General features: G+C 39.1%; 1 protein-coding gene across 6 annotated transcripts; it reads left to right on the top strand.

The window, feature by feature from the left end:
- Positions 1 to 7498: 7498 nt before the first annotated feature.
- LOC149317548 (E3 ubiquitin-protein ligase UBR5) lies at positions 7499 to 96952 on the top strand. 6 transcript variants are annotated; one of them, XM_089517746.1, is made up of 59 exons: positions 7499 to 7837; positions 21003 to 21047; positions 21972 to 22053; positions 22212 to 22288; positions 23059 to 23178; positions 24095 to 24284; positions 28187 to 28346; positions 33326 to 33475; positions 35914 to 36107; positions 37977 to 38093; positions 38608 to 38718; positions 40189 to 40343; positions 42395 to 42512; positions 43751 to 43935; positions 44633 to 44742; positions 46042 to 46154; positions 47654 to 47797; positions 48367 to 48478; positions 48664 to 48818; positions 49336 to 49533; positions 50652 to 50862; positions 52807 to 52933; positions 53962 to 54113; positions 54504 to 54599; positions 54998 to 55121; positions 56240 to 56337; positions 56889 to 57037; positions 60078 to 60169; positions 60706 to 60852; positions 60939 to 61057; positions 61154 to 61280; positions 61394 to 61523; positions 61727 to 61887; positions 63230 to 63469; positions 65934 to 66057; positions 67321 to 67432; positions 68168 to 68299; positions 68749 to 69006; positions 69269 to 69537; positions 70854 to 71065; positions 71287 to 71517; positions 75800 to 75873; positions 77122 to 77294; positions 78882 to 78995; positions 79669 to 79886; positions 81142 to 81262; positions 81343 to 81441; positions 82616 to 82859; positions 84076 to 84190; positions 84522 to 84666; positions 85287 to 85417; positions 85846 to 85906; positions 87224 to 87399; positions 89387 to 89471; positions 90829 to 90984; positions 91178 to 91291; positions 92821 to 92965; positions 93589 to 93674; positions 95792 to 96952. In XM_089517746.1, exons 1-59 carry the CDS (start codon positions 7776 to 7778, stop codon positions 96002 to 96004), a joined length of 8379 nt encoding a protein of 2792 aa, XP_089373872.1. In that variant the 5' UTR covers positions 7499 to 7775; the 3' UTR covers positions 96005 to 96952. The 6 variants fall into 6 exon arrangements, with proteins under 6 accessions (XP_089373872.1, XP_089373870.1, XP_089373871.1 ...); XM_089517744.1 differs by having other exon boundaries at positions 35896 to 36107; positions 61400 to 61523; XM_089517745.1 differs by having other exon boundaries at positions 35896 to 36107; positions 84531 to 84666.
- The last annotated feature ends 5442 nt before the right edge of the window (positions 96953 to 102394 follow it).

Below are 102394 nucleotides of genomic sequence, written 5' to 3'. Positions count from 1 at the left end.
AAAGCAACTAGGCAACTACAACCCTCCAGATATTTTATGGTTGCAGCTCCCATAATCTTTCACCCTTAGCTCACTGGACTGAAGTTATAGGCCGCAAGCACTTGGTGGGCTACAAGTCTGCAGCAGCAGCTGCTGTAACCTGGGCGGGGTATAGACCACCAGAAAGAAATGGCCGATGGCCTCCTCTCTTCTCTGCGTAACCACGCCGCCACAGCATCCAAATTGTGTGGTGTGGCTACGCAGAAGCAAAAGGACCGCTAAAAAGCGGCTCCTTTTTGCACCGCCGCAAACTGCCTGCGGCGGCATGAGGACATCGCTGCCGCGCATGCCCATCTGGAAGGCACGCGGCAGTGACGTCACAGCTGTGCACGCTGTGTATACGGCGTCGCACAGCTGTGATGTCTTGGTGATGTCCTAGAGTTGTGGGGCGTTTAGAAACGGCGCCCCGAGGCAACCCTAGCACGTCGCCAGGACGTGCTACAGGGCCCGTTTGTCCAGGGCCTTAGTTACACTTAACTTTATAGGACATTATTGAGATAGATGGGATATCATGTAAAATATTGACAAATGGATTCAGGTCCTGTGAAGGTACACTAGGCCAGCTGAAAAGGCCAGAGTTGAGTAGCACTGTTTGAGACAGCACCAGGTTCTTTGAAGTATCAATTGAAAGACTAACGGGCTGGTATCTGGATTCAGATATCCAGCAGTGCAGGGACATTGGAGACCAGGGTTTGATTCCAGCTTGGCCATGAAGATTACCTTGCGGGGATATAAGATTGCACGCTCTGACCCCTTCCCTGACTAAGGTCCAAGCCACACTGCCGAAATAATTCAGTTTGAGACTGGCACTGTGATAGGGAATTCGGGAATTATAGTTTATTGTGGTACTAGAGCTCTCTGACAAAGAAGGCTAAATGTCACCAAAAAAAAATTCCCAAAAAAAGAACCCCCCAAATTCTCTAGGACTGAGCCAGGGCAGTTAAAGTGGTCTCAAACTGGATTATTTCTGCAGTGCGTTTTGGACCTTAGATGTAATTACCCTTGCATATATAAAAGTGGTGTCAGAAATGCTATATAAAAGTATTTATTTGAATCTCAGTATTTGCATGTTGCAAAGATTGCAGTCATATGAAAACTTAGGTCTAAAACACACAGCAGAAATAATCCAGTTTGACACTGCTTTAACTGCCCTGACTCAATGCCAGGGAATTCTGGAACTAGTTTTGTGAGATATTTAGCCTTCTCTGTCAGAGAGCTCTGGTGCCACAATAAACAATTCCCAGGATTCCCTAGCACAGAGCCAGGGCAGTTAAAGTGGTTTTGAAGTGGATTATTTCTACAGTGTGTTTTGGACCTCAGTGTGTGGTATCAGTGTATTCTCTGTCAGTGTATGGAACAAGGCACTTGTGCATGTGTATATGTGCCTTCAACTTCACCTGTTGACCTATGGCCTGTCATCTTATGAATTTCTTAGGGTTTTCTTAGGCAAGGAACACGCAGAGGTGGTTTGCCAGTTCCTTCCTCTGCTTACAGCTTACAACTCCTAGTATCAAAATGTTAACCAGGGCTGACCTTGCTTAGCTTCCAAGATCAGTTGGGATCTTGTGCCTTTAGGGTATTTAGGCCCTGGCAATGCCTATATTGCAAAAGTGGAGAGAAACAACTTGGGCAATAATAGCAAAATTGCAGAAAATAATACTATGAAATTCTTCATAGCCCAGGAGCAATGAAGAATTCAGGTGAATCAGATGCTATTCTTCCTTGAAATTATGATGAGGCTGTCACAAAATACCATCTATGTTTTGGGAATCTTAATAGCAACAAATTTTTGATATGAAGATGCAGCAAGATTAGAACACATTCCAACTAGGGCCCGGGACAGATCGCCCCAAAAGGGTGGGCTGGCGACGGCCTGTTTCCAGCCAAACTACCCGGCGTCCCTCCACCCCAAAAAGAACCCAGAAAAAATGGGTTCTTTTTGGGTCACTGGGCATACCTCATGAGTGCGCCAATGCCAAGTGTTAACTAATGACATAAGCGATGTGCAGCAATGTCTATATGCTGTGTGTCGCTTATGTCAAGATGGCGGTGCCCGTGTGGACGGGACACCACATTAGGCCGGCGCCGTGCTAAGGTTAGGGACTGTGAGGTTGGTGCAGGTCCCTAACCCTAGTATCAGTGGCAGCACGGCACATCAGGACCATTCGGTTAAGGACCAGATCAGGGTAAGTGGGCGGGGGGGGGGAGTTGCCTTGATCTATAAAAACACCTTCTCCTTGACCAGGAACCATGTTCGACAGACTAATTACATTGAGTGTATTTACCTGACCCTGAAGGCTAGGGACAGTTTAGGGATTCTGTTAGTCTACAGGCCACCCCGTTGCGCTAACAGACTCCCTGGCCGAGCTGACACAGCTGGTCTTGGAGCTGGTGCTGGAGTCCCCTAGGCTTCTTGTCCTGGGGGACCTCAACATCCCCTTCGAGGCTAGTCATGCTCTAACTGGTGCGGCTCGGGAGTTCATGACTACCATGACTGCCATGGGCCTGTCCCAACTGGTCTCAGGGCCCACGCATTCTGCTGGTAATACACTAGATATTGTTTTCTGTACGGACATGGAGTCTCCGTGGGCAGAGGTAACGAATATCTCTGCCCTGTCATGGACGGATCATTTCCTGGTTGAGGCTAGTATCAAGGTGACAACCCAGATCCCCCCCGGGGGTGGCGGACCTATTAGAATGGTCCACCCTCGAAGGCTGATGGAACCCAAAAGGTTCCAGGAAGCCCTAGAGGGCTACCTGGTTGGAACTGACGGCGATTCTGTTGATGCCCTGACCAACACCTGGGATATTGATCTCTCCAGGGCTATATACAGTATCGCTCCCAAGTGTCCTTTCCGGCCCGCTTCCAATAAAAAGCCCTGGTATACGGAAGATCTCAGGGCAAGGATGCGGACTGCGCAACGACTAGAGCGTAAATGGCGGAAACACCAGCACTTATCCGACAAGACACTCCTAGAGTCTCTTTTGAAGGCCTACAGAGTGGCAATTGGTGCAGCTAAGAATTCGTTCTATGCTGCACGAATTGCGTCCGCGGAGTCGCGTCCAGCAGAGCTGTTCAGGGTGGTGAGAGAGCTTACCCAACTGGCTCCCCCCCTGAACCCACTATTGGAGCCATCTAAAGCCTGCTGCGACGAGTTTAACAACTTCTTCGCGGATAAAATCTCTCGGCTAAGGGCTGATCTTGACGCTGTTATTGGTTCAGAATCGAGAGTAGAGGCATCCAGAGCTTCCGTGGACTCAGTTATACTGGATCAGTTTGAGTCTGTTAGTACCGAGGATGTGGACAGGATCCTCGGCAGCGTTAGGAAGACGACCTGCTCTCTCGATCCCTGTCCTTCATGGCTGGCAGTCCAAGGGGGAACGGCGTCAACAGAAATGTTGCGTCGTATTGTCAATTCATCATTCAGGGAGGGCCGTTTTCCATCTAATTTAAAGACAGCCATTGTAAAACCTTTATTAAAGAAGCCCTCCCTTGACCCCCTAATTCGAAATAATTATCGGCCTGTGTCACTGCTGCCATTCTTAGGGAAGGTGATCGAGAGGGCGGTTGCCTCCCAGCTGCAGAGGGTCTTGGAGGATACGGATTATCTGGACCCATTTCAAACTGGCTTCCGGGCGGGCTATGGGGTTGAGACTGCCGTGGTCGCCTTAGTCGATGATCTCCGTCTGGGCATGGACAGGGGTAGCATGTCCCTGTTAGTGCTCTTGGACATCTCTGCGGCCTTCGATACCATCGACCATGGTATCCTTCTGGAGCGCCTGGGGGAGTTGGGTATCGGGGGCACTGCTCTGCAGTGGTTCCGTTCCTACCTCTCGGGTAGATTCCAGATGGTGGAGCTGGGGGACTGTTGCTCCAATAAGAGGGCCCTCACATCTGGGGTCCCTCAGGGAGCGATTCTGTCCCCTATGCTATTTAACATTTACATGAAGCTGCTGGGAGAGATCATCCGGAGACACGGGGCGCGGTGTTATCAGTACGCTGATGACACCCAAATAGTCTTCTCTGTGTCTCCGACTGATGCAGTGACTAGGGATGGCATCTCTCCGCTCAACGCCTGCTTGGAGTTGGTAATGGGCTGGATGAGGGAAAACAGACTCAGCCTGAATCCAGAGAAAACGGAAGTACTGGTGATAGGCTCCCCTGGTCCAGGGATGGAAATTTTTCCACCCGTCCTGAACGGGGTCATGCTCCCTGTAAAGGACACTGTTCGTAGTCTGGGGGTGCTTCTGGACTCGTCGCTCCACCTAACTTCTCAGGTGGATGCGACAGTCAGAGGCGCCTGTTATCAGCTTCGGTTGATACGCCAGCTGCGACCCTACCTGGGCCGGGGGGACCTTGAAACAGTGGTACATGCACTGGTAACCTCTCGACTCGATTTCTGTAATGCGCTCTACATGGGGCAACCCTTGTACCAAACTCGGAAGCTTCAATTGGTTCAGAACATGGCGGCTAGACTGGTTACAGGTACCTCCAGAGCCAGTCATATAACACCGGTACTGGAGGACCTACACTGGCTGCCAATTGGCTTCCGGGCGCAATACAAGGTGTTGGTTATAACCTATAAAGCCCTAAATGGCTTGGGCCCAGGGTACTTGGAGGACCGCCTCTCCCCATACAATCCGCCCCGCACTCTCCGGTCGGGTGGGAAACAGCTTTTGAGAGTTCCTGACACGAGATATGTGATGTCTGCACATAGGGCTTTTTCTGCTTCGGCCCCGCAGGCTTGGAACTCTCTCCCTGTTGAGCTCCGCTCAGCCCCCTCCCTAGAGTCTTTTAGAAAAAACCTAAAGACTCATTTTTTCCGCCTTGCTTTCCCCCATGTCCCTTAATTCCACTCTTCTCCTTTATGCTGTTGTAATTGTAATGTAATGGATGTCTTTGGGGTTATTGCTGTTATTAGTTTTAATGGTTTTAAAAGGTGATTGAATGATGGATATTTTTATTGTTGTATTTTATTGCTTAATGTGGCGGGATTTCTTTTATTGGATTTGTTGTATCATATTTTAACTGATTGTAAACCGCTGTGATCATTGTAATAGCGGTATACAAATAAAGATTCATTCATTCATTCATTCATTCATTCATGTGTCCTGGGCTTAGGAAAGGCCAAAAAAGGCTCATGATGGAGCTTTTGTGATCTTCTCTGGCACTGCCATTTCCTTTGCACCATGTGCCATGCTTCAGGATCCAGTATTTAGCATGGTACAGTAGTATGAGTGCTGCACAAAACAAGGTTCAAATACCAACTGGGCCATGGAAGCCTACCAGGTCACCCTGGCCAAGGCACACTCCCTCAGCCTCAAAAGAGGGCAATGACAAACCCCTTCTGAATAAATCTTGTCTTAAAAACCATGAACCCATTAGGATTGTCATAAGTAAAAAAATAACTTGAATGCACACAATAACAACAACAACACAGTACAAAGGCATCCCTAGGATTAATCCCTGCCTATATGCACTGAAGTGGGGGAAATGGAAGAAGTATGCATAAACATATACACACACCCCTTGGATTTAGCAGGAAGGCAGTCAACTTGTATACTAATAGTCTTTTCAGAAAAATTATGGATTCATACTTAAAAATCTTTATTTTATTCTGTTTTGCAACAGAACCACATTTTTAAATGTGGCCACAGAGCTTCCAGTGTTTGCATTCCAAGATGTATGAATGACAGAGAAAATAATCTCCCTTGACACAGATGAAATCAGAAATATATTTCTAATGTAGATTAAGATACACACACTCGCTCTCCTCCTCATTCCAGCATGAGATTTAATCCTACATAGAGGTTGAGCTAGCAAAGCTAGTTCTAAATAAAGATCAGAAAAACAAGCTTTGGGAATGAAGAGAATTAGACTGAAGTAGCAAAGACTGATATATGGAGAACCAGTGTGGTGTAGTGGTTTGAGAGGTGAACTACAACTCTGGAGACCAGGGTTTGATTTCCACTCAGCCATGGAAATCCACAGGGTGACCTTGCACAAGGCACATGCTCTCAGCCTCAGGGGGAGGCAAAGGCAAATCTCCTCTGAAGAAATTTTGCCAAGAAAACTCCATGATGGGCTCACCTTAAGACTGACTGGGTGACTTTGGGCAAGTCACACTCTCTCAGCCTCAGGTAAGGCAATGGCAAAACCCCACACAATAAACCTCCTTTAGGTTGCATAAGTTGGAAACTTGGAAAGGCACTTTGAAGGCATACAATACACAGATCTCCATAAGCAGGAAATGACTTGAAGGTACACAATAAATAATTTGTATGTGAAGTTGAAGGCTTTCACAGCCGGCATCCATAGTTTTTTGTGGGGATTTCGGACCATGTGGCTGTGTTCTGGAAGAGTTTATTCCAGACATTTTGCCAGCATCTGTGGCTGGCATCTTCACAGAAGTAATTGGTGCAAGAATAGATTACCTTGGAATTCCAAAATGTCCTCCATTTTGAGCAGATTAAGAAGCATGAATTTATATTTGTATTTGTGTTTTTGACTTTTTCTTTGCTCATGTCCTCCATTTTCTCTCTCCAAGGTCCTTCATTTCGAGTTGCCTTGCCCTCATCTGCTGTTGTGACACTCTGCAAAAAGAGAGAAAAAGTAAGAACCCAATATTCAGAAGAAGAAAAAATAGTGTATCAAAGAAAGATTGTGCTGAACCTTGGAAAAATCAAGCTTGCCCCACATAAGGTCCTTTTATTTATTTTATTTTTAAAAAAATACTTTATTAAACAAAATTAGTACCAACAATTTTACAATTCATAAATTTAACAATTAAACCAACATATTTTCTAACATTATTTTGTTATGTATTGTTCCTTCTTCTCTCTTATACCTCCAGATTCCACTTAAGACCCTTTTAAAGAGATCTTGTAGCACCTTGGAGGCTAAATGAAAGAAAGAAATTGGCAGCATGAGCATCTGAGGAAGTAGGTTTCAGTCGACAAAATGCTCATGCTGCCAACTCCTTTCTTTTAGTCAGTCTCTAAGGTGCAACAAGACCTGTAAATCCTGATTCTACAAACTAACACGTCTCTCTCCCTCTCTCTCTCTATATATATATAGTAAAAAGGCTGCTATATGGCGCCCTCTTCTTCTGCATTCTGAAAAATGGTACAGTCCAAAGAAAGGGGGGGAGTGAGTGAGTATAGCCGTCCCACTCAGTTTTGAGGAACGTCCTTCCGGTAGGAACCAATGTGCCAGAGTCACACGTCACGCCGGAGCGCAAAACGGGAGGAACCACCCCTCCCTGCAGCCTCAACGGGCCTCCTCCTCCCCCACAAGAAGAGGCTGCGCGCGCACCTCCCGGCCCTTAATTAAAGAAAGAGGGGGAAGAAAAAAAAAGAAATGACGTTTGACGTAATCACGTCGAGCCTCGCCTCGCTGTCCAATCCCTGCACGTTTCACATCGCCGCGGGCGGCTTTCCTAATGAGAAACGGGTTGCCATTGGCTGCCGTCGCCCACCTTTTCTCTTTCCCAGGGCGGAGAGAGCGAGGGAGCAAGGAGAGGGGCCGCTGGAACTTAAGATGGCGGCGCTTGTGAGAGTCGGGTGCTGAGCGACTCCCTTTTTGGCTGCTAGCGCTCCGCCGCGTCGGATATTACTGTCCTTTTGGCCCTTTCTGGAGGAGGAGCGGAGGCTCCCGAGTGTGAAGGCGTCCCCCTCCGCCGCCCGTTTCCTCCTCCTTCTCTTTGGGGAGGAGGGGGAGAGACCCAGAGACAGACATGACCTCCATCCACTTCGTGGTGCATCCGCTCCCGGGCACCGAGGACCAGCTCAATGACCGGTGAGGCCCCGGAGGGGAAGAAGGGGGAAGGCAAGGGAGCCCCCTTCAGCTGCAGGAGCAGCTTTGCCCCCCACAGCAGCCCCCCTGGGAGGAGGAGGAGGAGGAGGCGGAGGCGGAGGCGGAGGCGGGGGCGGGGAGGAGCCCTCCATGCCTGGGAGAAGGAGGAGGAGGAGGAGGAACAGCCGGTGGTGTCACTTGGAGGGAGCGGGGGAAGGCCCCAGGGCCCCCTCCCCAAACATCCACCTTTGGGCAGAAACAGGCCTTGGTTCATTTCTAAGTGTCACTATAGGGCACCTTTCTCCCCCGAAGAGACCAGAGTCTGCTCACAGATTCTTTTAGAGAAGAACACCTTACAATAAAATGTGTCCTTTGAAAATGTTGGAGAGAAGGTCTGAGCGGGAGGAGAGAGGAGAGGCCCCAGGGATTGTGGATTATTAGCATTTCACATTTCCAAATATTTAATTTTGATTAAAAATACATTAATTTTTAAAAAATCTTTAAAAGCATCACAGTTGACCGAATTTTCACTTTGAGCCCATGAAACGATGCACATGTAAATACGCATAGGCTGCGTGTATGATACTGTAATTTAAAGGTACAATTTTAATTGTGCAAGTTGTTTATGTCACAACTATTAGTGTGACCTTCAGTGATATATGGCAGTGCTACCATTGATGAGTAACATCAGTGGTGTCACTTGAGGGGTGTGTGCAGGGGATGCGGCCCTCGCCAGGCGATCCCACTGCCCCCCAAACATTTACCTTTGGGAAGAAACAGGCTGTGGCATTGGCCCGTGTCTCTTGGAAACATTGAAGAGGTGGTCTGAGTGGGGTGAGGCTCAGTGGAAGGAGACTGCAAGGAACCCATCAAAATGCTGGGGTTGGGGTAGTGTAGCCCAGTTTTGTGCCCTCTGCTCCTGGGGTGACCGGATGTCCTCACTGCAAAGGGACAACCAGGCACCTCAAATGTAGGTTGTTCAAGAACTATGGAGGACCCGACCAAAGAAAAGCTGAAAACACATCTTAGCAAAGTTTCACTTCAAGCGCATGCAACTATGTACAGAGGGGCCTTGGTATCCATTTGGGTTTGGGGTGAGGCTCATGTGGGAGGAGAAAGGAGAGGCCCCAGGGGTTGCTGTTGTTTTTAAATCAAAGTTTCAAATTAAAAAAATTAAAATAACTTAAAAAAATTTCCTTTGCAAACATCACAGTGCAAGACCCCCCCCCCCAAACCCCTTCCTCCCTATAAGATCGGTGGAATGTAATCCAGTTTTGTGACCTCCGCCCCCAAGGTGACCGGATGTCCTCACCGCAAAGGGAGGACCAGGCACCTCAAAATGTAAGATGTTTGAGGGAAAATGGAGGACATGATCAATAAAGAAAAGCTTTAAAAAAACACTCATATAAAAAGCAGGGCATTCACAGAACAATTGAGGGCATGATCAAAGAAAAGCTAAAAACATCACATCTTGTCGATTTTTCATTTCAAGCGCATGACGTTTGATGTGTTAATGTTTAGGTCATACGTATGATATTGTATTTTTAAAGTAATTTTGTGTTCATTGTTTATGTCAAACTGTGTTACCATTACGTTCAGTGATGTATGGGAATTACGATTTATGAGTAACATTAGTACTAAAGGTATGACTAAAGATTCTGTATGGTGTAAGATGGGAGGAGGTCAGTCGGAGGGTGACATTGGGCAGTAGGGAGGAAGAAGGTTGGAGGCGGAGCCTTGGAAGGACCCCCTTTCCCCTATAAAATTGGTGGGCTTGGGATAATGTACACTGGTTTTGTGTCCTCCACCCCCAGAATGACCAGATGTCCTCAGTGTAGGGAAGGACCATGCACCTCAAAATGTAGGATGTTCAAGGAAAAATGGAGGAGCCCTGGTGGCGCAGTGGTTAAATGCCTGTACTGCAGCCATTCACTCAAAACCACAAGGTTGCGAGTTCAAGACCAGCAAAAGGGCCCAAGCTCGACTCAGGCTTGCATCCTTCCGAGGGCGCTAAAATGAGTACCCAGACTGTTGGGGGCAAATTAGGTTACTTGCTGTTCACCGCTATGATCTTTGGAATAGCGGTATATAAATAAAACAAATTATTATTATTTTTAAATAAAAGCTAAATAAACCCAACTCATACCAATTTATGCTTCATAGCCATGCTCAAAATGGAGGACATTTTGGAATTACTCCTGTACAGAAAGTTGAAATGTAGGGCATATCCTGGAAAAGGAGGACATCTGGTCACCCTGTCTATTCCCCCCCCCCCGCTAGGAACCTAACGTGGGATTGTTGAGCACATGTGTGTGTGTATAAGATGCTGGTGCATGAATGGGTGCATGTACTTTTCTTGTTATATATGGCACACAGGTGACCACCTGTCCTCATCACAAAGGAGGACCAGGCACCATAGAACGGAGACGTTCAAGAAAAAAGTGGCGTACATGACAAAATAAAAAGCTAAAAACACTCATATAAGTATAAAATCCTGTGTCTTAGTCATGCTCAAAATGGAGGGCAATTTTGGAATTCTTCGTGGGCAGAAGGTGGAACTGTAAGACATTTCCTAGAAAAATGAGGATGTCTGGTCACCCAGGTGGCATATTGAGGAGTGCAATGTTGTTGTTGCTGCTGCTGCTGCTGTTGTATGCCAACAGGTTGTTTCTGACATGGCTACCCTATCATGAGGGTTCTTGGCAAGGGTAGTTTAGAGGAGGTTTGCCATTGCTTTCCCTTGAGGACGAGAGAGTGTGACTTGCCCAAGGTCACCCCCAGTGAGTTTCCATGGACTATCTGGGAAGCAAACCCTGGTCTCCAGAGTTGTAGTTGAACACTCAACCACTATCCCACTCTAGCTCTCCACGTGTTTGTGTATCTCAGATAGTCTTGATTCTTTGGTGTACTGAAGTTTCTGTTCTGTATTTAGAACTGGCTTTGTTAGCTCTACCTCTGTGTAGGATTAAATCTCATGGTGCTGTTTTGTATCAGGGACACCATTTTACTGCACCATTGTATTTAATGGGATTTGATTATCCACCAACGTTGCTATCCACAGCAGGTCCAGGAACCAAACCCCAGCAGATAACAAGGGGTGGTTGTTGTGTGTCATCAAGTTCTTTCCGACTTATAGTGAACCTAAGACGAGCCTATCATGGTTTTTCCTTGGCAAGATTTGTTCATAGGAGTTTGCTATGGCCATCTTCTGAGGCTGAGAGAGTGTGTCTTGCCCAAGGTCATCCAGTGGGTTTCATGGCCAAGCTGGGAATTGAACCCTGGTCTCCGGAGTTGTAGTCCAACAATCAAACCACTACACTGGTCCTCACAGGCATGACTATTTTGCAACCAGGACTAGTGTGGTGTAGTGGTTTGAATGGTGGCCTAGGAGTTTGAGAGACCAGGGACTGAATCCCTGCTCGGCCATAGACTCCCACTGTGTGGCCTTGTGCAAGTCTCTCAGCCTCAGAGGAAGGCAGTGGCAACCCCCTCGCCCTCTGAACAAATCTTATCCACAAAAACCTGTGATAGGGTTTCCATAAGTGGGAAATGACTTGAAGGCACACAACATCAGTATTTCAGGGCACAATTCACTCAGTTCACCAGAGTTTATCATGAAGGTAACTTTTTTCTGGACACATATTAATTGGTTTCTGAATGTGCAGAGTGTGGAGGTGAACCTTGACCCTTTAGCTCCTTTTCAAATAAAACCTCTGCTTGATGGAGGGCTTGGGGGGATTCTGTGCCTTGTTGGAATGTGTTGATATGGCTCTCTCCCATGAAACACCCTATTTCTTGTTTCTGTATATGTATTGAGAACTGCTGGGATTTTTGAACAATAATTGACAGTTCACTTTTGGGAATGTTACAAGGGCCTATCCAAATTTGCACAGCTGATTTCCAGATCATACCTGAAAGAAATTGCTAATCATAACTAGAGATGGGAGAAAAAGAAACAGGAGTTGGAATTCACATAACATTAAGATGGGTAGTGCAAATACAAACTCATAAGTAAATGTATTTTGGTGTTTTATCTGATGTTTATTGGGTTTCCTGGGGAGCAACGTAGAGCAGAAATAGTTCTAATTATATTGGGATTGGTGGCCTTGGAATAGCTGACTGGAAGTATAATGGAAACATAATTGAAAGCTTAAATTGCTGGGTATTCAAAGTTCATTTTAATATTCAGGTTCCTGCCTCCCCAGCCCCTAAAGGGTTTTCTTACAGATAACCTGCAGATGCAGCTTCTCCTTCATTTACTAAATATCTGAAGAGATAGACAATTTATTAGATTAATTTGTGTCTCCCTGAACATTGTCCATTGTGTTGGAATTGTACAGTGCAATGGTGTGTATTCAGAAGTAAGGCCCTGCTGTGTTAAGTGGGCCTTTTTTCCAAATCAGTTAGCATAGGGTTGCAGCCTCAATTGTGTGTTTTTAAAATATTACTGAAAGAGAGCATGTAAAGCTAAATGGTGGGTGGAATGGAATACGGTACATGAGTATACCTCCTCTAAACCTTTACTTGCCTAGATCTAGATTAGAAAGGAGAAATTTCTTGATGGGTGTGTTTTCTTTCTCTTGAATGACCTGGTGACACATTTTACACTGCAGAAAGTGCCATGTGCTGAGAATAGGGATAGCTCTGAGACTGACAGCAGATTCAGTACAACCTGTGAATGTGGCATATTGTTGCTGAAATACTGTGGCATAGTGGTGGCAATAAGACATTAAGGGTGAGATGAATGCATACACATTTTGATTTAATTCTATTACAACTATAGATTAAAATAATATTCAGAAATAAGTCCCTCTGGTTACTGGTCTTCCTATTAAAAATGATTATGTTTCAGCTGCAGTATTTCTTATTCTCTGTAGAGGGGGGTGTTTATTACTTTTTTTGAGATTTAAAAATTTACAAATGTACAGTTTTTCACTTTTCATATATATTTGAAACACTTTTTTTTTACTGTTCCAGTTTTGTAAACAATATTCTAGCTGTTTTCTTTCAGATTAAGGCAGACGGTGCATATAAGTGTAGTGTTTATGAAGTTGCAATGCTAAAAAGAAAAGGTTTTCATCTAGCACTAGGCTCTTCTATGATGCTGTTTAAGATGTCATCACTGATTGAGTTCTGAATGTTTAAAACATTTTACAAAATGGTCCTTAGCAGCTAATAACTTCTTAGCCAAAATTTATGATTTCAAAAATTTATTAAGTTTAGACATACACATTTTTTCCAAATTGTAAGTTGTAAAAATATTTATTTGATTTAGTTATGCTAACCATTCATCAAGACAATTTTCTTATGTCAGTGAATCATTATTATAAATGTTTGCAAAGATGAAGCATATTTTTGTGTTTCATAGGGTCTTTGTTCATTGTTCATAGTTGTAAACAAACTGAGGACAACATGGTTGATTCTCCCTATGCTTTATTATCTTCACAACATCCCTGAGAGGTATGTTTAGGCTGAGAAGGAATGACTGACCTAGGGTCACACAGGCAGTTTCATGAATGTTTAGGGTTTGCACTAGGAGCTTACAGTTCAACAGCTGTGCTTTTGATAACTTGTATTTATAAAATGGTCCAAATTAATTGATGATTAAAATCTCACTGTTGCAAAACCAGATTATTTTTCAGTATTTATTGCAGACCTATCCTTAAAAATCAGGGACAGATGAGTAATGTTAATTTTACTCTGAATCATAAAGATGTTTAATTTCGCATACATTTTTGAGTCAGACACTTGAGATCTTGATTACTTAACAGAAATATATCTTAACTGTAGTGAAAAGACGATGAAGATTGTCTCTATTCATGAGCTATTGTGCTGCTCTGAATACGTTCAGTGACTGCCTTCCCCAGTGCTTCAACAGGATTTTATTTCTGTTTTACAGCAGAGAAAGCAGATAGTAGAATGAAAAGAACTGGAGGTTCATAGCTTAGTGCATAACATTTTGAATAAACTAAACTGGTGCTTCATTCTGAAGGCAAGCCTGCCATCTCTACTAGATTTTAGATAATTCTGCTCTAATATGTTTTGTGTCACTGTCTGGTGCAGCAGTTATTTGCTGACTTGCTTGATCAGCAAGTGTTAGGTTGGCTGTTAAATTGGGTTATTCTACAGAATATGAAGATGCACACACCTTCAGTGTGAGAACAGTGAAATTAGAATTTAAATGTGCGTTATCAAACAAGACTGGTATATAGCTACTTTTTCACTTTGTGTAATTCTGTTCCCATGGAAAAAATGAAGTATTACTGTCAAAAACTGCATTTTTAATTGGAACAATTCTTTTGTTCCTGAAATATATGCTATCCTATGTCTGTCATTGTACAGCCATAACATTGTGGGTCCTCCTGGTCCTATTTGTTGTAGCCAACAATAATGTGTGGTGGGGGCAGGGAAATGCAGAGTGTCTTGGTGTCGTAATGTGGGATAAGTGATACTGCACATCATGTGGGAATGATGTGTAACCTGATAAAGGAATCCAGCTTCATAACATTCCAGATTTTCCCCTGCTGCAGGGCTGGGTGAAGTGCATCCAATGTGCCACAGATGGCCTTCCTCCCCCCCTTTTTGGCAGTGTCCAGTGCTTCCCCCATTAAAAAAAAGTTTGACAGCACACTACAAAACCCATTATATTTTATGGGGAAAGGAACTAAATGCACGATGTCAGAGGTTCATTCCTTTTTGTTCAGTATCAGTGATCAGTATAGTCATTGTCAAGTTAATTAAAGTCATTGAATATATACATTTAAGCTTTATTTTTGCACGAACATAAAATGAACAGTACTGAAGTATAATTCAAAGACATAGCTTTGTTAGTCTCGATTGGTATGCAAAAGGATATTGTAGCACCTTTGAGACTGAGAGAAAGAAGTTGGTAGCTTAAGCTTTCTTAGACTGAGTCTACTTCATCAGATGCAGGGCATGGACAGACATTTATACCCATGAATGGTGGAGGAAGTTCTTGGAATATTATGTTGCTGGCTGGGAACCAGAAAGGAGATGTGGTATACTAGGCAAGACAGACCTCATGAGGCTGATGTATTAACTAATGTTCTAATAATGTGTAGCATACCAGGAAACCTTGGCCTCTATTCTGCTCACTCTTGATTGGCTGCTGTTTGTGGATATAGCCCATTTCTGCTGGTTATTCCCTTGAAGTTTTTTTTGTTCAGTGAGTTCTGTTTTGAGCTGGAAGTTGGAATGCCCAGGAAGATTGAAGTGTTCTGCAACTGGTTTTTGTGTATGCCCATTCCTAATGTCTGATTTATGTCCATTTATCCTCTGACCCAGACTGGTCTGTTTGCTCAGTGTAGTGTTATGAAGGGCACTGTTGATAGAGGAAAGCATATATCATGTTAGAGGATGTACAAGTGAAAATACTTTTAATATTGTTGGTGATTAGGTCCTGTGATGATATTGAGTAGATGTGTGGGCAGAGTTGTAGCAAGGTATGTACCCATGCTGTGTATCCTCCTGTAGGTAAACAGCTGAGCTTTGGAGTCTGTCTGTAGCAAATAAAGACGAGCCCTTGAGAGGGTAACATTATTGTAGTTCATTAATGATATGTCTGAGTGTTTGTAGTTCATTAATGATATATGTGCATGATTGCAGAGATTGCAGTTGACAGCTGTACGTGACCACTAGTGGGGTCCTGCTATTTCTTTTCATTGATCCATTTTTAATAGATTAGACCTGGTACAAGTCTTGCCTTGTTGATTTATTTGTTTGTTTTTTAACTTCATATGGTGGATACTGTAGCTTGAGGTATTTTTGTTGTAATTCTATGAGTTTAGCAACCTTGTCTTGTGGATTTGAACAAATGCAATATAAACTATGGCTATAAACTATGGATTTGGTAGTGTGCTCAGGATGGAAACTGGAGGCATGCAAGTATGTGTGGTGGTCAGTGGGTTTATGATATATTTATGGTTAGCTCCCATACAGAGCAGTATATTAGGATCTAATCCAAAGTTGTGTATGAGAACTGATCCCAAGATCCTATGACCTCCCTCCGCCAAAAGCTTCACACCCAACTTCTTCATGGTATTTTGCTGTCCAGGGGTGAGCAGCTGCCAGGGTGGGGTAAGGGCCATTCTGCCGGCTGCATCTCTGCATCCCAGGAGCACTGGAAGTGATGCAAATGTTTTGGCTACCAGTTTTGTTCTTCCTGCATAGAGATGAAGCTTGGTGGAAATTGTGAAACTGCTGCATTTACAATGTAGTTTTAGGTTGTTCCAGGCCAATTTGGGGTGGGAAATCATCTCCAAATTTGTTCCTTCTGGAGGACCTGGAGAATCAGAAACCATATGCTATTTGTGTTCTGTGCTTTCCTACTGTAGACTTTGAATTAGGTCAAGAGTAAAGGTGGGATGGAAATTTAGTTGAGTTCCTGTTGAAATAAATGAGCAGAGTGCCATTGTGTTATTCTGCTGATGGAAGCTAGGGAATAGTGGGGTGGTAATTCATTCTGTTCTTGCACACTTAAAATCTGTTCTGCCAGGCTTGGAAATTCTCCAGACCAGTTTTTGAAGCACTGCGTGTGAGGAGGTTGGAGAGGAGGGGAAATTTTTATTGAATATGGAAAACTTTTTGCTCCGCATCAGTGCATTGCATCTCAAGCTATATGATAGGTGATGTGGGCAGATTTTTTCCCCAGTGTGTAAGAGACTCATACTGTACTGTATTTATATTAATTGACTGCAATTGTTTCTTTCTTTCTGGAAACTTGCCAACAGAGTGAAGCTGGTCCTTGGGTCACCATTTTGTGTAGACTGCTTTAACAGGCATTCATGAGCATGAAATAATGTTTCAAGAAGAGCAATAATAAGAATGCCTAATAATAATGTATAAATAATGTGTCTATGCACACATGACAAAGTGGATGAGTAAGGGGCTCTACAGACGGGCGGCATGTAGCCACCCCTTTTAGCCCCAGATTGTTGTTGCAGCAACCACATGCCGTGGCAGTGATCCGCACCCTGCAGGGAGCAAAGAAGAAGCCACAAAAAGCAGCTTCTTCTTGTTCCCTGGAAGGGGTGTCATAGGCGCGCCGGTGCACCATGATGATGCTCTTTCTGTGCAACGCCATCTGGACGCTGCACCAAGGTATGTCATCATGGTGCATGCCATGTGGACAGGTGCGCATCAAGATGGTGCCTGGGCGGTGTGGTGAGGGCTTCAAGCGTGCGGTCTGTACTGCCCCTTACTGGGTCTAGAGTTTATGCAGGCTTGTGCACATTACATGAATAAGTTTCATTCATTATGGTTTTCTATACTACTCTGGTTTGGAATTTTCCTATTTCCCAGCTTTATTATATGATAAATCTTCACCCTTACTATTTGTGTAGATCTTATCTAATCTATTTCTAGTTTACCAAATTTTTTCTTAAGTTATGATGTCCCAAATTGAAGACAATATGTTAAAGGGAAGTCCTAAAGTATTCTGTAGTTTTAGTGTTTTCATGTATTTGAGTATGATTAGGTTCTACAAATTTTACTGGCTTTGGTGGCAACTGAACATTTATTATTGCTAGAACCCTACCTTAACCCATATGTCTGGATTTTATCCCTAACTTTGCAGTGCATTACACTTTTTAGAAGTGTGCTGCTCAGATGTAAAGAACAAAAATAAGCCCTGGTCCTCCTCCAGTGGAATGTAGAGATGATGTTGGAAGCACCTTGCAAGCAAGCACAGTTAGAAAACAAACCTCAAACATCACTCCAATAATACAATAATAATAAAACAATCTACACTAGGAATGCAGAAGGGGTGGAGTCAGGATTGTACCATTAGTCTACCATCAGTAATATTGCCTACTCTATTCTCTGCATTTGATAGGTGCCTGGGGTTTGTCATACTTGTCAGAGAGCATAGGGACATCTGTTGTGTGCATAATTGTGGATATACCATATATACTCGTCTATAAATCAGGAAATTTATGCCAAAAAATTGACCCCAAAATCCCAGGTTGACTTATTTATGGGTCAGTATGGTAATGTGACAGCAGCTCTTTCAGATTTCCCATGCAGTCAGCAGAGCAGTTTATTTCTTTCTTGCGCCAAGCAGAAAGAGTCCTGGGTGACTGACTGATTTTAAAGAATCCCTCTCCCACCCGCTGTCTGAGGAGTGAAGGATGAAAGGAAAGCTGAAACAATGAAGCAAAAAGCATCCATTAGAGTCTCTCTTACTATACGCACACATACACACACTGAAGAAGCCTCCACGTTTTACTCCTGACTTATCCATGTGTTATAAATGTAACATTCATGTTTTATAAATGTAACAAATTGTTACACAAGTTAGGAGCGTGGCTGCACCAGTGTTCCCATTGCTTGATGTGGTCAATGGTATGCTAAGCTTCAACCCAATATGATTCCAGCAGGGTAGAAACACTCCACAGTTAAGGCTGGATTTAATCATTGCACATAGCACATGGGAAATTATACACACATGGTTTGCAATGAGGAACTGGTTGGTTCAGTGGAAATGGTGTTGGATCCCTGCCTTTCTTTAGTTTTAGAAATTCATTTTTGCCAGGCTCTACAGGAATCAGGCTCCAATATCTGTACAGCTTAAACGTGTGTAAGAATATAGTCTTCACATGAGCGGTTGCACACATGAAAGAACACTCCTAATAGATATTCAAACTGTGCAGGGAGACATTAGTGACAGGACTGCATGGCATGTTTTACATTGAGGAAGCGGGACTACTTACCAGATTGTAATTCACATATTTTGCTATATTTGTAACATATTAGGCTAGAGGTGCTATTCAAAGTAGCAGTCTGTGGACCAGTGCCACTCTGCAAACCATTGTCTTCTGGTCCACTGTGTGTTTCCAAGATACAGTGAAATACTTGTAGGCGCTGGGCACAAATATTGTTCCAGTAGATGGTAACTGGGAAGAAAATGCCTGGTCCACCTCATCTGATAGTTCAAAAAGGACACATCACTAGGCTAAAGGATTTAGTTCAGGGTTGCATTAGAAGGTATTTCTCATGTTGGAGTTTCTAACCAAGTTTCTCTGGACTCAACCATGGCATAATAATCCCCCTTCCCAAGTAGTTTTACCTCACAGGCTAAATTACCAAGAATATTTCTCTTTGTTTCAGGAGTCTGTGTATCATCAGGTAGCATATTCGGGCTGTTACTGCTGATTCTTGAGACTAGTGCTTGAAAAACAGTGCTGTTGACGTAGAGTTCCCTAAGGCACATTTCTTAGTGGGAGGATATCTGCTGCTTCACAAACAGTAGCTTTCACTGCTACTTTGACAGAATTAGATATAGAACAGGTCTGATACAATCGTGATGAGGAGTGGTTGGATATAGGCCTCAGGCTGGTGGGTCAGCCTTGTTCTAACACAGGACCTGAGGGGTTCATGTGTGTTCTAACATAGGATCAAATGAAAGTAAAGTGAGTATGTGTACTGCAGAGACAGAGAACATGCCCCTCCATCTGATGTTTCATTGCACATCTGAACATCACCATCACTGACTTTGCCAGGTATGTCTGGCATTTGAAGGATCATAAGTTGCACACCCAATTTATTGATTCTACCTCCTTGCTGAAAGTGTAGTTCTTAGTTTTTGGTCGGTTTTTTGGGCTATGTGCCATGTTCTGGAAGAGTTTATTCCTGATATTTTGCCGGCATCTGCAGTTGGCATCTTCAGAGAATGCTGGCATGGAAGTGAGTGCAGTATATATACTGTGTGAGCCTTGGTTGAGAGGAAGTGGTTTACATGTTAATCTGTGTGTTGGTCTGCTGTTGAATGGCAAGGCCTCAGAGTGTCCATTTAATTAGTGATCCATTGTCTGCTGGGAAATCCCCCTGACCCTGGGTGGTTTTCATTTGCACTTGTTGGGTCTTGATTTTGGTGTTTTTCAAGACTGGTAGCCAGACTTTGTTTACTTTAATGGCTTCTTCTTTCCTGTTGAAGTTGTCTAGGTGTTTCTGGATTTCAGTGGCTTCCCTGTGCATTCTGTCCTGATAGTTGTTGACATGGTCCAGAATTTCAGTGTTTTCAAATAGCATTTTATGCCCAGGATGGTTTATAATGTGTTCTGCTACTGCTGATTTTTCTGTCTGACCCAGTCTGCAGTGTGTCTTGTGTTCCTTGATTCATGTTTGATCACTACGTTTGGTGGTCCCTATGTAGACTTGCCCACAATAAACAAACTGTTCTAGAACATAGCCACATAGCCTGAAAGACCCACAAAAAATTATGTATGCCAGTCGTGAAAGCCTTCGATTTCACAATGTAGTTCTTCTCACCAATAATGGAGTTTATGAATGTGTTTAGAGTTGCTCAAGCAAAAGAATAAGTGCTTACTAATAAAAGCAGGGGATTTCCATGAGTCAGTCCTTTCATTTATTACTTTTATATTGCCATTAATATATTGGGTGCTTTATGAAATGAAGTAGAACAGATCTCTTCCTCAAGAAGCATTTAATCCACAATTTAACGTAGAGAAGAAAATAGGAAGGGAAGGTGAGCTAAATAGATTTTTATTGAGATTATGGATTTTCCACCTTTTGTTGTGGATTTTTAAAAACTAAGAATTACAGAAAAAGATGAGATTTGAAGAGAAAGTTGAAGGAAGTAACATTGGCATCTCATAGTTGTTTTGTGGGGTAGTTTCATCTATAATACTCAGGTGGAGTGGGACCAGGAGAACTTTACATCAGCAAAGGTACTGGAGCTGGAATAGGACAGGATTTTTTTTTCTTTGAAAATTAAGATGCATTTATGTTACATCTAGGAGTGGTCGTTACAAAGGAAAGTAATCTTTTAAGTGTTTCAATATGAATTCCAGAATGTAGTTTTTATGTCTCTTAAAATAAATGGGAAATAACTGTTCATTTTTTACCTCGGTCTGCATGAAGCTGTTTACTTAAGTAATTTTCTTCTGAGCAATCTATTTTTAAAGGTGTTAATTTTTTTTAACCAAACAGTACTCAGTATTTATATCCTATAGTGTCTTCTGGACATTTCAGTCCCGTTCAACCACTGCCCTGGGTTCTGAGTTTTTGCTAGCTCAGAAATTGGTTACATCTTTATAAACTAATCTGTGGACTGTATGATAAATTCTGACAAGAAATGTGTTATTTGGTATATGCTTATAGATACTAATTGATACTTTGTCTTTTTCAGGTTAAGAGAAGTTTCAGAGAAGCTCAACAAATACAATTTAAATAGGTGAGATGGAATTAGTGGGTGTTACACCAAGGGGGAAAAATAACCTGACGTCAAGGGAAAATAATGTGAGGAACTCCAACATTGCTACATCATTGTAACTGACGAAGTGGATTTGACTCTATGAAGGCTCATTCTAAAATAAATCTGTTGGTTTTAAAGGTGCTGCTAGATTCCCTCTTCTCCCCCCTCCCTTTTTAGGAAAAACCTTTACTGTTCACATTTGAATCACTTGGGTAGGCAGATGAGGGAAGGAGGACCCAGGAGCACATGTACTTCTCACTGTACAATATGGATGTGGTTTTATGTTTGACATTCCATTGGTGTCCAAATTAAATACAATTGGAACTACTAGCTTAAAGAGGGGACAGCTCGTAGGTAGCCTTTTTTGTTCTGTGTGGAAAACAATAACAACACTTAAAATCTATGATACTTTGATTTCCACCTGAGAGGGTAAGGTCAGGATATCTTGAAAGAGTACTTCTTCCTTGGAAGTCTTTAAGCAGATGCTGAATGGCCATCTGTCAGAGATGCTTTGATTGTGAGTTCCTGCATGACGGGGTTGGGCTGAATGGCTGTTGTGGTCTCTTCCAACTCTGTGCTTCTAAATAAATAATGGAGAAATGATTATAGATAAGTTGCCAGAAAAACAGTAGCTGGAAAGCACATTTTTAAAACTAACTGTCTAATTATAAAGACATTTTGAGAATACGTAGTTTAAATGCAATACTGTATAACGTTCTCTGTTTTTTCTCTAGTTTTGCTCATTTTCCAAATTTAATGACTAGAAATAAGTTATTTTAACTAATACACATAAGTCTTTTTGAGGTGTTATATTTATATTTGATTTACATTCCATATGCCACTTTTATTTCTCAGAGTACGAAGTGTTTAGAAATATTACACATGCTCACTTTGTGTTTTCAGCCATCCTCCTTTGAATGTATTGGAACAGGCTACTATTAAACAGTGTGTGGTGGGACCAAATCATGCTGCATTTCTTCTTGAGGTAAATTACTCAATCTATTTTCAGAAACAATATTATGGTCATATAATTAAGCTTAATTTACCAAATTAAATAAATTTAATTAACTGCTGAAAATGTTATTTTTGAGTAAGTTAAGTATAATATTGTTTAAATAAAGTTGCTCTTCTTTTTGCATCTAGGATGGTAGAGTCTGCAGAATTGGCTTTTTAGTTCAGCCAGACAGACTGGAATTGGGTAAACCTGATAATAATGATGGGTAAGAGCCACTTTTGTTCTGTATTACAAAATGTATCTAATCTCTTAAGACAGTTTTTATGGAAATAATTGTTGCTTTTGAACTGTTAATTGAATTGAAAATAAGCTTGGTTGATGCAACCATTTTTAAAATATGTGTCTCAGAATGGTGAGCTGGTGAGGCTTTAGTAAGCTTAGCTAAAAATTAAGACCAAACTACTCGTCTATTTTATATTAAATAATTAGAACTGGACCTTAAAATACTTAAAATGGTTAAACCATTTTAAATGACAACAGCAACAAAATCTCAAATATCCCGAATGATCAAATTTGAGATTATATTTCCCTTTATAATATTTTTTGTATCCATGTTTTTATTTGGCTGAACATTTTTTTCTTCAAAGGCTGGTATCAGTTTAGTTCTTATAGGGGTTTAAGCTAAGTATCATTTTACAGTGTCTCACAATTATATTAATTTATATTCTAATCCATATTCATTCATTTAGACATACACTTCCCAGTTTCTCCATGACTGTTGCTACAAGGGTTATTTTTTAACAAAATAAAAATCATTTTGTCATGAATCAAATGTTCTAGGCATGCTTTGCATGCTTTTTCTTTTTTCATGTTAGATCATATTCCGCAGCTAAGTTCTGAAGATTCCCCAAGGGTGTTGCTTAAGCTGGTGTGTTACCAGAATAAGTCCCTGAGAATTTAAACCTGGGATTCCAGGCTTTGTTCTTAACCCATTTGGGATTGTATTGTGACTGATCTACCATTTTTTGCTTTCAGTTCAAAGTTGAGCAGTGGCTCAGGGGCAGGAAGGACATCCAGGCCAGGCAGGACTAGTGATTCCCCATGGTTTCTGTCTGGTTCTGAAACTCTGGGCAGACTGGCAGGCAACACCCTTGGGTAAGTTTTGATAGGGTTGAGGCTGCAACCTGTTTGTATCATACCTGGTTATGTGTGAATACACATAACATTGTCTCCAGTATGTATGAAAACCACTCAAATGCAGCAGTGGCTTAGCTTAGTTTTGGGCAAAAATAATATTAATCTTGTATTGGTCAATGAAACCTAGAATTTGAAACAATCAGCATTTGCTTTAGTTATTATACAGGACATGCTGCTTTTATGTAGTCTAGACTTTTCCCCACTGATTGTTTTAGGGAAACACAGCTGAGATAAAATGTCACATGTGTACATTTTTTCCACAATGGTGCACTAATATTAAAAATACACATGAAAAGATTTATAGGAAGAAAGTTATGCAGGCATGGCATGGCAAGTGTTTTTTAAAAAATGTTACCTGTCCTTATGGAATAAGCCAGGGAACTGTAATAGTTAAAACTGCCTCACATTTGTAATAGCTGTATACTATTTTCTTTTGTGGTGATCTAAAATGTTCATCTACTTTAATTTCAAGTTCATTAGCTAAAATATCTGAACAGCCTGTTTGGGCTTTATTAACCGTAATTAAAATATATTTAAAAACAGGTTATTGCTCCATTCAGATGGAAAAATACAAAATACCTTGCACTTCTATTAATCCAAGTATTTTAAGAAAAAATAGATTTTCACTAATTTTACAGGAAGGATGAATATTTCAGAGACAAGTCATAATTTCTGCCAGTATGTTTTCCTTTTGATAAAATTATTTTTTTCTAAACTGCTGTACAAAAAAGATGCAGTTGTATCAAACATACTAATTTCAATTGAACAAATAGTTTCCTATGATTAGAATGTGGTGAACAATAATTGCATTTAAAGAAAATCTTGTATGGTAGTTTACATGCATTGACCTGTTGCCTTTTTAAAAATTCTTCAGAAGTCGATGGAGCTCAGGTGTTGGAGGAAGTGGTGGTGGATCCTCGGGTAGATCATCAGCTGGTGCTAGAGATTCTCGGAGGCAAACAAGAGTTATTAGAACAGGGCGTGATAGAGGATCTGGACTCTTGGGTAGTCAGCCTCAGCCAGTGATTCCAGCATCAGTTATTCCAGAAGAATTAATTTCACAGGTATGAGCCTCTCCTATGAGTATTTCAGAGATAATGTGGTTGCCTCTTGCATACCTTTACTGCTGCAAAAAGTATTCACCATCTGTCGCTCATTCAGTGAGCAGGAGATCTCACTGCTTTAGCTGCTCATGAATGTGTATTTTAAAACTTATCTACAAGAAAATATGGTTTTCGAAATATAGCCAGTTTATACTATATATATGCATAGCCCACATTTGTACCCTATGTACTGCCCCCATTCTCCTTTCCCCCCTCCTTTTTTTGTCTTCCCTTCTCTTTAAAAAATCTAATAACAAATTTTAAAAAATGAACATTCATTTTGGAACATCCAGAGTTTCTCTGGAAAACAAGTTGTTTGGATGCGTTTTAATATTTTTCAACAATTAATTTCTTATGTCCATGTATAATAGAGAAACAATATGATGGTTCTGTGCCCCTGTAATAAGCGGAGGTGTTTCTAACAGTAGAAACATGCAAAAACCAGAATATGTCTGCATTAGAATAAAGTCAAGCTGGCATTCACTGAGGCCTTGGCCTTGGACTGAAATATTTGGACATGCTTTGAAAAATACCTGGACAAATTTTTAGTGAACAAATAAAATTCAGCCTTGCCAGTTATGCTTTCTTCAGCCATTTTTTCATGTTAAAACAGTTTATCAAGGATCTGTAGGTAGAATATGGAATTTTGAGGGGAAACAAATCAGTGGCAGAAGGGTTGGAAAAGAGTTAGCATTTCTACATTCATTTTCTGACAATAACAAAACTCCTCATTCTTTCCTTGGACATTTTTCTTACTGATCCGGCATTTCCACAGATCATTGGTAATTGTTCTGAGATTACATGCGGCTTCCAGTAACGCCTGTAGATAAATGTGTTTAGACCCTGCTAACTAGCATATTTGTTTCATTTTTACTGTTACCCTCTTCAAGGCTACTATAAGTTGAGAAATTTATGCCTGAAAATTGCCCCAAAAATCTTGGGTAGACTTATAGAAGGGTCAATGCAGCAATAGTGATTAGAAAGGTCCTAGAGCAAGCAAGCCTGACACCCCAATCTCCACTGAATTCCTCCCCTTCCAGTCCATTTGCAAGTTTCCCCATCCTATCGGAAAAAAATCCCCTTCGAGAAGCACTTGCCTGGTCCGTTTGCAAGGCTTCCCTTCCCTGGTCCCCTTTGCAAGGCTTTGCTTCCCTGTCCGTTTGCAAGGCTTTCCTTCCCTGGTCCCCTTTGCAAGGCTTCCCTTCTCTGGTCCCCTTTGCAAGACTTTCGTTCCCTGGTCCCCTTTGCAAGTCTTCCCTTCCCTAGTCCCCTTTGCAAAGCTTTCCTTCCCTGGTCCCTTTGCATCCTATGGGGAAAACTCCCCATTGAAAAGCACTTGCCTGGTCCCTTTGCAAGCCTTTGCATCCTATGGGAAAACTCCCCATTGAAAAGCACTTGCCTGGTCCCTTTGCAAGCCTTTGCATCCTATGGGGAAAACTCCCCATTGAAAAGCACTTGCCTGGTCTGTTTGCAAGCCTTGGCTTCCTATGGAGAAAACTCTGCATTGAAAAGCAATTGCCTGATCTGTTTTGCAAGCCTTTGCTTCCTGTGGAAACAAATCTCCATTTAAATCCACTTGCTTCCTAGAGGTCCAGAGAAGGAGACAGAGGGACGGAAGTGGTATTTCCCCCTTTCCATTCTTATGGCCCCTAGGTTTTACCCTCGACTTATCCACGGGTCATATCAAAATCCAGGATTTTGACCCTGAAACCTTCTCTTGACTTATACATGAGGTCGACTTATACACGTGTATATACAGTATATGTTTTTCCTGTTTTTTTCCTCTTTCCCCTCCCACTTCTGTTGCAGTACTAAATATGGTTTGTGCCTCTTCTTGCTAACTGATGTCTTTTATTGATAAACAGAATATTCATTCTGTTATGTATCTTTCTTCTAAATTGATAGCAAGTTTATTCCTCAACTTTATTTCTGCCAGGAAGTATTTATGCCATATATTGAATGGTGATATAGCCAATATTGCTAGGTAACTCTGGAGAACAATAATAACTGGAAGTGATTTTAGTGTATTAAGGTATATTTACCCTGCTTTATCTAAGATGTACTACAGGTAGTATGAATTATTATTGCAACTACATTACTACTATTTAAATTACGGAAAATTGCTGAAATATATAAAACAAGTTTCAAAATGCTAACGTTCACAGATATAAAAACATATTAGGAGACTGATAATAACAGAATTCTCTCTGTCTCTCTGTTGCTGAATGCCATAGCTCTAAGACCATGAAATCTAGATATATGAAATTTGGCATGTATTATGTGTGGACCATACAGCTGTGTACCTATGGAGATATTTGTGGTTTAATGTGTACTGATTTTAATTAATTTAAATGTGCCTGTGTGTCTGAAGATTGCAGTACTACCTTCAGTCACTAGGTGACAGATGTCTCTAACCAGTACATAACTTTGCAGTCAGTGCTGTTTAACATTAATGGGACAATAATCTATGTGTTGGAGTTACCTTTCCTTTGTACTGTGGGACAGCTCCCAATTATGAAGTGAGCAGATGCCTTCTTTATGGTGCTATAGAGATGCAGTGGTGGGGGAATGCCAATGGTCATCATTTCACTCAGATGAGGGCTTGAGGGCATTGATGTATCATACTAAATTAAATTTTGTTGATTTAGCAGTGGGAAGTTTTGGTTGGCCTGGGGCCAAATTTTTCCTTTCAGTCCTGCCAGGCACTGTATGCCCTGGCATATAAAATTTGTCCCTGGAAAACTGCACTTCCTCTTACACACAAGGTAAATGCTGAGCATGACCTTCTTTTACTAGCACAGTTGTTCTTGTAGGAGGCTGAGGGCTTTTTTGCTGATGCCACTGCAACACCAAATTTTGGTGCCAATTTCAGGACAGGTTGGGGGGTGCAAAATTGGGATGGGTGGAGTGGCCCGTAGGCTGCATTTGCCCAATGATAAACCAAGAGCCAGTCATTCTTACTTGTGTGAAACTGGCTATTTTAGGTAGTTTTGAATAAAGGTAGGATGATGTGAAAGAGAAGAAACTTGCTGAAGGTTTGGCATGCCCAAGCTCCAGGCAATTGGCTTGGAGATGGCAAAATTAGTGGGGTTGCCTTTGGTGTGGAAATAATGTCACTTTTGGCCTTTCTTCAGAGAGAAGATCTGACTGACTCACAGACTACCTTGCATTCTTTTATAGTGTTGGAGTGCATCCTTTACCACTTGCCAGACCCCTGTGGCATAAGCTGCACATTTTTATTCTGTCTGTAGTCCTGAAAAAATCATTATAAATAGTTGTTAAGCATATCCTCCAAAGGAGCTTCACAGAAGTTATAAACATGACTAGTGAAATGGGAAGTGTGAAATCAAAAAAAGTAGTAAATCAAAACTGAATTGAAATCTGAATATAGAGAAAAGTTGGTGGAAAGGGAAGAGGAGAAGAGGGAGAGGCGAGAATAGGACCTACTTGACAGCATAGAAAATGAAAAGAATAAATCTACATTTTCACTTTGCATCTTTGGAAGAAAGACTGATGAAGGGAGGTGAATGGGTCCGTCCTTATCTCAACAAGTTGCTGTAACAAAATATACTATTTTGTAGCTAAATAAATGCTTTATACAACTGCTATGAACATAATCCAAAACCACTGTTCACAGACCACTTGCCCTTCCAAGTGTAGAATTACATATGTATCTGCTTGTTATGATATAATAATAATATTATAATATTCTGACTTAAATTTTGATTTTTGCATTTATTTTCTTACATATTGAGAACAGTATTCACTTTGATTACCCTGGAAAGATTTCTTCCTGTAAATAGAAAAACAACCATGGAAATGGCTGCTCAAGTCAACATATTTCTTTATTCTCTTTTGCATAGGCACAAGTGGTTTTACAAGGAAAATCTAGAAGTGTAATTATAAGAGAGCTCCAGCGAACAAATCTTGATGTAAATCTTGCAGTGAACAACTTGCTGAGCCGTGATGATGAAGATGGAGATGATGGCGATGACACAGCCAGTGAATCCTATCTTCCTGGAGGTTTGTGTTCCTTCTGAAAAATTATTGTGTCAAAGTGCAATAAGCTTTCAGTTTGCAGCACTGGTAAAATGTTCTCTTCTGTGTTTTTCTGCTGTATATGACATTGAAGTGTGAAATAACATTCCTTTTTTGGTATAAGAAAAGAAAGGACACAGTGGGTAATGGTAAATCAGACTATTATAAGAACTGAACCTCTATAGTTTTCAGTTACCTAAACTACAGCACATTCAGTGGATTTGTATGACACAATGGATTTTGTATACCACAGAAGCTTGTGTATGCTTGTGCTATTGTAAATGACCAAGGTAGAATATAGGCTGGCATACTGTTCCGTATTGCCACTATAACAGTATTGTTATAATTTTTTTTTTTACATTTACAATCATGGCACCATTGCCATGAACACTTCCTAAGACCCACCTTAAAAGCCAGACAGCTACACACCAACCATTTCCTGCTAGTTTATCACACTGCTCCTCACTGGTGGGAGAAGGCTGTTCGCATCATCCTTCAGTACCACACTCACCAACTCTACAGAACTCCTTTAGCTGGTGTGGCTCCTTAGTTCTTAAGGTGGGTTCAGAGGGTTTGATTGGGAGATGAGTTATAACTACATCATTGTAGCTGTATCCTCATGCACAATCTTGACCATAATCTTTAGAGGTGTTCAGATAAAGAACTCTTACTATGAAGAGCATCTACTATAGAAAAGGTTAGGGGAGTGTCATGCTAAAAAGCTCTATTCTTAAAATGCTGCTTCACTCTTGTAAAGCAAGTCTTGAGCTTTACAAAATTAAAAGATATTCTCTTTTGGGATATGGTTTTCTATCCTTGTTAGAAACGGTATTTGCTAAAACAAAGCATACATATACATATAGACAGTTGCATACAGATCTCTTCTATTTTACTCTTTAGCAGTTGTTTTCTGAAGAAGATGTAGGCACTTTTTTAACACTAAGGGCCACATTGAAGTTGGAAAGCTGAAATCAGTTTGGGCCTGTGTTACGACAAGCAAAGAATTATTGTAAGATATATTTTGAACCATAGACCTATAGCCATGGTCAGTTGTATTCGTATGTCTGTGCCCAGGAAAGGAATTAACCTGGGTGCGTTTCCAGGTTTCCCTGCATACTTCTAGCCACAGGTCATGTTTCTGCAGACTGATGTTGAGCAAGGTGAGGCTTCCCTTGCAGCTTGTCATACTGCATGTACACACCAGGGAATGTGCATTACTCATCAAGGAAATGCTTTGTTTACTACAGATTTTTTCAGGGTATAAATGCAATCAATTCCCATCCGTCACACTCTGTTAGCATTATTTTACTATTCAGTTTGCTTTTATAATACAAAGCTACAGCTGTTTCCAAATCCCAGCCACCGAGTTTCATCAAGCTTTACAATATTAATAAAATATCCAGGCAAATCTATCTTCCCCATGTGCTTCTCTTTAGAAAGAAGTGCCCCCATTTAGTCATGACATCCTTGTATAGAATCTCTGTAACAAGCAGAAGGAAAAGAATACATCTTCTGCATGTTACCCTCTGCCCCCTTAATAAAGGCTAATGTTAGTCAAGGTGACTTTTGCAATTGGATTGCAGGGCAGTTTGCAGTTGAAATCTGTCACTGCTGAGGAGGAGGATGATTCACAAACAGGTAGACAAGACATCCCTCTGTGTATTTAAGAACTAGTATTTCAAGACTTTTTAAAAAACACCACCACCTTACTCTGTACCAAAAGTGCTTATGATCACTTTTTTCTTGCTCTGAAATCTTTTTTTGTTCTTAAAACATGAATTAGGGAAATGTATTAAAGTGAAATAGAATAAATTACGGTAATTCAGACAGTGATGTTTGTGACGGTTCTTTTGTGATGGAAAGGTACATCATGTTTTTTTTTTATGTGTGCTTGCTGGGAACCCTAGCAAGTCTGATATTGAGATATGTGATCATGGTTCTTGCAAGTGCACAACCCCCCCCCAAAAAAACCCACCCCTCAGTTTACTTGGATTTGTGTTTGATCCAGGCTTAGTGGTACTTACAGTAGTCTCACTGAAATGTAATTCCATTTGTTTTAGTGAGTCTTAAGTGTGGCTACATTTGTGTAGTGTGACAAGCCTTTGAGTTATGATTGCAGCATCTTCTGAGACCTTCCAGTATTTTAACAAGTTTTGCTAGAGTGATTAGACCAGGGGTCGGCAACCTACGGCCCGCATGCCAGATCCGGCCCGGTGAGGCCTTGGGACCGGCCCCAGCCTGGTCCTGCCGCCGATTACTGCCCCCGCCTCAGCTTCCGCTCCGCTCCAGGCGCCATTTTGAGTTCAGCCCCCCAGTTGTCTGAGGGACAGCAACCCGACCCCCGGCTCAAAAAGGTTGCCTACCCCGGATTAGACTCTACATTGTGCTCCTTAAACAAGAAATTTTAGTCATCTAAGTAATTCCTTTGGAATGGCTTTATTTGACTGTTGCATCTCCTTGTATTTGAACACCCAATGGATGCCAAGATGTGTGGGGGCACTTTAAGACTAGCACCAAGCTGTTACACAATATTAAATAAAGTATTGCTGCTATCTGTTGTACTTTTTAATGTTATGTCCTCACATACTTCATTCTAATAAGACATAGTTGAAGCTCTACATTTTGCTTTAGTGCCTGAATGGCATCAAAGTTAGATGGTAGGAATATCTTCTTGAGGCCGTGAACAACACTGGAGGGGTAGGTCAACTGGTGATGCTTCTTAAATGTGTCCTAAATTCAATCTTTCTTTTGCTTTGAATATGCAAAATTCAGAGGAAATTGCTGTCTGGCATGCATTAAGTGGTATTTATGTGGTGTTTGTTTTTGTTCAGTGTAGTAAATCAGGAATTCCTTTATAGGCCAGGCATAGTTGGCTTTAAGGATGCAGAGGAAAACAGCAAATTACCGTAATTTGAACTGCAGTATTAACATTTTCAGATAGTAGAACGTGAATAAAGGTATGATAGGCTTCCCTTGACACATACTGGTGGTTTCTACTTCTTTTGTATGAACATTCATTGTCAAATTGTTGCTTATTTTAGTGCATTGGGTTAGCAATCATTTGTTTATGTCTAGAGGTGTTGCAGAGGTAAGTCATGATTTACATTATCCCACTTGAGTGATCTGACAGAGACTGACAAGTTAAAATGATAGTCTTATTGCATTGTTTATTCTAGAGTTGCAAGATGAGTAAGATCAGCTTTCAGTGAGTTAAAATGTAATTGGCTAGTAGCTGTGAAATATTCTTGTGAATTATGGCCACCTTGGACAAAGAGCCTCTGAAATGTTTATATATAAACTGTTTCTCTTTAGATCCTCCAAGATGGGCAGATTCAGAACATATCAAAAAATTCAGATTATTGGGTACAAGATTTTTGAGTGGAAGACATTGTACTTCATGAAAGCAGGGGAAGTAGAAAGGAGGTTATGTGCTTTCCAGAGTGGAATTTTCCTCAGACAGCAAGTTGGTCTCTGGAAAGAGAAAGGGTATGGAGCAGAGATGAAGTGACTTAATGAGATGAATGCAGATACTGGATTTATGTATGGTTTGAAGTAGAGTTGGGGAGGAGATTAATCAAATGAGGGGTGGCCTGAGTCCTTCCCTTTGTGAAATTGCATGCATCTCTGATCTACTTTTAAGAAGTGGGTGAGGATCTCTGGTAGTATTTTTCAACATCAAGTAAATTAACTTGTGATGCGGAATTGTATCTAGGATTTAGGGATTTACTGATCTAAAAGTAGTTCTTTCCATATATAATTGTTAATAGTAATTCAGAAGTTTTAACACTTAAAGAGAGTGCCACGTGTGGAAAAACTGAAAATAATTAGTGTTGAAGTTCTGATCCATTGGAATGTAATTCTTGGGATGGACGCTGAAAGGATTGCATAAACCAGTTTTTTCTCAAACTAGGAGATGGTCTTTTAAGACAGTGTAATATATTAATGATGGGCCTGGGGATGAGGCTATAGGCAGATTTGTGTCTGTTTCTGGAAATGGCTTCTGAAAATGACAGCTTCAGTCTCATTGGGGTTACTTAACACAGAAATATTAGGTTGTCAGTTTTAACTGCTAAGAATCTAATTACGTTAAAATGGAAGAGAAGTGATAAGAGGAAATGTGTAGTTTTAAAGGGAAATTTGAGAGTTTGTAAGAACCGTAGAAGTGAGGAGGAAGTTGCACTGTGTGTTAGAGCTTAAGTACCTGTGGCAAAGCTACTGGTAGTGATCAGTAGGAAGTTCTATTAAAATTAGGGGTGTGATTTTATAAAATTTAGGAAACATAATTTTAAAAGAAGTATCTGCTTTCAGTGTGCAGAATTTCCCATTCTTTGTTGTAAAATAAATATGATAGACTGTAAAAGAAGAAAAATAATGTCAGGAGAGGCATGTGTTTTTCATACCTGTTATGAAAGCACATTCAGTAGGGAACTGTCTTGCCATATAAGCACTTTTTTGATATGGAAAATATAGTCCCATAGAATGTTTTCTTTATGGGTCATATTTATTCATTTTATGCAGTTTTCTGCATGTTCTGTTTAGAATGATATATTTCAAATTATGCAGCTGTTGTCTTAGTAATAGGTAAAATGAGAGATTTCATTATTTTTGGAGGATATGATTTTATCTTCTGTTTTATGGAACTACTGAGTCTCATGCTTTTTAAAATACAGAATATATATATAAAAATACAATAACTGCTCCCAGCTTTGTCCACCTTTGTGTTCGTTGGATTAGTTTAAAATCAGTGTCTTGAAGCAGCAAGCTGCAAAGCAGTTGATATAGATAATATTAGTACATTTTTCTTGATGGCAAATATGAACAGTAGGCAGCACATTCAGGCAGTAGGGAATCTGAAGAACAGAATATCAGTTTTTGGTTGTGGATTTCTCTTGTTTGGTGATGGTCTTTCTAGATGATTTTCTAGTAGCTGATAATTCACCTCAGATCCTTGTCTCCTCTTATAGAGGATCTTATGTCTCTTCTGGATGCTGACATACATTCTGCTCACCCAAGTGTCATTATTGATGCTGATGCTATGTTTTCAGAAGATATTAGTTACTTTGGTTATCCATCCTTTCGGCGCTCATCACTTTCCAGGCTAAGCTCGTCCCGAGGTAATTTTGCACCTTTTTTTCTTTGTAAATAAGTAGTATTGCTGTGCAGTACACTAGTTATAGCACATGCTGGTGATTTTTGCCTTAGATTTGTGTATTCAACTTTTTTTTCTGTTTTAATTATAGATACTTACAAACATTTATACTAAGCTGTAAATTTTTATGATGCCCTAGAAAGTTTGTGAAATAATTGCTAGGAGTAAGTTTGAAATTTGTGAGAGGTGAAATGTCCAAATAGCTTTAAAAATTATCTCCCTAAAGCCCTTAAAAAACCATGCTGACTCATGAAGGACTAGTCTAAAAACTCAGTTTTTCTCTCTTGTAACATCCTGAAAGAGAATTCATGTACTTGGATCGTTTACTAAGTGTACAAGTAAGAACAGGTGTTTGAGTAATGGTACCCATGATCATTTATGCCTTCCTGGGTTTGGAGGCATAATTTCATAGTTTAGTTAGAAGTTCTAGACCTATTCTGGTAGGTTCATTGAAAGCAGTTTCACTGTTCGTTATACAACACTAACAGTAAATGGTTACTTTGCAAGTTATAGAATTAATGAATTAGAGGACAGTTGGTGATGAACTGCACTCTAAAAAGGCTTGCAGTGCTCAGCTAGTCACCCGTATTTGTATTTAGGATAGCAGTTACAAAATACATGGCATAGCATCATGTTCTGAGCATGATTTGAAAAGTTTGTGAAATGTAATATTTCATCTGGTGTCCATTTATTCTTTCATAGTTTCTTAAAGATAACTGTTAAACCTCATAGGTATCCAAAGTGTTTTACCAATTGTTAATCCAACCTCTGTCATCAGTCTTCACTGAGTATCACTCTTCCTATTTAAGCCTTCTGTTAGATATTGAAGTGCCTCTTATGTATAAGAAGTTAGTGAAAGGTCAGTGTCATGGTTGGTATACATATTAAGCAAAAGAATATTTTTTCCTTGTATGTTAGATATATCAAATCTAGATCTAACACATTATTTATGGAGTTTTTGTAGGAACAAAAAGCAGGGGGTAATTTGCCCTTCAGATGTTGTTGAACTACAGCTCCCATCACTCTTTACAATTGGTTCTTATGGTTGGGCCTGACTGGAGTTGTAGTCCACAACCACATTTGGAATGCTGTAAACTGCCTACATCTGCCTGTGGCAAATTAAAACCAAAGGCCTTGCTGCTATGCTGTAGTATAGTTCAGGCATAATATCTGCAAGTATCATTCAGCCTGGTTTCACTGGGATGTGGGATAGGAGAACAAAAATTTATGTAGCTGTGGAAGGGATTAAATTGATATGATCCCATCCCAAAACTTTGGTTTTAACATTAAGTTTGAGCTTGAATAGATGGAGCATAGGATGGGGAAAGAAAAGTTGTTAAGAACTGAGTTGTAGAGAAGAAATGAGGAAAAAACCGGACAGAAATTAGTTCTTAAAGTCCTTTTAAAAAACAAGAAGAAGAAAATGAAATGACAGGTAACAGAATGAAAAGAGAGAGCAAGGAAGGCAAGAGAAAAAATAATTTTAAAATTTTACTAACAAGATAATAGAGTTTAAATGCATTATGTGCATGTACAAATATATATCTTCTGACTTTTAAACCCCTCCCTTTTTCTTTTCTAAGTTTATTTCTGTGTTGAGATGAAAAGAAACCTTAATTTTCATGTTGATTTGACTTTTGAATATTTAGCTCGATTACCTGGCTTTTAAATTTTAATTATATGGGAGAACTTGGGAGTACTGGCTTTAGACAATTTGTAGGCCAGTTGGAGGGAAAGCATTTTGGTAAGGAACGTTTCCTTGAAAGATATTTTTAGAATTTGTCTGACTTCAAATTTTTCTGTTAACTACCTTTACTATATGCCTGAAAAAAATCAAAAATAGTCCTATGTGTTTGTCTAAACTAAGGGGTTGGATTATCAAATTTCACAGAGCTTAAGACTAATTTTTAACCTTTTGGTGTGGTGCTGGTGGTTGGGGAAATGCTGAGACTCTCTAATAAACACTCTTTTTTGGCTCGCTGAAAAGTCTCTTAAGAGACATTGCCTTGTTAGGAGACTTTTTAATTTTGTTTTGTTGTTTGATAAATCACCCACAATATACTCTTTGCATATGGTACTATAAAAGTCTTTAATCGTCTTTTATCTCATCTTAAATAAGCTTTTTTTAAATTTTAATTAATTTTGGAGTAGCTTAAGGCTCCCAGACTTTGAACTTTTATTTCTAGTCTCATTCTTACATTTCAACTTATTTTGGCAATATTAAAGTACATATGCTTGAAAGGGTTAATGTTTTGAGTGTTGCATGTCATTTTTATATTTACACTTTTATAATTAGATTTTAACTGCTGTTAGTTGCATCCTGAAGGGTCTTTACTAGAGAGTGGCTTACTTTTATCCCACTGGTGTGACCCAATTGCATACCAGTTCTCCTTCTTCCCTTAGAGAGAGACTCTGAGCTGTTGCGTGAACGTGAGTCCGTTTTACGTTTGCGTGAACGAAGGTGGCTTGATGGGGCCTCATTTGATAATGAAAGAGGCTCTACAAGCAAAGAAGGGGAGCCAAATCTTGACAAGAAGAATACACCTGTTCAAAGCCCAGTCTCTTTAGGAGAGGACTTGCAGTGGTGGCCAGAAAAGGTATTGATATTTAAAAAAGACACAACCTAATATATGAAATGTATTATTTGTAAATGTGCAACTTCTTTACCATTAAGAATTTGTGTATGTAATTTCTGCATTGTGGAATTGTTTACACTGGGTGTGGATAATCAGTCTTCTTATCACTTCTGGTCTGTCCTCAGACATAAACCCATTAACTTGAAATAAGTATTGTTGACCTTTATAGCAGGGAGATGCTGAAGTGTTCAGGGGCCTTCTGCCTGAAGTAGCTTTTATTTTAGCATCATTTTGGTTTGCTTAGAAAATTATTTTTCCATCTGGTATCCTTTCTATTTTCAGAGTCTGAAGTAGTTCTGAACACATTCCAGCTTTTTCTTATATGTTTCTTTTCCTGTCTTAAGCACGAGCATTTCTTTAGTCTTTTCTTTTCATGAGTTTGTTCACCATCTTTTTGAAACCTTCTTAATGAAGGTGCTTAACTGTAGATTAAAACCGATTTCTTCTACTTTAATTCTTTTAAAGTATACTCTTTATTGTCTTTCCCGGAACAGAACCCGGCCACGTAAAGATCCCCCCACAGACATGTATAAGTGAAGATTCTGCCCACCATTATTCTATTATTGTACTATTGTTTTTAGATTGTATTGTCTGTAATTTTAATGGATAGAATTGTTTAATCTTTTTTTAAGGGGGGGGCAGAAATTGTGTATATTGTTGTATTTTTTAAAGGTTGTATGCCGCTTTGATTGTGGTAACAAAAAGCGGGATATAAATAAAAGATTTATTTATTTATTTCCACCTCTACCTTCCTTGAGAAAAAAAAAGTGTGATGAAAGTGGTGGCCATGTAGAGCTCCTATCTCTCACTGGTCTTAAAACCAATAGTTTACTGTTTTCAAAAAAGCCAGTCTTGCTAATTAGTATAGTGCAAGTGTCAGTATGAATTTGTGTTCCTCCATTCTTGCTTCAGATATTTTGGAGTAATTGCTATGAAACCTCACGCCAGGAAGAAGGGAGGTATAATAAAATGAGCACCTAAAATACAATTGAAATTTGAGAATTTAAAGTTCTGCAAGGATTCAAACAGGTGTCTTTCTTGGTCCTATCTGGAAATACCACTTTGAACATGGAACCTTTTGCACGTACAGCATGCATTCTGCAACTGAGCTACAACCCTTGTAGACTGAGTGACTTTTCCTTGCTCATGAAGAAGCCCAAATCATTTTTCTATCCCAGTGCCTGACACCAGAATGTTAAACTCTGGACTTACTTAGGAGACTTTTTGTCTCTTTGGATTTGTTGTCTCCTGGCATAAGTCACCAGTTGTACTTTTTAGCTGGCTTCATTCTTGATTAACTAAAGGTTTAGTAAAACTTGGGGAGGCTAGCTATATGACATTAGTTATGATCCTCTTGACTAGGGCAATGAAGAATAAGTGTTTTAGATGAGAGAACTGGCCACATATTTCTGCTCTTTGGATACTTTGGAGTACTTGTGGTTATGCAGCTTTATCAAGTACAGAAACATAATAAAATGAGTTCTGAAATGCAGTCAAGTCTTGTTGATTGACAGAATGCCTCAATATTCCAAGATGCATAGGAAGAGGATCATATCTTATGTGCTATGGAAAGGTTAAAACATTTAACTACACAGTACAAAATGGCTATCAGAAAACTATGAGGTACAAAAAAAAAGTATCCCAGAATAGGTATTCATTTCACCTACAGTTCATCTATAGGACAACTTAGTTGAATAAATAATATTTTGCTTCATTGAAATTAATAACTGGAAGAGAAGGACTGTTTAGAAACTGTTGAATTTATAATGTATCTGAGGATTTCAAGTTTATAAAGTTGAAGTTTTAAACATGCTTTATTTACTTTTATAGGATGGAATGAAATTTATTTCTATTGGTGCTCTGTATTCTGAACTTGTAGCAGTGAGCACTAAAGGTGAACTCTATCAGTGGAAGTGGAGTGAATCTGAACCATACAGGAATGCACAGGTATGCATAATCGTGCACAATACAATTTGAAATAGCTGTCATACAGAAAATCCCAGTGTGACCAAACTTTGGCCAGTGATAGGCTGATAGGTGGAGTCTGCTCTTCACCATCAGCTCTAGAAAGCCCCTGGAAACTTTCCTTTTTTCAGTAGCCTAACAGTTTTAACTAAAGATTGCTGCAGTAGATGGCAGACAGAAATCCAGAGAAATATACCTTAGGTTTCTCTTTGAAACTTTGCATTTTTTCTCTCTCTCCTCAACATCAGTGCAATGGGAGAGCTGCCATAGCTTGAAGGCACCAGCCTGAGCAGAGGAGTGCTAAGTTTCTCAGACCCAGTGCAAAATACTCTTGTCTTATGTGAATACCAGTGACTCACTTATGTGACAAAAGTACACTATTGTTTTTAGGATGGCAGAGAACTTGTTTGCCATTGAAGAAACAAGAGTGATACTAGATTCAACTTCCTGGCTCTTATATGACTAAATCACTATCAAATTCCTTTTATTTTCAAAGAATCCTTCAATCCATCATCCACGAGCAGGGTCTTTGGGATTAACTAATGAGAAGATAGTCCTCCTTTCTGCTAATAGCATCAGAGCAACAGTTGCTACGGAAAACAATAAGGTATGAAACACTCAGAATAAACATTGCAGTGTGATTAATCTCCTATTGCCATGTTTTTGGGGAAATAAATTATTTGCACAGGTTACTTTTTATAATAAACTTACAGCTAAAATACTTTTGCAAGACCGGTTAGGATCTGCCAGTGTGAGGTAAAGGAGGGAGCTGGAGACATCTGCATTTCTGTGGTCTTAAATTCTTTTTTTCTGTTTACTTAAGTAAAAAGGTTTTGTTTTAGTAACAAGGGAAATTTATTTTATAAAAAGTAAAAAGAAACAGGTATAAAAGCAGTGGATGGACTGTTTAGCTAGTATGTAGCCTCTGAGGCACTTTTGCATTTTAGAATTCATATATTTGTGTCCAATAAGCTTTTAAAAATAGGTTTGTCTTACTTGACAGCAAACTTTCTATGTGGTTTTGAGTGAATAAGATGTTGCTCATCAGTTCTGTAAGTTGTTTAAAATACATTTTTGAAGTGATCTGATCACTAAATAAAGATAATAATCACCATTTAAAATGCTCTTTGTTTTCTGGTGGATGATCAACTTGGGCCTGTTACAGACTGCCAAAATAAAGCTGCTTCGGGTCTCTTTGGAGGTATGCTATTGAAATGATGCATGGGTCCTAAGAGTCCAGAGGTTGTGCCAAAGCCACACTCCATTCCTAAGCACTGGAGTGCAGCTTTGGTGCAGCTTCTGGATTCTTAGGATGCATGCATTATTTAAACAGCATACCTCCAAAGAGACCCGAAGCAGCTTTATTTTGGCAGTCTGTAACAGGCCTTACTTTCATCCACAAAGCCTCTTAATCATTTTTCTGAAGAGATCAGAAGTTATGCACATGTGGGTACTTTTCCTCAGTGGAATTTTTTGTTTTTGTTTTTGTTTTTATTTATATACCGCTATTCCAAAGATCATAGCGGTGAACAGCAAGTAAGCTAATTAGCAAGTAAGCTAATTTGCCCCCAATAGTCTGGGTACTCATTTTAGCGACCTCGGAAGGATGCAAGCCTGAGTCAAACTTGGGCCCTTTTGCTGGTCTTGAACTCGCAACCTTGTGGTTTCGAGTGAATGGCTGCAGTACAGGCATTTAACCACTGCGCCACCAGGGAATGAATGGGAGTGGTGTTTGGAATTGTGAACTACATCTTGTTTGAATAAAAAGTAATAAATTGTTGAAGCAGAATCATTGCATGTGTAGAACCAGTACCAAGAAAGATTGGAGCAGAATTTCATAATATAATGCATGAATTTCACCTGAATTTCACCTGTTATCATTCTGTTTCTTTTTTATGTCTAGCAATAAGAGAGTTTGTGACCTTAAGTTTGCAAGATCTAAGCAAGGCTGTTAATAACATGATCCTCTGGAGGGAACACTCATAAGGTTCCCAAAAGTTGAAAATGACTTGATGACCTGTAACAGTGAATGTATGCTAAAGTTATTGAAAGTATGTTCTCTCTCTTTCTCTTTTAGGTAGCTACTTGGGTAGATGAAACGTTGAGTTCTGTAGCTTCTAAACTAGAACATACAGCACAGACCTATTCTGAACTTCAAGGAGAGCGTATAGTTTCACTGCATTGTTGTGCCCTTTATACCTGTGCTCAGTTGGAGAATAACTTGTACTGGTGGTAAGTATATATTTCAGTTCATTTTCATTTCAAGAGTTTTAATTTTTCTTTTGCTCTTTAGCATCTGTAGAGAGAATTGTGACGTATTAAGATGCAGACCATCATTTTTTTTTTCAGGCTGGTATGTCCTTCCAGCTCGTTTTATTGAACTTTATTTTAATTTTTAGTTTCTTAGCATTATTCATCTGGGCCCAGAAAAGACGGGCCAAAAAAAGCAGCTTCTGACCACTTCAGGAGTGTGGTGTTTACATGACGCATGCCCCCAAAACAGCCCAAAGCTTATCTGATGCTGTGCTCTGGTCCTTTGGACTGGAGCAAAAAGGAAGCAAGATAATCTGGCTCCTGGCTGTGCGGGTTGGGGCTAGCGATGGTGGCCTTATTTTGGAGAGGTCCATGTGGTCACTGCTGTCCCAGCCCACTTGTAGCCAGAACGGCCTTGGGTCACTCCTTTCCGCCTATCTGTCTCAGACCATAGATCATATTGTGTTAAGTACTGAGTTTATCTCCTGGAAAGAAGAAGGTTGTTATTCTGCTTAAAACATTGCATTCTTCTGAATAGCTGGATTTTTAAAAGGATTTTGTAAGACGCTGCTTTTATGAGTAAAAGAGCAGAACTGTCTAAGACACAACTGTGATTTTAATTGACAGTTATGGAATCCCAGGTGCTTATGCATCTCATACAGATTGCTTTGAATTAGTCCTGTTTTATCTTGACAAGCTATCACTGTATTGCATTTCCTGGGGTTTTCCCTAATAAAAATAGGAGAGGAGGAATGTAATAGAAATGTTGCAGCTGCATTATTGCTTTGTGGCTAGACTAGCACAATGCTATGAAAATATTATACAGTATATGCGTGACTTTAAGTCTAGAAATCTTAGTCAAAAAATTTAACCCCAAAACCTGGGTCAACAGGTCAATGCTGGTTTCATGGGAGTTAAGGCCTGCCCAGCTCAGAGGAGAAGGAGGGACAAAGCTGAGGCTGCTGAAAAGTTCCTACAGCTTGCCTGAAGCTAGGAAGAATTTGCCGGGTTGCTTTTCCATGATCGACTCCCTCAAACCCCCCCCCCCAGCAGCCCAATCTGGGGTGATCACTCTATATGTTTCTTCAGGGACCTCAGGCTGCTGGGGGCTGTGTGTGTTGAGAGAGCAGATTGGTAACAAGCAACCCAGCAAACTCTTTCCAGCTTGAGGCAGCATGCCTTTTCAGCAGCCTTGGCTTTGTCTGGACAGGTTGGTCTCTGTGCACCACAAAATGGGAGGAATTTGCTGGGTTGTTTATCAACAATCTGCTCCCTTGACTTCCCCTGCAGTGGCCCAGTCTGGGGCTATTGCTGTGGAGATCCCTGAAAAACAGAGTGACTGCCCACTAGGGCGGAAGGGGAGTTAAGAGAGCAGCAGGTCATTGTCAGGAAACTCCTCCTGGCTGAAACTTTTTTTCCAGTGTGACATAGTGGTTTGAATATAGGACTACAACTCTGAAGACCAGGGTTTGAATCCCTGCTATGGCATAAAACCCATTGGACGACCTTAGGCAAGTCACACATTATCAGCCTCAGAGAATCACAATGGCAAACCCCTCTTAAGAAATTTGCCAAGAAAACCCCATGATAGGTTTACCTTAGGGTCACTGTAAGTCAGAAACAACTTGAAGGCACATGACAACAACAATAAAATTCTCTTTAGGAATATATCACGTTCACTGCTTTTACTTTCAGTAAGCACTTTTGCAACATACTACTTTGAAACTCATATGTTCAGATTGTAAAAAGACATTAAGGCCTGTTACAGACTGCCAAAATAAAGCTGCTTCGGGTCTCTTTGGACGTATGCTGTTTAGATGATGCATGTATCCTAAGAATCCGGAAGCTGCACCAAAGCTGCACTCCAGTGCTTAGGAATGGAGTGTGGCTTTGGTGCGATCTCCGGACTCTTAGGACCCATGCATCATTTAAATAGCATACCTTCAAAGAGACCCGAAGCAGCTTTATTTTGGCAGTCTGTAACAGGCCTAAGTATCTTTTTTATGTTAAAATAATATTTTTTCTCCTAGGGGTGTAGTTCCTTTCAGCCAACGGAAGAAGATGCTTGAAAAGGCCAGAGCCAAAAACAAGAAGCCTAAGTCTAGTGCTGGTATCTCCTCAATGCCAAATATCACTGTAGGCACTCAGGTATATTGAAATCTACTATAGGGCATTTAAATCTTTTCAAATAAATTAATCCTGTGTTGCAGTGCTTCTTAAATTACATGTGGATGTACAAGGTCCCTCTCCATGTGCCAAGGACTAGCACCGTATTAGTGCTTGTTGGCTGTAGCTCTTTTCTGGAAATACTGATGACTAGCAACCAGTGCCTTGTGGACAGGCTCCAGTCCACATGCCACCACTTTGAGAATCATTGCAATATTGAACAATATGTTATTTTTATGATGATGACAGTGTTATAGGATTTTTTCTTTATTTTGATGACATGTTTTAGATATTGTTAGCTGTCTTCAGTACTGGGTTTTTTTAAAGGAAAGGTGAGATAGAAATTAGTACATAATTTATAAAAGTATTTTAACTATATTCTACTGTTTTTATTGTCTTAGCTATAATTTATTATATTTGTATACAGCCCTGGTGATAGTTTAAAGTGTTTAAATTTATTTATTTATATATTTATTTACTTACTTACTTACTTACCAGTAGATGGTGGTCTAAGCTAGGGACTGCCATTGCCCAAATTTAGTTGGCCATCACCCATCCTTTGCATTGTGTTTTATCTTTGCTAAAATCATATTTGCTTCTTTTCCTTTCCTTTCTTGGGCGGGTTACAAACCGCCAAAAAATACGTATGGAATACGTATTAGGGTTAGGAAGGGGCGGTGCTTCCGCACCCCTCTAACCCTAGTACGTATTCCATACATACAACATGGCGGCGCCCCTTCCACATGGGGGCCGCCATGTTTACGTATCGGACGCTGTGCGTCCGCACGTGTCGTGGCGTCTATGACATCGCGAGTCCGCCCCTGGCGCCTCGCGACGTCATAGAGGCGCCACTTAAAGAAGCTCCATTTTGGAGCTTCTTTTTCGGTCCGTGCGGGAGCCGCGCGGTGTGGCTGCTGCGGCTCCCGCACGGAGCAAACGGCGGCAGCGGCAGACCGCCTCAAAGCGGCGGTTTATAACCCGCCTTGGTTTGTCACCGATTTACCCTCCTGAGTTTCGAACTGGTGTGTCTACAGTTGCTGTTTGCCTGAACTTTTTGCTTACCTTGAAACCAGATGTTGTGTGTTATGGAACAGTGTTCTAAGACTTTTCTGCAGCTAAGATCATGTATATCCTGATGCTGATGAATCTGAGCAAAATGTGTTGTTGACTACAGAAGGTTGTATTTCTTTCTTAGTTTTGATTGCCTCCCTTTATTTTAGGTGTGTTTGAGGAATAATCCTCTCTATCATGCTGGAGCAGTTGCTTTTTCAATTAGTGCTGGAATTCCTAAAGTAGGTGTTTTAATGGAATCAGTTTGGAATATGAATGACAGCTGTAGGTTTCAACTCCGGTCACCAGAAAGCTTAAAGAATATGGAGAAAGCTAATAAAACAACAGAGGCAAAGTGAGTGCTTGGTGGTATTGCAAAGTATATTTTGAACAATGGATTTGAGCAGGAAAGGATGTTGAAGTAGCATTAAGTGGTGAATATTTGTACTCTAGGCCATAATACTTTAAAACTAAATAGAATTCCTCTCTAGTGAAATAGGGAATTGCTGCACATGTTTTTGTGAAAATTGTTTCTCTTAATATACAGGCCAGTCTTTTGTAAGCAATGAACAATTTCTAAATACTGGCAAAGCACACGTTTGGAATATATTTTATCTTTCTTGGCCCAAACTAATCATAGTGTTCTTGGTCTGAATATTACACTTATTTTATATATTATTACATCAAAGGTGATTAGCAGACATTTGTTTTCACTTAGAGAAATAGCAAGAAAGGTCAGAGAACTACAGTAATCAAAGTATTGGCTAGCTGTTGTCATGTTGTATGTGAAAGCAACTTTATTTATATATTTACAACTTCTGTATGTGTCCCCCCCCCAAGCATACATAATATGCAGTTCTTTGGGTTGACTATAATAAATAAACATAAATATAATTTAAATATGAAACCGGCATAAAATCACAAGTAACAAGAAACAAAGCAAGAAATGAATCTGCTAGCAGCTCCTGAATTAAAATATACATTTTAGAATTGTGGGTCCCAGACTGCATATGCTATTTAATGTATTTAACATTTTTTACACAAATTTCTAGGCCTGAAAGCAAACAGGAACCAGTGAAAACTGAAATGGGTCCACCACCATCTCCAGCTTCTACTTGTAGTGATGCCTCTTCAATAGCAAGTAGTGCCTCAATGCCATATAGTAAGTTCTGTAGAGAGAGAATGTAATTTGCTCTTCTCCGTTAGGAAGAAGCAGTGGTGTTTGGTGTGCCAGCTATGTTATGTAGCCATGTTTTTACTGAATCCTCCCTCTCCCCAAAAGATTTAAGGAACAGCATTATATATTACTTAGATCAGTGGTTCTCAAATGATGGAGTGGGACTATGAGAGTTGCTCAAGAGGGTGTGTGAGACTTGGGAGGCCCCTGTCCCCCTCCTCTTCCCAAACTTTTATATGTGTAATATTTAAATTGAGTTAAATATTGAGTTAAGTATTGAATTTACTTAAATAAAATTGATCTAATTTGAACACTATTTCCTTATAAAATGTTACAATATGAAATATACATGAATGAGTGAATGATAATACATACACTTAGTAAACAAACTATTTCTATTCTTTTACTATGCCATGTGGGGTTGGGCATGATGTCCACATGTGGATGTAAAGTGGGGTCCAAAGAGTAAAAGGTTTGAGTACCACCGCCTTAGCGGGTAATTTGGAAAATTTTATGGGGACTGTGTCCTGCTTTTCTGTTTCATTTTATCTTGATCTGTGATGTTGGCATACCTGTTCTAGTGCAGAATTGTTATACTGGCCACTTGTGAACATAATTATAAGTTACAATCAGCCCTTCTTATACACAGATTTTTTTTAATACGGATTCAACCATACATGGTTTGAAAATGTTCCAAAAAAGTATAAATTTCAAATATCAAACCTTGATTTTCCATTTCCCCCCCCATTTTGCTATGTTATTATATTTAATGAGACTTGAGCACACACGGATTTTGTTATACACGGGGGATCTTGGAACCAAACCCCAGCGTATAACAAGGGTCTACTGTACAATTACTGAGAATCTAGATATTGTTCATGTGTCACTTGCTCCTATATGCTGCCTAGTCCAGCCCCTGGCTCTTCCAAGCAGCAGGAGCGTAACAATTAACCCCAGGTTTCCTGCTACATCTAGCTCTAGATATCATATCTAGGATTACATATCTAGGATATGTAACTCCTCTAACAAATCAGGGGCAATAAACTTCAGATTCTGGTTTCTGATTTTTTAAAGAAATGATGAAGCAGAAATTCAGATTCAGATGTAAGAGGGAGATTTTTCTTCCTTGTTACTTTAGCCATTCCCATTGATGTGATGAGGTACATAGTAGTGTTTTAATGGAAGAAGTTATGGTACACATACTCATTTCTATGTAGCAAACTGACAAATAATAGAAATGCCACCCAAACAGTTTTAATGTTTGCTTCTTTGTTCCTGTCTAAGAACGGCGGCGATCTACACCAGCTCCAAAAGAAGAAGAGAAAGTAAATGAAGAACAGTGGTCTCTTAGAGAAGTTGTGTTTGTAGAAGATGTTAAAAATGTTCCTGTTGGCAAGGTTGGTATAAAACAAGTTCTGTTTTACTTTTTAAAAAATTACTATATATCATTTAATTTTTTGTAAAGGTAGGAGATTCACTTTGAGTAGATATGGCCATGAGTGGTTTCAGTTCTTATGTACAGATAACTATTGTTTGATTCATATGGGCTTACTTTGTGCTATCTTGCCATATTACTTTCTTTGTGCTATGTTAGCATATTTGATTATCAAATTAAAACAAAGAAGAATGTACTACAAGACTAAAAGCTGCTTCTGTAGGAGATGACATCCAGTTGTTTTAGAAGATTAATATTGACAGGATTTCTAGTATGGTGTCTTACCCTTGTACCTATACAGAATTAGCTTTCCCTTTGTGTAGTGGTTCGGATGGATGATCTCACATGTACAGTGGACAATGGTGCAAGAAATTATAAATGTGACACCGGTTATAAGCCATTTGATTTCTGTACAGTAATACCGAAATGTTGATATTTCATTGAGCAGAAGTTTTCTTTAGGTTGAAAAGTAGCTTAAATTAGGGATGCTATAGAAAAATAAATATAAAAATAATAGCAGTAACGTGCATGTTAGATATCTTCCCATTTGGTTTTTTAAAAATGCAGTTCTTGCAATTGCTAGCATGCCTTTTTAAAAATATTTGTGGATGATCTGGTGCATCAATTTTGACAGTGGTTGAAATACTTTAGGATTCTCTTAGAAACACATTGGGTTCATATGGCTATCCCAGATTTGGATTATTTTACGCTGTATACAATGAGATGTCACAAAGCCAGAGCAAATATTTGCAGTAGATCTGTAGTTCTGCCTCTTGCAGAAGTATGCTGAAGTAAAGACCCTGAAATAAATTGCAGGCTGAATGTGGGCTTCCTTTGATGATACGGTAATGCAGATGCATGCATGGCCTTTGGCGGTCTAGAAAGTGTCTGACGTTTTGCTGTAAATTACTTGATTTTGTTATACTACAGTGTTGGAAATTGATCTCCAGAATCTAAAACAGTGGTTCCCAATCTGTGAGTCGGGACCCCTTTGGGGGGTCGAATGACCCTTTCACGGGGGTCGCCTAAGACCATTGGAAAACACGTATTTAATTACAGTTATGAACTAGCAATGAAAATAATTTCATGGGTTTGGGTCACCACAACGTGAAGAACTGTATTAAAGGGTCGCGGCATTATGAAGGTTGGGAATCACTGATCTAAAATAATGTCAAGTAGATAAAGGGGATGGTGGTGTGAAAATGCCCCCAAATAAGGAAAATTGGATGAAACACTAAATAAGTTTTTTCCTGCTGTAATACTTCTGGATATTTAAAATCCTGAGTGCAGTTAAAAATGTTTTTTATTGATTTTATTGACTGTGTTTTTATGCTCATAAAGAGCATTTACCAGTTTAGCAGAATCATAAATATAATAAACACATTACATGAGCTGTATGTTCTGTTTCAGCTCAGAATGTTTCTCTATTACAACAGTGTATCTAACGTGTTCTGTTTTCAGGTACTGAAAGTGGATGGGGCTTATGTTGCAGTAAAATTTCCAGGAACATCCACTAATGCAAATTGTACAAGCAGCTCTGGTTTAGATCCTGATCCATCTTCTCTTCTTCAGGATTGTCGATTGCTCAGAATAGATGAACTTCAGGTAGGTGTACTAACAACAGAAATGTGTCAGTTTAAATTGTTAGCTGATCTCTTCTGAAGTCACAGCTCAGACTGTATGCACACCTGGATCACTCCATCCCATCTATAAGAATCTGAGTTTATCCATGAAATCAACTGGCAGTAGGTTTAGAACAGACAAAACAGAACATACTTAACATATAACTACATTTAATTCATAGCATGCCTTCCAAATAAATAGATTCAGAATTTGGAAACATTACTTTTTGGACTCTGTAATACACAGAATTCCATATCCATTATGGTCACAGGAGCTGTAGTCGAAGAAGTAAATTCCATACTTTGGATAGTTTGATGAATGATCAGCTATTGACAGCTAAGAGGAACATTAGTGTTCAGAGATCTTTCTAGACCTCATTTAGATGCTGGGAGCAAAGCAACTGGGAATTTCTTTCACCATGATGTCATACTTTTTCACTTGTCAGGAGTTGTCTGATTGTATGTAGTTACAGTAGATGTTATGTTCCAGGAAAGGATAAGATAGACTCACCTATCTGGATTGGAGTTAACAGAAATCTATTTTTGTTATAGGTGGTAAAAACTGGTGGGACACCAAAAGTTCCAGACTGTTTTCAGCGGACCCCTAAAAAGCTATGCATTCCTGAAAAAACAGAAATCCTAGCAGTAAATGTAGATTCAAAAGGTAAGGTGGTATTTTTGTTATGTTTAATTTCTCTGCTGCTTTCTTTCAAATGAATTAGACAAATGTTGAGTGATGCATATTAAATAGAGTGATCTGTATTTCATTATACAATATTTAATAGTTCAGTAGTTTGCAATAATAATCTGATGACATAAAATCTATCTCCGTCTTTTGCACACTTTCAGGAGTACATGCTGTACTAAAAACTGGAAATTGGGTTAGATATTGCATCTTTGATCTTGCAACAGGAAAAGCAGAACAGGAAAATAATTTTCCCACTAGCAGTATTGCTTTTCTTGGGCAGAATGAGAGAAGTGTTGCCATTTTCACTGCTGGACAGGTTTGTGTCTTTTCAACTTGATACATGTTAATTCCCCCTCCCCTCCAGTTTACTTTAAGGGGTTATAGCCTTAGCATTTCATGTTGCATTCTGCAAGAATGGTAGTAAATTGATAAATTTTTAGGAGAAATAACATGATGTTTGATACTCTTGATCTATATATGAGTGGAAGGAATGAGAAAGAAAAGAAGAGAAAGTAGATTGGATAGCACAAGGAGGTGTGAGGCGAGTCCTCACCAACCTGATGCTCTCTAAATGTCATGAACTACAGCTGCCATTATCTTCGTAAGTGTGGCAGGCTACTGTGTATGTGAACCTAGGGATTGTCATCAGAACCTTGAAATGTAGGAGGGGATGACTCCAAAGTCAATATTCAAGCATAAGATGGAACAGATAGGGTTGAATAATTCCAAATAAGATATATGAATGTGCTGTGTGATATAATTACAAAAATAACTGAAATGAATGAGAAAAGCATCTAAAATTTGAATTCTATATGTATCTGCTCTTTATGTAGGAATCACCAATTATTCTTAGAGATGGGAATGGAACTATATATCCAATGGCAAAAGATTGTATGGGTGGAATAAGGGATCCTGACTGGCTAGATCTTCCTCCTATTAGCAGCCTGGGAATGGGTGTTCATTCCTTAACAAATCTTCCTGCTAATTCAACCATCAAAAAGAAAGCTGCTGTCATCATAATGGCTGTTGAGGTAATTCTTATCTATTAGATTCTTTAGATATTTTAGCTTCCACTTTTAAATAATTCACATCAGCTTTGACCAACATACCTAAACAGAATACTTTTATAGACTTGACTTATAATGGGATATATAGAAGCTTTCACTTGACTTATATAAGCCAGCCATAGCCCTGAGATCATCAGGAGAATGAATGTACTGTCACTGTAAGTCCTTTAGTGTGCCATTCTCTAAATCCCACCACTGTCACAATAGACTTGGTGTGGACATGAGAGAGGGCCTTCTCAGTGGCTATCCCTGGACACTGGAATTCCCTTCCTAGAGAGGCTAGAACAGCTCCTTTCCTGCTGTCCTACCATTAGCAAGATCTTTTTATTCCAGCAGGGTTTTAAAATGGCAAATTTAAATCATTTTAATGTTGTCAAAAGTTTAATCCTTTTTAAATGTTAACTATTTTGTATGTTTTTAGCTGTATCATGGTTTTAAATTGTAAGCTGCCTTGAGTCCAAATTTGGACAAGTCTTGCCAAGAAAATCCCCCACTAGGTCCACCATAGGGCCACCATAAGTTGTCAATGTCCTGAAGGCACACAGCAACAACAATATAAAAAGTTTACTTTTATAGCTACAAAATATAGTTGCACAGTTAATTTAGAGTTTACTTCCAATATGAAGTCTGTTTTTCCCGATACAAATGTCTGTTCTTTGATGTGGCCAAACCTTTGTGGTCATTGTATAAATGTGCTAGATATGCTTGTTTTTATTTGTAGGATAATACCAATATTTAGTATTTGCTGGTGATCTTGTAATAGCTTGTTACCACATTTCCATTTTAAGTGGATTGATTAGACACACTTTTGATGCATATTTGCATAATCTCATAGAAGGACCAAGCCCTTTTTTCAAGGAGGGGCTGGTATTCATACACCACCTTCTTTAATAGGATGAAAGAAGATTTGTGGGCAGCCTTTCCTGAAATGGTAGTTTTTATTATTTAAACAAGTTATGTAACAATTTTTTGTGAGCTCTCCATGGGGTTCAGGGAAACATACAATTTTGTTCAAAAATACTGCATAGAACTAAGTAATCTTTCTTGCTTCAATTTCATTTTTCTCTTATTTCTGATTACAGAAGCAAACTTTAATGCAGCATATTCTCCGATGTGACTATGAGGCATGCAGACAGTATCTGATGAACCTTGAGCAAGCAGTTGTATTGGATCAGAATCCGCAAGTTCTGCAAACATTTCTCAGCCACAGATGTGATGGAAACCGCAATATTCTGCATGCTTGCGTTTCTGTGTGCTTTCCAACCAGTAATAAAGAAACTAAAGAAGAAGAGGGTGAGTTCAGCAATTTCATTCAAATGCTAGAAAGATAAGTAGAAATTGTTCAGAACCTGTTTTGAAATAGCTTTGGCTACGTACATGCATAAGTACAGTATAGTAGGTGATGAGAATCTTTACAAAAAGAAGGAATATCAAAATTATTGTTCTTCCGTCATCCTTTTAACAAAAGGGTGGCTGATTTGTATGACCTTCGTGGTTCCTTCTACTAAAGGTTTTGTGCGTCTGTGTTTGTGTGTACCTTCAAGTCACTGGTTGACAACGTATGAGAACCCCATGGATTTCATATGGTTGTCTCAGGCAAGGAGTATTCAGATATGGTTTTGCTAGTTCCTTCTTCTGATATAGAGCCTAGAGGACCTAGTATTCATTCATTCATTCCTACATCCAAGTAGGAACCAGAGCTGATCCAGCTTAGCTTCTAAGATCAGATGGGATCTGGTCCCTCTAGGGTATTTAGTCCCTTGGCATGTGGCATGTGATCCGATACACATCGAAAAGGAAAAGAGGATCGTGAGTTAAGGTTAAGTTAAGCACATTGGGGTGCGCATTTGCTAAATGTACCTAATGTGTATTCATATTCTAAATGTGGTGTCTAATAGGTGAATGAATTATGATATTGTTAGAAGAGTGATTCTGTATTTTCCAAATAATATGATTAAACCTAAGGTGACCTGTTGGCAACAGGAATTACTCAATTTTTTCCGCATTTATTGTTATAAATCTTTTCTGGTTTAGATTGTCCAAATCTCCCCTTCCCTTGAAGCCTTTGGTATTGAGTAATCAAACAAGAATTTCTTGTTTTTTTGGTATGATGGTTGTGTATAAATTAAGACTATTTAAAATTCTATACTTGATATATTGTACAGTGTGCCCGCGTCATATGTGGCCATGCCATACGCAGCTTCCAGCATATGAAGGAAGCTTCACCAAGCAAAAGCTCCCGCACACCAAAAGGAGTAATGGGGTGTGTGCCCGTTGTGCGCGCTCCGCAGCGTGCCATGGGCACGAGCCCCATTACTTCTTATGGGACTTGAGCTTATGCATTTTTTTCTTACGCGGGGGGAGTCTGGAAAGGATCCCCCACGTAAGAGAAGGGCCCACTGTATATACTCATGTATAAGTCTAGAAATTTTAGTCAAAAAATTTACCCAGAAAAACCTGAGTTGACTTATCAACAGGCCAACATAAGTACAGTTGTCCCTCCATATTCGGTAGGGTTAGGTGAACAAGACCCCCGTGAATATGGAAAAACTGCAAATAACAAAAACACCATGTTTTTTCCTGAAGGACACCTCTCTAGGAATCTCTAGGTCCTCCAGTGCAACTCTGTGGTTAATGTCCAACATACACTGGCCATAGAATGGCACTGGAGTAGCTACAAATGGTCTTTCAGTGCAACTTTTACTTAAAGTTGACCACAGAGTTGCACTGGAGGACCTAGGCAGTCCTAGAGAGAACATATTAATGAAATCCGTGAATAATCTAATCTGCAAATATCAAAGCCGCAAATATGGAGGGATGACTGTACTGTACTTTACCTCTTATTTTTTAAAAAGGGACCACTCCCTGGTGAAAGGTGAAGGATTAATTCCTCCTTGCAGCACCTAAAAGAAGTGCCAACCCCCTTTACTCTCTCATTCATCCAGTCTTTAGGGTGAGCACAAACAGTTATGCCTGCTGAAATGTTGTAAGTTCTTTGGCATCATTTTACTTTGCTTCATACTTATATCCCTTGTTAGATATCACTAAATTCTACTCTCGACTTATCCATGGGTTATATCAAAATGCATAATTTTGACCCCCAAACCTGCCTTTGACTTATACATGAGGTCAAGTAAATACAGTACCTGACAAAACAGTGGTAAACCTAGATGTTTTTAAAGTGTATAACATTGGGTAATAAGAAAGCAGAAACCAATTTTCTTCTATATGCTTCAGAAGCAGAGCGCTCAGAAAGAAATACATTTGCTGAAAGGCTGTCTGCAGTTGAGGCTATTGCAAACGCTATTTCAGTAGTATCAAGTAATGGTCCTGGAAATCGTGCAGGCTCCTCAAGCAGCAGAAGGTAAGTTAGTAGGAATAAATTTTTTCCACTACAATATTAGTTGTTAGTTAGACATTACAAGTGCACCATGCAGGATCCAAAGAGCTACTTTATCTTTTGTTTTGGGAGGATTAATTATAGTCTAGTACCCTTTAACATATTCTTGATGTGATAAGATAACTTCATCACTTTTTAGAGTTCATGGTGTATGAAATGGTTCCAGTTTGCTTAAAAAAATATTTCATACATTTCAGACAGTTGATGAGGTCCATAGCAGATGTATTTTATTTGACATTAATTCACATCTATCCTAAAAGGTTCTCCTAGGAGGCCACACCTAAACTATGCAGTTCTTTATCCTGGGAAGCTAGCTGTCTTCCCCTTGTATGGGAAAGAATTTTTGTATGCAGTAATCTTGTTTAGGCAGACATTTGTTTTTTTATCAGATCTCTTTCTCACTGAGTTTTTTTTAATATTGTGTAGTAATTTTGTTATACTTATTGCCTTTATTTGTCAGCCTCTTTGATTAGTGTTGAAGCATATGAAGGATGTACGTAGGTTTCTGTATTTTTAAAAAAATAAAGAGAGCCAGCATGGTGTAATGATTTGAGCGCTGGACTATGACTCTGGAGATCAGGGTTTGATTCCCTGCTCAGCCATGGAAACACAATTCGTGACTTTGGATGGGTCACACACTCTCAGTCCCTGGAAACCCTGTGATAAGTTCACCTTAGGGTCACCTTAAATCAGAAATTTATTTATTTATTTATTGGATTTATATCCTACCTATATCCCAAAATAGGATTCAAGGTGGGTCAAAGGCACACAACAACAAGTCTCGAAGGCAGACAACAACACAGCATAAAAATAAAATATGTAGCCTGACATAAGTTCTCTGGCATTGTTGTTGTTGCCCTCCACCTCTGTATTTGTATCCTGGCATTTCCCCAGAACTAAAGATTCAAGGTGGCTCGCATATTAAAATAAATGTAATATAGCGGAAACATTCAAAATTCAGCCTAGACTCAAGCTTTTCTTTTTACTCTTAGTTTGCGACTAAGAGAAATGATGAGAAGATCTTTGAGAGCAGCAGGTTTGGGTAGACATGAAGCTGGGGCTTCATCCAGTGATCATCAGGATCCAGTTTCTCCTCCAATAGCTCCCCCAAGCTGGGTTCCTGATCCTCCTGCCATGGATCCTGGTAAGTTCTTGTTCTACATGTCAAATTCTTAACAAATTTAAAGTTACACTAAAACTCTGTGGTGTCAATTTATAAAAAGAGTAGTACAAATATAGAATGCAGAGATAATTTATTTGTGTGAAGCATTAAGCTAGTTAAATTAATTTTGGTTCTTATAGGCTAAACTGGATGTTAAAATTAGAATTACAACTTGTTGGAAAATGATGCTTCTTTCAAAATGATTGCTTGCTGCCTGTTGTAACATTAGCAGTTAGGCTTAGTTTCACTGAAAAACATTTGACAAGAGAGAAAGTGTAAACATTCAGTTTGGTTAGTTAGCACGGAGTGCACATGTTGCCAGGGATGTGTTTTATGTATTGATGTGCATCCTGCTGTTCTGTTTACTAAAAGATGGTGACATTGATTTTATCCTGGCCCCTGCTGTGGGATCTCTTACCACAGCAACAACTGGCACTGGTCAAGGACCCAGCACATCCACCATCCCAGGTGAGAAAACACTATTTTGTATTCTTCCATGTGTTGTCTTCCTTCTGTACTAGATGCCATAACCTAAAAGCGCAACTTTCCTTCAATATTTTTTTTAGTATATGAAAAAAGCTTACTGTATCAATTTCTTATGTAAAAGATATACAGCCATTTGATTTATCTACACCACCTTATGCATTGAAATATGTTGTTCACAATCTCTGCTAATTTCAGATTATGAAATTCCAGTCCCATATATACATTAAGTATCTTAATTTATCAACACATCACATTTCTAAGATAATTAAAAGTGCTGGATAATCATAAGGTTAATATCGTTGTTCCCCTTACGTGGATTTGTAAAAAATATGCTTTTTCTATAGATACCACATTCACTGAATGCTTTTCCTCATTTGTAGGTCCTTCTACAGAGCCCTCTGTGTTGGAATCAAAGGACAGGAAAGCAAATGCTCACTTCATACTGAAACTGTTATGTGACAGTGTTGTTTTACAGCCTTATCTTCGGGAATTGCTGTCAGCCAAGTAAGGGTCTCACATAGTATTTTCACCCTCTTTGGAAGCAGGTAGATAAGACATGATGTGCCTTTTTTGTTTGTCCATCTCAGAGAAGTTGATGAAGGGCAACAGCAGGGCACAGTCCTGCATTCAGCTGTATCCCTGCTTCTTTGTGAAGACAACTAAGTAAAGGCTGGCTACACTCATAAAGGATCCTAAAGGGTGCTGTAAACTAAATTGGGGTTATGCATTTCAAATATTGAAAATAAAATGATCCTGCACAAGCTGGAATTTATTAGCTAATACAATTCATATGCATTTCTTTATTAGAGCATAGGGGACCCTGTCCTATGAGCTGAATTAAGCCTATTAAGGCCCTTAGTTCAGTTATGAAGTTTTCCCCCTCATTGCTACTTGTCTTTCTAAAAGCTTCATACCCTCAGGTAGGAGAAGGACGGGGGGAAATGGGAATCTCCATGGCTAGGGAATCAGTTACACCCTCAGCCTTTACTGTCCAGAGTAGAGGAAGGGAAAATGCAGTCATATAGCACTTCATGAACCATCTGAGTCTGAAGATCAGGGCTCTGCTGGCATTTAAAGCACAAGCTGACTGTACCCGATGTTTCCCCCCATCTTGCCTTTCCATGTAGAGTGAGGCTAGGTCTCTAACTAAAGCAGGACTGTAGAAATTACAGATGGTGCTTCACCTATGAAGCTAGTGATGTCAGGGAGTGGCCATATCCCCTAATGCCATTCACAGTTTGAGACATGTCAAGTGGGATCTATCCCACCATCTCAAACTGGTTCCCAAATCTTCATGTAGGGAACTACAGTAGGTACAGCAAGAGTTATTGTTTTATGCATATCCATCATTCATATAATCCTAATTTTCACTTTACATTGTTACTAACTTGGATTTTGTCTGCAAGTAAGTACCAGACTTTGACAAAGCTTTTATATTTTGATACTTCATTTTGTGCTTTTAAATGGCTTTATGTCAATTTTTTGTTGTTTCTGCTCCATATTTTGATATCCTAATGTAGGTTTTAAAATAGGGACAATTCTGAATAAGGTTATTCTGCTCAACCTGCATGATTGCCATTTGAACTTGACTAAAAATAATACTAAAAAATTCTTGATTTTAGGGATGCAAGAGGCATGACACCGTTTATGTCTGCTGTTAGTGGTAGAGCATATCCTGCTGCAATAACCATTTTAGAAACTGCACAAAAAGTTGCCAAAGGTATGTGAGGTGTGGTGTTCATTATTACTGTACATAATTATTATTGGGAGGTTTTATCCACCAGAGCCTTTGGGGTTAGATGAAAATATAAAATGTAAAAACTGAAAACACAGCCTTCTTGCTGCTAATTCACAAATCGTTTTTTCACTTACCTTTTTTTGCAATGAATGATTAATTAGAAGCAGTTCCCTGTGATATTTCTGCTACCACGAATTATTGTGGGAGATTATGCATTGATATCTTGGAATTTAGTTCTGTTTTTTCAGGATATGATGATAATTGAGAATAGTTAAGCAGTAAAATGGCTTAACAATGAGACAGTAACAAATAATGTATTCTACATCTAGGTAGAATGTATTGTAATGTAACCAATACAGTTTAAACTGTTTTTTAAAAACTAAACCACAAGGGTGATAATGCTGCAATAAAGTGTTGTTGTTTTGTTTTACATGACTTTCTTGGGTTTTCAGTGTTTTCTTAATTTGTATTGTTTGCTCCTCAAATAGTCTTTAAAACATTGTTTTGAATTGTCTCTTTTTTGGGTAAAACAGCAGAGGCAACATCTAGTGAAAAAGAAGAAGATGTGTTTATGGGAATGGTTTGTCCAGCTGGTACAAATCCAGATGATTCTCCTTTATATGTTCTGTGTTGCAATGATACTTGCAGCTTTACATGGACAGGTGCAGAGCATATAAATCAGGTAATTTGAGGAAAACTTGACTTGTATTTGGTCTACTAGATTCTTGGTATGGAGTAAAGACAATTGTCCTAAGCCTTTCATGGGGTGATTTTAGAATTTCTACCATTGTTTTAGTGCTGCTTTTATCCCTTTGGTAGTTCTTATTGATGCTTTTTCTTTTGATGTTTTGACTTCTAATATTTTGTTTGGGGATCCATAATGAATTGGCTGAAATTAAGTCCCATTGAAATAAGTGGGCAAGTTAGTCATGATTAGTTTGGGTGTGGGATACCTTATATACTAGTGTATGAGTCAATGTCATGTATAAGTTGAGGGCAGATTTTGGGACCAGATTATAACCTGTGGATAAATCAAGGTTAAATCACAGAGCCATGTAACAAAGCATGAAGCAAAGGAAACCAGCGCCAAAGCACTTCATAAATTCTGCCAGACATAACTGTTTGCACTCTACCTAAAGGCTGGATAGATAAGGAGGTAACTACCGTAAATGGTGGCTGTACAATGTGTGTTAGAGCTTACCAGTTTATGCGCAGGGCTGTAAAAACATGCTCATGTCAAAAAAGATGAAAAGGCAAAGAAAATGCCAACTGTATGAACAGTGATTACAGCTTTAATCTTTAATGTGATATCTTTTCCTGATTTTAACCCAGAAAAGCTGACAGACATGCACAATATCTTACTCAAATCTTACAAAGCTTAATTCCTCATTGTTGAAATAATTGAATAAATAGTGAAACTGTTGTTTATGACATTGGCATAAATATCATCTGCACTGTCGCAATCCATTGAGTCATTATCTTGGTAGGTGGCACTGTCTTCTTCTTGCCTGTGGAGGCTGACTTTGGACTGCTCACATGCGTGCTGCTTGCAAAGTGTGCTCAGAGGGGGAAATGCCTATTTTTCCCTCTCTTAATCATTCATTCGTGGTGCTTCTGAGATTGTGGGCAGATACCTGCACACTGCAACCCAGTTTGCTGGGTTGCTTTTCAGTACACCACTGCCTTGATCCCCCCCACCCATGGCCTGATCTGGGGCAATTGTTCTGGGAGGTTTTTCAGGGACCTGCAATGTGATTGCCCCAGACTGGGCCACAGGGCAGGTGGTCAAGGGAACAGATTGTCTAAAAGCAGCCTAGCAAACTTCTCCCCCCAAGCTGGGTGGGACAGCCTCATGTCCTAGGAAACCAGCATTGACCCAAGGATAAGACAACCCAGGTTTTTAAAATTAATTTTGACCCAAATTTCTCAACTTATAGTTGAGTATATAAGCTGTTTTCTTTGGGGGCAGTACCCAAGTCCTCTCTCCTCTCCAAGCGAATTTTTTTTTTGTTAGTTTTATTTATTGAAATATGTCTATCCCACCCTGTTTATCCTGCTCCATTTTATTTTTAAGCCCAGTTATGGCTCAGTGTTGGAAGGAAACTTTGAGTTGCTGTGGAATGCAGGATCATCTCATATTTAATTCAGGAGTGCAGTTCAGGATTTTGCCACTCATCCCCTCACAATATGGTTGTAGGTCCTTTTCTTTGAGTTTTTGTGCTTCTCACTTTCAGGCATACTTTCCAGTTTTGGAAGTTCATCATATCCATAAAAATGAAGGATATAAGGAAACAGAAAATGCTGATAATGATAGCTCAAAATGAGGCTGATTAAACAAAGTTCCATTTAGCAAAATTAGTATTCAATGAGTTTTAGGCTTTTCCCATTTTCCTTCTTCACTTCTTTGTTTAAAAATGACACTCTTTTATCTGCTTGATACTGTGGAGGAATGCCTAATAACTTGCAGAATGTGTAATGATTTTATTTATTGTACTATAATTTGGGTTCTTCTATTTCAAATTTTAATTATTTTCTTTTCATAAATTGGCAAATGCAAAGTAATGCTAGATTTCTTGGAGTTAAACATTTTTAGCTCCACTTGTAACAAAATTTTAATAATTAAAAAAATATTTTAGCAACTTTGTAATTTTTGTTTGAATAAACGAAGTCATGACTAACAGTAAAATCCTATACAGGGCTACTGGAAAATAAGAGCCATTGAGTTCAATGCGACTTATTCCCAATTAAGTGTATATAAATACACTTACATTTCATTTAAAATATTTATAATCCTGCCTTTCAGTAGGAGTCTTCAAGTAGCTAACAAAGTTATTTCCAAGGATGCTAATAAACACAAAACCACTAAAAATAAAACCAAGTAGCAAGATCCAGTGATGTACAGTTGACCCTCCTTATCCACGCATTTTTTATATACGGATTCAATCATCCACAGCTTGAAAATATTAAAAAAAGGTATAAATTTCAAGTATCAAACCTTGATTTTCCCATTTTATATAAGGGACACCATTATGCTATGCCATTGTATTTAATGGGACTTGAGCATACACAGATTTTGTTATTCATGGGGGTTCCTGGAACCAAACCCCAGCAGATAACAAGGGTCCACTGTACATTGGAGACTGCACCCTTAGAATTGGGGCCTCCCCTCCCCTCCCCCTTTTTGATGCACATAGTGGGAAACAACCTTGTCTTTTATTTCAAGGATTGACGGTTCTTTGCCATTTATTATCTGACCTCTGTCTATCCATGGTTCCTTCTAGTTTATCTTCTGGCCCCCTTGGCTTCCAACCTGTGAACAACATTGTTGTCTAAATAGCACAGAAAGATATCTACAAATGTTATACCTCTTCTTAAACCTTAATCCAATTTCTGCTGTAAATGTGATTTTCCCAATTACTGGCTTTTGGTGCTTTTAGCTTAATATTTCATATTGGAGGGCTAGCCATCTGTGGATTGTCACACCCCCATATTAGTCAATGGATATGTGGGCCTGCCGCCACCCATTGCTTAACATGGGCTTGAAGTCCTGCAGCTTTTCCCATCTCAGGGCTGGGGATGGAACCAAACCCCTGTGGATGGAAAGGGCCCACTGTATAAAATGTAAAAAGAAAGTGAATTGCCAAACCTATAACAACTAGGTATTATAAAATTAATCATAGAATTTTGTTGTTTCTAAAATGCTGAATTTCATCCCCTTTTAGGATATCTTTGAATGCCGAACATGTGGTTTGTTGGAATCCCTATGCTGTTGTACAGAGTGTGCAAGAGTGTGCCATAAAGGTCACGATTGCAAGTATGTGCATTTTATCCCTAAACTGAGGTTTCAATAAACTGTTGTATGACCTAAGTAGTTATTGTTTAAATCTGCTTGAAAACAGTACTACTTCATTTTTCTTAAATGCTCTGATAATAGAGTCTGGATTTTTAGTGGGTGGGCAGATGACACAGGAAGATTGAATTTGCAACTGTGAGGCTTCTCCCTGTTTCAGGGATAGGAAAGGCAGAGGTAAACAATTGGACATCTTTCTCATCAGTTTTTGTTGCTATTGACAAGAGGCATAGTAGAGAGTGGAAACAGCCATTTTAGTTTGGACTCATGATAGGAAAAGAAGTGGCTACTTCACATGCAGAGCCATCATTGTTCTCACACTAGTGTAGTTTCATAAACAAGGTGACTTGGAATGTAGCATTCAGATAAATATGGCTTGATAGGGTTAACAGATTTTTAAATGAACATGTTATATTTCTGGAACTTGATTCTGTTGCTTATTGGTGTTATGGAGATGTGTATTTTGATATTTGAGATACAGATATTTATTCTGTTTTCAGGCTTAAACGCACATCTCCTACAGCATACTGCGACTGCTGGGAAAAATGCAAATGCAAAACATTAATTGCAGGACAAAAATCAGCTCGCCTTGATCTTCTTTTCCGACTGCTTACCACCACAAATCTTGTCACCATGCCAAATAGCAGGTAAGCTTTTGCTTATTACGAATAATTTTTACCAGAAAAGTCCAGTATAGTTCCCTGTCTTACCTCTGTGCATGTGTGCTTTACAGGGGAGAGCATCTTCTGTTGTTCTTAGTACAGACAGTTGCACGACAAACAGTAGAACATTGCCAGTATAGGCCGCCACGCATTAGGGAAGATCGTAATCGCAAAACTGCAAACCCTGAAGGTAGCAAATTTTTTTACACTCAAGATTTTTTCTTACAGTAGAAATCTTTCTGGTATAATGACCCATGTGGATTTCCTTTATTTATTTGCACTTCAGATTCAGATATGCCTGATCATGATTTAGAACCTCCACGTTTTGCCCAGCTTGCCTTGGAACGTGTATTACAAGATTGGAATGCACTGAAATCTATGATCATGTTTGGTTCACAGGAGAACAAAGACCCGTGTGTATTTATTGCCTTTGTTTCAATTGCATTTGTAAACTGATTTTTGTATCACAGATTTAAAACTTACATTATATTTCTTCTTCCATTACTTTCTTTCACTTTTTTCCAAGTCTTAGTGCAAGCAGTAGGATTGGTCATCTTTTGCCAGAAGAACAAGTATATCTTAATCAGCAGAGTGGCACAATTCGGCTGGACTGTTTTACACACTGTCTGATTGTGAAGTGTACAGCAGATATTTTGGTAAGGCACATTTTGTGTTTCTAAAACTAGAGCACCCAAAATAGTACACTATACAGATCTGATTTTCCTATAGAATTATATTTTGACTGGTTTGGAAATATAAGTAGTGGCACATTTATCCTACTCTTATATGAATTGTTTTCCTAAAGAACCTGTATGGTTACAGAACAGTACATATTATGCTAATAAATTGTTCTCTACAGCTCTTAGATACTTTGCTGGGGACTCTTGTTAAAGAATTGCAAAACAAATACACACCAGGTCGCAGGGAAGAAGCAATTTCTGTCACAATGAGGTTTCTGCGTTCCGTGGCAAGAGTTTTTGTCATCCTTAGTGTGGAAATGGCTTCTTCAAAAAAAAAAAAGTAAGCTTGTGTTTTTTTTCTAAACATACCATGGAGGAAATAGAAAAGAACTTGGAGATGTCATTTTATATTGTCAGTGATGTAGTAATCTGTTCATTGTAATGAAACAAAAAACTTACACACAATAACTGGCAAGTGGTAATCCTTGCTAGTTACATGCAATCATCTGCTGTGCTCATCCAAGTGAAGTAGAAATGTCGTGCACCATATTTCTTGTTTTTTAAAAAATAAACTAAAGATTACAAATTAAATAAATATTTCAGTTTACAAAGTACTACATAGAAGTTGGTTGTCTTATAGTTACCATGTGTGTTGTTCTGTGGCTTCCTACATAAATTCAGTTAAATTGTGAAATCAGTTGCAATGATAGTACTTTTGAAATATTTGCAATTTTAAGACCAGTACTAACATAATGGTTAGCTTTCACTGAATGCACTGAGTGGAATAGAAGTTTCTGTTCATCTCAGTAAAAATTCTGCAAGGTTGCTCATATCAGAAGTATGGAAGATGCATTCTGATGAAATGTTCTGCCCCTCTCATTATTGTATAGTACCATCAGTGTGCGTGGTGTTTTAAAAGTATATATTAGAACAGTTTCCTCTCCACCAAAGAGTTTACAATCTAACATGCAAAGTGGATGGACAGTGACGTAAACTGGAAGGCCCTGTGTAGTTAGTTGTTCCTTCTGTATCTCCTTTTGTTTTGTTACAGGCTGAATATAGGGCATGGAAGCTAGTGGTTTTTGCCAAAGGCATAATAGAAAAAGTTGATTGGGGGAGAAAATTTCAATGAAGTAAGAGAGGTGACAGCACACAGGTGTTTGAAGAGAAGGAGGAGGCAGTTTTGAGAATATGGAAGAAATGGCAGAGGCTTATTGAGGTAGCAGATAGATGATGGAAAAGCTGGAGGAGTGAAGGTCATGAACATGATGCATCTGGGTATAAAGTCAGAGAGATAAGGCAAGGCAAAACTTCATATAAATAAAGACACAGATTGGAGAAGTACTGTGTAATCACAGTAATAAAAGTTGTGATGGCAGGAGAATTTTGGATAGAAGTGAAGGAACTAAGAAGAGACTATGGGGAGAAGAATGTAATAGTCTAGATGAGAGATGACAGGGCACAGAAGAAAAAAGACCAACAGGACAAAGAGCATTTTTATACTGTTTGTAAAGGGAGAAATTACATGGCTTGGTTGTAGATTGAGCATGAGAACACAGCAATTTTATTTCAGTTCTCTGGAGGGAAAGCCATTAAATAAGACCTGCCCTATTTTACATATTTTCTTTATTCTTTTCATACACACATTAATATGCATATTTCCTGTTCTTTTTCTTTTCCAGTAACTTTATTCCACAACCAATTGGAAAATGTAAACGGGTATTCCAAGCTTTGCTACCCTATGCTGTGGAAGAATTGTGCAATGTAGCAGAATCCCTTATTATCCCAGTCAGAATGGGCATTGCACGACCTACTGCACCTTTTACGTTGGCAAGCACTAGCATAGATGCCATGCAAGGCAGTGAAGAACTGTTCTCAGTTGAACCACTGCCTCCACGACCATCGTCTGATCAGTCCAGCAGGTAATTGTATTGGTTTATTGTTACAGTTACACCTTTGAAACTTTGTATATCATAGAATCATAGAGTTGGACGAGACCACTAGGGCCATCCAGTCCAACCCCCTGCCATGCAGGAAATCCAAATCAAAGCATCCCTGACAAATGGCCATCTAGCCTCTGTTTAAAGACCTCCAAGAAAGGAGACTATCACCCTCCGAGGGAGTGCATTCCACTGTCGAACAGCCCTTACTGTCAGGAAGTTCCTCCTAATGTTGAGGTGGAATCTTTTTCCCTGTAGCTAGCATCCATTGTTCCGAGTTCTGTTCTCTGGAGTAGAAGAAAACAAGCTTGTTCCCTCCTCAATATGACATCCCTTCAAATATTTAAATAGCGCTATCATATCACCTCTTAACCTTCTTTTCTCCAGGCTAAACATCCCCAGCTCCCTAAGTCGTTCCTCATAGGACATGGTTTCCAGACCCTTCACCATTTTTGTCGCCCTCCTTTGGACATGCTCCAGTTTCTCAATGTCCTTTCTGAATTGTGGCGCCCAGAACTGGACACAATATTCTAGGTGGGGCCTGACCAAAGCAGAATACAGTGGCACTATTACTTCTCTTGATCTAGACACTATACTTTTGTTGATGCAGCCTAAAATAGCATTGGCCTTTTTAGCTGCCGCATCACACTGTTGACTCATGTTCAACTTGTGGTCTACTTGGACTCCTAGATCCCTTTCACACGTAGTTTCATTCAGCCAGGTGTCCCCCATCCTATATTTGTGCATTTTATTTTTCCGCCCTAAGTGCAATACCTTACATTTCTCCGTGTTGAATTACATTTTGTTAGCTGTAGCCCAGCTTTCTAGTCTATTCAGGTCATTTTGAATCTTGGTCCTGTCCTCTGGGGTATTAGCTATTCCTCCTAATTTGGTGTCATCTGCAAATTTGATAAGTATGCTCCCAATTCTGTCATCCAGGTCATTGATAAAGATGTTGAATAACACTGGGCCCAGGACAGAGCCCTGTGGGACCCCACTGGTCACTTCTCTCCAGGATGAAAAGGAGCCATTGTTGAGCACCCTTTGGGTTCGGCCGGTCAACCAGTTACAAATCCATGTAACTGTTGCCTTGTCTAGCCCACATTTTACAAGCTTGTATGCAAGAATGTCATGGGAAACCTTGTCAAAGGCCTTACTGAAATCAAGATATACTATATCCACAGCATTCCCTTCATCTACCAAGCTGGTAATTTTATCAAAGAAAGAGATTAGATTTGTCTGGCATGACCTGTTTCTCTGAAACCCATGTTGAGTTTTTGTGATTATGGAATTACCATCTAGATGTTCACAGACTCTTTGTTTAATTATCTGCTCTAGAATCTTTCTTGGGATTGATGTCAGACTAACTGGACGATAATTGTTGGGATCGTCTTTTTTTCCCCTTTTTGAAGATGGGGACAACGTTTGCCCTCCTCCAGTCTGCATATAATTCTTAGCAGAGTATCATGTTCTTCCTTTTGCAGATAGATTTATCGCAGAGTGATAGTCAGATACTCTTGGTGTATTTCTGTACAAACAAAGGGTATAAGTATTGTTTCACTTATATCACACTAAAGAAGCTCAAAATGTTCAGAATGATAACAGAGTGCAGAATAATAGTGAAGCATTTATGCAGTTTTAGGAGGGTAGCAAAATATTTCACACAATACTAGAACCTCAAATGTATCTGAAAAACTGACCATATCTGAAGAAAATAATGGTTATAGAGAAAGGAAGTTGATATTCTATAAACCATTTTCTAATAATTTATTATTAATATCATTGGGGTATGGGGAGGCAATTCTTATACGGTTATGTAGCTATGGAAGATTTTCTCTATTACATCAGAGATGTGTGGCTCTCTAGATTGTGTTCGACTGCAGAGTTTACCACCCTTAATCATTGGCTGCAACTTGTATTTCAATGTATTTTTATTTATTACTGTATTTTTGCTGTGTCCTTGTTTTAGGCATTTTGTTCAGTGGTGACTTTTTATTCAAGGCTTTCAGTGTTATTTAAAAAAGTATTCATGTATGTATATGGTTTTAACGGTTTTAGCCTACTCTGCTGTTTTAACTTGGAGATTTGTTTACTATGCTTCCACTCCCATTTCAATTATTTTATTGTTTTTATCTGGAATTGTTTAAAATAGTTTATATTGTTTTAAGTTTATGCTATCCTGAGATTTCACAATAAGAGAGGATGGGATAGAAATATTTTAATAAATATAATAAGTAAATAAAAATGTTGTTAATCACATTAGATGATACTGTTGGGAGAAAGGCAGGAGGATATAAATAAAATAGAGTTGCACTGAAACAATACCCATAGTGCCTCACATTCTTTTACTCCATTTTAAATTGGTTCTTTTCTGATAAGAGAAGCAAAATGAATTGTGTTTAATTTTTTTACTATATTTCAGCTTTCTCTTCTTTTTCTCTTGTAGTTCCAGCCAGTCTCAGTCTTCCTATATCATTAGGAATCCACAGCAAAGGCGGATCAGTCAGTCTCAGCCTGTTCGTGGTAGAGATGAGGAACAAGATGACATTGTGTCAGCAGATGTGGAAGAGGTTATTGTCGTAATTGTTTTCAGTGGAGACATCGTATTTATTTTGAAGTAGATAGCTCTTTGGAAGTTAAATTCATTTGATACAGGAATGCATAGTATACAGCCTTGTTAGCACTGGGGTACAAATATGTCCACACACAGAAGACTGTCAGCCAGGAAGACAAACAACATTGCCGAGTCTGGAAGTAGTTCACAAGTGGTGAGGTTCTTCCAAAGAGGCTTTTAATTTTAGTTGCAGCAAATATTTACAATCACGATACAGCAATATTTACACAAACCAGCATGATGCTCCACCATCAGCTGACATCCACACCACCACATTGTGCACTGGAGCATTCATTCTTATATACACAAACACAGCTAGGATTCTGATCCAACCCCCTGCTAGTGTTTCATCAGCTTCCTGTCATGTAGCCACAGTGACAGTGCAGTTTGGAACTGCTATGACTCATCTCCATGCTCATGTGGCATTAGCTTCCTCTGAGTCAGCATTTCCTCTTTAACCCATTGCATGCACCTGAAACATTTTACACAGCTTTGGGCAAAAATATACTGACAAGCCTGTGGTGTTATAGCTGGTCGCAGTCCAACACTCAAGCCACCCACCATGCTGATAATCTGTTAATTGGTATGTATTCACTGTGATGCAGCTGTAACACCACAGCCAGTGTACTATTCATTCCTGTATCTAATGAATTTAACTAGGATTTGAATGCCTGCTCAGACATGGAAACCACTGGGTGACCTTGAGCAAGTCACATTATTTTAGTCTTAAAGGAAAGTAGTGGCAAACCTCTGAATAAATCTTGCTAAGAAACCCTTGCCAAACGGGGACAACTTGAGAGCATATAACAATATCAGATACCAAAACATGTGCAACTTCACTGTGATAAAAGACGAAAAACAGTGCCATGTTACCTTGTATCATCAGAACTTTTCAGTTGTTTTAATATGTTTACAGAATGTTTACATTGTTTTTGTTTTTGAAGTTACTGTTTAAACTGATCTTATTGTAAATTAGCCACACAGAGAAGTTATGATATCGGGTTCGATATAAATATTTTAATATTTTGGTAAATAAAATTGTGATATAACATCTTAGAAAACAGCGTACCATTACTTGATCTTTCATAGTAAACTTCTTAATCATTTAGCTGGAATAGAAGCTACAAGTCCAAAGGGTCCATTAAATTCAGTTAAATTGTGCAATATATGTCTTTGAAGGTCATAAAATGTTGCCTAGTATAAACATTTCTTGTTCCAGGTTGAAGTAGTTGAGGGAGTAGCTGGAGAGGAGGACCATCATGATGAACAAGAAGAACATGGCGAGGAAAATGCTGAGGCAGAAGGACAGCATGATGAGCACGATGAAGATGGTATATTTGAGCATATGTGTTAGCCCATTCAACTATAATGGAAGGGAGACAGTATTGCTTAAGTGCAATTCCATTCACTCAGTGGAATTTCTGTTTCTCTTTCCCCTTTTAATGTCCCCTGAAAATCTGCTCTGAGGTGTTGTCCAACCCTTCAGAGCAGATATTGAGGGTGTGTGAGGAGCTGCAGCAGAAAGATATCAGCCCTTATTCTACTGATAAAATGAGTTTCATCATCTGAAAAACTGAATTGGATTTCATTCACAGTGTCGACATATAAAATAGTCCTGTGTAGACTACTGAAAAGGAAGACCTCCTTAATTTTTCTGAGTTTTACTTTTAAGCAAGTGCACATTGCTGCAAATTCACTCTCATGACCAACTTTTCAAATTGATTTCAGTGGGAATCAAACATCAATTTAATCAGATACAACTTTCAGAGATTGTCATGCGAAGGGATCCATAAAACAGGCTTTCCTTTTGTTAATAAATTCCCTTTTACCAAAATGGCATATTGCTATGTCTAAGGGAGCAATTCTGTGTTATTATGTAGAACAGGAAAGCTATAGACCCATGACAATGAAACAGGAGACTGGGGGAAAATTATGGCTTTCTGTGGGGGTGGTAAGGAATGGGAGTAATTAAAATGGGAAAATAGCTTTTTGAAGAATCTTAACTATTCTGTAATGTAGCTTGCTGTGTTAACATAGTTCCATAAATTTAATACACTTCACACTAGGAAGTGATATGGAGTTGGATTTACTAGCAGCAGCAGAAACTGAGAGTGACAGTGAGAGTAACCATAGCAACCAGGACAATGCTAGTGGACGCAGAAGTGTTGTCACAGCAGCTACAGCAGGATCAGAAGCAGGTAACAAACTTTTTATCAGCCTTCATTGTGATTCTATTATATTTTTGCCCCAGTAGATTGACTCAGTTTTTTAAAAATCTGAACAGAAATTGCTCTAGCTTCTATAAGCTAGATGGGGTTTAGCCTTAGAAGGGCTGCATGCTTATTACTGTATGAATGGTCTTTTTCATAGTATAAATGGAAAACTTAAAATGCATAAAGCAAATAGAGCTAACAATGTGAAAAATGCATTAGGATGGAAAAACTTGCTTTTTTAAAAGCATACTGCAGAAGAAATGAGTATCACAGTATACTCTGGGAATCTGGACTTTTAATCTTCTCAACAGTTAGTCCCACTGAAGTCAATGAAACTACATCAGTTTAAACAGTCATTGAGTTATTCCCTGATAGATATATTTCTACAAGAAAATTGAAAGACATGCTCCTCATGATTTATATCTATTCCACAGGTGCTAGCAGTGTCCCTGCATTTTTTTCTGAGGACGACTCTCAGTCAAATGACACCAGTGATTCTGATAGCAGTAGCAGCCAGAGTGATGATATTGAGCAAGAGACATTTATGCTAGATGAACCTCTGGAGCGAACAACAAGCAGCTCACATGCCAATGGTGCTGCCCAGGCCCCTCGCTCGATGCAGTGGGCTGTGCGTAATACCCAGAATCAGAGGACAACTAGCACTGCACCATCCAGTACCTCTGCTCCAGCAGGTATTCTGAAAGTTGGTTTTGTACACCACTGTGTCTGCTTTTTCGGGTTTGTTAGCTAAGGGGTTTATGTATATAAAAAATTGTTAAGGAGGTTTTGTTCTTGTTAACTGCCTTCAATTTGATCCCTACTCATGTTGACTGTATCAGTATTGTCCTCAGCCTGCCATATAGTATTTGTTGGTTATATAAGATTTATGAATAGGATCAAGTGTTACTTTGGTTCACCTGTTGATCATTGTTTGTTTTTTCTTTTTTCCTTTAGCAAGTTCAGCGGGTTTAATTTACATTGATCCCTCAAACCTGCGTCGGAGTGGTACCATCAGTACAAGTGCAGCAGCTGCAGCTGCAGCTCTTGAGGCTAGCAATGCTAGCAGCTATTTAACATCAGCAAGCAGTTTGGCAAGGGCATACAGCATTGTGATCCGACAGATATCTGATCTAATGGGCTTGATCCCCAAGTATAACCACTTGGTGTATTCTCAGATCCCAGCTGCAGTGAAACTGACATACCAAGATGCAGTAAATCTTCAGGTAAGATGCACCAGAAATATCCTGATTTCCACATTTAAAAATTTAAAGGGAATTTTACCTACAACATTTTAACTCATTAGTACTACCCTTTCGTTAAGTATACGTTCTTCAGTCATCATCTTAATTGCATGCTCATTGCCCACTAGCTTCATTCCTTTTCTCTGTAAACATTTACTCTCTTCTCATCTAATGAGTGACATTTCCTCTCTGTGTAGCAGGTGAAAATTTTTACTCACCAGGTGTTTTGTACAGGAGAAGTACTTGTTGAAGCAGTATAGTTCACAGACAAGGAAACTGTTTTATGTCGAGGTTTCCATTCCAGCAGTGGTTGGGTCCAGAATCTGAAGAGGTCAGGGCAAAAACATCCATTCATGGACAGCTCTGTTTGCCAATACAGGGGCTATCGGTCTACATACCCATGCAAGCCTGCATCTGCCCTTCCTTGTAACAGTAGGCAAAATGAAAGAGGCTGGAAACAGGTTGGCAAGCAAGACAATCCTTCTGTGGTCACTTTGAGCGAGCAGTCCTGTTGTTGCTTCCTCGTGATAGAAGAGGCATCTGAGAAATTATAGATAATACTGGGCTAGAGAGGCAAAACATCTGGGACAACGGGTGATTCAGATGAGTTTGAAAGTGGCTGTAGGAAAATTGAGATGGACCAAAGACTGAGTGTGTATACAAGTCTTTCTGAAACTTTACCGACTTCAGACAAAACAAAGTGCCTGGGGTTGTACATTGTGATTGTCAAGCTTTCTGGTCTATAGCTGAATTAGGCTGAAGGAAATACAAACCTTGTTGCATTCTGATGTAGAAAACAGCATTTGGAGGTTGTGGAACAAGCTGTGCCAGGTAGCACCAACAAGTGTTTGTCTATGCCAGAGTGAGGTAAAACTGCCCCACCCCTAAAAGCTTAGGGAAATTTGCCTCGGGTCCTGAAAGTGAACCAAGCTTCCCACTTTCACTGTGCACCATGACTCTGCAAAAAGCTGGTACAAGGTTTGGGCCACCATAACAAGAGTCTGTTTATTTGTTTACATTGCTTTCCTTTTCCTCCACATAATTTTAAAAATAATTTACTACATTTATATATACAAAACTGCATCATGTGAAAAGTTTTTGTTTTCTTGTGATACAGAGGAATTTTCAAAGAAAGCAGATAACTTGTATAAACTGTGCAAAGAAAAACTATAACAAAATAAACGGATTAGAGTTGGTTTAAATTCTTATGACGTGAAATAGATTGTGTGTTTCTGTGTGTCAGAAAGGTAATGGATAATTGACAATCATAGGATATATTTGTTTGTTTTGTTTTTTAGAACTATGTTGAGGAAAAACTTATTCCTACTTGGAATTGGATGGTGAGCATTATGGACTCCACCGAAGCTCAACTCCGTTACGGTTCTGCACTTGCATCTGCTGGAGATCCAGGGCACCCAAACCATCCTCTGCATGCATCACAGAACTCAACCAGGAGAGAGAGGATGACAGCACGTGAGGAAGCTAGCCTAAGAACTTTGGAGGGTAGGAGGTATGAAAAAGTATCTTAACAGTTGTATTTTACATTAGAGTACCCTACCACGACACCCTTGCTACATAAATAATTATTTAACTCCAAGACAACTTTAAAGCAATCCAACTCCAGTGGCAGTGTTTCTCATACAGTAATCACCCTGTTAGGGAGAGCTATAAATGATGCATTTTAAGGCCTAGCATATGTAGTATGTATTTTTATTTTTATTGTTGTTACAGGCGTGCTACTTTGCTCAGTGCTCGACAGGGCATGATGTCTGCAAGGGGGGACTTCTTAAATTATGCCCTCTCCTTGATGCGTTCACACAATGATGAACATTCTGATGTTCTACCAGTTCTGGATGTCTGCTCTTTGAAACATGTAGCGTACGTTTTTCAAGCTCTCATCTATTGGATTAAAGCGATGAACCAACAGACAACATTGGATACACCTCAATTAGAACGGAAAAGGTATGGAAGCCAGTTGTGTAGTGGAAATATGTATAGCTGTCCATCTGGGAGGGTGATGGTGTTTCTCCCTTCACCAATACAATTTAAAACAAGCGTTTTGGAGTATATTGGCCTTCGATACCATCGATCATGGTATCCTTCTGGGACGCCTGAGGGAGTTGGGAATTGGGGGCACTGCTCTACAGTGGTTCCGTTCCTACCTCTCGGGCAGATCCCAGATGGTGGAGCTGGGGGACTGTCGCTCCGATAGCAGGGCCCTGACATCTGGTGTCCCTCAGGGAGCGATTTTGTCCCCTATGCTATTTAACATTTACATGAAGCCGCTGGGAGAGAACATCCGGAGACATGGGGCATGGTGTTATCAGTACGCTGATGACACCCAGATAATTTTCTCTATGTCTCCGACTGATGCAGTAACTAAGGATGGCATCTCTCCTCTAGATGCCTGCTTGGCGTCGGTAATGGGCTGGATGAGGGAGAACAAACTCAGTGTGAATCCAGGGAAAACGGAAGTACTGCTGATAGGTTCCCCAGTTCCGGGTGGTGAGATCTGTCACCCGGTCCTGAATGGGGTCACACTCCCCCTGAAGGACTCGGTGCGCAGCTTGGGAGTGCTCCTTGATTCGTCGCTCCAGCTGACTTCTCAGGTGGATGCGACGGTCAGGAGTGCTTGTTATCAACTTCGGCTGATACGCCAGCTGCGTCCCTACCTGGACCATAAGGACCTTGAATCTGTCGTACATGCTTTGGTAACCTCTCGATTGGATTTCTGCAATGCGCTCTACATGGGGCAACCCTTGTACCAAACCCGGAAGCTGCAATTGGTGCAGAACATGGCAGCTAGATTGGTCGCTGGTAGCTCCAGGTCGGATCATATAACACCTATTTTAAAAGACATTCACTGGCTGCCTATCCGCTTCCGAGCTCAATACAAGGTGTTGGTTTTGACCTATAAAGCCCTAAATGGCTTGGGCCCAGGGTACTTGGAGGACCGCCTCTCCGCATATAATCCGCCCCGCACACTCAGAACTTCTGGGACTAAATTGTTGGAGGTCCCTAGGTTCAACCTTGTACGGACTTCACAGAGGGCTTTCGCCATCGCTGCCCCTTCATTCTGGAACAAGCTCCCTGTAGAGCTTCGCTCCGCCGCCTCACTAGTTACTTTCAAGAAAAACTTGAAAACGTATCTATTTCGGCTGGCCTTCCCACCTTAGTTAGATTGTTTGTTTATTTCCCTGCCCTCTTTTTTCCCTTTCGACCTTGGATCGATGTCAATTATTCTCTCCTTCTCTTTGCTCTTGACATGTGTATTTTATTTTTAAATGATGCATCTCTAATAATAAAGTACAATTAAACCTGGAACTGAGAACCTATGAACTATGAGAATAGGTTAAACCTGTTCATCTACAATATTTTCATGGTGAAAGTGCTCTCAATTTACTTGCTTTTCAGAAAACATTAAAGGTTGCAAAGTTGAGCATCTCAATCTGTTCCATCAGAGTTCTGTGTTTGCCCAGGAGAGTGACCAGTGCTGATAGGGAAATGGGGGAATAAGACTTTCAATACTATTGATCATTGTATTGTTTTGGATCATATATCTGGGTTCAGCACAGTGGTACTGCTTTGCAGTGTTTGCACTCTCTTCTGGGTCATCATGCTCCAGAAATCAATACTATGGAGATTCCCGAAGGTTCCTCTTTTGTCTCCTATCCTTTTAGTTACATGAAGCCAGTTAGTTAGGTTGTTCAAATTTGGAGGGAATGATTTTGCCAGTAGACTGGTAGTATTAATCTGCTTCTTATTTTCATTGAATTCTGGCCTGGAATGGATGTTTGAGACAAATGATAGTTTGAATGAAGGTGAACAGATTTCAACTTAATCCATAGAGGAGGGAAACCTTTTGCCATGAACTGGGCCAGCCCTCTAAATGGGCAGGTTTCATAGTCTTTGAGTACATATGTAGCCAGCATTATCCCAGGATATCCACAGCTCTGGCTAATTCCTCAGATCTGTCTGATACTGACAGATAAAGCTTTGACTGCTCTTATTATAGCAGTGATTTTTAATTGCTTCCTTGTCCTTCATGTCTTCTTTTCTTATCTTCTCAAATTTTTACTTCAAAAAGTTTTTTTACTTTAAAAATTGCCATCATATTTATACATCCATTTACTCCTTCATTTACTTCTTTTTTGAGTCTTTATTCCTTTATACCTTTTTTCATAAATAATTATAATTCCGAAGCTATCTATTCACAAAAGTAGATCCCTATTCATGTTGTAAATAAGTAACTGTTTCCAATCTTTTTTGAAACCATCTATCATTTTCTTCTTTATTAAATAGGTTAGCTTATCAGATTCTATATAATCATATACCTTCAATAACCAGCTTTTTATCGTTGGACATTCTTTAGTTTTCCAATTAGAAGCGTACATTATCCTAACTGCTACTATCAGATAAAAAAATCAATTTCTCAAATTCTCTTTCCAATATTTCATCTGTGATCATACCTAACAAATGCATTTTAGATAGCAGTGATTTTAATATGTGCTTTTTAGTGAAAATGGTTCTAAAAATAAAATGTGGCTGCTTGCTTAATGACAGGGGTGAGTGACTGTATGAATTCACTTTACTGGTTTTAAAAAAATTTCATTGGCTACCAGTATGTTTCTGAAAGCAATTCATGGAATATTTAACAGTCATAAATGGGCACTAAGAAAGCTGTTCAACATAATTATATTACATGTTATAGATGTACTAATATTTCTTTTTGGCATTTATATAATTTTTAATTGGGTTCTGCAAAGCTTCGAAGAAGCTGATTGCACTTATTTCTCTTGCTCGTTTTTAGTTAGTTTATTGAATTTTTAAATATTTTAAAAATGTTTTATAGATCAACCTTTGATATATTATTAATAATGTTTATATACATGATGTACAGTAAGTTTGGTACTAAGCATTTATTTGCATGTATAGTTGCAGCACTGTATTATAAAATGTGCATATAATAATAATAATAATAATAATAATAATAGGTTTTATTTATATACTGCCCAATCACTAGGAATCCGAGCGGTTTACAACAGAGGGGATAATAGACGGTTCCCTGCCCTCAGGCTTACAATCTAAAAGACATGACACAAAAAGAGAAGGGAATGGTGAGGGGGGGGAGGGGATCAGGTTCAGCATTCTTCTCTCCCTCTGAGGCCTGGACCAAGGCAGATGGACTGGAGGGAGGGCTCTTCTTCTTCAGGCTAGCCCTGATGGAGCTGGGCCTGCCTGGTCAACTCCCTCATAGGCCGGAAGATGAATGTTATGGAGGGAGGAGTCTCTTTCTCCAGGCTAGCCCTGGTGGAGCTGGGCCAGCCTATTATCTCCCTCACAGGCCGAAAGATGACAGTTATGGAGGGAGGAGCCTCTTTCTTCAGGCTAGCCCCTGATGACACTGAGCCAGTCTGTTCTCTCCCTCACAGGCCAAAAGATGACAGTTATGGGGGGGGGGGGGGCGCTTTATCTTCAAGCTAGCCCTGATGGAACTGAGCCAGCCTATTCTCTCCCTCACAGGCCAAAAGATGACAGTTATGGAGGGAGGGCGTTCTATCTTCAGGCTGGCCCTGATGGAACTGAGCCAGCCTATTCTCTCCCTCACAGGCCAAAAGATGACAGTTATGGAGAGAAGGCGCTCTATCTTCAGGCTGGCCCTGATGGAACTGAGCCAGCCTATTCTCTCCCTCACAGGCCAAAAGATGACAGTTATGGAGAGAAGGCGCTCTATCTTCAGGCTGGCCCTGATGGAACTGAGCCAGCCTATTCTCTCCCTCACAGGCCAAAAGATGACAGTTATGGAGGGAGGGTGCTCTATCTTCAGGCTGGCCCTGATGGAACTGAGCCAGCCTATTCTCTCCCTCACAGGCCAAAAGATGACAGTTAAGGAGGGAGGGTGCTCTAACTTCAGGCTAGCCCTGATGGAACTGAGCCAGCCTATTCTCTCCCTCACAGGCCAAAGATGACAGTTATGGAGGGAGGGCGCTCTATCTTCAGGCTAGCCCCTGATGACGCTGGGCCGGCCTATTCTCTCCCTCACAGGCCGAAAGATGACAGTTATGGAGGGAGGGCGCTCTATTTTCAGGCTAGCCTCTGTTGACACTGAGTGGTATAGTGAAGCTAATTGTTTCAGAATATGGAAATAAGCCAGTGAAATACTTTGAATTATTTCTTTTGTATCACTTTTGTTTATAATTTTCTTCTTGTGCATCTAAAATGATCTACCATTCGCTTTTTTAAGGACTCGGGAACTCCTGGAACTTGGTCTTGACAATGAGGATTCAGAACACGAGAATGATGATGACACAAATCAAAGTCAGTATTTGCATAGTTGGTGGTAATTAGAAAACATGGAAACGTATCTTGTTGATCTGTGTATTTTGGGACTAAAATGCTCTGTAATTTTTGGGTAACATATTTAAAATGTGCTTTTAACCATTTTTAAAATATTTTTATTTTTAATGTATGTTTAACACATAACTTTCCAATCAATCTAGTAATGCAAAATAAACAACACAAATTGAAATCATTTAAGTGGAACAGTCTAACTAAAAAGATTGTATGTACAGTGCTGTGTAAATTTATAGCGCTTCATAAATAAAGGTTAATAATAATAATAATAAGTAATACACACCATAGAGATCAGAAGAATCCTGTTACAGCATTAGGTTATAAAGAATTAGTTTTCTAGGAGACTTTTTGAGGCACAATATAATTTATGCTTAATGTGTTATTTTAGGGACCAGCACTAGAAATGTTTTTTGCATGATTCAGACCTAAAACGCATGCAACATGTCTTATGCATTCTAGGTCTGAAACAATACTGATAAACAATACTGTTGAGTAATTAGGCGCAGGTTCCAGACATGTAGATTTATGGTCATAACAGTTACCTCTCCCTCAGTAATCAGCTGGGCTGTCCAGAACGTGGTAAAGCTGGTCCCCCTGGTTGAGCTTCTCAGTGGCACTTATGCTTGTCCTCTGTCATTGTCCTTTTGCAAACCTAAGTTGGCAAAGCCTGGCATGGAGCGTAACTTCATCCTTAAGATTTGGCTACTCCTGTGGTGTATCCATTCTTATAAAGACCCTTAAAATGGAATTTCTAGTCCATTAACCTAGGTGGTAGAAATTCAACTTCACTTTCCCAGGCTTTCCAGGTCACTGTATTTGTCTATTGCTTTCCTACTCTTCTTTTGGATGCTCTCCTTACTTGAATGCAGGGTGCAGGAGCAGGAAAACTTGTGTTCTTTCTTAGGTAGATATAACTCTACCTTCTCCTGCCTATCATCTCTTGGCAGTGTGTGTAAATATGTCAATTTATAACCTGCAAGCAAATGTGCAAATGTGCTGAACCCTGATGCTTAACGTTTAAGAAACGTTTTATACCATAACAGAGTTCATTTAATAGGAAAGCAAATAATTAACTGATAATGTTTCTGAAAATATTTTTCTGATATTCTTGGACAAAATATTGATAGTTGCTGAATTTCCTGTAGCTTTTAAAGATCCCAAACTGATCCCACACTTAATTTTCTGCCACCCCTCAACTTTTTGGCTTTTTAGGTGCTACGCTAAATGATAAGGATGACGATTCACTCCCAGCTGAAACAGGCCAAAATCATCCATTCTTCCGACGATCAGATTCAATGACATTTCTTGGCTGTATCCCTCCCAATCCATTTGAAGTTCCTCTAGCAGAGGCCATTCCCCTGGCAGACCAGCCACATTTGTTACAGGTAACTTTAAGTAAAAAAAAACCCCAAACAACCCCCTGTTACATTTCAGGTGTTCAGTTCTCTTAATATCCAGTGTTGGCAGTGCAGGACTGCATCCTTAATTGGTACAGTATGTCATGATTATTGAGGCATCATCTTCATTAAGTATAGACTACTTGTTGCATCACTCACCATGCAAAGCTAACCTACAAAGATGGTGAATCTTGATTGCCATCCATCCAACAGTTCACCTGTATATAGGGGGTTTGAGACTATTATAGTCAGATGAATGAGTTATTGGTCACATTTGATGAGAGAAGTTTGGTTGCTTTTAACTTGAAACAAATTCCCAACTTAACCTGTTGCATGTTGTAACAGAGGTTATTTCCCAGCTTACCTTTTCTTCACTGAAGGTCTTGCCACCCACTTTATCTCTTCTTCAGAATCCCATTGTGATTATTTAAAGGGAAATATGATGATTCTGAAAAGGAGACAAGTGTAAATGCCTCTTTGGGTCTCTGGTAGAGAATGTCTGGAACTCAGTGTCCCAGTGTATGGGACCAATTCTCTATGAAGAGGCTCAGGCAGTGATTCAACACAAAATATTAAGGTATTTTTTAAGATACAGTGGAACCTCGGGATACGAAATACCCGGGTTACGAATTTTTCGGGACCCGAAAAAATCCAATTGGAAATTATTGATCCGGGTTACGAAAGTTTTTTCGGGTCCCGAAAAAACTTTTGGTGCTTTTTGCCGCGATTTTACACCAAATCGCGGCTTTTCCCCATTAGCGGCTATGGGGATTCGGCTTGCGAAAGCCGTTCGGGTTACGAAAGCGGCCGCGGAACGGATTACTTTCGTAACCCGAGGCTCCACTGTATACTGTATATGTGAAAGGGATCTAGGAGTCCAAGTAGACCACAGGTTGAACATGAGTCAACAGTGCGATGTGGCAGCTGAAAAGGCTAATGCAATTTTAGGCTGCATCAATAAAAGTATTGTGTCTAGATCTGTTACAGTTGTGTCTTTTTTTTTACCATTTCCTGAACTCTGCTACATTTTCCTTCTAACCCCCCCACGCACACACACACTGGCCAGAAGTCAACACATCCTGTCTAACTGCCAAACTGTATTTCATCTCCTACCTCTTCTGTGCTGTTTCCCTTCACAAGATTATGAGGGCTGTGATAGGATGTGTCCAGCAGAGGGTGGGTAGCGCTGTCCATCAGACAGTTTTTGGACAAATGAAATTGTAGCTTTTGGTCTTTCTTCTCATTTGTGTCTCATGTTTCAACTCCTTATTAAATTGTAACCTTATTTGCTGTTGAACATTTGCCCAACAAATCTAGGCATCAACTATAGATTTTCATGCTGTTTATAATTAATGCCAACCAAAGGTTGGTTTCATCATCAGGGTTGTTTTTGCTTGTGGTTAAAATTGGTGTTGATTTGTGCCTCAGACCTGGTATGGTGCATGTAAGTGCAAGGCACGGTAACATTGGAGAAGAGAAAAGCAGTGTGTGTGTTAGCAGCCATTGTGGAAAGTGATCAGCAATATTATATCTGCATAATTATTGGTTTACTCCTATATAATTGTTGTTTTTCAGCCAAATGCTAGAAAAGAAGATCTGTTTGGTCGACCAAGTCAAGGACTCTATTCATCCTCTGCTAATAGTGGAAAATGTTTAGTGGAAGTGACTGTGGATAGAAACTGTCTTGAGGTATGAATTGTTTTCTATTTCCTTTCTTTTTGGATACTTTCTTGTGGCATTAAAGATAAAGAGATTGCCATGATATTTATTCTAGACTCTGGAGGGGCCATTGCACTAGGCGGAGAATGGTCCTTGTCCACTTGCAATTGCCTAAGGAGCAGACAAATAGCCAATTACCTTCTTTGTTCTGTTGCTTGAGTATGAATGTGTAGAAGTGGTTAAAAAACAAATATGATTGTTAAGAATATTTCAAAATGATGCTGTTTTGAAAGAATGTTTGTTAAACAATTCCTATGAATTTGCAGTTATATCTATGTGCAAAGTTAAATTCATAAGCTCGTGAGAGCATATCAGAAGAAGGAAAAGAACAGTACATCTGGCAGGTTGCAAATTGCCATGTTGGAATATCTCTAATTTCTCTTGGGATACATGGCTGAAGTTAATCATATGTATTTTACAGTTCTGTTTCTTTTGACATATACTGTCTTAAAAATTGTCAGCAAAGATTACCTTTGTCTTTGCAGATATCTTTGGGACTAATCAGATTAATCCAAATAATCTCATTTAGCTAGTTAAGAGGTTGATTCTTAAGACTATAGTATCATATTACAGATGTATCTAGAACCTTGAAAATATTTTGAACGTCTATTTACTGTGTGGTTTAATTGTCATTGTCACTTAGGTTCTTCCGACCAAAATGTCCTATGCAGCCAATTTAAAAAACGTCATGAGCATGCAGAATCGGCAGAAGAAGGAGGAAGAACAAAATGTGCCTTCAGAAGAATCAGAAAGTTCAAAGCCAGGTCCATCAGCTCATGATCTTGCAGCACAGTTGAAGAGCAGCTTATTGGCAGAGATTGGGCTAACAGAGAGTGAAGGTCCACCTTTAACATCCTTCAGGTACTGGAATTTATTTTAAGAGATGGGAGACTCACGGATCCCATAAGGTCCTCATCCTGGTTTTATGCATCCCATTCCTTAGTATGTTTTGCCCTACCCTACAATTTCCATTGCTGGAGAGGAGGGAAGAAGGGGGTTTGATGCTGCCTTTATTTCTAAACACTCAGTGAAGGAGATGGGTTCAAAAAAGTGTGGAAGATCCTTCTTCTCTGGAGCTCCCTTGGAAAGTAGCCATTCTGTCTGTAGATGCTCACTTGCCCCTCCATATTTGCTCAACACAAGTATGGAGGAGCAAGTGAGCATTTATTTTACAGGGAGAACAGAAAATCTTGCTCTTGTCATCTTTGTTACCACTGAGTATTTCTTGTTGGTCTACTAGCGCAGTTGCATGGTGGAGGTTTCCTTCCTTGCCTGCTGAGCAGTTGAAACTCTAACTGCCTAACAGATATAAATAGAAGCCTCTACCTGTCAGCTATAACTGTGACTGTTGGGGATGGGGATGGGGATGCAGGAGAAAGGAAAGGACCGGCTCCCCTTCCAGTCCTTTTTAGTGTTCCTTGAATCTCTCTTCTTCCTTCCAGCTTCCATAAAGAAGATAGGGAGAGAAAGAAAGAGAAGGCAGCCACAGAAGCCGCTCCCAACCAGTCCTGGGGCTAGAGAAGTCTGGCTTTGGGTGGGGTGGGGGATTTTTTTTAAAAAAAATGCAAAACAGACACCAATAATACATCGAAGAGAAGTGAGGGAGATAGAGGGTTGATGGCTTGACATTTGCAGAAGTGAAAGGGAAAATGCATTGAGCGTGTGAATGTGAGAGAAGGGGAGAATGGCTTTGATTGTACTCATCATCAGCATACAGCCCTTCAAGGGAATGTAGAGCCCTGCTCCTGCTTAGAATGAGCAAGCAAGAGCCATAGGCAAAAAGAGAAAGAAGTAGAACAGAAGTGACCTAGTTACAAATAGGAGACTCTCACCTTGGTTCTGACACAGTTTTGGCAGTTGGCATGTCATGGAGATGCTGCCACAGGCATTTGCAGCTAAATTGTGGTGACAAGGATAAAATGTGTATTTTTGATATATATTTAATATTTGAATTAGTGTACTTGATTTAAGATTATTCTCATGCAGTGATACCATCTTTTGACTTTCTCTTGCTGGAAACACCTGTTGAAAATGTGGTTGTCAAGTTAGTATGTTTAATATGTAAAAGTCATTTCATTTATACCTTCATTGATTGATGTTGGTTTTTGTCTGACAGGCCACAGTGTAGTTTTATGGGAATGGTTATTTCTCATGATATGCTGCTTGGACGTTGGCGACTTTCCCTGGAATTATTTGGCAGGGTATTTATGGAAGATGTGGGAGCAGAACCTGGATCGGTATGTATTTTTTTAAATTGAAGGCTGTTTGTTCATATTATAGGTTTTTTTCTATAACTAATAATACTTTTTCTTTGTAGATCTTGACTGAATTAGGAGGTTTTGAAGTAAAAGAATCTAAATTCCGTCGAGAGATGGAAAAACTGAGAAATCAACAGTCTAGAGATTTAACATTAGAGGTAAATTTGTGTTTTATCTTCCTGACATTAGTTTGGTTTAGGAAATTAAATATAATGCAATGATCTTTTGCTAGTGTTACAGTGCTTTTCCAAGTGACATTCAACATATATGCTGGCTTGGACATCCCTGGATGTATTGCAAGTTAATAGATAAGATTATCTAACCACCAAAAATGTAGCTAGAAATGAGACTGGCCAACTTGGTTGATAGGATGCTTACAATTGTGTGCTTAGCTTCTGGTTCTATCTTTTTGTTCTGTAGAGCACTATATTTGTAAGGTGACCTGCCAGATGTAGAGGGCATGGAGTTTCTGAGGGGGGGGGATGAAAAGGTTTTCTGGGAAACAGTTTTAAACATGTAGCAAGTTTATTTGAGCATCCAAGGAGATGGGAACAGAGGGTATGGAATTGTAATTGCCCCAGTTATAGACGTTGCAAGGAATAGACCAACAGAGCATTTCATTCTGCATGTCCCTTGGCCAACAAACTCTCATGACAGTTTGTGATGATCTCACTTGAATTTGAGCTAGGTGGGTGCTTGCAGGGCTTTGGGCATTCTGAAATGAACAAGCTTAGGTTCCTGAGGGGGAAATGCCACCCAGCATTAAACGAGCTGATTTTAGCTCTCTTTTAAAAAGTTTCTGATGTGGCAGTGCTCATTTTACTTCCATGTCTCAAATCGTTCAGTGTAAAAAAGAATAAAGGCAGTGTTGATACAACTTCAGCATCATCAGGGCTCCTGATGTAGCGACTTGGGGATCTTTCCTTCAGTGTTTCAGCTTTCTTGTTGGGTAGAAATGGTACCTACAAGGATGATGGCTGTTTTCTTCATTATATAAAAACACAGCTTGCTGTGATTATTTATATACATTACCCTTTGTAGGGAAATTTTGACCCTTTAAGATTAAGACTTGAAATTTCAAAGGGCTGACAGCATTTTCTGTGTTTCAGCAGATTTTTTTCAGCATGGTCCTGTCTTACTTTTGTCCTATGTTCATTCTCTGACCCTTACCATATATAAAGTATATCATAACTCTGTATTCTTACCATTAAAGAGTTTGCTTTATATGAAAGACCTGAGGCTGAAATTGTACCAGCATAGTATATACAGATATTTTTGCATAGCCTAACTGTTAGTTGGAAGCATAAAATCTTATTTTAATGTGTCTGCTAGGTTGATCGGGATAGAGATCTTCTAATTCAGCAAACAATGAGACAGCTGAACAATCATTTTGGGCGGAGATGTGCTACAACTCCAATGGCTGTCCACAGGGTAAAGGTGACATTTAAGGATGAACCAGGAGAAGGCAGTGGTGTAGCACGAAGCTTTTATACTGCTATTGCACAGGCTTTCTTGTCAAATGAGAAACTGCCAAATCTAGACTGTGTTCAAAATGCCAACAAGGGGACACATACAAGTAGGTATCACATGTTCTACGTGACACTGAAAATTGAGACATTAGATAGAAGGTGGGCAGGAAATTCAGCAGGACAGCTTTGCATTGTTCACATGCTTTCAGGCTTATATTAGCAGCTATAAGAGGTATGAATCTGCATTTTAAACAGTCAGATTGAGAATCTTATTCTGAATTTGCAATTTCGGTATGTGTTCTTAGTGTGTTTACAGAATGCACATTATCCTGAATGTTGTAGACCAGACTCCTACATCAGTTCTTTGTCTAAACCCCAGAGTAATTCTGGAATGGAGTGCAGAAGTCTGTATAGCCAGATTGCATTAAAGGATCTTGGAGAGGGGAAAAGAGGCAAGAACCAGCATTCTTTCATGATTTACTGGGACAGGGTACAAGAGGGCACAGATTGTGACTTTACAACCAAAACTTTAGCAATTAGGACAAAAGAAAATGAGAAGTGAAAAATAAAGGAAGGGATAATAATGAGGCATTTTATCTTAGTTGCAGGTACTTGGGCTTGGCTACAGTGCTGTAAGTGCCTACGGCAGCTTTTCTCAGCCCGGTGCCCTACAGATGTTTTCGACTACAGTGCTTGATTATCCTTGCTGATTAGGGCTAATGAAAATTGAAGTCCAAAACATCTGAAAAGCTAGGGAAGGGTGAAACCATGGCGTTTCTATTTTCCTTTAAAGAAAGGAAATAAAAACTGTTTTGGTTTTGTGCTATTAAGGACAAAAATCCTCACTGCTTAGTTATGTATCAAAACAGGAACAGAGAGAGAGAGAGAGAGAGAGAGGGAGAAGACTGGAAGAAAATATATGTTGTGATTTTTTTTTTCCAGTTTCAGATATAATAAGTGTGCTTCCAAGCTCAATTCTGTGTTCTGGTCCCACATCTTTATGATACTTTGGCCTGTTACAGACTGCCAAAATAAAGCTGCTTCGGGTCTCTTTGGAGGTATGCTATTTAAATGATGCATGGATCCTAAGAGTCCAGAGGTTGCGCCAAAGCCACACTCCATTCCTAATCACTGCAGTGCAGCTTTGGTGCAGCTTCCGGATTCTTAGGATGCATGCATCATTTAAACAGCATACCTCCAAAGAGACCCGAAGCAGCTTTATTTTGGCAGTCTGTAACAGGCCTTTGTAATATTTATGAATGAATTGAGGTTGATAGCAAAAATAATTTTTTAGCAGTCTTAAATGTTGCTGGTTCCCTTCAGGTCTCATGCAAAGACTACGGAACAGAGGAGAGAGAGATCGGGAAAGGGAACGTGAAAGAGAAATGAGGAGAAACAGTAGTGGTTTGCGAACTGGTTCTCGGAGAGACAGGGATAGGTAAGTAGTTTTCTTTATACCTAAATTCTAACCAGAAAATAATTTACTGGTTAGTTACTGCTTGATATCATAGGGGACTGCGTTGTGAGGCTGGATTATATATAGTTCTGGAAGATAAAAGCTATTTGGAACCATGGACTCAGTGATTACAGAACAACAAGCAGAAGTCACCTGCTATATTGAGATACAAACAAAACCTAGGATAACGTGGCCTTCTTGCCACTTAATACAAAGATGGACAAATGTTTGATGTTCAAATGTAGTTCCACAATGTACGTCACCTTTACCTTTTGCAGAACAAAGACAATTTTAATGAAGTATTGTTTTTAAGGGACTTTAGAAGGCAGCTCTCCATTGACACGAGACCTTTTCGGCCTGCTTCAGAAGGGAATCCTAGTGATGACCCCGATCCTCTTCCAGCACATCGACAAGCCTTGGGTGAAAGACTTTACCCCCGTGTACAAGCAATGCAACCTGTAAGCACAACATACTCATTTAACCTGTGGGAAAATGTTGTTTCTCAAAATACAGTGGTTGGCTATATTTGCATATGATTCCACTTATTTTGTATGCTTTTCTCAGTACAGTTGTGAAGGTTATAGTGATAACAGTGGGCAGAGTTAAAGCAAGCAGTGGCACTTTTAGAAAATGCTTCCACTGGAGTCCCCACCCCCTTGTGCTCATTTATTGAGATTACAGGCCTCCTTTCCCCATGTGCTTTGAACCTCCACAAAGGTTTCCTACACAATTAACCCTTTGTGCGGATATGATTGGTTTGTGTATGTGAAGGGTAAGTTTCGGTTTCCACAAATACTGATTCTCTATGCTTTAGAATAAAACTCTAATGGAAGCTTTTTAAAATTGGATAATTGCTGCACTGTGGATGGCAGAGACTGTAGGGTAGAACTGCTTTAAAGACTAGTTTCAATGCACATACCAGCAATCCCACAAATTTGCATCTATAAGAGGCTCTAGATCCCGGCAGTTGAGGTGTTCTGAATCCACGATTAGAAAGTAGACCAAACAAGTTGGAAAGACTGGGTAAATAATAATAAAGGTAAAGTAATAAAGTAAGGTATTAATCCTTTATTTCTAGGCATTTGCTAGCAAAATCACAGGCATGCTACTGGAATTATCCCCTGCTCAGCTGCTTCTGTTGTTAGCTAGTGAAGATTCACTACGCGCAAGAGTGGATGAGGCCATGGAACTCATTATTGCACATGGAAGGTAATTTAATATTAGTACTAGTCCTGCAGGAGAAGCTAAAGATGTCAGGATATGTTCTGAAGGCATGTGATGCAACAGATTTTCTAAATTAGCTATGGATCTGACGAGTTCCCAGGTGGGAGATCACCTGAGGATCTTAGGTGTGTTACTTTCAATTCCATGGAAGAAAAGACAAGCTAGAAATATAACTTTGTGGGCTGGTTTCAGAAAGATCCCAAGATCAGTGTGTGTATGTGCTATGATTTATTATTTATTTATTATTTATGTTATTTATACCCTTAAGCCCTAAAGGCTCTCAGAGCAGCTTACAGTTACTATTATTTTTAATTAGATGGGCCTCCATTCTTCTTCAAGAACAGCAGCATTCTCTCAAGATTTTTGTAATTATATTTTATTCTGATAGATATTTTCTTTTATTTATCTCAAAGGGAAAATGGAGCAGATAGTATCCTAGATCTTGGTTTGTTGGATTCTTCTGATAAAGTACAAGTAAGTCATCCATTGCAACCATGCCTTAATTACCTTAATGCTAATGATGCGTATGTGGGAGAAATACATTGAACTCTCTTTTATCTGTGAGCTGCCTTGGGTCCCTTTCTGTGAGCAAGACAGCATAGAAATGAAACAAACAATAAATAAACAATGAGAAAGAGACACTGGATTCACCAAGATTTCTTCAGTCTAGAACAGGAAAATCATAGCCAGCAAATCTCAGCCAACCCCAAGGATAATTTGGCCTGTGGCACAGGAAGTTTAGTAGTGAGCTAGTTTCCCCTGAATACCTTTAGTTTTGAGAACAGCTGTCTTGGAAGGCCATCTTGCAGAAACAAATCTGGACAAAAGTACACTATGCTATCACAGGTGGGCATTCATCCAAAATTTTATTGCTTATAGTCAAAGGCTGCTGCAAACATACAGAGCAAAACGTAATACGATGAAGTATCTATTAATACAGGCAAATATATAATATATTGTGTTACATGATACAGATGGCCCACTTACTACGCAAGTTCATATAATATAGATTCACTTTCAGAAATCATAAAATACGTTATCTCTAGGCATTTTCTTGGTCCTCTAGTGCAATTCTCTGGTATGATTCTGCCAGAATTTGACCATAGAGTTGTGCTGGTGGCCCTAGAGATTCCTAGAGAACACTTCCCTAAGCATTTGTAGGTCTTCCAGCCTAACTCTATAGTCAAGTTCTGGTGGAAGCATCCTGGAGGATCTAGAAAATGCCTAGAAAGAACACTTTCATTTATTTCAGATTTTATGCAACAAACATATTACACAAAAGGTCCCATAACAGTTTCTTTGTGTAATACATGGGCCAACTGTAGAGTATAAATCTTAGTATAGATCATATAAAAAATTTTAAGAACAATTTAGAACTTCTAAAAATAATTTTTAAAAGATTTCCCATATAAAACTTTCCAAAGCATTATGCTTTCCTGCTGTCAGATATAAATTGAACCACATTTTTCATTCTGATTTTCTTTGTCATGGTTTCAAACAGTGTAACATGATAATTAATGTACTCTCTCTTAATGCAGACTCGTATACTTGTGTAATATAACAACAGGATTCCAGACTGTAGATGTAACTATGTGTCAGAAATAGTTGTTTAATTGCCACAGTGTTAGCATTTGTTTAATTCTCTCTCTCTCTCTCTCTCTCTCTCTCTCTCTCTCTCTCTCTCTCTCTCTCTCTCTCAGTTCCTGTAGTTTTGATACATAACTAAGCAGTGAGGATTTTTGTCCTTAATAGCACAAAAAACAAAACAGTTTTTATTTCCTTTCTTTAAAGGAAAACAGAAAACGGCATGGTTCCAGTCGTAGTGTTGTGGACATGGAATTAGATGATACGGATGATGGCGATGATAATGCACCACTGTTTTATCAACCTGGGAAGCGTGGATTTTATACACCAAGGCCTGGCAAAAATACAGAAGCTAGGCTAAATTGTTTCAGAAATATTGGCAGGTAAAATGGTCCCTCGATTTCTATAGCATTTTGTGAAGAATGAAGATATATACCCAAAAATGTACACAAAAGTAATAGTAAAAATAAGATTGAGTTTTGAGAATTAAATACTAGGCCTACTCCAGCCTCAACTATTTAAAATATATGTATTTAATTTATCTTATTCATAGTCTGAGACTCACACAAATGGGTTCTATTTGCGCCTGGGCAGAAAGCTCGGAAACTTCTAGAATCTATGGGCAAAGTTTACTTCTCTCAGGCTTGGATTAAAATATATAATTAAAAAAGATCAATAAAAACAGTAAATTATAAAGACTAAATACAAATTAAATTAACTGTACTGTCAAAACAATTTAGAAGTTCCACTTTAATAATAATTAAGCAGTAAAATATTTTAACTGTACTGTCAAAACAATTTAGAAGTTCAACTTTAATAATAATTAAGCAGTAAAATATTTTCTAGAAACCTACACATCCTTTCTCTGCAATCTCTCTGACTGTCAGTAACTGAAGGCCTATTTGAATTCAAAGGTGTTGCCTGTGGGCAGGAGAGCAGCAAGGGAAGGGTTATTTAAATTTCCATTAAAAGGCAGTGCCATAATCTGAATACTGCCTTCAAGAACCAGATGAAAGTTGAGGGATCAAGAGAAGGGCATCCTGCAGGTCTCAAAACCTGGGCAGGTTTATATGGAAAATACTGTCTCTTGTTATCCAGAGCCAAGTTGTATAGTGTTTTATAGGTTATAACCTTCACTTTGAATTGTTCTGATAAATAGTTATATGGTACCTTCAATCAGACTCAGTGAACATTCTGGAGGCAGCATTTCAGACTACCTTTCATTTCTTCAAAAGCACCCTCATGTAGAACTCATTACAGTAATCCATATAAGATATGATTAAGGCACATGTCATTATGGCCATATTCTGTCACCAATATCCCCCAGCAGTTTTATGTAAATGTTAAATAGCACGCAGAGTCCCAATAGTTAACAGGAATCCCTAAACATGATTTTCTTCAGAATCTACTTCTCTTGGGAGGACTGAAGCCACTGCGAAATAGTGAGCTTCTCTGGGTCTCATCCCAGCAATGCTGCCCAGGAGAATAGCACGATGATATAGAAAGTCACTTAGAGATCTAGGAGAACCAACAGGAACATATGTCTGTTATCAAGTTCCTTGTATAAGTTGTCCAGTCTGACCAAAGCTGTCTTTATTTTATGAGGCATCAAAACAGATTGAAATAGATTTAGGTAATCCATGTCTTCCAGGAACCCATGTGGTTCCCCTGGAGCTCAGGAGCCACTATAAGCTCAGAGACATTGCCCAGAAATGGATATTGGAAACTGGCAAGGTACTTGCTTGTGGAGGCAACGGGCCACTCCCCCAAAGCCAATCAGAAACAATTCTGGGGCAGATCATCTTAATCAGCCCCTGCCCCCTAGAGAGACTCTTAGTACTAGCGAGTCTAAAGCACATCAGGTAGTACTCTGTCTATGACAATGGTATGGAGGGAGTTCCTTCATACCAAGATTGCCGTCATCTCTTCAACAACAGAAGACCAGATCCACTGTGAATCTTGCAACAGGAATGGAGCCTAGTATCATTTGGGACATACTCATTATTGTTGGTGACATGAAGGCCTGACCTGATAAGCATGAATATTAGAGTCCTCCAGAACAAGAGGAGTCTAGCACCACCCCTGAGACTAGTTTGACTTACTTAAGAAGGGAGACTTGGAGCATTTGTGGGAGTGGTATACTAACAGAATTCCTATTCTGTCTGGGTACCTCCTTTAGGTATACATACGCAGTTAAACCTGGCAGAATGTGGGAAGCGGCAATTGTAAGGGGGGTGGTATCACTGTAAAACTACTGCAACTCCACCTTCCCACCAGTCTCACTTGTTACTGACTTTTTACTTGCTTTGTTCATTTTTGTTTTGCCTTTTTTGAGCTTCTTTTAAGATTAACTTCACTACTGATTTTCAGAATCCTAGGGTTGTGTTTGTTGCAGAATGAACTTTGTCCCATCACATTAAATCGGCATGTGATAAAAGTTCTTCTTGGTAGAAAGGTGAGTGTGTTTGTATATTCCAATAATCATAGAGCTGTAATTTGAGTTGACTAAAATTGTGATGTTCAGTTTAAAATTTCCAGCAGAAAATTGAAGGCCACTTGAGTTCTTTCTATGCAATGTGCTTCTCCCTTGGAGTAGCAGTGAGGTTAACTGTTCCATTGAGCCTAAGGAATTGGCAGTCTGCTTCTTCTTCCAAGCAATCCCTCTTCCATTGTGAAATTTTTGTAGAGATTGTAGACAAAGCTACAGATTGTAGCACAATTAATTCATCTTCCCTTATCCTTGATGTGATGATTTGGGTCTAAACAGCACAAAAGTGTCAACCTTTGCTTATAAGGAGTGCCTGTCTTATCTGTAAATGGATCAGGTAGGATGTTCTTGTGAAGATTAAGTAGATTCCTCCCTCTGTCAGAGCTCTAAATGGAGATAGTTGCAGTTGGAACACAGGGCAAAACACAGCACTGAAATACTTCCTTTATTCTTCACAATTAGAGAGAGCAGTATTTGCTAATTCTAAATACTAGTGGATGGATGGCAGCAGTGCCTCAAATTTTAATGTAACATAAAAAATCAGTGCAATGTCAATATGAAATTAATTTGGTCAATTAATTACCTGAAAATCTGATAAGCAATAAATCTGTCTTTAAGTGTATTCAGAGAAATAAGTTCTGAACTCACACATTCTTTTCTTCTCTCTTATGCACCTGAATTTCATTTTTAGCACTAAGCCTGGTTTGCTGTATCTGAATCAAATAGTGCTAAACAGCAAAAAAGTGGAGCTACAATATGGTTGATGAGAAAACCTGCAAGCCTAATTTGTGGATTGCTCAGTCAAATCTAAAGCGTGACTAAGTACAAACCATTTGTCAAGTCAGAGATGATAAAAGGCCACCCTTAACTGTAATTTGTCATGAATTTGAACGGAGCCAGAGGCTTAGATTAGTCTGTGCTCATGTACATTCTCTTGCTTTCTCATGCATCTAACTTTGGAGTTGATATTCTGGCATGTTTAATTCACAATTTTGTGGTTTTAATGTAATGATGAAGTGTAGTTTAAACAAACCACTCTGTCAGCAACAAAGCTAGGTGTGCTGATGAAGGAGTGTGACCAGGAGAGATGTAAATGCTCATTCTTTGGTCAGTTAAACCATTTTCTTGATCAGAGGTTACTGTATCTGAAGGAGAACAGTGTGTTTTTTTTCATCAAAATTTGGACCTATTCCTGCCCCTAACTTAATTGCTTGACATGGGCATTATTGTAAAGCCCCTTGAAGTTTCAGAGAACAACCAAGAATATTTTATGGGTTGATGGTAAAAATAAAAGCAGGCTTTCATATATATACTTTATTTGCAGGTGAACTGGCACGATTTTGCTTTTTTTGATCCAGTGATGTATGAGAGTTTGCGGCAACTTATCCTCGCTTCCCAAAGTACAGATGCTGATGCTGTTTTTGCAGCAATGGACTTAGCATTTGCAATAGACCTATGCAAAGAGGAAGGTGGAGGACAGGTAAACAAAGGTTGCACAGATAATGTTACTAATTCTGAGCCTGTAACCTTTTACTGTTAATTTAAAAGGAATTAATGTCAGTAATTTAAATTGCAAACATAATCCATAGGATTTTCAAATTGAATATATATTTCCCTTAAGTTAAAGCTGTAAAACTTTTAGCAACTTAAATTCTACTGTATTACTTCTCTAGGTTGAACTTATTTCCAATGGTGTAAATATACCAGTCACTCCTCAAAATGTTTATGAATACGTCCGAAAATATGCAGAACACAGAATGTTGGTAGTTGCGGAACAGCCTCTACATGTAAGTGACATGAAATTCTTCTCTGAACTTGATGGTATTAAAAGGCATTCATTCGTAAGAGCGTTTGTTGTTTGTTGTTGTGCATCTTCAGGTTGTTTCCAACTTATGAAATTTTCTTAGCAAGTTTCTTCAGAAGGGTTTTATCATTGCCATCTGAGGCTGAGAGAGTGTGGCTTTCCCAAGGTCACCCAGCAGGTTTACCTGGCCAAACTGGGATTTGAACCCTGGTCTTCAGAGTCACAGTCCCAACTCTCAGACCAATACATCACGCTGGGCATTGCAAAATTAATGTAGATATTAAGTTTAAAATAAAATTTCTGTGAGGTCCTTGAAGTTGTTGGGTCAGAAAAATAGTTGACATTAAGGGTTTCTGCCACTCAGCTTCAAGATGAGTAATCCTCTGTGAAATTTACAAACAGCAAGAAACGTAATGCTTTCTTCAGCACTGGATGCAAAACTATTATTTCTGGTAGGGGAGCTATCTCCCCCTCCCCAGGCAAAAGTGGTCTTCCTTTCTGCAGGAGGGAAGAGTGACTAGTGGGCCCATATAGACAGGCCAAAATAAAGCTGCTTTGGGTCATTTTGGAGGTATGCTGTTTAAATGACAAACACATCTTAAGAGGCCAGAAGCTGTGCCAAAGCTGTGGTCCAGTCGTTATGACTGTAGTGTAGCTTTGGTGAGGCTTCTGGCCTCTTAGGTTACATGCATCATTTAAACAGCATACCTCCAAATGACTTGAAGCAGCTTTATTTTGGCCTGTCTGTATGGGCCCTAGTGTTTCCCAGGCTGTCATTTCCATCTTCTGATACCTGATGGGAGTTGATTCTACCCATCACTCACAGGGGGAAGGAAATGGCAAAATTATCATTAAACCCTGAAATACAGAAAGCTATGATTTGACATTCTGTCTTGTTCTTGTGTACCTTCAAGTTGTTAGCAACCTGTGGTGACAGTTTGTTCAGAGGTAGGTTGCCTTCATCTTTCTCTGAGGTTGAGAAAATGTGACTTGCCTACAGTCACCCAGTGGGTTTCCATGGCTTAAGTGGGGAATCAAACCTTGGTCTCCAGAGTCGTAGGCCAGCATTCAAACCACACCACCACATCAACCATCTTTTTGCAAGATTTTTGAAAAAAGCTTTTTCCTTTAAAAATACTCCTGTCTCTTAGTCATAGTCATAGTTGGCACTCAGCGCATTACACTACCTTTATTTTAGAAGCCTAGCACAACTACCAGGATGAACCTTTTTCCGAATTACAGATGTGAAATTAGATGAGTAGAGAATTATTTTGTTCCTATGTTAACAAGATTCTTGGAGGACATTGGCAGCCTTTGCCCAAATGGTAGGTCCAACTGTGTGGAATCTTCCTATTTATTTTCAGTGGGGATCTTCCAAACTATATGGTAGATAGAATTGTGTACAGTGGCTAGCAATGACTCAGAGGATGGTTCTAATCCTCTTCAATTGTTTCACAACCAGCATTTTGTTTTGTTCTTTTTGTTAGTGCTGAACTTATTTTTGCTTTTTAGGCAATGAGGAAAGGTCTGCTGGATGTTCTTCCTAAGAATTCATTAGAAGACTTGACAGCAGAAGATTTTAGGCTTCTAGTAAATGGCTGTGGTGAAGTAAATGTGCAAATGCTAATCAGCTTTACTTCTTTCAATGATGAATCAGGTATGAACTTCTTGGTTTATATGTGTTTTGCAAGAGTTTGTTATTGTGTTCTCCTTATTTGCATACTGGTTAGAGAAATGAAGTGTTTTAATTAGTATGACATCTTGGGAGCAGATTTCCCCTTCCTCTCCTTCCCCCAGGACCTCTGCTCCCAGATCTGCTCTAGAGGGTTCCCCACCTCCAGAGCAGGTTGCATGGAGGAGGAAGAATCAGTTCTGCCAACAGCAGCAGTACCATTGATGGATGGATATAGTAGGATACTGTCTGTAGGTTTTCATCATTTATTGTATTTATCTCTTGACTGTTAGGTTAAGTCTTCTAACCAAGCAACTAAAATTATAATTCAGATGTACTTTGTAGTGGTCCACATTAGTATCCTTTCATCATACAGAGATTTGATGTTTTTTATACAAAGTGAAACCTGACTACTTGTTTAGTGGAAACTGTAATTTAATGGTCAAAACAATTGTTCTACTGATCTGCTAAAAATGGTTTTTAGTGACATTTTGAATACAAAGTTTGTAACTTTTGCACAATGAAAATGGTTAAATAAACATGCTGATAAAAAAACATAAATACTATGAACTGTCTACTCTTATATTAAATCGTTTCATTTTGAACAGGAGAAAATGCTGAGAAGCTTTTACAGTTCAAACGCTGGTTTTGGTCCATAGTTGAGAAGATGAGTATGACCGAAAGGCAAGATCTAGTAAGTATTCTTTCTTTTTGTCAGAGCTAATGCATCTCTGTTGAGCTTTAGATTTTTCTGCATCTGAGATAGTGGGATATTTACCCAGATAAGCTATCTTGTTTTGTCCTAGGTTAAAAAAATGTATTTGCTCTAATGCTTCTCATTCGTTGTGTGAGCAAAACGTAGGTTGAAACCATGGATATTAACCAACTTAAGCTCTGCTTTTATGATTGCAATGTTCCCTTATTACCGAGAAAGCCAAACCAAAGTTGGAAACACAAATACTCAAGACATGATATCCAAAAATTGACTTTTTTTGGTAATATAGCTATTATTACTATTATTATCTAATTTTTTTAATACAACCTAATGTATATACCACCAATTTATAACATGTAGAAGAGAAGATTAAGAGGTGATAATCCCATTGACAAGGAAAGACAGGATATAAATCTTTGAACTAAATAAAATAATTAAAAATGATAGCCCTGTTTAAATATTTGAAGGGATGTCATACTGCTGCTCCAGCGACTAGGATATGGAGCAGTGGATGCAAACTAAAGGAAAAGAGATTCCACCTCAACATTAGGAAGAACTTGCTGACAGTAAGAGTTGTTCAACAGTGAAACACGCTCCCTTGAAGTATGGTGAAGTCTCCTTCTTTGGAAGTTTTTAACTCTCATTCTATACCACCTAATTTACGGCAGTGTCTAAGAACTTACAATAAATCTTAAATTATGCCTCTTATCAAATAAATAGCACCGTGTGTGGACTCATCAAGTGCATCTACTGCACTTAAACCTGCATACTTGAAATGGTCTGTCAGCAGTTTTTGTAAAGCAGACTTTTCTTTAAGACAGAAGACTCAGTGGCAGCAAATCATATGTAAGGGGAAGGACACTAAGAAGTTAATGAGTGACTATTTTGATCTTCATGGACACTGTTGGAGTTACTGTACTTTTGAATGTCATATTGTGTGGATGCATGAAAGGTAATCCCAATAGTTGTTCTCTGCCTAACAAAAGGGCCTAGGACTTTACAAGGGACAGAGACACCCTAAATCCCAAGAGGAGTTACTTTACAGCTGCTAATGGAATCTAAATGTTACTGCCCTTTGTATTGGTCCCACATGGCCAGAAAATGGAAGTGGCTTCTGCCTGCATTGAAGTCGCTACATACCAACTGAACTACCACAGAAACAAGATCTGATATAAAATGTAGGCCTGTGACTCCCACACTGTCACTTTTCTTCTCTTGTATGATTTCTTAACATCTTTTGTCTGATGAAAAAGCCAGCAGAGCTTCAAAAGCTTGCATGAAGTGTTTTGTGCATTTTGGTTGGACAATGAAGGTATTGCTCTTTTGAGGAGTTCATACAAATATTTTACTATATTTATCTGAGGTTTAACAGAAATTATGGTATCAGTGGACACTTTATATTTTCTGCAAAACTTGTACAATTGTTTTCATTTTTTAAATAGGAGTTACCCAACTTTCTGGAGGTCCAATTAAGATCCTAGGGCATGATCACAAAATGGTTGCTGAATTCAGGAGAGTCACAGATAGTTACTAGGGGGTTGGGAAATCCCAGAATGTACAGTTGCTATGAAATACTTGTATCATATAATGTGTTGTCTAGAAGGCAAAAAGAACCCATAGTTTTGTATACAAAACTCTCCAAATATAATGTAAGAGAGGGGAAACTTGTTGCAATAAATTAAGCAGTAATACAATAAGCATTTGGAGAATTGGGTGGTTGGAGATGGGAGCTGCCATCTTTCTAGCCATTCATGGTTGCTAATGTTATCAGACTGTTTCCACTTGATCTTTTAATGAATTCTCCACCATACTTTCTCCAGTTCCAATCCAGTGTTTTATGAAGTTGGTTGTCACTTATGAAACGGTATGCCATTTTGTTAAAACAGCTTCTGAAAGGTTTCTCTCAGGTTCTCAAGAAAACAATAGCAAGTAGCAATACCAAGTACATTTCTATACCACTTACTGAAAAACACATTTTTCTTTATTCGTTGAAGCTCTGGGTTTTAGGCCAGAAAAGGGATTGAGATAACTAATATCAGAATGTTATATTTGTTTATTGAAGGTGGATAACTAGTTCCTTTTTGTCTGTTCCTTAGGTTTACTTCTGGACATCAAGCCCATCCTTGCCTGCTAGTGAAGAAGGTTTTCAGCCAATGCCATCAATCACAATAAGGCCGCCAGATGACCAGCACCTTCCCACAGCGAACACATGTATTTCTCGCCTTTATGTTCCACTTTATTCTTCTAAGCAGATTCTCAAACAGAAGTTGCTACTCGCCATTAAGACCAAAAATTTTGGTTTTGTGTAGAGTATAATATGTGCATTGCTGTGTAATTATTAGTCGCTAGTTTTTTGTAGATTTTCCATTGTCTATAAAAGTTTATGAAAGTTAATGCTGTCATACTCCCCCTGCTGGTATTGCAATGACTAAATGCAACATTCCTGTATTAAGTTTGCAACTCAAGAGGCAAAGAAGAACTAGCAGTGTCAGACTGTAACGATTTGCTGGTTGTTAACTTCTTGGCCAAACTCCAGCCAAAGATGACAGCAGAACAAAATACACTGTGATTTAGCTTTTTGTGGAGGGGGGAAACATGTAAAATGCTCTAAAAATTTCACAGCTGCCTTTGTGGAAAGCATTTCAGCAAAGGTTCTTGTTACAGAGGGAATAGGGAATTTCAAAATAAAAAATGAAGTATGTTCTGTGTTTTATTTTAAAAATTTTTTTTTAAAAAAAGAAGAAATGGTGTTTAATTTTGTGGTTGGCTGCAGTTGTGCATCATGTATATTGAACTTGCCAGTTAGAGCTAAGAGTTGAAATCATTCACGTTTGCTTATAAAAACCACTGCCGTTGCAAATTTTTGTCTGTTTGCATTGGACTCTGGCACACTAATTACCACCACTAATGTTTTGCATGTAATCTGTATAACTTAGTGAGGATTTTTTTGTACATAAGAAAAAAGCCAATGCACAGTATTTAATCGTTCACAATCAACATTTTTGTATCCCTGTTGAGCAGTCAGTCAGGAATTGTTCCATCTCCAAATCAAACCTGGACACTTTCTGCTGTGTCCAAAGCTGTTTTCAGCCTAGGCACTAGCTGGTAACTGTAAAATGTTTATAAGATCATGATTATTTGAAGGTACATTTTGAAAAAAATTTAATGTTCGTGAGCAGCTTAACTACTTTTGTATCTAGTCTTTTTTAAGTATCTTGTTACAGTTTTTAATAAATTACAGACAAAGTACAAAGTCATACTGGAGAAACATTAGTTTTTATTTATGTAGCTTGTACATTTTTTAGTTATCACCATACACCACAGTTGTACACAGATCACTCTAAATTTCATAGGTGGATAAAACCCTCCTCTTCATTCAAAACAAACAGTTCAGTCCACATTTTACAGTTAGCAGAGAACCCTCAATTGCCTGGGCCCAACAAACTCGCTTGTTTTCAACAGACTGTGGATGGAGGGCAATGTACTTTGTTCAGTCAGCACAAAAACAAACAAACTAAAAAGCCAAACGTATTATGTTTCATGTACAGAGTGCTTGCTTGTTTGGGGAAAACAGGGGTTTGGTTCTTTTCTAAGAGTTTGTCCTAATTTCAGTATGTTAGGATCCCATTTTGTTGAACACTGTACAGTGTATGAAATGGGAATGCTTTTTGTGTTCTCTGTTGACCATCGCATAGTAGACATTAGTCAACAATTCTTCAGTGATGTCTACTTACTCTATATCTTCCTCATGTCCTTGGGGTTTTTGGCATGGGGAAAATTGCACATGACTGAGAACTTGCCTGGATTTCTGCCAAAATGGACCATTTCTTCCCTGCCCCCTTGCCAACACCTTTCAAGCCTCTTTCTGCCTTAGCTTAAAAATAGAGTGGCTTGCTTCTGTAGAACTTCCTAGATCTCTGGCACTTGTTGAAGACCTCTCGGGAGTGCAACTCAGAATTCAATGTAGTAAAGACTCTGAAAACCTTTCTCTTTAAGTTGACTGTGCCAGTCTTGTACAGTTTAAAAAATGTAGGTGCTTTTTAAAACTAGATATTTTTCTGCATGTTTTGGTAAAATACCTCCCACCCTTGACAGCCCTTCTAGGGATAAGGATGATGTTTCTCATGATGTATTCAATGGATGTTGAATTTTTGATTCTTTTCCCAAATTTGCTACTGGATTATGGCAAGTTTCTTGATGTCTCTGAGCCTCTTACTCACATTCTGTAAAATAATGATCACTACCTACCTCACAGAGGTGTTGAGGCTAAATAATGTTAATCTTTGCCAGATCCTTCTTATGAAAGGCTATGTATATTGTAAAGTTTTGTTTTATATATATAACCTGTGTATATATAGCATATCCATATGTTATATGTATAATTCTGTATATATCATAGCTGTTTTACAACAATCAGCAGGATAAATGACACAGTTAATAAACCCAACATAGCAGCTGAATAATATATGCACCCATTTATATATATATACATACACACAGATATATGTAGACACTTTGCTGATACTCTAATTGAAGGGAAAGTTAGAATGATTTATGCTGTCATTGCCTCAAGATGTATATGTAGCTATATAAATAGCTTTTTCTCTGTATATTTGAACACTTATCAAGCTTTTAATAAGAAATGTTTATTAAAATTGTACACCGCATTACTGTCTGACTTAAGCTAGTTTCTTTTTAAATATGTGGTAGAGTAAAAAGAAAATAGGAAAGCTTTAATAATGTGTTGAACTCTAATGTTTCAAATGAGACTATAGAGGGTGATTCCTTTTAAAATTATGTTTACTGACATAGTGCTGGTTTTACAACTTATCCTGAAACTTCTACACTTTGGAAACAATTGGATTTTATATTTAAATCTCTTTTTCAAATATTATTGAGTACATTGGCTTGGTGAATTTAAGATGCACAAATTGCTTTGGCCACAAAACAAAATTTAGCTTGAGTCTTTTTTTACTTTTTGATCCATAGATTCTTAGTCTTACAGCATGAGATGGTACTTGGGGATCTGTGAGTGGTAGAAAGCATCCATTCATTATGAGGCCCATGCAAACAAGAATTGTCAGAAATGATCAGTCACTAAAGCCTGGTTGTGTGTTGCATTTCATAACTGTGCAGCTACATTTTTTTTACTTTAGATTGCTGGCTTTTTATTATTTTTCCCCTTATTAGGTGGATTTTACAGCAAATGACTAATGAGCAGACACATGATGTAATTTTCTGGATTGCAAAAGGCAATTTAAATTAAATCTGAACTTGTGAAACCCATGTAAATGTATGAACAGTTAAAGGGGGATATTTATTCTGACTTGCTAAGCACTATATATATATATATATATATATATATATATATATATATAAACTGAGCACACTAAATAAATATTTACTGACATCTTACATATCCTTTTTCTGTCTGTAAAAGGCTACATAGGGTGCCATTTATTTAGATGCTTTTGCTTATACCCTGCTGAGGAAAAGACAGAGATTACTTTTGGTGTCCTGTGAATATCATATTCTTGAAATTGAAGCAGTCTGAGGAAAGGAGAGGTTATATATAATCAAGATAAGAAAAATATATTTTTAAAAAATATATAAAACTCCCACTACTTATATCCTTTCATTTGCAAAAAAACAAACACAGAACCTAACAACTGACCATTGTAACTGAAAATAATACAAATTATGGTTTTGGTAAAATAAAAAACAAAATATAGTAGTATAAAAATCAGGAATATTGAAAAAGGCAAACCTCATTGCAACTGGGTAATTGTCTCTGGCAGCACAGGAAGCATTCCATCATGAGAACACCAACCACGTAGCATTTCCCAGTTCAGGCAAGTTTCTGCAAAGTGGATGTGAACTGTATTGTGGTTTATAAGCAAATTCCAGCAATTGAAATTAGGTTCTGAAATGTATGAAGTCGGTGGAAATGCTTTAAGCACTAATAAAATACCCTTCCAATCCTAGTCATCAGTTTCACTAGTGTATATTTAGCTGTCATGAAATTTCAAGGCATCCTTGAATCTACCATTCATCACAATTTGCAGTTCTCATTTATTTCTCTAGGTCTAATTTAACTTTGCAGATTTTGATACCTTTCCCTATGAGACTTCAAAGCAGTAACACTAGAAACAGTGTTGATTTGGGGAGAGGGGTAGCACAAAAGAAAACCAAGCGAGACCTTTGTCCCACTTTGAGAAGAAATAATAAGCACATAATAATAATAGGTCAGTTAACAAAAAATTACAGTTATGCTCCTGTGTTGCTTACATGCAGTGGCAATTCCCTTTCCAGTTCACGTCAATAGTAAGCACTCCCACACCCTGCACCTCATTCATTATGGTGAGATCCTTTTGTGAGCATCCAAAGCCATAGATTATTTTAGAGAGATACAAGCATTTTACCTGCATATTGGTCCTTCCAGTTCTACAAGGTTGCTCAAGACATTTTGCAGCTGGAGCTGGAACCGTAGATGGTGCGCCTGTTGCCTCATAGCCCCAAGTCAAGTACAGCAGCCAGCTTAATAGGGCACCTGAAACTAAATATCCCAAAAGTGCTTCTCTCTTTCTTAACTGAAAATGCAACAACAGTAATCTGCTGCCTTTTCAATACATTCAATATCACCTGCACAAGGCAGCCACTGTACTTTGCCTTTTGACAACGATGTACCAGGTGTCCAGGAATACATACTAGAGGTTTGCTTGGAGGTGCACCCAATTCATGTGATTACAAATTACTTTATTTTAGGTCATGTTAGATGTCTGCTTGTGGTTAATAATAATAATAATAATAATAATAATAATAATAATAATAATATGTTTTATTTTTATACCGCTTTTCCGAGGTGATCAAAGCGGTTCACAGAATCAATAAAAATTAACACATTATAAAAACAACATGCAATAAGACAAGCAAGATGGTGGTCGGGAGGAGGGCTTTACTTGGTTGGGCCAGGGTGACCAGATTCCTAACCACAAAGGAGGACAAGGCACCAAAAATGTAGAACATTCAAGAAAAATGTAGGACATGACCAAATAAAAGCTAAAAAAAACCCATTAATATAAATATAAATTCCTACTTCTTAGGCATGCCCCAAATAGAGGACATTTTGGAATTCCTCCTGGACAGAAAAGAAAAGATGACCCTGGGTGGGGCGGTCTAACCTTCTTGCAGCTATGCTTGTGCAGACAAGTGTATACTGGACATTTCAACAGCGAAGTGAAACATTATCATGCTGTCTTTCAAGAGGTGGGTAAAAGCCAGCATTCACTTGACACATGTAGGTTTATATTTTCCTATCAGGTTTTTAAAAAAAATACATTTTCAGACTTAAAATTTTCAGACTGAAGGAGCTATCCAGAACAAATTAACTTCCATTGTCATCCAGGGGAGACAGAGATCACAATACTTAAAAGATTGCTTTAAATGACTGATTCCTCTTTGTGAACTCTCTGAGGTCCAAAACACACTGCAGAAATAATCCAGTTTGAGACTGCTTTAACTACTCTGGCTCAATGCAAGGGAATCCTGGGGACTGTAGTTTTGTGAGACATTTAGCTTTCTCTGTCAGAGAGCACTGGTGCTGCAATAAACTACAATTCCCAGGATTCTCTAGCATTGACCCAGGGCAGTTAAAGTGGTCTTGAACTGGATTATTTCTGCTGTGTGTTTTGGATCTGACTCTTGTGGGATTTTTGTGCCTGTTCAGACAATCTTTGGAAACCTCTAGAGCTGGATCTGTTCTGCTGAGCTTCTCTGCCATACCACACAGAGATGCTGTATGGTTTCCACTCAAACCTCCTCCATCACGCCCTGTGTAAACTGACATTGATGCTGTTAAAAACTATTGAAAATAGGTTTTAAGGGGTTCTAATTTAATTATTAGAGATTAGGTTATTTTAATTGGTTATCCTAAATTCACTAAAGCTGTACTTCTGTACTGTATGGGGTTTATGTACTGCAACTCCTTTAGCACTTTGGAACTGACTGGGGCCAACTAGAGCAACTATCTTTGTCAAAATGAGACAACATTCAAACTTCTACTCAGGTTCCTGCACTTTATGTAAATATTTTTAGTGAAGCAATTGATGACAGAATGTAAACTGTCTGCACAAGTATCCTGAAAGGCAGCGGAGTGGTTCTTGTTTTCCTCTTAAGGGAGAATTTTGCACCTCTCACTTCAGCTTTTCTGAGGCAGTGTGGCCATTAGCTTAGGACAAATTAATCCTCTTTTGGTTTACAATTTAATGTGAACATTCTCTCTGGCTTCTCTTCGCGAACGAAGATTCAGGAAGCATATTGTTTTTCTGAAATATGAAGTAGTGATGGGGATGAAATGTATGTGTGTGCTTTCAAATCATTTCTGACTTATGGTAACCCTAAGGTGTCCCAATATATCCTAGGGTTTTCTTGGCAGAGGTTTGCCATTGCCTGAGGCTGAGAGCATGTGACTTCCCAAGCCAAGTATAGATGCTATTTTTTCCCATCTCCAGTATCTTCTCAAACATTTTTTGTAGGAATTAAAAAACATGCAAATACTGTTTGGTCAAAGACAATATAAAGGATAGATCCACCAGTGATTTTCTTCAGCAGGTCTTTAGAATATCAATTGTATGCATTGTACTGTGAATTTTAAAATGCTGTCTCTTTTATTTATATTAAACTAAATTACCTGTCACTTT

The sequence above is a fragment of the Sceloporus occidentalis genome, unplaced genomic scaffold, assembly GCF_023333645.1.
Source record: "Sceloporus occidentalis isolate IW3139 unplaced genomic scaffold, rSceOcc1.0.p SCAF_3, whole genome shotgun sequence".
Taxonomy (NCBI): domain Eukaryota; kingdom Metazoa; phylum Chordata; class Lepidosauria; order Squamata; family Phrynosomatidae; genus Sceloporus; species Sceloporus occidentalis.
This window is presented reverse-complemented; position numbering and strand designations above follow the sequence as displayed.

Coding starts and splice junctions, on each gene's coding strand:
- LOC149317548 (XM_089517743.1), top strand. CDS start 7,776: ATGACCTCCATCCACTTCGTGGTGCATCCGCTCCCGGGCACCGAGGAC. Junction 23,179..24,094: donor CTGGCAGGCAACACCCTTGG/GTAAGTTTTGAT, acceptor AAAATTCTTCAG/AAGTCGATGGAGCTCAGGTG. Junction 77,295..78,881: donor ACCAGCCACATTTGTTACAG/GTAACTTTAAGT, acceptor GTTGTTTTTCAG/CCAAATGCTAGAAAAGAAGA.